This window comes from Betta splendens, chromosome 8 (assembly GCF_900634795.4).
Source record: "Betta splendens chromosome 8, fBetSpl5.4, whole genome shotgun sequence".
NCBI classification, from domain to species: domain Eukaryota; kingdom Metazoa; phylum Chordata; class Actinopteri; order Anabantiformes; family Osphronemidae; genus Betta; species Betta splendens.
The window spans coordinates 572,470-697,946 of NC_040888.2; the positions used below are offsets into that span (position 1 = coordinate 572,470).

At 52.9% G+C, this 125,477-nt stretch overlaps 11 protein-coding genes and 1 long non-coding RNA gene across 30 annotated transcripts; 4 read left to right on the top strand and 8 right to left on the bottom strand.

The window, feature by feature from the left end:
• Positions 1-2,436: 2,436 nt before the first annotated feature.
• On the bottom strand, positions 2,437-13,775 carry LOC114860178 (ral guanine nucleotide dissociation stimulator-like 1). Of its 3 annotated transcripts, none has more exons than XM_029158572.3 (16): positions 13,621-13,775; positions 8,077-8,366; positions 7,834-7,878; positions 7,564-7,763; positions 7,338-7,489; positions 7,052-7,264; positions 6,871-6,974; positions 5,913-5,997; positions 5,550-5,636; positions 5,450-5,482; positions 5,249-5,370; positions 5,060-5,149; positions 4,862-4,988; positions 4,536-4,787; positions 3,484-3,598; positions 2,437-3,413 (listed from the first exon to the last, which is right to left on the bottom strand). In XM_029158572.3, the coding sequence occupies exons 1-16, from the start codon at positions 13,639-13,641 to the stop codon at positions 3,283-3,285; spliced, it is 2,067 nt and encodes a 688-aa protein (XP_029014405.1). In that variant the 5' UTR covers positions 13,642-13,775; the 3' UTR covers positions 2,437-3,282. The 3 variants fall into 3 exon arrangements, 2 of the variants coding, with proteins under 2 accessions (XP_029014405.1, XP_029014402.1); XM_029158569.3 differs by lacking the exon at positions 13,621-13,775 and adding an exon at positions 9,612-10,148; XR_008695333.1 differs by lacking the exon at positions 13,621-13,775 and adding an exon at positions 9,612-10,160 and having other exon boundaries at positions 3,395-3,413; positions 4,552-4,787.
• An 82-nt stretch (positions 13,776-13,857) lies between these two features.
• LOC114860161 (choline transporter-like protein 2) lies at positions 13,858-25,874 on the bottom strand. Of its 6 annotated transcripts, none has more exons than XR_008695327.1 (23): positions 25,373-25,604; positions 20,051-20,099; positions 19,506-19,579; positions 19,349-19,433; positions 19,191-19,275; positions 19,002-19,115; positions 18,868-18,928; positions 18,668-18,791; positions 18,474-18,557; positions 18,289-18,401; positions 18,083-18,214; positions 17,912-18,011; positions 17,743-17,835; positions 17,324-17,408; positions 16,893-17,155; positions 16,725-16,819; positions 16,492-16,595; positions 16,345-16,418; positions 16,133-16,203; positions 15,755-15,843; positions 15,590-15,674; positions 14,313-15,028; positions 13,858-14,239 (listed from the first exon to the last, which is right to left on the bottom strand). XR_008695327.1 is itself a non-coding variant. In XM_029158542.3 (22 exons), exons 1-22 carry the CDS (start codon positions 25,398-25,400, stop codon positions 14,133-14,135), a joined length of 2,115 nt encoding a protein of 704 aa, XP_029014375.3. In that variant the 5' UTR covers positions 25,401-25,603; the 3' UTR covers positions 13,858-14,132. The 6 variants fall into 6 exon arrangements, 2 of the variants coding, with proteins under 2 accessions (XP_029014375.3, XP_029014377.1); XR_008695329.1 differs by having other exon boundaries at positions 19,506-19,674; XR_008695328.1 differs by lacking the exon at positions 25,373-25,604 and adding an exon at positions 21,022-22,187.
• A 726-nt stretch (positions 25,875-26,600) lies between these two features.
• On the top strand, positions 26,601-30,041 carry LOC114860235 (glutaryl-CoA dehydrogenase, mitochondrial-like). Of its 2 annotated transcripts, XM_029158679.3 has the most exons (12): positions 26,601-26,750; positions 27,121-27,236; positions 27,550-27,582; positions 27,658-27,798; positions 27,871-27,933; positions 28,236-28,406; positions 28,485-28,614; positions 28,844-29,060; positions 29,148-29,251; positions 29,330-29,455; positions 29,522-29,682; positions 29,764-30,041. In XM_029158679.3, exons 2-12 carry the CDS (start codon positions 27,134-27,136, stop codon positions 29,835-29,837), a joined length of 1,323 nt encoding a protein of 440 aa, XP_029014512.1. In that variant the 5' UTR covers positions 26,601-26,750; positions 27,121-27,133; the 3' UTR covers positions 29,838-30,041. The 2 variants fall into 2 exon arrangements, with proteins under 2 accessions (XP_029014512.1, XP_029014514.1); XM_029158681.3 differs by lacking the exon at positions 26,601-26,750 and having other exon boundaries at positions 27,168-27,236; positions 27,550-27,586.
• Positions 30,042-32,229: 2,188 nt separating this feature from the next.
• On the bottom strand, positions 32,230-36,230 carry farsa (phenylalanyl-tRNA synthetase subunit alpha). 2 transcript variants are annotated; one of them, XM_055510798.1, is made up of 14 exons: positions 36,046-36,230; positions 35,498-35,635; positions 35,293-35,391; positions 35,096-35,214; positions 34,430-34,522; positions 34,245-34,367; positions 33,991-34,119; positions 33,802-33,917; positions 33,636-33,720; positions 33,413-33,512; positions 33,088-33,256; positions 32,926-33,003; positions 32,605-32,719; positions 32,230-32,505 (listed from the first exon to the last, which is right to left on the bottom strand). In XM_055510798.1, exons 1-14 carry the CDS (start codon positions 36,190-36,192, stop codon positions 32,400-32,402), a joined length of 1,617 nt encoding a protein of 538 aa, XP_055366773.1. In that variant the 5' UTR covers positions 36,193-36,230; the 3' UTR covers positions 32,230-32,399. The 2 variants fall into 2 exon arrangements, with proteins under 2 accessions (XP_055366773.1, XP_029014471.1); XM_029158638.3 differs by lacking the exon at positions 34,245-34,367.
• A 284-nt stretch (positions 36,231-36,514) lies between these two features.
• On the bottom strand, positions 36,515-47,527 carry ilf3b (interleukin enhancer binding factor 3b). Of its 3 annotated transcripts, none has more exons than XM_029158533.3 (18): positions 47,389-47,527; positions 46,161-46,251; positions 45,242-45,465; positions 44,980-45,154; positions 44,216-44,363; positions 42,542-42,633; positions 41,528-41,623; positions 41,308-41,419; positions 41,039-41,136; positions 40,853-40,964; positions 40,611-40,724; positions 40,100-40,305; positions 39,828-39,998; positions 39,475-39,756; positions 39,172-39,304; positions 39,049-39,096; positions 37,204-37,617; positions 36,515-37,131 (listed from the first exon to the last, which is right to left on the bottom strand). In XM_029158533.3, exons 2-18 carry the CDS (start codon positions 46,161-46,163, stop codon positions 36,995-36,997), a joined length of 2,565 nt encoding a protein of 854 aa, XP_029014366.1. In that variant the 5' UTR covers positions 46,164-46,251; positions 47,389-47,527; the 3' UTR covers positions 36,515-36,994. The 3 variants fall into 3 exon arrangements, with proteins under 3 accessions (XP_029014366.1, XP_029014367.1, XP_029014368.1); XM_029158534.3 differs by lacking the exon at positions 47,389-47,527 and adding an exon at positions 46,771-46,910; XM_029158535.2 differs by lacking the exons at positions 36,515-37,131; positions 37,204-37,617 and adding an exon at positions 37,710-38,309.
• A 323-nt stretch (positions 47,528-47,850) lies between these two features.
• On the bottom strand, positions 47,851-55,821 carry LOC114860239 (prostaglandin E2 receptor EP1 subtype-like). Of its 3 annotated transcripts, XM_055510810.1 has the most exons (6): positions 55,109-55,816; positions 54,596-54,769; positions 50,302-50,592; positions 50,130-50,187; positions 48,935-49,812; positions 47,851-48,737 (listed from the first exon to the last, which is right to left on the bottom strand). In XM_055510810.1, exons 5-6 carry the CDS (start codon positions 49,781-49,783, stop codon positions 48,462-48,464), a joined length of 1,125 nt encoding a protein of 374 aa, XP_055366785.1. In that variant the 5' UTR covers positions 49,784-49,812; positions 50,130-50,187; positions 50,302-50,592; positions 54,596-54,769; positions 55,109-55,816; the 3' UTR covers positions 47,851-48,461. The 3 variants fall into 3 exon arrangements, with proteins under 3 accessions (XP_055366785.1, XP_055366784.1, XP_029014526.1); XM_055510809.1 differs by lacking the exon at positions 50,130-50,187 and having other exon boundaries at positions 55,109-55,821; XM_029158693.3 differs by lacking the exon at positions 50,130-50,187 and having other exon boundaries at positions 50,363-50,592; positions 55,109-55,813.
• A 645-nt stretch (positions 55,822-56,466) lies between these two features.
• wizb (WIZ zinc finger b) lies at positions 56,467-73,833 on the bottom strand. 3 transcript variants are annotated; one of them, XM_055510758.1, is made up of 17 exons: positions 73,087-73,832; positions 72,586-72,746; positions 67,997-68,174; positions 67,779-67,854; positions 67,261-67,388; positions 65,869-67,185; positions 65,098-65,664; positions 64,396-64,725; positions 63,104-63,223; positions 62,452-62,934; positions 62,010-62,372; positions 61,517-61,933; positions 60,827-61,384; positions 60,539-60,750; positions 59,782-59,977; positions 59,413-59,572; positions 56,467-58,922 (listed from the first exon to the last, which is right to left on the bottom strand). In XM_055510758.1, exons 2-17 carry the CDS (start codon positions 72,676-72,678, stop codon positions 58,346-58,348), a joined length of 5,775 nt encoding a protein of 1,924 aa, XP_055366733.1. In that variant the 5' UTR covers positions 72,679-72,746; positions 73,087-73,832; the 3' UTR covers positions 56,467-58,345. The 3 variants fall into 3 exon arrangements, with proteins under 3 accessions (XP_055366733.1, XP_029015502.1, XP_055366734.1); XM_029159669.3 differs by having other exon boundaries at positions 72,586-73,833; XM_055510759.1 differs by lacking the exon at positions 72,586-72,746 and having other exon boundaries at positions 73,087-73,831.
• Positions 73,834-74,021: 188 nt separating this feature from the next.
• On the bottom strand, positions 74,022-78,034 carry pglyrp6 (peptidoglycan recognition protein 6). 3 transcript variants are annotated; one of them, XM_055510800.1, is made up of 7 exons: positions 77,894-78,034; positions 77,072-77,220; positions 76,402-76,926; positions 75,303-76,118; positions 74,872-75,082; positions 74,520-74,811; positions 74,022-74,334 (listed from the first exon to the last, which is right to left on the bottom strand). In XM_055510800.1, exons 3-7 carry the CDS (start codon positions 76,481-76,483, stop codon positions 74,308-74,310), a joined length of 1,428 nt encoding a protein of 475 aa, XP_055366775.1. In that variant the 5' UTR covers positions 76,484-76,926; positions 77,072-77,220; positions 77,894-78,034; the 3' UTR covers positions 74,022-74,307. The 3 variants fall into 3 exon arrangements, with proteins under 3 accessions (XP_055366775.1, XP_055366776.1, XP_029014487.1); XM_055510801.1 differs by having other exon boundaries at positions 76,402-76,553; positions 76,632-77,220; XM_029158654.3 differs by having other exon boundaries at positions 76,402-76,553; positions 76,628-77,220.
• On the top strand, positions 77,902-79,272 carry LOC114860307 (trafficking protein particle complex subunit 5-like). The gene is made up of 2 exons (XM_029158800.2): positions 77,902-78,171; positions 78,257-79,272. Exons 1-2 carry the CDS (start codon positions 77,902-77,904, stop codon positions 78,551-78,553), a joined length of 567 nt encoding a protein of 188 aa, XP_029014633.1. The 3' UTR covers positions 78,554-79,272.
• Positions 79,273-80,277: 1,005 nt separating this feature from the next.
• On the top strand, positions 80,278-86,611 carry LOC114860197 (mucolipin-1-like). The gene is made up of 13 exons (XM_029158612.3): positions 80,278-80,420; positions 81,330-81,556; positions 81,627-81,788; positions 81,990-82,146; positions 82,262-82,331; positions 82,403-82,499; positions 82,568-82,667; positions 83,504-83,610; positions 83,708-83,857; positions 83,928-84,029; positions 84,096-84,218; positions 85,215-85,421; positions 85,554-86,611. Exons 1-13 carry the CDS (start codon positions 80,375-80,377, stop codon positions 85,686-85,688), a joined length of 1,683 nt encoding a protein of 560 aa, XP_029014445.1. The 5' UTR covers positions 80,278-80,374; the 3' UTR covers positions 85,689-86,611.
• Positions 86,612-90,533: 3,922 nt separating this feature from the next.
• On the bottom strand, positions 90,534-91,910 carry LOC129604457 (uncharacterized). Of its 2 annotated transcripts, none has more exons than XR_008695352.1 (2): positions 91,309-91,910; positions 90,534-91,219 (listed from the first exon to the last, which is right to left on the bottom strand). It is a non-coding gene; the product is annotated as an uncharacterized LOC129604457 (long non-coding RNA). The 2 variants fall into 2 exon arrangements; XR_008695353.1 differs by having other exon boundaries at positions 91,287-91,910.
• A 7,981-nt stretch (positions 91,911-99,891) lies between these two features.
• On the top strand, positions 99,892-116,912 carry LOC114860129 (uncharacterized). Its single transcript, XM_055510760.1, has 6 exons — positions 99,892-99,911; positions 100,512-101,189; positions 101,342-101,429; positions 104,907-105,127; positions 109,957-113,037; positions 115,078-116,912. Exons 2-6 carry the CDS (start codon positions 100,604-100,606, stop codon positions 116,013-116,015), a joined length of 4,914 nt encoding a protein of 1,637 aa, XP_055366735.1. The 5' UTR covers positions 99,892-99,911; positions 100,512-100,603; the 3' UTR covers positions 116,016-116,912.
• Positions 116,913-125,477: the final 8,565 nt, after the last annotated feature.

A 125,477-nucleotide genomic window follows, 5' to 3' on the forward strand; every position in this document is an offset into this window, starting at 1 on the left:
GAAGTGAACAGAGTGTGCAGTTGCTCTGAGGTGGTATGACCTGTGAAGTAGCAGCGACTGTCCTTGGGTTTGGGGGGGTGAACTGGGTTCAGTTCAGTAGTGAGGAAAGTAAGAACTGAACCAGGAAAGAACCAGACAGTGATGGAGGATGTGAGGATGGATTCAATGATGGCAGCGTAGAAGTTCACCAACACCTTTGCAGGGAGGTGGACCTGCCTCAGGAAGTACATCCTCTGCTGAGGCTTCTTGGTGATGGAGCTGATGTTCCGCTCCCACTGGAGGTCCTGGGGTCCGGCTTCAGGGTGGAGGGGGAGACAGAGTCCGGGCCCACAGCCTTCCGGGGGTTCAGCCGTTTACAGTTCTGGTCACATCGCCCTCTTTGATGGGGGGTGCACTGAGGTGTGAAGCGGGTGAATCAGGTGGGGCCGTGGGGGGAGGCTGTTGCTGGACAACGGCTGGGAAAGGGAGGGTGTTAGAACTGCTGGTCCACTCTCTCACCATGGGCTGGAGACTTTTAGTTTGTGCCTGTAGGCTGGAACCAGGTGCACCATGATGCGGTCGGACGGCCCAGTGCAGCGCACAATAAGCACCGCTGATGGTGGTGCAGTAGTGGTCCAGTACCTTTCCCTTCTCTGGTCGGACACTTGAGACAAACAAACACAAACAACACTGACTCTAAAAACAGCAAACATACACATTCACTGTATAAACGGGGTCCAGTGAAGCCACCACACAGCCCAGATGTGGACGTACATGGCCTATTACAGTGTTTCTGGCTGGGTTCGGTCCAATGAAGACCTTTAGCGCCATCTAGTGACGACGTCTCATCAACCAACACTGGGGACAGTTGTTGTTAACGGTTCGTGTGTATTTACCAACAGGTTCACCCACCTGGAGACGCAGCGTTTTTGTTGGGAACTCAAAGTGCTCAGAAGAAACCTAATTATTCACGGATGCCTCCGTAATCGTGGGGCAGGTCTCCCAGACCTGTACGGAGGTGCCGACATGCGGTGTCTCTCTGCGCTCCACCTCGTGTGGAGGCCTCTGCAAGGCGGTACGGAGGAAACTCTTGTTGTGTTGTGTTGTGTTGTGTTGTGTTGTGTTGTGTTGTGTTGTGTTGTGTTGTGTTGTGTTGTGTTGTGTTGTGTTGTGTTGTGTTGTGTTGTGTTGTGTTGTGTTGTGTTGTGTTGTGTTGTGTTGTGTTGTGTTGTGTTGTGTTGTGTTGTGTTGTGTTGTGTTGTGTTGTGTTGTGTTGTGTTGTGGGACACCACAGGGTCCCGGTTTGGGGCCACTGGATACGCAGATGCTCCCATCTCTGCCAGTTGACAAAGCACTAACTGTCTTTGTTATATATATGTATATGTTATATATATGTTGTATATATAAATATATATATGTTTCGTATATTTTTCACTCCTTACTATTGTTTTTCATAAAGTTGAAATTGCGTGACAACTTTGTGTGAATAACTTTGTGTGAATATGCAGCAGGTTTTTCTGTCTCCTGTCGCCGAGGCGGAGACGCGGCCACAGGGTCGTCCGGGTCCAAAGCACAGCAGCATGTGTTCGGTCCATTTCTTAGTTTAGCCGGTTTAGCGTTAGCAGCTACCCGCTCTGTACATTAGAACGCATTCGAACCCATAGGTTGTTCAAAGACACGTTACATGTGGCCCATTATGTTCGGTCTAGTAGTAACGGGTCTGTGTTCTTATGGGTTCACTTGTTGCAGTTCCCTAAAATAGTACTGACAAAATTAATCGAATCTTCCATAACTGCACTTAATGCTAATATTATAGACAAGTTGAAGTTGACGCCTTGCTATGATATGATTGGCTTCCCTCCTGTCAAATCACAGTTAGGCATTGTTGTGACGTCAGCCTTATTGATCGGTTACTACACATGCGAGCTACAGGAGCGCAGTACTGTTTTGGTGTGAGCACATTCAGTGCTTGGCCGTTAGGAGGCGCTGTTTCACTCGGTCAAGTATTAGAGTGGAGTCTGTTAACGCAACATAAGTTGCATGAAAACGTTTGTAGCACCAGACAGGACACACACACAGGAAAGAAGCTACGTGTAAATGAAGCCATCCTCCTGCAGCCTCCATCAGTAACCAGAACCTAGTTACCGGACTTACATCGGTTTGTAGGTTTCGATGAGTAGGAGGGAGCCAGAGGTTTGGAGGTGGAGGCCGACCCGGTCCCATGGTCTCATGGATCAGCACGTTTCGTTCAATAAACTGAATCCTGCTGTTCCTCTGTGTGAGTCACACTGACAAACCCAACTGAACCATGTGTTTATTCAAACATGTGGAACTTTACGCCGGAATGATCAAACTATGATTCAACCGCGTGTCTGCTACAGAATCTTTATGAAGCAGTGTTGGTACAGTGGCAAAACTAAAACCTTCACTGAGGCTTCAATAAAGCGACATCGAGACTTTATGCATCTGAACCAAAGTTAAACATCAACACTTTATTAGTGTTTGCAGCCATTCAATAATTAATCAAAATATGTTTGATTCTCAGATTGAACTCATCATAGGGACAAACATGTGAGGAGGCACAGACACGCCCGGCCTGACTCCAACATGCTCCTTCTGTTCATTCCTGCCCGTTGGAACCAAACGTCACCAGATGATCATTAGCGGAGCTGTTTTAGTGGTCAGGTGTGTTCTGTTCTGGCCCGGTTCTAGTGCAAATCAAACAAAGGGTGCATCAGAGTAACAAACGCCTAAGCCCGACTAGTGTACGGCTGCACACGGGTCCCTGCTGCTGCTCAGGAATGACACCAGTCCAGTCACACAGGAAGAGAATCGGGCCAGGCTGGGCCGGGCCGGGGGTCAGCATCTTCCCTTCGTAACCATCACGATGAACTGCTCAGTTCCCAGGCTGCACTGAGCTGGATTCAGCCAGTGGAAACCCAATTCTACAGACAAACATCTGGATCCGATCTGGTCAGCGGAGCCAGTGGCACCACAGCCGGGACCCGGCCAGGACCTGCTGGTTCCAGGCTTCCTCTGCTGAGGCCTCAGCGTCTGCGTCTCCAGAGAACGGTTAACTATTCACAGGTGTGTGCCGTCTAAGGTCCAGTCCCTTGGCTTCAGGTGGTTCTGCAGACATAAGGCCAACCGTGGAAGCGGGCCAGTGTTCAGAAACCAAAGCAGAGGATCCAGCCCAATACATTAAAAGGAAGGCTTTGACTGAGCCGAGGCGGACCACAGGTCCATCGGTGCTTCTGTTCCTTGTCCCGGTTCCGCTGAAGCAGCAGTGTAGAACTGTAGATCCTAGAGCTGCTGCGTGGAGCGTCTCCCCGGGCTCGACGCGGCTCTCAGCTTCTTGTGGCGAAGGACAAAGTCAAAGTTTGCGGCAGTGGACATGGCGTAAAAGACGTTGGCCTTCTCTGGGATCAGCAGCTCTGAAAGCAAAACAGGAAGGCGTCAACGCGGCTGCTCCGCCTCGGAACCGCTCCACGCAGGCCCACTCACCTCTATCGGGGGAGATGACCTGAGCCAGGCTGAACTCCTCCCACTGCATGTGCTCCAGGTGATGCTTCTCCAGGCTCCTCTGGATCACCTGCGCCGCCTTATCCTGGCTGGTCAGCTGAATGGAGCAGAAGCATCCCAGCATCAGAGCGTCAGAGCGTCACAGCGTCACAGCGTCACGGCATCAGAGCGTCACAGCATCACAGCATCAGAACATCACAGCATCACAGCATCACAGCATCACAGCATCAGAGCGTCACAGCATCACAGCGTCACAGCATCAGAACATCACAGCATCACAGCATCACAGCATCAGAACATCACAGCATCACAGCATCACAGCGTCACGGCATCACTGCGTCACAGCATCACAGCGTCACAACGTCACAGCGTCACAGCGTCACAGCATCACAGCATCAGAGCGTCACAGCATCACAGCGTCACAGCATCAGAACATCACAGCATCACAGCATCACAGCATCACAGCATCAGAACATCACAGCATCAGAACATCACAGCATCACAGCATCACAGCATCACAGCATCAGAGCGTCACAGCATCACAGCGTCACAGCATCAGAACATCACAGCATCACAGCGTCACGGCATCACTGCGTCACAGCATCACAGCATCACAGCATCACAGCGTCACAGCGTCACAACGTCACAGCGTCACAGCGTCACAGCATCAGAACATCACAGCATCACTGCGTCACAGCATCACAGCGTCACAACGTCACAGCGTCACAACGTCACAGCGTCACAGCATCAGAACATCACAGCATCACTGCGTCACAGCATCACAGCGTCACAACGTCACAGCGTCAGAGCGTCACAGCATCACAGCGTCACAGCGTCACAGCGTCACAGCATCAGAACATCACAGCATCACTGCGTCACAGCATCAGAGCGTCACAACGTCACAGCGTCAGAGCGTCACAGCATCACAGCATCACAGCGTCACAGCATCACAGCATCAGAGCGTCACAGCATCACAGCGTCACAGCGTCACAGCGCAGCAGAGCCAGAGTCGCTCACTGTGAAAGCACACGCACCACGATGCTTTTGTACATGTTGCCGTTGTTGTGGCCCAGGTCCACGTTCACCCGGACCACGCAGGAGTCGGCCACCTGCCGGTTGTACACGGGCAGCGCCGTCATGGACACGGAGCGTTTGTGGTGGGAAGCCGGCACCGGTTTGGGTCGGGCGCCGCCACAGGACCAGGCCGGAGAGCAGGGATCCAGAGGAGAGTCAGAGGACGAGCTGGAGGCGCAGGAGGACACGTTGGAGCAGGAGCTGTGGAAAGACTGGAGGAGAAGACGGGTCCGTGAGCGCCACTGCAGGAACCGGGCTCATGTTCACCAGGTCACCAGCTGCTCACCTGGGGTCGGATGGAGCAGGCCGAGCTCAGGGGCACATCCTCCATCTCTGAACCACTGGAGCCAGAAGACGAGACGCTGATCTGATCAGCGGGAACTTTCTTGGCTCCGTCGCCGGCTGTCAGGAGACTGCAGACAGACATGGGTCGGCGTGAGCATCACGGAAGCGCTCGTTTCCGGGTCGGTTCTGCGACGCTCACCTGGACAGTTTCTTGGTGAGAGAGCGATGCTTCCAGCCAGATGGGGAGCACGAATCCACCGGAGGCTCCAGCTGCTTCGACAGCTCGTAGCTGCAACACAACAAACCAAGCTTGAGGCCATAACATAATGCATGAAGAGTCATGAATCCCATAATAAGAGAATAACAGATGGGAGGGGGGGGGTCCCACCTCTCCTGGTCCGTGAGCAGCGCTTGTCCCTGCAGCCAGGCAGCGACTCTGGGCCGGTGGGCGAGGCTGTACCGGGAGCAGGACGCCTGGAGAACACGGATCTGAGACAGAACCTCGAACTCCTGAGGAAGACGCCGAGGAGCGTTGGTGAGAACAGGGAGGAGCGCAGCTCGTGTGTGTGGACGCAGAGGGAGCACTTACCCTCCTTCTCTTCTCGAAGTTGATGAGGCCTCCCTGTGAAAGCAGACGGCGTTAGCACGTTCACGTTTAGGCTCCGCTCACGCATCCCTAAGTCACAAACCTGCACAGCGTCGGGCAGAGCCGTGTCCAGCATGGTGAGCACCGTCAGGTAGGTGCCCAGGTAGGGAACCGGGCCGCCGGAGGGGCTCTGCACAGACAGACGGTACCGCTCAGCGAGGCAGCTGCTGCTACACGGCTAAGCTAGCATCACGGCCCGAGGTCAGCGCTGACCTCAGATCAGCAAAGCGTGACGCAGGAGAACACGGTGTGAGCGCTGCAGTCTGTGGTTTGACATTAACACCCTGTCACACGTTTCTACAAATATTAACTACAGCAGTAATATTTAAGTGAAGATCACTTTTTCCATCCTGTCGTTTGTTGCCGTGGTGACGTTACAGGTGGAACATGAACAACGTAGGCTCACCTCCAACAGCAGCTCTCGCTCGGTCAGGACGCAGTTCTCGTCGGGGAAGGTTTCACACAGGTGATCGAAGGTGGCCAGGCTGTCTCTGCACACACACACACACGCACACACACACACACACACAGAAAGACACACACACACACACACACACACACACACACACACAGAAAGACACACACACACACACACACACACACGCACACACACACACACAAAGACACACACACACACACACACATACACACACAGAAAGACACACACACACACACACACAGAAAGACACACACACACACACACACATACACACACAGAAAGACACACACACACACACACACACACACACACAAAGACACACACACCATACACACACACAGAAAGACACACAACACACACACCACACATACACACACGAAAGACACACACACACACACACACACACACACACAAATACACACACACACACACACACACAATAAATACACACAGCCACACAACACATACACACACAGAAGACACCCACACACACACACACACACATACACACACACACACACACACACAGAAAGACACACACACACACACACACACACACACACACACACACACAGAAAGACACACACACACACACACATACACACACAGAAAGACACACACACACACACACACACACACACACAAAGACACACACACACACACACACACAGAAAGACACACACACACACACACACATACACACACAGAAAGACACACACACACACACACACACACACACACACACACACACACACACACACACACACACACACACACACACACACACACACACACACACACACACACACACACACACACAGAAAGACACACACAGACAGACAGACAGACACACACACACACACACACACACGGTGAGGATTCACCCCTCCAGCTGATCTGGACCTCGGCTCCGCGGTCATGTTACCTGCTGACGGACGCCCACGTCTTCCTCATCCGGTACACAGCGTTTGACTGCAGCGCCGACAGAATCGCCCTCAGAGACGAGAAGTTCTTCAGCCGCCGACATTCCTGCACAAACACAAAGCACGGCTTCATGTTCACCGTCACATTTACCATTGGGCTCCTGAGTCGTCTCCGGTACCGACCTGTGCCACTCTGACCCACTTCTCTATGAGGCGGGCCCTCTGGGCCGGGCCCGGGTCTGCAGGCTGACAGAGCAGGGACGCGATGACCCGGTTGGTGACGGCGTTGAACTGTGCCACAGTGGCCCGAATGGTGGAGGACATGTTCTCCTTCTTGTCTCTTTGCGACCACACGCAGCCCAAACACTGGTACGGAACCACTCTGACAAACAGGGCCTGAAACGTCAGGAAGACGACCCGTCAGCCTGGCGACACAGAGTGAGAGGGGAACCGTGGCGCTCACACGTACAGCGTCGGTCCGGGTCAACTGCTCCGCCACGGCGCACGCTGAGAAGTCCATGAGGCCACTCTGATCAGAGCTCTCACAGCCAGAATCCTCATCAGCAGACCCGTCCGCGTGGGGCTCCAGGTCTGCTGATCCAGAACCGGGAATTCTCTCAGCTTAAGGAAAACAGAGGCAGGATGAAGCGAGCGTGAGTTTGGTGTCGCCGAGCCTTAACTAGCAGGAGATTCACCTTCTGTCTGGAAGCTCCTGAGCAGCTCCTCAGCTCGGCCCGCCAGCGAGCAGTAGTTGGGCTGGCTGCACACATGGCCGTGCACGGCGGCGCTGATGCTCAGGTGGTCCAAAAGCAGCCGCAGCGCCGGGTGCTGGGGAGGGTCCCTCAGGTCCTCGCTGAACTCGTCCAGCCATGTCTGGACAAAGGTCAGCAGAGGGCTGTGGAGGCAGGAAGTGGTTACAACACCAGCATGAACGCACTGGCTGGTCAAAGGCAAAGGCCCGGTACCTGCTGCAGAACCCGCTGTTGTCCAGGTCGGAGACGGCGCCGTCTCTGCAACCACAATGAGCAAACAAGGATTAGAGCGAGTGGCTGAGCTCAGATGCCACCGCCACTTAAAGAACTCGTCACCCAGTAATTACTGGGTGACGAGTTCTACAGAGTTCTGCTGAAACCCGACACCGGGGTCCAGCTGGGTTCATCGATTTCTCAGACCTACGGTACAGAAGGTAGTGCAGCAGGTGGTCGTACCTGTGGAACAGCAGCTCTATGAGCGCTGACGTACAGGTGAAGGTTCTGTATGTGGACAGGAAGATCCGGCTGTAGTCCTGCTCCGAGCTGCTCGGGTCCAGGAGATGGTTCACTAGCAGGTCCAGGGTCGCGGCCTTCAGGCGCCGCACTTTGCAGGTTCGGTACTGGACGAAAGCGCAGCATTGATCTGTGACGCCGGCGTTTGGGTCGGAAGCGACGGGCTCTCGGCGCAGTGTGACTCCATAGACCGCTCCGTCCTCCACCTCCTCACCCCACTCCTGCACCGGGTTCTGGACAGAACAGAACAGAAGGATTGGACCCACTCACTGAAGAACCGGGTTACAGGTCCGCAAAAGGAGAAACGTTGGGGCCTGGGCTGAGTCATGAGGCACAGACACCAACAAACAGGTGACACACACCAGAACCGCAGGAACCGTCCTCACCGGGTCTGTTGGGTGATAATTATCAGACGCGTCATCGCTTTCCTCCAACACATACACTTCCCAGAATCCCGTGGTTCGCGGGAATGTTTATGGAGAAATAGAGATTATTAAAGCTTACGGCGAAGCCCGGATGCCCAGGCACGCAAAGTGTCAGGGAGGCCCGGTTCTACTGAGCAGCTCCTCCCACATGGAGCAAAAGCCCAAACGCTGCAGCTTTCGCGTCTCAGTGGCTTCACTTGAGCAGTTTACACACAAACAAACAGCTGTGCTCCTGGAAACCAGGGTCAGAGCCGGGTCAGAGCCGGGTCAGCTGGATCTGCTCTGAGTTCTACAGAGTTTAAAGGTAACAGATTTAACGGTGGACCATTAAACAAAGTTCAACCAGGCTGAACGAGAGACGTCAGGGTGACGTCGTCTGCAGAGAGAAAAGAAAACATTGTGTACGAGCCGACGGGTCAACGGAGCGTTTCCTGCCGCAGGCGTCAGCATCAGCACAGAGATACGGATCCGTGAGGCACATCATGAGATCTCATTCAGCGCCTCAAACTCTATGTGGAACTGGAGCAAACAGAACCACAGCCATGCGTCCACCAGCAGCTGCAGCTCCGTGGAACCAGCATTTGAATGTCTATGCAAATACACAAACCCTGCAGCTCTGAGCACGGTTCTGCTGGTTCTGGACTTCTCAATGCTTCTGTTACAGTGGGATTTGGTGAGTTTCTCTGTCAGATTTAAACACAGACATAACCAAACGTTCTGTGACTTAAGGCCCCTAGAACCACAAGTACTAGTTTAATCTTAATGTCTGTACCTGTATTCTCGCTCATCTGTACTGCTGTTGTGAGAAGTAATTTCCCCACTGCGGGACTATTAAAGGTTTTCTTATTATTCTTATTCTTATGTCACGTGGTCCAGACCGGGATCACCAGTCCGGACCGGCACAATGTCGACGACAGGAAACTCTTCAGGCTTCATTAACGTCACTTGCTTATACAGAGGCAGGTTACACACGGAACCAATAAAAGGTCACAGTCGGTACCAGAGAGCAGCTGTACTGGATCCATTACGGATCCTGGATCCCGTCACACTCACCATAGTTAACTCCCACTTCCCCATCTCGTCCGATCCACTAGATCTCCATCAGGACACGAAGCACTAAAGCTTCCAACCGCGAATCAGGCCTAAACGCATTGGATTCCTATCGCACCGACTCGGTTCGCCTGTTCCTGTCGCGTCCTGTTCCGTTCGGTTTGGTTAGCGCGTGTCTTTATCTGCCCCAGGGGAATGTTTCTCTCACGCACAGACACAAGCTATCCTATATTTAAACTTGGAGGTGGAGTCCGGTCCGAAAGGGAGGGGTTTGGGGGCGGGGCGTCACCAGAGAACCTGAAGCAAAATTAAATGACCAGATTCGTGTCACTTCTTTGATACTTCTAAACGCAACTGAAGCTCATTACGGACAAAAACGCATGGAGGTTCGATTCGTATTATTTGTGGATTCTTTTTTCACACACAGGCTGATTGCATGGGTTGCTACGGCAACGGCTGTCTCTACACCCTCAGTCCACCTGTTGCCGCTTAAACGCACAGGAAGCGAGTCAACAACAGGAAGCGTCTGTGAAGTTTACCCCAAACGGATGGTTCTTAGATGAGCTGTGTGTCTGTGTGTCACCTGCTTCTAGGAACATCACAGCAGCTTCAGCTGTTCTCTGAAGGAGCCCCCTTCAGCTGATCCCCCTCCAGCTGATCCCCCCCAGCTGATCCCCCTCCAGCTGATCCTCCTACAGCTGATCCTCCTCCAGCTGATCCTCCTCCATCTGATCCTCCTACAGCTGATCCCCCCCAGCTGATCCCCCTCCAGCTGATCCTCCTACAGCTGATCCTCCTACAGCTGATCCCCCCCAGCTGATCCCCCTCCAGCTGATCCTCCTACAGCTGATCCTCCTCCAGCTGATCCTCCTCCATCTGATCCTCCTACAGCTGATCCCCCCCAGCTGATCCCCCTCCAGCTGATCCTCCTACAGCTGATCCTCCTACAGCTGATCCCCCCCAGCTGATCCCCCTCCAGCTGATCCTCCTCCAGCTGATCCCCCGCAGCTGATCCCCCTCCAGCTGACCCCCCTCCAGCTGATCCTCCTACAGCTGATCCTCCTACAGCTGACCCCCCCAGCTGATCGCCCTCCAGCTGATCCCCCTCCAGCTGATCCCCCTCCAGCTGATCCTCCTCCAGCTGATCCCCCTCCAGCTGATCCACCTCCAGCTGATCCTCCTCCAGCTGACCCCCCCAGCTGATCGCCCTCCAGCTGATCCTCCTCCAGCTGATCCTCCTCCAGCTGATCCCCCCGCAGCTGATCCTCCTCCAGCTGATCCCCCGCAGCTGATCCCCCTCCAGCTGACCCCCCTCCAGCTGATCCTCCTACAGCTGATCCTCCTACAGCTGACCCCCCCAGCTGATCGCCCTCCAGCTGATCCCCCTCCAGCTGATCCCCCTCCAGCTGATCCTCCTCCAGCTGATCCCCCTCCAGCTGATCCACCTCCAGCTGATCCTCCTCCAGCTGATCCCCCCGCAGCTGACCCCCCTCCAGCTGATCCTCCTACAGCTGATCCTCCTACAGCTGATCCCCCCCAGCTGATCGCCCTCCAGCTGATCCTCCTCCAGCTGATCCTCCTCCAGCTGATCCCCCTCCAGCTAATCTCCCCCCAGCTGATCTTCCTCCAGCTGACCCCCCCCAGCTGATCCTCCTCCAGCTGATCCCCCTCCAGCTGATCCACCTCCAGCTGATCCTCCTCCAGCTAATCCTCCTCCAGCTGATCCCCCCGCAGCTGATCCCCCTCCAGCTGATCCTCCTACAGCTGATCCTCCTACAGCTGATCCCCCCCAGCTGATCGCCCTCCAGCTGATCCTCCTCCAGCTGATCCTCCTCCAGCTGATCCCCCTCCAGCTAATCTCCCCCCAGCTGATCCTCCTCCAGCTGATCCCCCCCAGCTGATCCTCCTCCAGCTGATCCCCCTCCAGCTGATCCTCCTACAGCTGATCCCCCCCAGCTGATCGCCCTCCAGCTGATCCTCCTCCAGATGATCCTCCTCCAGCTGATCCCCCTCCAGCTAATCTCCCCCCAGCTGATCCTCCTCCAGCTGATCCCCCCCAGCTGATCCCCCTCCAGCTGATCCTCCTCCAGCTGATCCTCCTCCAGCTGATCCCCCCGCAGCTGATCCCCCTCCAGCTGATCCTCCTACAGCTGATCCTCCTACAGCTGATCCCCCCCAGCTGATCGCCCTCCAGCTGATCCTCCTCCAGCTGATCCTCCTCCAGCTGATCCCCCTCCAGCTAATCTCCCCCCAGCTGATCCTCCTCCAGCTGATCCCCCCCCAGCTGATCCTCCTCCAGCTGATCCCCCTCCAGCTGATCCTCCTACAGCTGATCCCCCCCAGCTGATCGCCCTCCAGCTGATCCTCCTCCAGCTGATCCTCCTCCAGCTGATCCCCCTCCAGCTAATCTCCCCCCAGCTGATCCTCCTCCAGCTGATCCCCCCAGCTGATCCTCCTCCAGCTGATCCCCCTCCAGCTGATCCTCCTACAGCTGATCCCCCCCAGCTGATCGCCCTCCAGCTGATCCTCCTCCAGCTGATCCTCCTCCAGCTGATCCCCCTCCAGCTAATCTCCCCCCAGCTGATCCTCCTCCAGCTGATCCCCCCCAGCTGATCCCCCTCCAGCTGACCCCCCCCCAGCTGATCCCCCTCCAGCTGATCCCCCTCCAGCTGATCCTCCTACAGCTGATCCCCCCCAGCTGATCCCCCCCCAGCTGATCCCCCTCCAGCTGATCCTCCTACAGCTGATCCTCTTCCAGCTGATCCTCCTACAGCTGATCCTCCTACAGCTGACCCCCCCCAGCTGATCCCCCTCCAGCTGATCCTCCTCCAGCTGATCCCCCGCAGCTGATCCCCCTCCAGCTGATCCTCCTACAGCTGATCCTCCTACAGCTGACCCCCCCAGCTGATCGCCCTCCAGCTGATCCTCCTCCAGCTGATCCTCCTCCAGCTGATCCCCCCGCAGCTGATCCTCCTCCAGCTGATCCTCCTCCAACCATATAACACAACCTGCAGGTCCAAATCCAGTGGACTGACACGGGTACTGTTCGTGCTTCCTCTGCTGCGCACCCGTCAAGGTGACCTCTAAGGTCTGGGTCAGTGGAGTCAACACTGACTGGGCTGCCTCCATCAGAACCAAAAGAACACAAGCGTCTTTTCTTCTTCACAGACTTTATTCAGGATTCACTTGACTCCAATGTTTCAATATAATAAACACTTTTGTGACTTAAACAGGTTCGTCTGGAGGAGCCTGGTCCTGCTGCAGTGGACGGGTCCAGATGTTCCACCTGTACAGGAGCTGGCTGAGCTTGGCATAGAACGCATTGACCCAGCGGTGGAGTCAGGGGAGAATGTTGCTGGAGCAGGTGGAGGCTGACGCACAGCAGGAATGCAGCTCCAACGGACAGAGCGAGTGTTTGGATTCGGTCTAATGCAGCAGTTATGTTTTGCTTTGTGACATGAGCTGCTTGCATGAAACAGAACAGAGCGCTGCTCTGGTTCCGGTTCCCCTCTGGACATGGATTCTGACATTGAGCTCTCAGCGTTCACACACTGTTAGTCTGAGTAGAGCCACTGCACCGCTACCAAAGGCTAAGACCCAGGCAGGAGAACCCACATCTAATCAATCGATCAATCAGCAGACGCAGCCAAAAGCACCTCACCGGGTCCAGACAGAGGACGCGTGGCCTGCGGGTGACTGGTCAGGGTCAGCTGATCAAGAAGTCTTGTCATTCCAAAGCAGGAATGACAGGAATGACAAAGCTCACGCCTCCCTGTCAATGTTTCTGCCCTTGTTTTGTTCTGCTTATGATAAACTTCATGACTGAAGGTTTTCCTTCAAGCTGGTTCTGAAGAATTAGTGAAGCTCAGACATGGTTCTGTTACCAGTTTGACGATGAGTAACTGATACGATGAGTTGTGACCCAATACGGGTTCTGTAGAAAGCCAGCCTATCCCACTGAGCAGTTCTGCTGTTCACGTCAGCACCTCAGACCTGGACAGGTCCAACCAACCTGCCTGTGTCTTTCCTTCATCGGGTCGAGGCACGCCTCACAGCAAGAAGGTTCTGGGTTCGATTCCCGGAGGCGACCCTGGTGCCTTTCTGTGTTGCCCTGCGATGGACTAGCGACCTGTCCAGGGTGTACCCTGCCTCTCGCCCGTAGCCAGCTGGGATAGGCTCCAGCACCCCCGCGACCCCACACTAGGGAGTAAGCGGTTAAGAAAATGGATGGATGAATGACTTCTCACAGTTATGTACAAAACTATTTTATTGCAAAGTCATAATTCAACATCAAACATGAGTCAACCTGGATGTCTGACGCTGCATCCGTTCTATCATCGTGTTCTGTACTGATAAAGTTCCTGACGCTTTGAAACGAGGTTAAATGTAACAGAACGCTGATAAAGCATCTGAACCGGTCACGTTAAAGCTTAAAACACATAAAATGTACAAGAGAGTTTGTTAAACAATGGCAGCCGATGACTCCGACGGTGGACCTGGTTCCATCAGAACCCAACGCTGGTGTCACTGAGCTGCCGGGCTCTGGTTCTTCTTGTTGAGGATTTTGCGGAGGCTCTCCGCCATCATGTACGGCCTCTCTGGAGTCCCATCGTTCCTCTCCAGGTCCTCCACTGGAAGAGATCAAAGACGGAGCTGAACTTTGACCCGAACACACACAGTTTACATATTAATGAAGAGGATTACCTCGGGTTCTGTATGTTCTGTAAGTCCTGCATGTGGAGGCGCTGACACCGATTCAGAGCCAAAATCTACGCATCCTGACTGAGCTCCCACTTTGCTTCTCTAGGTAACTAGGTCCACAGTGCCCTTGGAGGCGGAACCACTGGACCTAGCCAAAGCTCCTGTCTCCAGGACCGTGTGGTTCAACCGGTACCATCTAGGTGCTGCATGTGTATAATGACTTTACTAGCAGAAGCAGAACTATGATCGGGTTCTGACTGAACCAACTGTGTAGAGTCTAGCATGAGTTATGTCTAATGTAGTAAGAACTGGATCAGTGGGGATCCAGTGGTTCTGCTTAGTCTGAGGCTGATTTATACGGAGGATCGTTCGTCAAACACCAAACGGAGCATCAGTAGTCACACCACAGCGTTTGAGGCCACTTTGGTTCCGGTTCCTGTCTGTATTATTGGGCTGAGTGAACTAAGCCGCAAGAGCCTGTCCTGAGACGCATGCTGGGTCATCACTAGGCGGCTTTCAGCAGATCTGAGACCAGTTCCCTAGAACAGAGCAACAGTCCAGTCAAAGCTACGTGGTCCCGAGTCCGCCGACGTCTCCGTCGTCCTGTTGATGAGCAGAACACGAAGGTGGATCCTCGCTCTTCCACAGAACCTCACGGAGACGGGGCGACGTCAAATACGGACGCGAGGCTGAGTCGTCATTTCGCTCCAGGTCTTCACCTTGTGTGTGTGTGTATGTGTGTGTTTACAGGTGGTACAGGAGGTTAGGTCCAAATAAAAAGGTGTTATAGGGATGAAGAGGAGGGAGGCGATGAGTGGGATCAGAAAAGAGAGACAGACACACAAACAAGATAAAGTCAAACAAGCCAAGGCAAACCAGCAGCAGGTCAATGCTCTTATTCTGAAAAGATGCTGAATTTAACTTTTCATGCAGTTTAGATTTAGTCACAGCCCGACACCAAGAGCACAGGTGGGAAAATGAAGTAGAAACGTTAGGACGATGATGACCCATGTGGCACCGGCATCTGCGCTGGGACTGGTCACTTCACTTAGAGGGGTCATCCATCCATCCATCCATCCACCCACCCACCCACCCACCCACCCACCCATCCATCCATCCATCCATCCATCCATCCATCCATCCATCCATCCATCCATCCATCCATCCATCCATCCATCCATCCACCCACCCACCCACCCATCCATCCATCCATCCATCCATCCATCCATCCATAGTCCAACATCTCATACAGGCAGAAGTTCTGAGGAGGTTCTACTTACAGAAACAGAGGAACAGTGTGTCCACACACATGGCGTACACACTGAAGAACCCATGGGCGATCAGGTAGGAGCAGATCACTACGGTCTGGTGAACAAAGATCAGCATCAGCATCAGAATCAGCAGGGAACCTACAACTACAACACGGCTTTTCACGTGTGGCTCACCAGGATGGGAACCCAGTAGTAGTTGAGAGTCGGTGCCGTGTTCTGAAAGGCCTTGACTTTCCCAGAGAAGAAGAAGAAGGCAAAGACCCCTGGGAAGAAGAAGAAATCTCACTCACCCCAACAGAGCAGCTGTTCAGTTCTGTTTGGACCTGCTTTGAACCTTTGAGTTAAAGCCAGGGTTCACATCCAGGAAGGGGCCGACTGGACACAACGTGTCCTCACCCAGATGCAAAGTAATGTAAAACCAGGTCCGAGGATGCAGAACACAAAGAGGAATTTGAATTTGAAATCAGGCTTCTGCTGCCTGGTGTCAACAAGCTCTGAGCTGCTGCCTGGACCCAGCTCTGTCCTTCATCCCTCATTCATCATCAGACTCACCCACGAGTCCAACGATAAGCAGCTTCCCCAGGAACAGGAGGAAGTCCGTCACCTTGTCCAACACGGCCACCCTGACAGGAACAGAACCACAGAAATAGTGAGCTAGCAGCTGGATCCGACAGACGATCACATTCATACAGCGACAGCTTCATATGCGTCTGCGTCATATGAAAGGATCCGTTAGCGAGCAGCTAAATCTGCTCCACTCTCACCTGAGCACGTTCCTCATGAGCAGGAAGAAGGCGTCTCTGGCAGCGGTGCAGAAGTTCTTGCCATAGATCGCCACCTAGAGGCCAAACGGGCTCATTACATCCCAGGCGGCAACAGATGACATAACGTAGGACTAGTGAGACACCAACCATGATGTAAGCGTTTCTGTTGATGAACTTGATGAACTTCTCCAGACACCAGAAGCAGCACTTCAGGCAGCACAGTAGGAACTTAGCAAACTTATTCTGTGCAACTGAAGGAACAGAGGAAATGTGGAACATGGATCCTTCATCAAGCGTTTAGTTTTACTCACTGACACATTATGCACCTGACCGATGCTTTGAAGCAACAAATATACGTTTAGTCAGCTACAACCGCCAACCTTTGAGCTTGTGGTCCAGATACTCCAGCAGAACCCTGATGATCTGAATAATGGACACGATGAGGGAACCGAACGCCAACGTCCCCGTGTGGTACCTAGAGAACACACACGTCTGAGAACAGAGGGAAGCAGCTGCTCCAACACACAGGCTTTGACGTCTGCACGCACCTGAGAGACCTCCCCAGGGAGGAGAAGATGGGGAAGGCCGGCATGTCCTGCGGCTTGGCCGGGGCCCAGTAGTAGGAGGAGAAGGCGCCGGCCAGAGTCATCTGTCCCAGAGCTATGACGAAGTTGGCACACCAGAAGAAGAGGAAGACGTTGTAGAACTGCAGGCCGATCAGGTACTTGTGGTAAACGGATTCTCCTCCGTAGAAGGCGAAGAGGCACTGAGAGTCTGGACAGTGGGCTTTCATGATGCTGCTGGAGTAGTTCTGGACACAGAACCATCAGCCGTCACTGAACTCATTCAGTTACATCAGATTCTGATGATACAATGGTTCAGCTAGGTTCAGTTGCACCCTTGGGCTTTTTAAGCCACCCGGGTCCCAGCAGTGGGGGAAAACACTGGTCCTGGGGACAGAACCAGCTTTTACACTTACGGCCGGGTCACAATTGTTCCTGGAGTACATACAGGCCGAGTCATTGAAAACCTTGTAGATGGGTTGATTGGACGTAGACAAGAACCTGATCTGGACGGTCAAGGTCAAAAACCACAAACATCCACTCAATCTGTCTGTAGTGAGTCGGTGGGGATTCACTGTACTCACGGGTTGAACAGAACCAGCAGCTCCAGAACCAGCTAAGCTGCAAAAGGCCTTAAGCGTCTGCAGGACAATAAGCCCCACCTCACTGGAATCACTGGCCTGGTTTGGTTTGGTCTGGTGCATCGTTGTTCTGTTCTCTGGTTTCACTGTGGTTTTAGTTACAATGAGCTTTGACCAAACCTGTCATTATCCCTGACAGACGACACAAAGGCCCAGCAGACTCCGCCCCTTTTCCCTCTCAAGGCAAAGGATACACGGCGGTGACAGCCCAGTAGGCGATGACGATGGCCAGGAGGAGGAAGGTGAAGAGCGGGTAGAACAGGGAACACATCACATAACCGATGGCTCTACAAAACGACAGCGACACGTGAACAGGAATGTGACTAGAACCTGGACCCGCGGACGCCTGCTGCTCAGTCAGACCTGCTGGCTTCTTTGATGAGAGCGATGGCGATGAGGATCCTCTTCCTGAGGAAGATGAGGAGGAGGATGATGATGACCTCCACAATGGCCAGGATAATCACTGCAGGAGGAAGCATGTGAGTGCAACGCCACAGGTCACAGCAACAGCTCAAAGCGTTCTGAGGTACTGACTGAAAGCCAGCCAGGTCTGCTGGATCTGCAGGTACACGGTGAGGTCCGTCTGGAAGCCCAGCTGCTGGATGGTCACGTTGGCGCCTGCCTGTCCCTTCAGGGCCGCATACTCCATGTAGCAGTGGAAGATGCCTACAAGACGCACAGACAAGAATCAGTGGCCAGAGAACAGCACAGAACCGTAACGGTGTCGGCTCGGTTCCCACCGTATCCTATGACCAGGATCACCAAGGCGATCATGACCCAGACCATGATTCCTGCCAGGAAGCGCAGGAGCACGATGAAGAGCAGGCTGAGGACCATGGCGAGGACCAGGCCTCTGCAGAAAGATGCACACAGTGAGCAGAACCAGGCGCCGGGCCGGGTCACAGGCCGGATCAAAGACACTTACATCAGGATCCAGTACCAGGATTGAGTGTAGTCCTCAAAGATTTTCATGACCACCTGACGAGCCTCCATCACCACGGTGGCGTTCCTGGGGAGAGATTCCCACATCAGCACTGGTCATGTAATGGACTGGTCCAGTTTTGGTTCTGGGTTTCTTATAAACACTATCCATCAACTCAAAGAAAACAATTAACTCACGAGACTCCAGCCAGCAGGTTTTTGGCGTCGACCATGTTCCCAGATCCATCGTCGAACTGAGTGCTGTTTCCAACGGTGATCACGCCTCCGGTCTGGCCCAGAGACGGCAAGCACCGGCGAGCAACTGCAGGAAGGACATAACGGTTAGTCAGAGGCAGACGAGGCTGAAAGTGTTGGCAGAGAACAGGGTGGAGGCTCACGGGCCGCGCTGGGGATCAGGGTGGCTGGACACAGGCGGGAACTGAGGATATATGCGGCGCCCTGAAACACAAGAAAGGATGAAACGCTGTAGAAGGAGCTGCAGCGTCCAAGGACCACGTGTCTTTAAACTCACCATGGACTGAGTGACTCCGTCCTCACAGAAGTTCTGGTAGTAGCTGAAGTCGTTCTGATTGCTGATCGCCTTTACCAGCGTCAGGAACCTGTTGGGGCAACTCTGCACACAGATCTGACAAGAACAGAACCGCTCAGCTCAGTCAGGCCCAACTCACGAAACCCACTGGGACCCTGAAGGGCCTCTCACCTGTGGGGTGGGACACTGGAGCTCCAGCAGAACCAGGGGGCTGGCGCACTTCATGATGTTAAAGTAGAACAGCAGCGGCTTGTTCCTGTGCAAACACACACCTTCAGCGTCAGAGCAATAGAACATGAAGCTCAGTGATGGGACGGAGGGAAACTCACGCCTGCGGGGTCCCAGCTTGTCCACAGAACTGGCCCCGGCTGTCCGTGGGGTAGATCACCTTCCGTGGGTCTCCCTGGGACCAGGCTAAGAGAGAGGCGAGGTCGGGTCACAGAAAGGCCTCCACTCGAGTTAGTGATTGTGAAAACCGTTGCTTACCGAGGATTCCCACTGCAAAGTAGGCGATGATAGCAACGATGAAGAGGATGCAGCAGATGATGTCAGTGCAGCCCCTGGAACAGAGTATCATCACCATCATCATCATCAGACGTGACCCTGTAATAGGCCACCACCACCATCATCATCATCATCATCATCAGATGTGACCCTGTAATAAACCACCATCATCATTAGATGCAACCCTGTAATAAACCATCACTACCATCATCAGACGCAACTCTAATAAGCCATCACCATCATTATCATCAGACGCGGCGCTGTAATAAACCACCATCATTATCAAACACAACTGCGGAATAAACCATCATCATAAAATAATGGTAATAAGTAAAGATTGTTATGCTTATATTTGAATGTATGAGTCTGTGGGTGTATTTGTGTGTATAAAATGATTATTAAATATATACATACATACATACATATATTTTTATTTACATGTATGTGGGGTGGATTTGGATTTGCATGTAGTATGTTTGCATGCAGTTGCATGAACTGATCAATCAATCAATCATCGTCCGTCTCACCTGTTTGCAGCCGGCCCCCGGAAGTTCGGGTCGTGCTTCCTCGGTTCCCCTGAAATAAACGAGTAGCGTTAGCGTTAGGGTTATGAGTAGAGCCCAGAGAGACGAAGCAGCCGGCGCTTTAACGCTGCAGAGCACAGACTGAATGAAGACCACAAACAATCAAAGGTTTACTGTGATGATCAGAAGCAGCGTTGACGTAGACGCAGCTGTAAACTGGAGCTCATCACAGATGAAGCACAGGAAGCTGCTGCTTCACGCCTTCCCATTTCACTTTGTTCTGGTTCCATGTTGCAGCAGTGGCTTCTTGTGCTCACATTGAACCCTTTTCACCCCTTTCCACCGGCGCTACCGCCGGACCCACTGAGGGCATTTGTGGGAGCGGCCGTGCACATTCTGCCTGAGGCTGAAAATCACTTCCTCCCTCAGACGCTGACAGGAAGGAAGGAAGGAAGGAAGGAAGGAAGGAAGGAAGGAAGGAAGGAAGGAAGGAAGGAAGGAAGGAAGGAAGGAAGGAAGGAAGGAAGGAAAGACAAGGCTCTGTTAGAAAGTTCTCTATTAATTAGGCTTTGGTGTGTGCGTCATCCGGGCTTCAGGTCCGCTCAGACCCACTGGTTTCTGGCCGAGCCAGACGGGTCCGTGGCGTCTGTGTATATTAATTATGCATGTGGTCGGTGATATAATGCTGCAGAACACATTTACCAGACAAGCTTCCAGCTTCCTGTGCACACGGACCAACCCCAGCTCTCTACTAGAGCACGCCGGGCCCGGGTCGGGCCGGGCCGGGAGAGCTGGGTAAAGGAGGAGCCTCAGCTCCAGTTTCACTCATGCCTCACAAATAGCCAGTCCACACACACACACACACACACACACACACACACACACACACACACACACACACACACACACACACACACACACACACACACACACACACACACACACACACACACACACACACACACACACGTTACCGTGCTTTCCGTAATACTCCCCATCCTCGGCCATGCCTGACGTCCTTTCTCTGTGGTACAGGGACGTTTTCAGTCTTCTTTCTCCGTCTGTACTGGGTTTAATGGCAGATACTGCGGAGGCCGAACCAGTTTAACCAGTCTGTGAATAGCTGGGAGGTTCCACCTCTCCAACCTCTCCCCTGCCGGGTGTTTACTGGGAAAGAGCCTGGCTCCACCTGTGCAGCTCCCTGTGGCTCCGCCCCCCACAGGCAGACTGGCCCTCATCTACCTGCCACGTGAAGCTGGAGGAGGAGGAGGAAGCAGCTCTGCCTCCACTCTGGGAACATTCACTTCAGGTGCTCGGGGCATTCCGAGTCCGAGCGAGACTCCACGGAGGCGTCATGACCCGTCATGACCAGACACAGAGAAATGATAGAAACAGTATTGTTTCATTTAATTTATTTCTACAAGTGGACCAAGAAGACGCCCTAAAATGCCCCGTTTGTCAGCAGGAGAACACGCCTTTAAACTGAGCTTTCATTTCTCACATGTGAACCAGTTTCCTGAAGAGCTGCAGCTCTACCACAGTTTCCTGATCAACAACAGTGAAACACGGCTGTTGGTTTGTGGGAAACGAGGAGCCGAGCATTTCTGGTTCCGTGATCAGATTGCACCCGGTGATAAACACGTTGAGCCCTAACTCTTCTACATACATGAAAACGAAAGCCAAGCACAGCGTCCCCAGATTCCTCTCCTCCCTCACAGCACATCTGGAAAACAGATGTTGAGTCCAGATGGACTTCCATAGTTGTACCCGGTATTAGTTCAGGGAACTGGCTGCCGCGTACACATGTCGACATTTGGTTCCTCTGGGAACCTTTCAGCACAGTAGCAGGGCGTGGACGCTAAAGGCCACGCTCACGTCTATTTACAGATACACAGGAAGCCACAGCCAAACGTTTGAGCATGTCCTGCTGTGACGAAAAGGGCCACCAACCACATAGCACAGCGTTTACGGTTCTGATCCAGTTTAAAGGAGGCATCACGCATCCACGAGTGAGGAGCGCACCAGCCAAAGCCACCACGTGATGAACATCAGCCAGCTCAGTGTTTAAGGTGACAAAGCATCACGATCTGACCAGTAAAGTGGCTGGAGACGAACCCCAGCGTTCAGAGGTCCAGTTAGAACCAGACCCAAGTCAATGCCCATGTTCTGGACTGGATGGTGCTTATTGCAGTCCTCTCAACACTGAAAGGTCAACAAACCCTGAGACCAGACAACAGCAACAAACCTCACCGACCTGCAGGACCGACCCGCAGGCCCGAACCGCAGCACCGACCCGCAGGACCGACCCGCAGGACCGACCCGCAGGACCGACCCGCAGCACCGACCCGCAGGCCCGAACCGCAGGACCGAGCCGCAGCACCGACCCGCAGCACCGACCCGCAGCACCGACCCGCAGCACTGAGCTGCAGGACCGACCCGCAGCACCGACCCGCAGGCCCGAACCGCAGCACCGACCCGCAGGACCGACCCGCAGGACCGACCCGCAGGACCGACCCGCAGCACCGACCCGCAGGACCGACCCGCAGGACCGAGCCGCAGCACCGACCCGCAGCACTGAGCTGCAGGACCGAGCCGCAGCACCGAGCCGCAGGACGGACCCGCAGGACCGAGCCGCAGCACCGACCCGCAGCACCGACCCGCAGGCCCGAACCGCAGCACCGACCCGCAGGACCGACCCCCAGGACCGACCCGCAGGACCGACCCGCAGCACTGAGCCGCAGCACCGAGCCGCAGCACCGACCCGCAGCACTGAGCTGCAGGACCGACCCGCAGCACCGAGCCGCAGGACGGACCCGCAGGACCGACCCGCAGCACCGACCCGCAGGCCTGACCCGGAGGACCGAGCCGCAGGACGGACCCGCAGGACCGACCCGCAGCACTGAGCCGCAGCACTGAGCTGCAGGACCGACCCGCAGCACCGAGCCGCAGGACCGACCCGCAGCACCGACCCGCAGGACCGACCCGCAGGACCGACCCGCAGGACCGACCCGCAGCACCGACCCGCAGGCCCGAACCGCAGCACCGACCCGCAGGACCGACCCGCAGGACCGAGCCGCAGCACCGACCCGCAGCACCGACCCGCAGGACCGACCCGCAGCACTGAGCCGCAGCACCGACCCGCAGGACGGACCCGCAGGACCGAGCCGCAGCACCGACCCGCAGCACCGACCCGCAGGCCCGAACCGCAGCACCGACCCGCAGGACCGACCCCCAGGACCGACCCGCAGGACCGACCCGCAGCACTGAGCCGCAGCACCGAGCCGCAGCACCGACCCGCAGCACTGAGCTGCAGGACCGACCCGCAGCACCGAGCCGCAGGACGGACCCGCAGGACCGACCCGCAGCACCGACCCGCAGGCCTGACCCGGAGGACCGAGCCGCAGGACGGACCCGCAGGACCGACCCGCAGCACTGAGCCGCAGCACTGAGCTGCAGGACGGACCCGCAGCACCGACCCGCAGCACCGACCCGCAGGCCCGAACCGCAGCACCGACCCGCAGGACCGACCCCCAGGACCGACCCGCAGCACTGAGCCGCAGCACCGACCCGCAGGACCGACCCGCAGGACCGAGCCGCAGCACCGACCCGCAGCACTGAGCTGCAGGACCGACCCGCAGCACCGAGCCGCAGGACGGACCCGCAGGACCGACCCGCAGCACCGACCCGCAGGCCTGACCCGGAGGACCGAGCCGCAGGACGGACCCGCAGGACCGACCCGCAGCACTGAGCCGCAGCACTGAGCTGCAGGACGGACCCGCAGCACCGACCCGCAGCACCGAGCCGCAGGACGGACCCGCAGGACGGACCCGCAGCACCGACCCGCAGCACCGAGCCGCAGGACGGACCCGCAGCACCGACCCGCAGCACCGAGCCGCAGGACGGACCCGCAGGACGGACCCGCAGCACCGACCCGCAGGACCGAGCCGCAGCACCGACCCGCAGGACCGACCCGCCCAGCGCTGCCCTGAAAGAGCTGGCAGAAGCTGGAGAGGCCTGGAGCTGCTTTCACATTTAAAGAGACGACAGAAACAGAGGAACTAAAAATAAGCGACAGCAAATGGAACTGGAACAAACAGCAGCAGACATGAAACAGGAGGCTCATGTTTCAAACCACCTCCCAAAAGTGAGGGTCGTAATTATAGGAGATGTGCAGGAGGCTCAGCCACAAATGACTCCGACACGTGACACATCTAGTCTCCACTAAATGTTGAAACAAGCTGGTGGCTCTTGGAAGCTCTCGTCTCCTGCAGAACTCAGCATTAAATGTTTCCCCACAAACCACAGGTGCTGCTTCAGCAGTCGGAACCGGCTCCTCCCACCAGCTCAGATACTAGTCTGTCTCCTCAGTGAGTCCCTGTGTCCACTGGACCGGGTCCAGACTGATGGGTCCATTGGGCCAGAGACACGCCGGACGAGTCCAAAGGAAAGTGTGTGCAGGAGGAAACGAGCAAAAGAACCTCATGGCTTCCATTCTGCATGTCGTTTGACCCAAAAGCTGGGGCCCAGCCCGATCAGGTCCAGAACACATCCGCTCAGAGGACAGTCCCCCCGTCGCTGCTTTAGTGCTGAGCTGTGTTGCACATTAGCCACAACAGGGTGTGTCGCTATCACAATAATCAGCCATTAATGAGAACCTTAAACCTCACACAGAACCAGAAGCCCGGGCATGTTCTCCAGCACCGGATCAGGCAGGCCTGGTCCTCCACACGCCGCAGCGTTATGAGCACATGGTAATATTTACAGCCCAGGGCAGAGGTGTGGACGGGTTGGACCTCCCGGAACCACGGCTGCTCCCGGAGGGTCTGCAGCGCCCTCTGAGTCTGTCCTGCGAGTCCGGGTGCGCCAGCGCTCGCTCACTGACTCACGGACGGAGTTTGGACCTGGTTTCCACCAGCCACCCAGCTGGAGAACCAAAACAAACATGGCGGTCACGGTGCGAACCGAACCGAAACGGGTTACAACATTTTTACGGAGCAGCAGATGGAATGTTTCCGACCCAGATCGTTAGACGAGTTTGTGCTTGACCCAAAATGAGCAGCAGAACAACGAAACACGTCCTGAACGCCAACATGGACTTTTCCAAACGGCACCGGGACTCATTTGTGGGCAGAAGTCAACGGGTCCTCCTGTGCCCGCTAGGTATGAGCATAAATGTGGATCTACACACACGTTACTGCTGGTGCTCGTCCACTCAACGCGTGACAGAAAAGGGAAAACTGTCAAAACTAGTTCGTTTTCAGTCACTGATGAAAAACAGCAGAACTAAGTTTGCTGCTTAACAAAGTAACGTGTGGTCTTAGTTACCGTATTTAGACTTCTCCTCCAGCTCCATGGTCGAGAAATGTTCTTCTGGGACCACAGCAGTAGTACTGCCGCTATTACTAATTTTACTGCTACTAGTTCTTCTACTATTACTACTGTTACTACTATTACTACTGTTACTACTCTTACTACTGTTACTACTGGTGGCAGTACCACAGCGCGTCTCCAGCTGTCGTTGTTCGTTCCGTTCACTTCTTCTGCATAGAAATCTCCACACTCCTTTGAACATTTAAAGGGGCGTTCCCGGGAGGAGAGGACTGGCCAATTAGAACGCATAACGCTAATTGGCAGGCTGCTTCACCAATCGGTGAGCAAGCGATTTCCACCGGACACGGAGAAATAACTAACAGTGTTATCTGACTTTATTGCTAATTAGGCCTAATATTACAAACGAATTAGGCACCACACGCTCTGCACCTGTTATATTTGGCCGTCCCGGTTCATTCACTGTATCCTCGACTGCCTTGTTCGCAGCAAAACTATGACAGAGCATGACTTTTTGGGTGTGATTAGACATTGGATCTAGCATTAATTATGAAAGCAAACTATTCATTCATAATTCACCCGCAGGTCCGACACCGCCTGGTGTGAGTCACGACAGCTGCCGCCAGCAGCCTTCAGCCACAACAAAAGTTCAGTCACACGTTGGTGTGAAATGATACAACCCTCCTTAACATGTCCCTGTTAATATTTGAAGAGAATTGTTTGCTGCCTAAAAGCAGCAGATTCTCGAAGCTGTGCCGTCCCTCAGAGTTTCAGCTACTCTTATAGTAACTACACACACAACGTCTATATAACTCAAAAGACTAACTACAGCAACAGATAAACGAGCTGGTTATTATTGGACTTTGTTGGTTTACTTTACAAAAAAATTAAACGTAAGTTGAAAATACACATTTTAAGTAGATTAACTATAATTAGATCAACATATGTCTATTTTGAACTGACAGATTTTGTCCATTAATTAAATGACGTCATGCGCGCCTTGACCTACTCTTCATCTTCTTCTCTGTACTTGTCTTTAAATCACTGGGGGGGTTCCTTACTTTATGTTGTTTAAAGTGTCTTCTATTGACGTTTCTGCATAATTTTTGTTTTATACTTGTTGTTCCACTGGCTTTATCTTGCTTTGTAAACATGATGCGATAGACCCATGCGTGTCCGTGTGTAAAAGGCGCCCGCGGACGCCCCCTGCAGGCAGCAAGCGGAAGGCTCCGTTCCTTCTCACCGTGTTCTTGCTCAGACCGTAGCGATGTAACGTTCTTCTTCGCGGCCAGTGGCGCCACGCAGCAGGAAGCGGGCACGTTCCGCGCCCGTCTCCGCAGCGCAGCAGACTGAAGGACTGCCTTCTCAAACGCAGGTAAACGTTTTAACTGAAACAGTGGCTTCGCTGCTGAATAACCGGGAGACTCGCGTCTCACCGGTTTTAGGAATGCGGCTTCCTGCTACGTTACGTGGGGTAGCGCTGTTAGCTTGTTTGCAGAGTTAGCTTAGCTACGTAACACAACAGGTCTGGAGTCCGCGCTCCCCCCTGTTGAGGCCCGGATTCCTGTGCTTTCCGTGTTACTTAAAGCCACGTCCCTTTAGTTTTTCCCCAACTGAGGGAAATGTTGCATCAGGTGTTGACGTCGTTGCAGCGCTTGCTCCAACGCGCACCTGACCGTTCATGTAGGATCAGCATTCGGTGTTCGTATTGACAGGTTCTGACTGTTCAGTGGGTCATTCTGCAGCCTCGCGTCCATTATGGCTCTGAGAAGCGCCGTGGGCCGTCTGCTGGTCAGGCCTCATCAACGTGGCCTCGTTTCCGCTTCCGGAGCTCAGGGAACCACCGCTCCAGCGTCGTGGGGTAAGTACAGACACACCTGAAGTCCAGAGTGGGGCAGGGAGCGCAGATGTGACCGCAGCCGTCTGATGTCGGTGCAGAAGAGGGAAGTGGGCACGTTTTTAGGAAGAGACTTCTCTGATGTGGTTTCGCTGCTCTGTTCCATTAACCAAGTTGTGTAACAACTTTACAACAGCTACAGCTGATGTCCGAGCCTGAGAGTGCCAACGATGACGTCACCCTGCTGGATGCTTTGCTTCTGTGTCTAGTGTTTGTCTATGCTTGTTTTGAAGCGTGTTGCACCGGGTAGTAAAGCTTTAATATTTTATTTTCACAGGCATAGAGAAGACAGAGCAGAAGTATAAAGCATGTAGGTAATGTAGGCTAGCGACTTACAAATAACAGTTCATGTTGTTGCTGCTTCATGAGTCTGATTGTCCAACAGCAAAGGTCCAGTTCAACTGGCGCGATGCCCTGGACCTGGAGGGCCAGCTGACGGAGGAGGAGGTCATGATCAGAGATTCCTTCCGGACCTACTGCCAGGAGAAACTCATGCCTCGCATCCTGATGGCAAACAGGAATGAAGGTGAGGATGTCTCTTCAGTCTCTTCATTACTTGTTATTCAGTGTAAGAAGTTTCCACCTTACTGTTTTCCAGTGTTCCACAGAGAAATAGTGTCCGAGATGGGGGAGCTGGGAGTCCTGGGCCCGACCATCAAAGGTATGGTTCAGTTTGACTTTACTGGACAGTCTGCTTGAATCCGTCTCACTGCCAAATATCAAACATGCCATTGACTCTACATTGTTTGGACAGATTTAAACAATTTTGTTTGAATTGTTGTGATGAAATCCTAATTTTACAGACTCAACATCAAGCACGCGAATCGATCTCGGGTCTGACCACATGAAGCACAAACCCAGACTTGTTTTTATTTTTTATTTGTTAATAGTTAACTTTAGACTCAAAGTATGGTGTCAAGTGGTGATTTCTGTACAGTTTCTCTATTTGTTCTTCCTGTGAAGGGTACGGCTGCGCTGGGACCAGCTATGTGGCCTATGGCTTGATCGCCAGAGAAGTGGAGAGAGTGGACAGCGGTTATCGCTCAGTCATGAGCGTGCAGTCGTCGCTGGTCATGCACCCGATCGACGCGTACGGCACCGAGCAGCAGAAGCAGAAGTACCTGCCCAGGCTCGGTAAGAGAGGGCAGCGTCTCGTCACCCTGCCAGACATTAAGCTTTCCAAGCTTGAACCGGCCGCTCTGTCACCTTCAGCTCGTGGAGAGATCCTGGGCTGCTTCGGGCTGACCGAGCCGAACCACGGCAGCGACCCCGGCAGCATGGAAACCAGAGCCAAGTACAATCCGTCCAGTGGGACCTACACTCTGAGCGGCTCGAAGACATGGTGATTGTTATTGGTGCTGTAGTCGGTGGTGTCTCTTAGTTAAAAACTACCGATGGGATTGTTTTCTAAAATAACAACAGTAGCTCATCTTAGATGCTCTAAGCTGCAGCACTGAACTCTTAACTGTAACGCGAGGCCAAATCAACAGGGTTGCAGACGTAATGTACTGTTACCTAAGTGACTTTTTGAATGCACGACTACAACATATTGGTATATTTGTGTCCTTCAGGATCACCAACTCCCCGGTGGCCGACGTGGCTGTTGTCTGGGCCAAATGCGACGATGGGAAGATTCGTGGCTTCATCCTGGAACGTGGCTTAAAAGGCCTCTCAACCCCAAAGATCGAAGGGAAGTTCTCACTGAGAGCCTCGTCCACAGGCATGATCGTCATGGATGACGTGGAGGTGCCAGAGGAGAATCTGCTGCCCAGAGCGTCTGGACTCGGGGTGAGACAGTGGTGTGCTGAGAGTGTGTGTGTGTGTGTGTGTGTGTGTGTATTACGTAGCTGTTTGTGAACCTCCCGTCTGGTCCAGGGCCCGTTTGGCTGCCTGAACAACGCTCGGTATGGTATCGCGTGGGGAGCCCTGGGTGCCGCCGAGTTCTGTTTCCACGCAGCCCGTCAGTACACGCTGGACAGGTCGGACGTCAAGCTCTACACTTTGCTAACTTTGTTCAATAAGTGAACTTGATTATCGATTGACTGATTTTCGGCCAGGACTCAGTTCGGTGTACCACTGGCTAGAAATCAGCTGATGCAGAAGAAGATGGCCGACATGCTGACTGAGATCAGCCTCGGGCTGCAGTCGTGTCTGCGGCTGGGGCGACTCATCGATGACAAAAGGTAGGTCTGCCTCACACACATGCTCTGCGTGAAAAGGACGTGTCCAGTATGGTGTTTTCCCAACAGGGCGGTTCCAGAGATGATCTCCCTGCTGAAGAGGAACAGCTGCGGTAAAGCCCTGGACGTCGCCAGGCAGGCCAGAGACATGCTGGGAGGGAACGGCATCGCAGACGAGTACCACGTCATCCGCCACGTCCTGAACCTGGAGGCTGTAAACACGTACGAAGGTGAGGAGAGACGCTCCTGGACGGGAGCAGGAAGGAGCCATGTGTTTTGGTTTGGGTCTCTGACGCAGTCTTCGGTTCCAGGTACTCACGACATCCACGCGCTGATCCTGGGCCGAGCCATCACGGGCCTGCAGTCCTTCACTGTGGACAAATAGAGCGGCATACGCTTGGCCCGGCAGGTCCACGCACTGGATGGTGGCTGACGCCTGAGGCGGTCGCTGCCGTGTCCTGTCTCATATAGAACAGTGAAGTCGTGGACGTGTAGCTTCCAGTTTGGACTTGGGTCGGGACTTCAACAGACGGCTTCAACACTGTGTAATGATTTTAATCAACTTGAATAAATAAACCCATGAAACGTGTGAAGGTGGAAGCTGAAGCACACATTTAAATCCACAACACTTCAAACACGTCTGCACGCACCAGGAGCAGCCAGGTCTGGTCACCATCTACTGCAGAAGAGGCTGAGATGCTGTGTCTGAGTTCTACCTACATATTCAGGTACAGAAGCTGAAGGAAGTTGATTAATACAGAACCAAAACCAGTCAAGAGGTGCAAGGTGGGTCGGACTGGAGGACAGAACTAAAGCTAAGTGTGGGTTCTGTTTATGTGGACCAGTGGCACAAAAGCTCATTTCCTAATTTTCACACCAGAATCTGCAAAGATCTCATTTTCAGTAGCAGATTTAGATTTTTAAACTTCACCTTTAAAACTGCCGGTGTCTTCCTGAACCAGCCCACTGACATCAAACCCGATCAGGGGATTTATGGTTGGAAAGAACTGGACCGATTCCTGTGACTCAACTTCTCGGTAGATTGAAACAGTTCAGGCTCAGAGCCAACAGGAGGAGGAGGAGGAGGAGGGGACGCCCAGCCCAGGGCTCCACCGCCTCTCACCTACACCAACAGTCTGTGTCCCTCTGAGGGCAGAACTAGGCCACGGTACCGTCATGGACCCATTGGGCCTGAACTCCAGCCACACAGCAGCGCTGGAGCCGCTGTACGCGCAGTTCAAGCCGCCGGTGAAGGAGCTGATCCCGCTGCCCAGAGGGGTTCTGTACCTGCTGATGGCAGCGCTGGTGGTGGTCGGCGTGGCCTACGCCATCATCGGGCACCTCATCAAGGACCTGGCCATCGACATAGCAGGTAACAGCACGAGCAAGCAGGTGGAAGTTCAGCACTGAAAGTCTGTAGAATCTGCTTGCAGCTTGGAAGAGCTGGATGATGACACGGCTCTGCGCTGACAGACCAGTAATGGTTGTAATAATTCTTGTCTGTAATTGAGCGATTGTCATTGTGTTTTAAGCTGTAAATGTTTAAGCTTCATTTGTTTCCCGTTGATCATTTAACCTTTAACTAAATATCAAAACATATCAGCTGGGTCCAGAAGTGGCTCTGACCCGAGTATGTGCTGTCTGCCTGGACAGACCGTCTGCTGGGTCCCCCCGACGACGAGGACGTGGAGATGGAGGCCAGTCGGTGCCACGGAGCCCTCCGCCCCCCTCCGTCGGCGCATCCGTTCTCCCACAACGCCTTCCACGTGTGGGACCAGGACGACATCGTGCTCCCTCCGTCCAGCGGCGGCAGCCCGCTGCCCAGCCCGCTGCTGCTGGCTGCCATGCCCTACATCCCGTCCTTCTTCCCACTGCCACACAGTCCCACCGGTCACGGCTCCCCGGGCTTCTCTGGCAGCCCGGGCCAAGACAGCAGCACCGCCCTGAGGGAGTTCTGACTGTACAGGAACCTGGACCCAGACACGCCTTGATGTGAATCGAGACAGAGCAGGTTCACGGTCCCTCCGTGCCCTCGCTGGGCGCGGGACAGAGAATGACAGACACCACCGCAGCTCCACCGCCCACAGGCCCGGCGTTACTGAACACGCAACATGACGGGTGTTCTGATGAGCTGCGAGCCCGTCGGTGACGCCAGCTTTACCTCGTTCCTAGAACGAGTTGTTTACTACGTCTGGAAGCTGCTCACGCTCATCAAAGTCTATTCTGAGGGGCTGCTTAGCTTAAGAGGATCTAAGGTTCCAGGTAATCCTGCAGCTCGGCAGGCGTCTCGCCCACGCTGGTGGGTTCCTGCCTCAAACGGAGAGTAGAACCTGAACCGAGTCCGCGCTGCAGGAATAAGTGTGTCCGACCGTTCAGTCGTCTGTGAAGCAGCTTCCGCCTGCTGTCAACACTGGTGCATAAGGACCGGCCGCGACGAAGCTCTGCAGTCGCAGATTAAATCACAGGAGGATCCAAAGCAACAGCTCAGGATTATGGTGTTCTCAATGATCAGCTGATTTTTTAGGCTTTTTTAATAAAGCTTTTCTGTGCTATTACTTCATTGTTAACAGTGTTTTTACTGAGGTATCGAGAGGTTCCAAGGGCTCATTTTTTTCAGGGCTGAAACCCGCAAAAAGCAAAAAAAGTTGAGGCTATGTGAAAATCAACTCGGTGAGTGAAGTGATGAGGTTCTGCTTAAACCTCAGTCCAGGCTTTGGATTGTTCTGTTCGTTCTAGGCAAGTGGCTTCAGATAAATTAACACAGCAACTACACGCAGTTGAACTTTCTTCCAAAATCTGTTTATTTGCCTTTGGTTAGAAAGCTCGTTCAACAGCATGTGGGACCCCCAGAACCCGTGGCTGCGATCCAGCTGTGGCCAGCAGATGCAGCGTCGCAGGGCAAAGAGCAAGTGGCTCCAAATTAACAGCAGTGAAAACGCTGGAGGCCTCATGAGTCCAGCTGACATATGGGGCTGTCGTAGACCATCTGCAGGTTCACCTTATGTCCCACCAGTTCCCTGATGTTGTTGATGCCGTATTTAATCATGGTGGGCCTGAAGGGCAGACGAGAGAGGCCCAGTGAGCACGTACCATCCAACAAAACCCGACACTGGCTAAAGCTCAGGACACGTCCGGTGTGTGTGTGTGTTCACCTTTCCAGAGACAGACCCCAGGCGATGACGGACACGTCCTCAGGGAGGCCCATGGGCAGCAGCATCTCTGGTCTGAACACACCTGAGTTTCCAACTTCTACCCACTTTTTTAGTCCTGCACAAACACAAAGATCCTGAAGACAGCGAAAACTAAACATTAAGACTGTTAATACATCTTCACCAGAACACATGGACAAGCACGCTCCTCATCTGCAATCACAGCTCTGTTTGCTGCAGCAGGAATAATGTGATTTAACTCAGTGCCTGCAGGTTCAGTTTGACAGATATGGACGTTTAGACGCCGCGGCAGCAGGTCTGCACCTTCGTGGTAGCTGAACACCTCCATGCTGGGCTCGGTGTACGGGTTGTAGGCTGGCTTAAAGCGCAGCTTGGTGGTTCCTGGAAGAGCACAGGAGATTTGTGTCACACACACGATCAGAAGCTCAGTGCGTGGACGCGTCTGCAGCGCCGACGGCTCCTGACCTAGTTTGGTGAAGAACTGGTGCAGGACTCCCACCAGGTCTCCCAGTGTCAGGCCGTAGTCGGCCACCACGCCCTCTATCTGGTGGAACTCAGCCAGGTGGGTGGCGTCCAGCGTCTCGTTCCTGAACACGCGGTCGATGGAGAAGTACTTGACTGGAGTGAACTTCTCCTGGAGAACGAGTCGGAGAAGCACCGTCATCAAAGCTTTGATCGGTACTGAGGGTTCCCCAATGACCTCGTCTCTGGAGCCAGTGTTGGCTTTAGAGTAAAAGTGTGTGAGCGAGCTGGCCTCTTGGGCTGGAGCCCAGCTGTGGGACTGGCTCACCTGCTGGGCCAGTTTATAGAGCATGCGCGCGCTGACAGCTGTGGTGTGAGTTCGCAGAATGTTCTTCTGGGCTTCTTCTATCTTCCAGTCGTACTTGTACCTGCAGAGGAGGATGCCGGTTAATACTACAAATGCTGCTGTGAGATGATGAGTAAGACTCAAGTTTGTGTCATTAAGTCAAGCGAGGAGGACAACGTGTCTGGTGTGATTTATTCTGTCTCACCCTTGTGACCCAAAGCCTCCCTCAGAGTGGACCCGCCTCACTCTCTCCAGGTATTCCTGCGGGAACTCGTGGGCCAGTGCCGGATCTGAGAACAAATGTTGTATTATACAGCAGTCAGAGGAGATGATGCTGGACTCTGGGCGAGAGAAGCTGGGCCTGGCCTCACCGGACAGGAAGAAGGTGTCATGCTGGTCCCTGGCCGGGTGCTGCTGGGGCTGGAACAGGGAGTCAAAGTTCCAGAAGGAGCTTTCTATGAAGTTGTTGGTCGGCATCTCAGTGAAGCTGCACAGAGCTCAGGCTTAATGCTGCGTGTTCAATGTGTGTGAAGCATCGCTGTGCTGTCATGGCTCCTCACCCCATCTCCAGGAAGATCTGCCTGAACTGTGTTCGCACCTTCATGAGCGGATGCAGGTGGCCACAGTCGGGGGCTACGCCCATGGCCTCGAAGTTGTAGGGTTTAAACTTCTTCTCCTTCCAGCTGCCTCTGGACCCAGAATTTAAAAACAGCGAAGGGCAAAGCATCTTAGAACACCTTCCGGCTGCTGTCGCTGCATTAACGTCTCTGAACAAACCATTTCCACATGTTCTGATGGTTTCTCATATTTGGACCTGTAGCCGTGTCCTGCGCTGCCTTTAGGACCAAGTCCTAGTCTTTGGCCTTGTCCCCTTTCATGAGCAGAGCCTGCTCTGTGTCCTGGGTCTGGGACCCTGCACGCTGCCACTGACGGGCAGCTGAGGGCAGACGGGACACGTTAGACCTTGTTTAAGCCCAAAACGAAACAAAGGGGACTCACGTGGCGATCATGTCGGGCGTGAGCTCCGTCTCCTGTTTGGTGAGGGTGGTGCTGAAGGAGCTGCCCTTGGTGATCCAGTAAGACTTCACCGTCCTGAGGACACAGCAGCAGACAGCCGCTGTGTTAGTGTTTGCTTTACAGAGATGAGGAGCAGCACTTGGACGCTGCCTCACAAACAGTGGGGTTTCATATTCAGGAAACCGTTCAGTACAGTAACTAAGGCGTTTGGAGCCTCCTGACTTCAGATGATTCTCTGTGTGTTTAGTGATGTGAGAAAAGGAAAATAAAGGTCTAAAGTAGAAGCAGAGCCGGACACACACTGGTCCCAGCAGAACCCATTTCTAACCCCTACTGCTGCATGCTGTCAGACAGCAGCACCACGTTAGAAGTCCTGGATATTTTCCAACTCATTTATGTTCCACACTTTAACAAGATTGTGAGGCAGGCTGAGAGCATCCTGGGTCTGAAGCAGTAAGGAAGGAGCAGTAACTGCATTAGACCTTAACAGAACACTGAAGGAGACCGTGAGTCTGGTTATGAGCACAGCGTTCTGCTGCTCTGCCATTTCAGACAAGCTCCTACTCACAGCCACCACTTGTTCCTTCATTTCCAACAGATCAGCGGACTGTGGTGTATTGCCTCAGTCTGAGCCACTCTGGAACTTACACTTCCAACAGCAGCTTCCTTTTCTTCAGCTCATTCCTTTCTTTCTCGTCCAGCTGAGAGGCGTCTCCTTTTTGAACCAGAAGCAGTTTCTGTCGGACCTGGTCCTCCACAACCTCCACCTGGGAACCAAAGAGTGACAGTTACAAACCTGAGAACCTCTGACCACAAACAGCTGGGCCGTATAAGAATCCACGTACAGTCCTGAAAATCCTTGGCCCGCCTTCGTGTGCCTTGTCCACTCGGATCCACTTGTTGGACATGGCTTTGCTAAAGCCGATCTTCCCAAAGGACAGTTTCTACATGAAGGCAAAGGCAGAACATTGTCACCAATAACAATAGGCTTCACAGCTACATGGTGCATGTATACAGACAACCCAACCCCTGTGCGCCTGCAGCACTCACCATGAGCTCAGTCTGAGCCAGACCCTCCAAAGGGACAGCGCTGAAGACCCGGGCCTCGTGGCTGCCCTGCTCAGCGATCTCCGTGCCCTCCTCCGTCAGCTCCCAATGCTTGGAGCTGCGCAAATCAGCTACGATGACCTGCACCCGGGGGACAAGCGCAACTTACCGGTATTAGCCTCAGTCACACCTGACATCTGCATCAAGTGACAGGCGTGACGTCACTTGGTCTGAAGTTTTAAAAACAGCAGAATATGGTCACGTGGATCAAGTTGTTTAGCTGATAAACTATTATAATGAACCAGATGACTAGTCGGGAGCTTTACTCTTCTCTGAAATAGTAAGTGGAGACAGAATTGAAAAGCACTTGAATGTTCCCTTGATGTGGTTCTGATGCCCAGCTCTTTAAATATTCGGAAAGTCCGGATTAGTGGACTGAGCAGTGCCTCCATGCTGAGCTCATGAACCTTTTTAGAACGTCTACCTTTCATTGCATCAGTCAAACTCCTTAGCATTCGCTAGCTAGCCTGCTAACGACGGCAGAAACCCACATCTCCGGCAGCCTGCAGACTCTTCACGGCGCCGACCACAACCTGGTGCTCCTCCCCGAGGCCGCTCGCCACGTCCCGGCTGTCCACGCCGTCGTCCGCCTTCTCAAGCCACTGGAGAAACCTCTCCACAACACCGGCGTCCCCCATGCTGGAGTCTTCGCACGGCCGAAAAGAAAGCGGAAGTGACGTAGAGCTGCGCCTTGGCCGAAAATACTCGACTACAGCGACAAGGAACAACCCGATTACCGTAATGACTGTTCACATATTCAGCAGACAAAATGAAAGCAGTTACTAGAATCTTGCGTGTCACCAGCGGCACGTGACGTCGTGAGCGGATCCTTGGTTCCGGGTTGACCCACAGGACCGAGGTTTGTCTCAACATTGAGAACGCTAGTGTTTCGGCATCACTTTGCTCTGGTCCATTTAGAAAAAAGCTTCAGATGATGAACATCACTTGAGAGAAAAACACTCAAAATAAAATGTATTTATTCATACAAACACTTGTTTTACATCAACAGGAACAAACCCTGCCCAGTCAGAAAGACAACAGCAACCTCTAAAAGCATTTATTAAAAGAACTACGTCACATCAGGTAAATTACAAAATAAGAACAAATTACAAGCAATAGAAGAAAAAAAGAAGCTGTTGTGGGTTTTGAATAGTTACAAAAAATACAAGAACGATTGTAGTTTCAAACTACACAACTGAACTAGATTCACAGGAGAACTAAAGAGCGAGTTCATATTTAAGTGACATGAATGAGGTCTGGTAGCACAGAATAAGAAAAATAAGTTAGAAATCACAGGACCGAGCACTGACCAGACCAGGACCACACCACAGACACTCACTCTGTGCCACGTGCTACACAAGAACCCAAAAGAAGCCAACATGGAAAAGGCAGAGCTGTCGCACACGTTCTTTGGATGCTTTGTAGACGCGCGGACTCCGTCTATCTGTACTTATAGTTCGTGCTGCCGTCTCCTCTGCCGTAGCCTGTTGGGTTGTGGTACTGAGAGTGGTTGGTGCCAAAGCCCTGGCTGCTGCCACCTCCTGCCTGTGAGCTGTAACTGGACTGACTACTGAAGCCTAGAGATGAACAACCAGGTCAGTGTGGACTCCGGAACAGATCTACAATCTTTGTGACTGTCGTTAACTCACCTTCGTAGCTGTAGTCCTGGCTCCCTCCAGAACCCCCCGTCACTTGACTCGGGTAGGCGGTGCTGTAGGAGTAGCCCCCGGCCCCGCCCTGGTTCTGGCTGAAGGCCTTCTTTCCTGGCCCATAGCCCTGGCCGTACTGGTTGTAGGAGCCCTGTCCGGAGGGGCCCGGCTGGTAGCCCCCCGCGGAGCCGCTGCTGGCATTCAGAGGCCCGAGAAAGGCCGACTTCCCTGCCTTGTGCATGGGCACTTTCTTTTTAGGGGTCTTGGCGCCGGAGGCGGCAGCGTAGGCGCCGTCGTTCTGGTAGTAGGCGCCGTAGGAGCCCTCCGCCGCGCCAGGTGCTGCGCTGGTTGGAGGACCGGCCGATGGACTGCCTGATGCCCCTGCTCCTCCGTTTGTGCCGCTGGAGTAGTAATCTGAGAAGTGACAGCACAGCACTGTCAACATCATCCATTAACAGCTACGCTACAGAGCATCCACTCAGACTGAAGTAATTCAGACTCTGCAGTCAGTGATGAATGGTTTTATTTATTTAAAAAAAAATAAAACAAAAAACACTTTGAACAGCTTTTCCTTCCCAAACAGAAATCTCTCTTTATTTCAGCCGTTTGTGTTCAAACATCTCCCCTGATGCAGCGTTTTGACCAGACAGTGATGTGGACATCAGAACTGGAAATGCAAATCTCAGCACAGACTGGTAGTGACAGGAACCATGAGACGATTAATGTTAAGGTCTTCATCAATGTAAACAGTGTGGACACCAAGAGGCTGCTGCCGTTTGTTGTCCAGCTCAATCCACAAACTGAGCCTTTGTCCGTGGGCAGTTCATCCACATAAGCCAAGAGAACAGAAGGTGGCCTGTGGCTACATGCATGCAGGCGATCACCTGCCCGAGGTGTCGCGCTAAGAGGACGAGACGGAGCGGACGGGTCAGTGTCACTCTGTTCCCAGGGTTGTGGTCTTGGTGGAGGAGGGTGATGGAGCTGGAACACTACTGAGTCTTTAAGTCCATGATTATCCTCTCTACAGGAGTATTTAGATTTTCTAAGACTGGGGAAGATCTATGTTGCAAACTCGTGGTAGCCATAGCAGTCTGAGACAAAGTCACCTAAAGAGTGAGACAGGGCAGAGAAAGGGAAGAAATGATCAAAATTAGCTTTATTTGGATATCTCTGCCATCAAAGTGGCAGTTCAACCTTCTATAGGTCAGAGTCGGTGGGTTTTTTAGATTTCTCTGCTCCTGTCACTCTCAGGTAGGTCAGTCCTCAGAACAGGCTGCCAGAGGGAAGCAGCTCTCATAAAAGGGGGGTTGTCAAAACCAGAATCAATCCTGTGGCTTAAAGCAGAGAAATGTAAAATCACTGAACCGGGACATCCCAACATGTGCTGTAGTCACCACCCAGCCACGTACACACCAGCGCAGCTGCCGGTGGCTTCAGAAAATATTCAGACCCTGCTGAGTGAGTCCACAAGAAAACCTGGACCTGACTGTCTCACTGGGAATTCACAGCGAGACTAGTGGCTTCAACAAGTGACACATTTTTTTAACAGTTGTTGTGAGTGTGTGGTCCATCAAAGGGAGGACATGTGGAGAACACAGTTGAAGAACCAGGACAGGAGGAGCAACTCCTTTAATGAACATGTGCTGAGACACTTTGTCCAGCAGATGAAGTCAGAAAGAACATGTCAGGAAGAACCTGAGCAACAGGTAGGGAAGCGTGTGAAGAGGATTTAGAGCTCCTGAATGACAGGTCTGAATACATTCTGAAGTGAGTGGAAACCCAACAGCTTCACAGACAGAGGACGAGACGTTACACAAAGGTCAAAGCGGTCAAATAAATACTCACTGTATCCAGAGTTAGCACTGTTTCCATAACCATACGTTCCAAAGCCACCTGGGAGGGAAACACAGGTTCACTTCTCTGATCCAGCGTTGTACCATTATTAATCCCACCCCAGCGGCGTCTTACCTCCTTGGCCGTAGCCGCCTCCGTTGTTGAACCCTCTGCCCCTCCCACGGCCACGGCCTCCTCTTCCTCGGCCTCTGGGCATAGTTGCTTCTATGCCTCCAGAGGGGCCCATCATGCCGAAGCCTGCAGCGTGCTGAAGACCAAACTTAAATAATTACCCAAACATTCACTTTTACTGAATCCTGAATGCTCCTTTACATGTAGCATCCAGCTCTATGTTGCTGATGTGAGCTTTTAGTTCTGCATCACCTTTTAAATTCTACTGACCACGTGTGATGATGACGCCTGCATTCCACTGCTTACCATCGGGGGTCCCTTCTTCTTTTTAGCAGCTTCAGAAACAGAGCCCTCTGGGAAGAGCCGCTCCAGAGCCGCCAGGGCCGCATATGCTTTGGCCACTTTCTTATTGGAACCTGTCCCCTGGAACTTCTGTCCATCGATCTCCACCTCCATGACGAAGCGTTTATCATGGCTGCCACCTGTCTCTGAGATCAGTTCGTACTTGAGGCCACGGCGCTTCTCGTTCAGCTCCATCACCGGATTCTTGCCATGTTTAGTTAGGATGGGTCCCTGTTGGCGAGCCGTCTGACAGGAAATGCATCGCTTCAGTTAAAAGGAAAGCAAACACAAGTCTCCAACAGGGAGCGGCCTCGTACCTCCACAGCGTCGGTGGCGTCCGTGTTCGCTGCGGCTGTAGAAGCAGTCGGGGTTTCAACAGGCAGCACCACTGGCTTCACATCTTCCACAGGAACTGCAAGCTCTTCTGATTTTATGGACTCGGCTGTCTTCGCCTCCACCCCTGTAGGTAGACCCATGTCCTGCAGGACCTGAAGGAGTCCACACAGATCAGTCAGACTCTGCATGTGCCTTTGAATAAATACATGCGATCAAATAACAAACTGGTCACAAAGCGTCCTTGGGTGCTCACCTTCACGGCCACATGCAGCTTGGCTGTGCGTTTGGATGGGCCAGAGGCCTCAAAGCTCTTGCCATCCACTTCTACAGCCATAGTGAAGACCGGGACGTGAACTGGGCCCGTCTGGGATATCAGCTTGTACTGAAGACCAGGCTTCAGCTGGTTGAGTCTCATCAGAGCGTTCATGGCCTGAGGAGGCTCGGCCTTCTCCTCGGCAGCTGGTGGAAGGACACCATCAAGAGGTTACACAAGGAGCAGCCTGACACGCTGAGTGTACATGTGTACGGTTAGTTCTGCTCACTAACACCTGTTCTACAGTGTTCTAGAGACCAACCGGCCTGTCATTTCACTTTGTGATTCATCATCAGTTGCTTTCCCCTGGAACTAGACACCTATCTTTTTAAACGTGTCTTAGGACCTGAGTTCTGGCCTGACATTAGTGTGGAATCGTTGCGAAGTAAAGCCTTGAAGCTGGACATCTGTGTGCTGAATGGCTGAATAGCTTCTAGGTGATAGTTCCTACATTTCTTCTGCAGCTTTTTCTTCTTCTTGTTAGGACTCTTGTCATCAGGACCCTCCTCCTCCTCAATGGGCCGTTTCATTGGTGGAGCATTTGCTGTACTAGGTGGAATTTGCACTAAATCACAAACAAATGGAAAAACAATGTCACAAGAATACAAAGCACTTTATGTTTATGGAATTATCTTTATTAGCAACCAAAACAGATTTAAACAACTGAACCAGCTAGTGACACCTCTGCTTTACCTGTGTAATCGATAGGAGCATCGGTGCGAGGCTTCTTGGGCATCTTTGAGGGAAGGGGATCCATTCCAAGCACTTTGTGAAGCTGTCCGAAAGCCGACAGCCTTAAGGCATGCTGAAATAAAGCAAATACACAATAGGACCCACACATTCTTAAACGACTCTAATGCATGGCTGTGTTTCACTCACTTGTGCACTTGCTGTGATGTCTTCTCTCTGCTGTTGGTCCAAGTGACCGATGGCATCTGTGGCCTCCTTCTCACACGGGTCAGAGATTCCAGCTCCATCTACAGAACCGTTTATTACAAACAAACCTTACAGACACATCTCTGCTAATCACACAACATGTCCTGGGAGCAGTATTCAACTAATTAATGAGGACAACAGAGCTGGTTTTAAACTGATATGATGCAGAGGACAGAGGACAACATGTTAGAGACAGGACTCTACCCACACACCTGCCATGAGGATTCCTGAAGCCAGACACTCCAAAACCCTCCGCAGAGCTTCTCCTGCACCCATGGGCCGGTTCCCTGTGCCAATAGCCTTCTCACAGATCAGCTCCAGTGGCTGCAGATAGACAGGGAATGAGGACATCACTAAGCTTGGTTAAGGTGTGGGTCTACCAAATGAGCTTTAGTTGTGACCAAGAAGACAAACGACAAAGATTTTGCTGACCCAGCCACGAAGCGGGGCCCAGGACGGGACGCGAACACACAGGTCCCTCAGGATCCGAATGACGATGACACAGGAGCGCAGCCCATTGGCTCTGGCCTGTGGACACAATGAAGGAAAGGGGGGGGGGCATGTAGTGTTAGCTCAAGATAGAAATAACAGAGCAAAATCCAACAAATGACAGTAAGTAAAAGAAGCCACTTGGACTTTGAGCATTAGCTTTGCCATTATGTCCAGAGATAACAATAGACGATGCAATGTTTGATTACTTCATTTATCCAAATTCACAACTGGGAGTCAAAAGCCAAAATGACTAATGGTATCAGACATCAAATATATGTTTGTGGGGAGAAACACATGCATGTGCCTAAAGAGGAGGAGTAACTTTATATCAGCTTTGAAACAACTGCTTGCGTTTGCAGTCATAGTAAATATAAATTTAAAGGAGAGACTCCAGGTGCAATATTCCTGTTGGTTTTGAGTAAACAGCCAGAGAGCAGGAGAAGCCGAGGCAACAGTCTACAAGAAGCTGCACAGATGGACTGTCAGAGTGACAGGATGGCCATGAGCTGCCAACGTGGCTCTCTACAGACCTTCTCTTTAATGCTACAGGATGGTGAAGCAGGAGGTGCTCGAAAGGTGGAAAACAAGTCACTCACAAACACTGACAAGATAGAAATATTGCACCTGACACACGGTGGATTAGTCCCACATTGAGGCTGATTTGAATTAAGCAGCTGTGAGGGAGGCTAATAAACTCAGGAACTAAAAAGCAGCAATGAACCATTTCAAAATAAAAATGCCACGGCAGGAGAACCTGTTTAGTGAGCAAAGCAACTCTACAATAGTGTAGTAAAGGTTTCATCCAGATCATCAGGTATTACTACAGGAAGAACACTTCAAGAGTAAATAAAGAAAAATAACATAGAACATCCAAAGAAAAGACAAAAGAACATCGAGCGTAAACCAAAGTGAAAACTACTTCTGTTTAGAGACAAATAAAGACAAGATCCAAACCTGGAACCACTTAGCGTGGCGGAGAGATGCCAAGGCAGTTAGGCATTTCTGCCTGTCCAGAACATCCGGGGGATCGTTGACTGAAAGCGATTCTATTGGCAGGTGGAATAAGAAGACAAGGTACAGTTTGACCAAGGGGAGTTCTGTCATCCGGCCAGGGGGAACACAGGCAGCCTTCCCAAACCACAGGCAGGAAGGGGAAGGGGAGGGGGACCCCTCCTCTGGAGAACCGCTACGCGTCTCATCCTTCCACTTATTATGCATCTACACGCTCACACCCACAGTAATTAGGGCGTTAGAACAGAGCACAGCCACGGTGGGTTGGAATTAGACCCTGACAAAATATATCCTTAACAAGAATAATCACAGAGGCTTCTCTGTAGCTGCTCCAAATCAAATGGAGGAATTAGTGCTAGACAGGGTGGATCACCAGAGGTTCTACGGTCTCAAGTTAGTCTGTTAGAACAATGTGAAGGTTCTTATGTGAAAATAAGGCATCAGTGGAAACGCTTCACACTACTTCACCTTCAGTAGCAAGATTCATTGCTTTGAGAGAATGAATAGGAATTTTACAGTAACGGCCTCTCAATAAATGCTCATACTGAAGCCAATGCAGTGCATCAGGTGCTGGCCAGAGATCAGCCCTTCAGAGAAGTAAAAGGTCCTGTCTGAACCAGAGAACTCTCCACAGTACGTTTTCTACCACCTCGCTATACTGTGCTCATAAAAATGAATAAACTCTGTGCTATTGTCCTAACAGGAGGCAGAGCCCCTCCCCTTCGGCCCTATTCTGGGTACACTGCACATTGCCCCTTCCGAGACAGAGAGCGGCCAGTTGGTCAAAGGTCCAGCGTCCCTAAAATTGACAAACTAGAAGGCTTGACAGAGAGAATCAGAATTGGAACCACAGGCAGAAGTTATCAGATGCACAAACGTGGGTATCAAAACAGGTCCACACTGCAGCAAAACTGATGGCTTCAGAAAAAGTCCCATTAATGATACCAAAGACCCAAAGCGGGCCCTGCTGTTAGCACGGGGCTACAGATAAGGTCAAGGCTAAAGACCTGCCAACACTGGGATCACAACTACTGCAGGCATCTCAGATGGAGTCGCTGCTTCCTTTCCCTGTATGTTTAGGCAGGATGCTGGACATGAATGCATTTCCACACGCTCCTTGTCATTACATGTAACCCCGAGCCTTCCCTGCCAAGGAACCTCAGACAGCCCATCGCCACTGCTGGGTCCATCCGCCAAGGACAAGCTCAGCTCGTGTTTTGCTACTCATTTTTGCTGCAATGCAAACCGTTCATCATCAGTGATAAAACACATGCAAACAAAGTGGTCTCTCTTGAATTGGGGAAATTCTCAGTAAGCCTTCATTCGTTGGTGACCTTGATGATGGTGGGGAAGCCATGTCCTCAGCAGTCAGTAAACTACCTGCCCTGTACTGTATATTGGGCCATCAAAAATGTACAATTACATTACATGGAACTATGAGAGTGGCTAGAGCTATAAGCATAGCACATGTTCATTATGTGATGGTGCATTCTTGTCCCCTAGCTCCATTGAAGGCCCAATAAACAATAACTGTCTAGCCTGGCTTGCTGCTTGGCCTCCCTGCTGAAGGAGTAGAACCTCTAACTACGACACAGAGGCCTGGATGTAGGAGCTTACCTCCAGCAGCAGCCCTTTCGATCTCCTCACGCACCAAAGGGGATGTTAGGTGAATGGTGAGGGTGAGGGGGGGCTCCTTGGTGTTCTTGATGATAATACTAGCCTCACGGACGTTCTGGGTCACCACATATTTGTCTTCTGTGATAGTCTGGGAAGGAGAGCGAGGAGTAAATGGAACAGAACGATGATACTCTGAGGCTGATTTGCCATGTGTGTAATACAGAGATTCATTGTACAGTCTGTCAAAGGTGGAATCTGGCATCCACCAAGTACTGAAGCAGCGACGTGGAGGGTGTAATGGAAAAATTGGGTTTCTCTTATACCGTTATCGTATAGTTTATGTTCAGCTTACATGTTTCTTATACGTGCACTTCAGTTCATATCACTTTTTATATATCTGACTGGCTCCTGTCGGACTCCCCAAAACCAAGGTCGAGAAGCTCTCGCTTTTTGTGATTTGACTTTTATTGCCCCTTCTCTCTGACAGTGAGACGCTAGGCATTTTGGGATCTTTGTATTATACCTCTGTGGTGTATGTTTTAATCTCCCCAGCTGGTCTTTGGGTTATTGATTGTGCACAGTCAACATCAATGTTTTAATTTGCTTTACAATTATTTTTCCTTTTGTTACTGCAATAAATTACACAATAGACAACTCTCTCATCAGCTTCTTTATTGGGAATTTCCACAACATGGTGTAATGTGTTTCTCCAGTTCCCTCAATTAGGAGCAACAATAACTTATTCTGCCGCTGTATGTCCTTACCTTGAGCTGAGTAACCAGATTCTCAGACACCTTCTTCAGCAGACTGATGGTGGGCTTGTCCTTACAGAGGAGGACCAACTCCAGGTCTAGGTCCCCCTTCAGTAGCAGGCCCTTGGCCACCAGACCCACCCTCATTACACCACGCAGAGAGCGAGTTGCCTGATCTTTGTGATCACTGTCAGGGGTAAGGGGTTGAGGTGCGCTTAGAGGGGAGACATTAATGTTTCTTACTTAATAAATTTTAGCCTTCACATTTCTTCACCTTTCTTTATCAGGATCTGTGCCGTCTGACTCAGACTTGGACGTTCCCTTCTCCTGTTTATCTAGCCAGTCAGAGACGGCCTTCAGCGCTCGCTCCGTGTGAGACACCATGTTCTGGACAGTTTCCAGCTCCTCCTGAGTCGGGTAGATGGCAGAGTGTTTGGCCATGACGTGACGATCATCATTCATGAAGACGCGCATTGAGCGGTGGCGCATCGGGGGAGGCTGGCATTGAAATGAAAGGAGATAAGGATTGAATAGTGGAGGTAAACGTGGAGACGAACCTGTTTGTGATGTGTATGCTTCGGTGAAAAAAATAACTTAAGCTGCTGATGTAGGAGAAGCAATATCCGGGAAATTCCCATTGAATATTCTACACAACATCACAGTCAAAAATCACCTCACAGAAATCTAACTCATGGTGCAGAACAGAGGCTGGCAGAAGTACTGTAACACCTCGCTAAACAACTGATCATCATATTGCCCTCATTTGACTGATTCTAGTTTATGAGCCAGGATCAGGTCATCCTGGAATACGCCTTGATAAGCACTGAGGGCTTCTATTTTTAAAGGAACAGACCTTCTCACTCACTCGTCTTTGATTAATTAAATCACTGACACAGAGAACACACGTCTGGCTCAGACCTGCATCGCAGTGATTACACAAGGCGGCTGTCTGGACTGACAGCCACAGCAGGTTTAGAGGCAAGTAGGGATGTGGAAGCGGCAGTGTGTCCCTGAAGCCCCAGGCAGGCTGGAATAACAAAGTACTGGCACCAAGGCCTGCCACTATATTAAGATGTGACAATGCCTTTGTCCCGTTAGCGGTTATATTCAGCAAGTGAACCAGTGTGTGTTTCTTATCTGTTTACATATTAATGTAACATCGAACATAATTAATACTGAAAATAAATAGTTACCATTGCTGTTCCAGGGACTGAGGCTCGTGTCCAGTGAATGGTGGCGTTTTCTCGTCTTCTCGGCAGCAGGTGACAGAGCTGCAGTGCGTCCCTACAAGACAGAAATGTACAGGACTTAACCTACACACCACCGTAGGCTCAGCTGGATGACACTCGTAGTTTTGATCAATAACTAGTTAAAGATGATCAATAATGACCTCGGGCAGGCGTCACCACTCAGAGTTTGAGAATAGAACATACTCAATCTGTTTTGTTTCCTGTCTTTACATGCGATGGTGTGTCTGTTCATCTTCTGCTACAAAATATGTATAATGATAATAAAAACTTAACAGAACAGTCAGCAATAACGCTGTAGTAAAAGCAGCAGGCTCAGTAAACTAAACCAGTAAACGCAGTAAGAGAGAATCAAAATGCAAAATGTCCAAGAGACTATAAACAATCCTGACTGTTTACGTGGCTGCTTTATAGGAACAGACAAAAGTCGGTGCCCACGTTCACACAGACGATCGCCTGGTCAGTACGTTAGCCCTTAAACAGTCCAGCTCTAAAGTGATCAGCAATACACTACAATAACTGAAGCTTGCCTCGTACGCATGTAACGTTCACTTACTTTATGCCACTTCCATTTCAGCGAACAGTTGTGGCAGGAAAACAACTCCCCAGTCAGTCCCAGTGCAGTAAGAACATCACACCTGTTGTCTCACCTGTCGAAACCAAGCCCCTACGTCACCTGTTAACCCGCAGCTGTGGCAACTGCTGGAGGTTTAGGGGCGCAGATTGCTGCGTTCGTGGACTTTTAACATAGACGCCATTTTATTTCAGAGCGGAGCCGGAGTGTGAACGCTGCGGGCCAACTACCCCCACGAAACGGATCCCCTCCGTCCGAAGCAGCGGTGCGACGCCTTCACCGTGGCGCATCACATCCAGCACTTTTAACGGTGTCGCCCAGAAAGACGGAGCAAAGGATCGGTTTTCAGCGGCGACTCCAGTTTACACCCTAAAGCTGCCCTGTTGCATATGGACCACTAAAATGGTAGAGACGCTGTTTAATGCCCAGCCACTGCTAGCTGCTAGCGTGTTAGCCTAGCCGAACAAAGCCAAGAGGGTCTACCCTGCACGAGTGTGAGTATAAATAAACATTAGAAGTAATACACTATGCTAATCGGCGAGCACATGCAAAAGCACCCAAACAACCAGAATCAATTATGTTGTCGTTTTTTTTACTCACCGTGTCGTCGCTGCTGCTGAAGGACCGCTAGCTCCCGGTTCCAGCAGCTAAGGACCAGCGACGGAAACGCCCACAAGCTAAAAACCTCTGCGCTCATTGGACAGAAAGTCCACGTGACAAGCAACGACACCACTCGATCGTTTCAAAGCGCTGTCGGTGTGAAGCTGAGGGTCCGAGATGTTGAACCAGATGTCGAAATCAGCAATTCGTCCTCGTCTTACGTCATCCACGAGCGACTCCTCCGTGTTGGTTTATTGTTGAAGCAGGTATGTGAAACACCAGCAGGACTCGATCTGAAGAAGGTCTGCCAGTTCACAATACAATAAAATGATACAATAAAAGTCATGAACATGTGTTCCTTTATCAATCACACCATCCTAGTAAAAATATTTCCCAGGGCACAACCTAGAAAATAGCTGAACACTGGAAACAGACCCACAGTTTAAAAAACTGTGACGAACATTAAACAGATAACTTTTTCTCCTTTATTGACAACATTACATTCAAATAGCTTTTGCAGGAAAGTTTGACTTCCGTCCCGTTTCTTTACTGTACCTACATTCACAGAGACACAGTGATATCACCAACATATGTGGTTGTTCACATCTTCAAGCACACACTTCTCTTCTCTCACGTCTTTGACTTTAAATTGAGAACAAAACAACCAGAGAGTAAACAGCTGAGATATTTGCCTTGGAACTAAACACATCATCAATGTACATCTGGTCTCAGAGCAGATGTATGTGCAGGATGTTGTCAGTTCACAGCGTGGCCCGAGTGAAGGCCTGGGGTCTTTTTTCATAATCTCCAAACGCCCCACGACTTCAGAAGCTACAACACGGCGAACTGCTCGTCATCCGGTCTGCCCCTACAATGACAGTGTGATCTCCAAAGCTGCTTAAAGGGGAAATTCACCGGGTTGGAGCGGGCTCGGCCTTCTCCTTCTCCTTGTAGTGCAACCCGGTTCTGCCAATCAGAGGCCGTCCTCTGCCAGTCAGGGACCGGTGGAGCCCTCTGAACACTGCTCAGGCTCAAATGCCGCCAGCTGGATCCTCAGAGCTCCTCCTTGGTCCTCAGGTCTTCTTAGTGGAGTTTTTCTCTGAGCTCTGAAAGGAGCCCACGTCCCAGCGGGTGGAGCGGAAGGTGTTTCCCTTAAAACTGGCCTGCTTCTTTGTGATGCGGTAGATCTTCCTGAGGACGGCGCGCCGCAGCAGGATGTAGACCCACGGGTCCAGGATCTGGTTGCAGGTTGCCATCCTGACACCCGTCATCATCAGCCGCCTGTAAGTGTCTCTGTCGCTGCTCAGGGAGCCGCTGTAGGAGCGCTGCGCCGCCATCAGACCAAAGATCTCAAAGAAAAAAAACAGATCAGAATGTAGATCATGAAGTGGTGAGTTTTAATGCATCAGAGTAAACCTCCTACTTCAGCTCCTACTTTGCAAACGTAAATAGACACTGGGGGGTTCGAACCTTGGATGTACATGTTGGTTAGTGAGTGATTATTGATTTAATTAACCTACTTAAATGGGTTCATTCCCACACTCACCAGCAGGGGGCTCCAGCAGATGCAGGACGTCACCATGATGCCAACCAGCTGCACCACCATCTCGGTGTCATGGGACCTGGCCAAGCGGCGCTGGGAGCAGGAGCTCTTCCTCAGCCGGGCCCTCACCAGCGTGATGCCGCTGATGGTGTTGCACACAAAGGCCGAGGCCAGAGAGCTCAGAGCCAGGCCAGAAAACAGCCCCACGAAGGCCAGGTCTGTGGCCTTGGTGTCCTCCATCACCCTGATGAAGCACCAGGTCCCCGGGTACTGGTAGGCGTATGCACCCACGCTGAAGGAGGGAAGGACGGCCACACATAAAGCCAGAAACCCCACCAGGCTCAGCGCCACCTTCGTCCGTGCTGTGGTCACCAGACGAGCGTGGAGCAGAGGCCTGGTGACCCCCAGGCAGCGCTCAGCAGCCATGGCAGAGCCCAGGAAGAGGGGGCACAGGCCGAAGAACACCATGCAGCCTCCCAGGAACCTGCAGGACGGATCGGGATCGCCCGCCAAGCTGGAGGCGTCGGTGGGTCTGATGCTGGTGGAGTACCTCCTCAGCACCAGGGCCCCGTTGATGACGTGTCCGGCCAGGTCGGTGGCCACCAGCGAGCTGGCAAGAAGCAGGAACGTGGCTTTGGAGCGCCGACGGAAGCGGTTGTACGCCTTGGCCAGGATGGCGAGCGCCACCACGTTGAACAGAATGCCCAGAGTCATGGTGAGGCCCGCCGCCGTGGGGTTCCTCCTTGGGCCCGCGGTGCCGTTCCCCACAGCCTGCACCATGGTGCTGTGGTTAGAGAGGGGAGAGGAGGCGGCGCTGCCTGCTGACCAGTTGTAGTGCTGCATCGCCAGCATCACTGCTCGGTTCTGGGCCTGAGAAGGTCCTGAAACAGAAAGCGGGCCGGGTCACCGGACCGGGTCACTGGACCGGGTCAGCACGGCCGCGACACAGCTACAGGAGGTGGGGATGGTCTGAGGCCGCATCCAGATACAGCTTCTCATAAGGAGCCGTCAGGACTGGATCATCTGAGCATCAGCGTTAGTGAACGTGTCTGGAGGTCAAACCATTAACACCAATACAAACACAAACACGAAACAACCACCAGGAGGCGCAACGGGGCCACAAACACACCGACAACACACAGACGCAAAACTACCAGATCTCTACACACTGAGCTGAGCCGCGCGCAGAACGCCTCACCTCAGTCTGCACCGTGGTGCATGTGGTTCTGGTCCAGGTCCAGGAGCCTAAACGCAGCCTATTAAACATTCTTTTAGCTGCCGAACTGGGTGTGAATGGATGATATTTAACTTTTTTCTGCATATTTCACACAATAAACCATCTCAAAAACACATTAGCGCGTATTTATCACCATGGCCGTGTTTCCATACGTCGCAGCGAGCAGCGGGACGAACCTCACCGGTCCAACCCACCTCTGGAGCGGATCGTCCGTGCGGGAGCGCTGCTTCTCTCATAACTGGATCCTGGATGTCCCCGTGCGTCCTCGTCCGTCTCATCCGCTGCTGCTCCGCCTGCAGCTCTCCGCTTTTATAGACGGGAGCCTCCGGGGAGGGGCCGAACCCACAGAACCAGCCTCTAACTCCACCTCACGGCCAGGATCCGGACGGACCGGCCGAGGTCGGTCGTGAGCTCAGGTATCAGACTGTTAAGATGCAGCAGACAGCGTTGGATTGAAGCGAAGAGCACGGGAGCTGCAGAATAATTCATCAGTTGATTGACAGGACCTTATTAACAAATATCAAACATTGTGGGTCTAGTTTCTCCAAATACTGGAAGGATGAAAGGCGGATAAAAAGTCCTATTCACGACGTTCATCTTCCAGTATTTTAGTGTGACGTCAGTGTTTCCGTCTGAGGCGCCACCTGCTTGTTAACTGTTAGGAAATGAAACACCAGCCGTCAGAGAAGCTGGAGCCTTCACATCACGTTAATGCTTCAGACATCTGGAGGCAAACGCACATCAGCACCACGCATGTGCACAGAACCACGGCATGGGTCCGTTCTCAGGCTTAACAATGTCCTGGACCGGTCAGAGAAGCGGCCGTGGGAACGAGCTGTCTACACGACCGCTTTATTAGGGACACCTGTCCAGTGGGCTCTGAGTGTGTTCAGGGACCAGGAGGTGGTTCTGAAGGTGGTTCTTGTCTGGCTACAGCCTCAGTGGAATCCAGCATGTTGGAGCCGCAGCCTGAAGCCGACCGTCACAATCACCAGCACTTTAACTGCAGCGTCTCGCCTCCATCCTCCATGTGTTTTATCAGAGCGGAGGTCAGCGGTCAGGTCTCGTTGGACCATGTTCACACGTCCCCATGTTAATATACATGAGTTCCCAGATCATTGTGTAGGTGAAGGAGCCTCTGACAGAGGCAGAGAAAATGAGAGCGCTGTGATTAGCAGGACATTACAGCTGTTTAGGCTGAGGAACATCTGGCTCTGATGGAAACAGATGTTTGAGTGTTGCTGTGGTTCAGGGAGGTTTAAGGTTCCAGGATCTCGCTGAGGCCGAGGTCCCTGTCGAGTTCGTCCTCCACTGAGTGCAGCCTCCGCCTTTGGGGCGCATGCTCTGGCCTGTCACTCGTCCTGCATGTCCTACACCAACATTCACGGGAGGCTCTGCCACATCTGGAGCATCTGTAACGTTCTGGTTTCATTCATAGCGTCTGCATCAGATACGTCTGAACCGGTTTCGCCCCCTGGTTCCTGCTGTGTGACACCCGTGCGGTCATGATGCGTGATGCGCATGAGAACCCTCTCGTCCAGCTTTACGGGTCCTGAACCGCATGAAGCTTTGTTTCTCGGCAACCACACTGTTTGTTATAAATGTATTGTGCAGCATCTTGAACACGCAAATGCAGAGAATGCGCGGGCAAACAGAAGGTCCATCAACAGACGTTGTTACGTAAAACGTCATCACAAAATGCCCATCATACTTTCCAGCTTCTCTGCATCAGGATGTTTCTGGAGCGTTTCTTTGGCTCAGAGGAAAATCAGGGAACACAACCTGTGTTTGCACAAAGTCACACATGGTTTTGGTCTGGAGGAAAACAGTCAAATAAGAAAACACATGGTCCAGTGTTCTACTGGAACTCTGCTACTGGCGCGTTTGCTTGGTACAGAAGCGTGGCACAGCCACAGAAGGCCTCATTCACCGGGCGCCAGCTGGAGGCGCTCCACCTGCAAACACAAGTGGCCCCGACAGTTAAATGAGCACCAAAAGCCAAAACAGTGTGGCTCAATGGCCTCAGGCTGGCGCCTCCTATGACCTTTGGCCTGTGTGGCTTTTTATCATTTACTGGCGTGTTCGTGGCGTGTTGATCCGACACTACAAAGTTCTGGATGAGCCTGAAACGTGGGACCTGGACCCGGCGCTGGCTCCACTGGGATCCAGCGGCGCTTAAACAATCACTGCTGTGACACACGCCCGCCCTGTTCCGCTGCCCGTCACCTTCTGCACTTCCTCCTGACCCGAACACAAGGGGCTGCTTTTCCTCCAGCACCACATGGATGTTGTGTTTGAATAGTTGTATATTTACACGAGTTCAGGAGCTGAACTTCCTTATCAGAGGCCACAGCTTTAAGGAGAAGCCGTCTAGACGGAAGACGCTGCTGGGTCACGGTCCCATCGCGCAGCACAGAACGTTCAGGGTCAGAACCAACTGAGAGCCAGAGACGGAACCAGTGCATTGGATGTGCGCCGTTTCGGCAAATGGACTGGATAATTGCGTCCTTCCCGTTGGTTTCGCTCTGGCTCAGTTACAGATTTGCACTTTGGTGCTGAAAGCCTCTAAGCCTCACATTCACCCTCATACATGAGTCATTACGGCCTAAATGTGGCATCAGTCAAATAATGCATTTATGCAATTACCATCACCCTGAAGCCAAGACGTGACTTCTGATGTAAGCTGGATTCAGCAGCAGCCGTGGTGACGTTGGCTGCACTGGTTGGTTGATGCAGCGGCTGGAACCAACGCTCTGAGGCTGTGAAGGAGCTCCTTCCAGGATAAAAGTCACCACAGAGCATTTACTGACAGAGCAAATGGTTTTTAGGAAGGAGTAGAGCCCAGAGTCAACAAGTCCCACAAACTCAGTTCAAATGAACATGATCCAAACATGCAGGTTTCATGACTTACTCGCTAATTTTAAGGGTCTCACAGACTGTTTAACTGCTCAACCAACTTTAATGTTGACGGAACAAAAGCGAGTTCTACTGGAAAGAACCCATGTGAAGCTCCTCCACGCGGATCCAGCAGCGTCAGGTGTGGGAGGAGTTTCCACCTTAACCCTGCTGCCTGTTGCGGTCTCTGCTGAGCGTCCCATTGAGACTCCAGCAGAAAAGCGGGCCATGACTCACAGGAGGAAACACTTGGCTGCAGCTCTGAGAACCTTCACAGAACAGGTCCAGAGGGAGACCGAGAAAAGATCAGCAGGGATCAGACGCAGAGCATCAGGATGTGGGTGTGTAAACAGGAAGAGAGACGTGTGACCCCCCCCCGCTGCACCAGCTCCGTCTCTGCTCTCAGGGCTCAGAGGTGAAAGGCCTCGGCGTCCCACAGCACCAGGCCCGTGGCGCTGGGCCACTTCCTGTAGCCGAGCGGCCACAGGAGCTGATGGTCTGGATGGGATCTGGATCAGAAGGTGATAATGAGGAAGCAGGGTCCCAGCACCGCCGCCGTGAGCGGGTCGGAACCCCGCCTTCACGGCGCTGGTGATGGATTAAAACAGCTACCGGCTGCAGGCTCTCTTTGCTGGGAGACAGAACCGTGAGTGGTCAGGCCCGGTTCCAGATGGATCAGCTGACCACAACGTTTAACGGTCCCTCTGCCTGGCTAACTTTAGCTTTTACAGCTCCTCTGCTCCATCACCTGAGTTTTCTCAAAAATTTGCCTTTCTCTGTGCTTCCCCAGTTCTGGGCCTCAGATCAGTAGGACTGACCTCATTTTCTTCCTCTCCCATGCCATCGCCTCATAATGGACTTGGCTGAAATCTTATCCATCACAATCACGTCCAACTTCTCAGAGTCGTCACTCAACGTTGCTGCAGAAAGTGTTGGGGAACGCGTTGAGTTTGGGGTCGTGCGTCTCTAACCGCGTCTAAGAACCGGGCGGGTTCTATTGATGGGAACTGATGAATGTGATGAAGTGAGTTCTCTCGTCTCACCGCCGTCTGGTGGCTCATCAACATTTCATTGTGTGGCTCCTCTCGTAAATGCATCCACAGACTAGAGAGCATCTCAACAGATCGATGCAAGCTGAAAGCATCGGTCTGTGAATTACACGGAAATGAGTTCACTCCCATGAGTTGAAACTGGTTCAGGTCCAGAGCAGTTTTCCTCTCTGCTCAGTCAGAGGTGTCACCGTGTTCTAATAAACCATGGAAGCTGCAGTGAAACAGAGCTGGAAGCTGAGGAAAACCTCCAGGGGTCAAAGGTCACGCTGCAACTCTGTGGAGAGGATCCATTAAAACCTATTTAGAGGCAGCGACATGAGGAAGCCATTAAAAGCTGGAGATGAGCTGCTAATGTGCTGCTGCTTGACGGGCGATCAGCTTCTCCCCTGCGTTTATTAGCACTCGATGAAATTAACTAAAGAGCAACCACATGTCAGAGTCTCAGGAAACACAGAAATGCTGATGGCTGTGTTCACCCACCTGCCTGGATGTGACCACAGGTCCACGGATCACAGCAGTCAAGGTTGAAAAGCGCGTCTGCATCGTTCTGTTCTGGAACCGGAGAGGAACCGGCTGCTCTAAGAGGATCATGACCCAAAGCTGTTGGAGGGAGTCCAGGCTCAGCGTGAACTGCTCCATCGGCTGCTGTTTCCTCTGCTCATCAGGAAACACAATTTACTGCAAGTTGTAAATATATTTGGAGAGTTTTCAAATAAATACGTTTTAATTTTCCAGCACCGAGCACACAGAACCGGCCCGGCTCCACACCTGATGGCGCCAGGTTGAGCGCCTCATCCCTGCGTTGAGCTCTAAACTGAGCTCAGCAAGGGATGAACCCGAAAACAACCCATTTTGCGTGAATACGGATTCGAATGGATGAAATTCAGTAAAGCAACCTGGAACCGACTGAACAAACAAAACACAGCAGCTGGAAGCGGCAGCAGCTCACACTCCAGCTCTTTCTCTGTGTCTGAATCACTGACATTTCCTGACCTTTGCTCAGCTTTATTGAGTGCTGTTTGGTCCACTGGGAAGTGAATGCGGCCCCTTGGGTCCCAGCATCTGATCTCCACAGAGAGATCTGACCTTTTCCTGTTTTCATTCCAGGCAGATCAGCTTCTGAGGAGGTTCAAAAAACATGAAGAAGAGGAAAGTATCAAGTAGTAGAAGGGCCCGAAGCTACACCAGATGAAATGTTTGGACTCACCGGTCCACACACGTACTGTAACAGACTTCACCTAAAAGCATAAACCCAACAACAAACACACAGACGCTCTGAAAAAGCAAAGTCAGGGCACAAACCCAGCTTAAGTTCCAGGAATCCATTTAGTAAACACGCACCAGAACGAAGCCTGGACCACAGGGAGCAGCATCCAGCCTGATACCGTCAGCCCATCGGAACCTCATGCAGCTCTGGCCCATCAGATAACAGGTTGATGATGGACATGATGAGCTGCTGCTTCTGGCTTCAGCTGATAGGATCGCTGCCATCAAACATTTCCTCAGAGATGTCATCACCACAGTGTACACAGATTCTGCTCCTATTCAGACTCACGTCCAAGTCGTTTTTCCACCACGCGGCGCAGACGTGGCTGTAACCTCCCCACCTCCCAGGTGGCTGCTGTTCTGGGGAATCCAGCTGAGAAGCAACAGGAACCACAAACACCACCATGTGCCCTCGGCCCCCGTCGGCCCCTCATCAGTCGGCCCCTGGCCCCCCATCAAGCACCAGTCAGTGAGGCCGACTTCTGTCCCCCCCTCGCCCCAGTCTGGCCCGTAGCGGTAGTTCCTGGCCCCCATCAACCACCAGTAATTCGGCCCCTGGCCCCCATCAACCACCTGTCAGTCGGCCCCTGGCCCCCGTCGGGCCCTCAGCTGTCTGTCCCTGGCCCCCTTCGGGCCCCCGTAGGGCCATCGTCGTTAACCAGCAGCTCTGACTACTTTTACTGCTCTCTCATGTCTTATGCCTCTTCCATCAGCCGCTGAGTTGCAGAGAACAGCCGCTGCCTGGATGGTCCAGGTCCGTCCAGATGGGCCTGAAGTTAAGGCCCAGAGCTGCTGATGCATTGATCTAGTGGTAAAGAGCTGAGCAGCATCAGCAGCATCAGCAGCATCCATGCTTTAACACCAGCACAACCAAAGCCTCTTAAACTGAGCGTTCACAGTTCATCTGTTTTCACTGAGTTGCTTAGTGACGCGTCACCTCCAGCTCAGTTCAGCAGTAGCGCAGTCTGTAGCGCCCTCTAGCGTTGGAGGCGACTCCACGCGCCATCTCCATCCTGAGGACCTGGACCCGACCCCCCCCGACCTTCAGTCACGTTCCTGCCTCATCATCTACTGTAACGACACAATAAAAGACTGAAATCACATTTATTGTTTGTTCTGGAGTTGATTAACCCTTTGTTTACAGTACAGTTCTTTCCTCAACTGCATCTTTTTCTTCTTCGTTCACTCTCTCTCTCTCTCACACACACACACACACACACACACACACACACACACACACACACACACACACACACACACACACACACACACACACACACACACACACACACACACACACACACACACACACACACACACACACACACACACACACACACACACACACACACACACACACACACACGGTCCATCAGACGTTTCAGACATCTCAAATCTGCTGGTTCTGTTGAGGCCCAGTTATCAGCGTCCTCACACACCAGGATGTGACATCTTAGCAGTTTCCTCACCTGCAACATTCTCACCAGCACCAGTTTCAGCCCGGAGAGACTAAGAGATAGAAATAAAAAATACTCTAAGATTCACTTGCAGGACTGCAATTACAGAAATGCACAGAGCAATAAAAAATACATGGCATCAAAGGTAAACTGAAATCACAAGAGGAATTAAGATCACTTGTTTTTTTTCACCTATGCTAATGGAACTGCTGAAGCTCTACTAGCGTCAGCAGCTTCTGAAGTACATGTAGTTATATAGTAGGTATCTAGGGTCCATCAACGGGTCGGTACAGTCACTCTGCAAACACTGGATCCGACGTGAGCAGGTCAGCCGCCTACATGGACCCTCGGGTACCGCTTCAGTTCCAGCTTGATATAGGAACCCGAGGTTGGGTTCCAGGTTTGGTTCAGGTTTAATAGGAACAATCTGAGCGTCCAGCAACAGCAGAGGTCCAGTGGCCCGGTCTGATGGTGCGCACAGCGGATGTCCAACGTAAACAGCTGCAAACGGACTCTTTGGCACATCCCGACGCGGCGGATCAGGTGAGTGATGAGCTCAGAGATGTCTGCCGTGTATGTGCACACACATAGAAACAAACACACTCACATTGTGCACAGGAATACGCGTGCACGCCTGACCTAGCTTAACATTTCCAAAATCTACAGCAAAACGAGCTTAACACATTCAGATGCAGAATAAATAAGTGGGGACCAGGAAAAGGCAGGAAGATGAAAGGAAACGTCCAATTGTGTACATTTCATGTCCTCACAGGTGCTTTAAGATACATTCAAACTAAATGTAAATCTGGGAAGAGATTGGGGGGGGGGGTCCCTTTAAGGGTGTGCTTCCACTTGCTCCAACCAGAATCACACTTTGTTAACGTTCAATCTTTTCCTGCAGGAAACAGACTCGTCCCCGTTTGCACACAATCTCTTTTATTCATACTGTGTGTTGGACGAAATCAAGATTCTGCTTTGATTTAGCCAAAATATAAAACTGCTGATTCATTAATACAAATCAAAAGGGGAAAATATTCATTTCAATTGAAATAATTACCAAGTGTGCAAAAGGTGGACGAGTCCGAATTAGCTGCAAACGGTTGTTCCAATAAGTGCTGAGTTCAAAGTGCCTGTATAACACTAAGTGTCACTACATGTTTAAAGTCTTCAAAGACTGGCATGAATAGAAACGTCATTTAATCTCAGTCAGGACCTTCGTGAGAAGGCATCAGTAACGAGCTGGAGCCCGGTGAGGATCCTCAGCCTGGACATTCAGCAAAACAAGGCAAACGCAAAACACCTCTCAACCTCCGCTGGTCCCCACAGCCACCCAGACAAACCTGAGAGCTTGGTTCCCATGGAAACAGGAGGAGAGAGCGGCTTCAGAGGTGGTGGGGCTACGAGCGCTCTTTAGAGGGAAACAGTCTCTTCAACAACACTTCGTAAAGCCAAAGGACAGAGAGAGACGAGGAATCAAGCGCCAAAAGGTGGACGATGAACTCCAGCTTTATGATGACTGGGTGGGGGGGGTCAGCGGCGTGGGCGTGAGCGGCGTGGGCGTGAGCGGCGTGGGCGTGAGCGGCGTGGGCGTGAGCGGCGTGGGCGTGAGCGGCGTGGGCGTGAGCGGCGTGGGTGTCAGCGGCGTGGGCGTCAGCGGCAGCGGCGTGGGCGTCAGCGGCAGCGGCGTGGGCGTCAGCGTCAGCGGCGTGGGCGTCAGCGGCGTGGGCGTCAGCGGCGTGGGCGTCAGCGGCGTGGGCGTCAGCGGCGTGGGCGTCAGCGGCGTGGGCGTCAGCGGCGTGGGCGTCAGCGGCGTGGGCGTCAGCGGCTGCTCTTCTGACGCCTTCACTACGTCGGGGGCAGCAACAATGGCCAGAGGCGTAAGGCAGCGCCGGCTGGGGGCGGCGGTGCCGGTCGGGGTGGGGCTGCGGTCCGGGGTCAGGGCCGGGGCCCGGTCCGGAGCCTCGGTGGAGGTGCTTTTGGGAGCGGAGGGTTTGTTGTAGTTCATCTTGAGGATGTGCTGCTGGAGGTGCCTGATCCAGTCCTCCTGCACCGACAGCGGGCCGTGAAACTCCACCTCGCAGAATCTGGAGCACAGATGAACACAGGATTACATGAAGATCGAGCGATCGTCCTGCTACCAACATGACGCCACACAGAACCGCCAGCCGTGTCCAGACTCACGCTGGGTCACAGCGAACCACATCCTCTGTCTCTGCATGCTCTCATTTAGTTTGTATCTGTGACTCTGGAACCGGAACCCGTGTGGCTCGGCTCCATCCGCTCTGCACCTGGGACTCATTAGCTCATAGTTCGTCCGGTTCTCCGAACCCGGGGGAACAATCCAGATGTGTTCAGACCTTTTTAGAGCAGCTAAGCTCATTCATGTTGCCTGAATATCCCAAGTGACTTATTCTCAAAATAGCACATTAGCATCTAAAAGTGGAGTAGGCTGGGAGGGGGGTGGGGGGGTGGGGGCTATTTAAAACTTAGCTGGACACATCTTCAAAGCTGGAGCTGTAATGTTAATGTCCCTGAACGTTTTCTCTTGGCTCTGGAAAAGTCCAGTTCACTCACCGGCACTTTAGGGTGTAGAACTTTCCCACCAGTTTGACCAGTGGGTAGGTGGGTGGTTTGGGCACCAGGGCGGGGATGGTGCCGGTGCGCGGCGGCTTCGGGGGGTCTCGCTCTGCCCCGTCGGGACACGACGGATGCTTCAAGGGCCGACGTTCAAATCCTGATCAGCGCGAAAAGCATTCATTCTTCACATGACACTCAGAGACTCATCCTCATGTCTTCAACCAACAACATGTTTTAGAGCAGAACCATAAACATGTAGAATCAGCGTGTTTCACCAGGTTAACGAAGAGACAGCGCTCGCTTTGACGAAGCCAGTCTCGTACCGTTTCCAGACAACCAAGGCTAAGACTCAGCGCGGCGTCGTACCTCTGGGCAGACGCACGTTGAGCTCGCTGCGCGCCACCTGCGCCTGCAGCTGCAGGCCGGGCCTGGTCGGCGCCGCCCGGTTGGCGCCGGCGTCGCCGTCCTTGGAGGAGCCGTGAGCGGCCTCGCTCAGCGGCCGCACCAGGCTCACAGCCAGCGAGGAGGACCACTGGGAGGAGGACGGGGAGCACGGGGCTTTCTGTGGAGACACGGAGGAGGAGCGTCTGAGGGGAAACCACGCCAGACATGGGGCTCCCTGCAAACGCACGCGCCTGCATGTTCCTGCAGCTGGAGCATTCTCCGTTCTGCACTGTGATGAAACATCTTTGTGTTGGATGCTCTGCATGTGTGTCACATCGCAGCTCAGGAAAAGGTGTGACGCTGACGCAAATGCACCAGAAACTAATTCAGGAGGGAAAAAAAGAAACATACATTTTCCTCTATCGCGCCATAATTTATCTGAAGATGAAACATAAGCTGCCCGGCACCCAGTTACTATGGCAACTATCAAGGCAATAGCGGAGTTGCTCTGGCATCTGTCCCTGCTGTGATGTGCGCTGGGTGCAAAGACTCAGGATCTACAGTGAAGCTGGGAGCTCTTAGAAGCTTCCAAGACACAAAATGTGTGTCAAGCGGCCGGCGGAGGCGCCGTCGGACTCGAGCGGCTGTAAACATCGGTGACGGATGGTCACATGGTTTAACGGCTTAAGGCCACACAGCGTGACCCCTGACCCTGCCGGGACGGCTCAGTGTTTGTTACCTTCTTGAGGGCGGAGCGGCTGCCCTGCATGTAGCTGCGGTGCATCTCCAGCACCTTCTGGGGGCGGCTGCGCATCCACGCGCTGAGCGTCTCGATGGGGGAGCCGTTCACACACCACTCGGTGACGCCAAACTGCCGGAGGTGGGCGCGCGCGTGGCTGGCCAAGGCCTTCCGGTTCTCAAAGTAGAAGCCGCACAGCTCACAGCTGGGATCTGACGAGGAGCCGACAGGAGGGTTAAGACACGGGTCATGAGCCGAGCCGAGCGGGACGCGGCCGCGTCTGCTCACCCTGGTGTCCGTGCTTGTCTGGGGACGCTTTCGTCTTGAAGGAGAAGTCATGAGGCAGAGGAGGGAAGGTTTTGGGCTGAAGGGGGGGGGAGTGGGGCGTCTCCCCCTCTGACAGAGGCCTTTTCCCCAGCGGAGACACTCTGAAGAGCTTCCCTGCCGACGGGCCCGCGGCCGGGCCGTGCTTGTGCGGCCGGGGGCCCGTCTGCAGCACGCTCAGAGGGGACTTTCGGAGCTTTGCCGCCGGGTGTCCTGACGCGGCCGAGGCCTCGGGGGCGCCGGCGCCGGCGCCGGCGCCGGCCACGCTGTCCCACGGAGGACCGCCCGGCCCCTGGCCCGACTCCTTCTTCACGCCGCGCTCCGAGGAGGACGCGCCCAGGCCTCTCTTGTGCATCACCTCCCTCAGGGTGTCGATGGGCGAGCCGTTGACCGACCACTCGGTGATGCCCATCTGACGCAGGTGGGAGCGCGCGTGGCTGGACAGGCCTTTACGGTTCTCGAAGTACTCGCCGCAGAACTCGCAGCGGATGTCCCTCGTGGGCTCCGCGTCATGAGCCAGGGCTGCAGAGACAGGCAGAGATGGACCGACTCAGAGAGCAGCGTTTAGTTAGCGATTTCCAGGATCTGACCTGGTGCAAAGTGCTTCGAAGCCATTAAATATTCCGATGAAAAGCCTTGGTCACACCACGTTACCCAGGTTGAGGGGGAACCCGCCGTCCGAGCTCCTCCAGCTGGAGAAGCTCTGGCTCCTCCCCTCCGCTCCCTGGCTGCTGACCTCCAGCTGCTCCGGCTCCGGCTTCATCTTCAGGAGCAGCGGCGGCGGAGTCGGGCTGGAGGGGCGGGCGAAGGTGAAGGGGTGACGGCCGAGGGGAGAGGAGGCGGTGGACAGAGGAGAACGAGGAGGCCCCGGAGAGGAGGCTTTCAGAGGAAGCGCGCAGGGCAGGCCTCGCCGGGCGATGAGGTCCCTCAGGGTGTCGATGGGCGAGCCGTTGACCGACCACTCGGTGATGCCCATCTGACGCAGGTGGGAGCGCGCGTGGCTGGACAGGCCTTTACGGTTCTCGAAGTACTCGCCGCAGAACTCGCAGCCGATTTCCTTTGGCGGTTCACCTGATGGCACATCGCAAACACACATCATTACGCCCACCCGGCCGAGGTGACCCTCAAAGCGGCGCCGAGCACTCACTGTGTGGAAGCGCCATGAGCTCCCCACTGCTCAGGCGGAAGAGCTGCATGGACGAGGACTTGGGCCGCTTGGCGGGCGGCCCGGAGGCCGAGGGAGCTGTGGATGTGGCCCCGCCCCCGTCCGCCGCCCCCTTGTGGTGGAGGGAGGCGGGGGCGTCGAGCTGCAGGGCGCCGGCTTTGTGCTTGAAGTCCTCGCTCTGGATGAGCTGGTTCAGGAGGTCGATGGGGGAGCCCTTGGACTCGGAGTACTCCACCCCAAAGTGGCGCAGGTGCGCCCTGGCGTGGCTCGACAGGCCTTTCCTGGTCTCAAACCAGGCTCCGCACAGCTGACACACGATGTCCTTGTTGGGGTCCACGTCCAGAGCTGCTGGGACCACATGACCACAGTCAAACGTGGGACAGCAGCCAACAGCACGGCTGCGACGAGAGCAGGCGGCACCTACCGAGGTTGAGCGGCGCGTCGCTCTCCTGCGGCGCCCACAGAGGTTTGGCTGCCGCCACGGGCGCCGGCGCCGAGAGGCTGGAGCTCAAGGCCTTCAGCGCCCCGGCCTTGTGCAAGGCGGAGGAGGCGGGCAGCAGCGAGGAGATGGGGGCTTTCCTCACCACCGGCGAGGGGGGGGCTGAGCGCGGCGGGCCCGGGGAGGCGGCGGGAGAAGCCGCGGGCGCCGCCGGCGTCGCCAGGATGGAGAACGGGTTGGGCTTCTGCTCCAAGTCCATGTCGTCCGCGCCCCCGGGCCCCCGAGGCGCCGCGGCGGCTTCCGGGTCCGCGTGGCGCTCCCTGGCGAGTCGGTAGAGGAGGTCGATGGGAGCCCCGCTGCTCTCCGACACGCCGATGCCCAGCTGGCGCAGGTGGGAGCGGGCGTGGCTGGACAGGCCGCGGCGCGTCTCAAACCGGGCTCCACACACCTCGCACCTCAGGTCATGGACTGCAACAAAGGTCAGACACAAGGTTTCATGCTTTACATAAATCCCACCGGGCCGGTGCTTCCTGCAGGGTTGGGGTTAACAGGGTTAACAGGGTTAGCATCGATGCTAACCCTGACCGAGCCTGGACAGCGGCGGCTCTCGGGTCCGACCGGGCCGGTCCCGTCTCACCCTTGGCGTCTGCATCCTCCCTGGGAGACGGGGCGTCCGAGTCCGCTGTGCTCAGAGCGTCCAGAGCTGGAAGCTGCCGCTCCTCATCGTCATCTTCCTCAGCCGCTTCCTCCTCCTCGCCTACAACACAACACAGTGTAGAAATGTCACGCTGATGCTCCGCCTTCAGTGACCGACGGCAACCTGCTTCTGTGCAGGAAACAACGGGAGTCCCAGAGTCAGAGCCGCAGCGTCGGCTCCGTCAGGCGTCCAGGGACAAAAGTGCCATTTTCTGCGACAAATGGAGAAATGAGGAGACAGAGGCAGACGAGGCTGCGCGGTGGGCGGCTCTGCGCTGTCACTTCATCTCCTGCCTGTAAAGGAGGCGAGCAGCGCAGCGCTATTACACCAGCTATTATACCGGACCGAGCCCAACTGCGCCGCAGCTTTGGACCCGGAGCGAGTCAAAGTGCCACTTTCACTCTACTTGGCTCACACGAACAAGTCCACAAAACTTACACGGAATCCGAGCGAACCCGCGGCTCCTCTCTCACAAATCAAAGCAAAGTAAAATGGCGAGGATTGGCCAAGTGGAGGCTCTTTGAGAGCTCCTGCAGCACCGGAGGCTGGACGTCATCCCACACGCGCACAAAAGCCCCAGACACGAGGAAAACTGCACCCGGACCAGCAGTGACAATCAGCGCAACCGATCCGCGGGGGGGCGGGGGGGGGGCTACACCGGAACAATGACCCGCTTCACGAGCTGGACGCGCGTGTCGCGAATACCTGCGGCTCATCCTCCGCGCGCGCGCGCGCGCGCGCTCTCACGTCCTAAACACTTTTAATGGCTGTTGTCTGGCTACAATGTGGCCGCAGACGCGGCGGGAGACGCGCGATGCCAACGCCGCCGCGCGAGCTGAAGGCACGCGGTGCACGACGGCCGCGGCGCGCGGTACTCACCGGTCCGCAGCCGCAGTGCATCGGACTCCGGGCAGCGGGAGCCAGACGGCGTTTCCGCTATTGTTTGGGTCTGCGGGGAGGTGGAAGCAGCCATTTTGCCCCCATATGCACCGCTCAGCTAAGGCGTGACCAATCGAGTGGAGGCGGAGGTTGGGATGAATGCACCGAGTCAAGCGCGGGCATCGGGGCTCACGCGCACACTCACACGCACCTATTGTGGCTACAGACTCTAAGTCACCGCAGCAGCTGTCAGTCACAGTCATTTTTATTTGCAGCCTTATTCTGAACGCACATCAGGAAACATCTGCCCCAAGTTGAAGCTGCGCTAGCGTCAGCGGCAGCAGTGAACTCACCTCCGCTCTGCTTCCACAACGGAGGAGACGCTGAGCTCACCGTCCTCTCACTCGTGTCCCCCTCCCCCCCCTGCTCCTCCTCCAGCTCCTCGCCCTCCTGCTGTGGGGAGGCCAGGCTCCGGGGGGGAGCGGTGGGGAGGACGAGGTCGGGCCTGCTGGAGAACAGCTCCCTCAGGATGTGGATCGGTGACACGGTCACGTCCCAGTTCGTGATGCCAAAGTCCCGGAGGTGGGCCCGGGCGTGGCTGGAGAGCCCGGCCCGGGTGTCGAACCCGGCGCTGCAGAACTCGCAGTGCATCACGCTGAACGTGTCTGGGTCAAAGTTGGCAACTGTGGAGAGAAGAAGCAGAAGTTCAGACCCGAGTGGGGTGATGCGAAGCACCGGGCCCGGCCCACTAGCACCAGGACCAAGGTCCCCTCAGGTCGCGCAGGCGCTCGAGGTCTCCAGAGGATGAACGTCTGCGAGGTCTCGTTGCATCTGGATGAAGCATCCTCGTGTTTTAGTGCAGCTTCCTCACTTTCCCACCGTCGAAGCTTCTGCCGGAAGCTTCTTGAAGCTGTTGGACTTTGTTTGAACCAAGAGCAGCTCACGTGAACGTGTCTTTGAATGTGTAACGTCCTCGTCTGAAGTTCGAATGAAGGTTCAGTAACTCCAAAAATGCTTTTACTTTTACAGCCAATCACCGCTGACGCCGAACTCACCTTTTTTCTTCTTCTTCTGGTACGAGAACTTCTTCTCGATGGCGTTGACCTCCTCCGGCGAAATGAAGTGACGCACGTTGTAGCTGACGCCCACTCGGTTCAGGTGTCCCCTCACGTGATTGGCCAGTCCGATGCCGTTATGGAAGCGCTCGGGGCAGTACGGGCACTTCCTCTCCACGCACCTCAGCGCCTCATCGGCCTCGTCGTCGTCGCCCGAGACGCCTCCCGACAGGAAGCGCTGTCGCTCCTCGCCGTGGTCCTCGCCGTCGCTGTCGTCCTCGCCGTCGCTGTCTGCAGCAGCGGCAGCGACGCGGCTGCTCCTCCTCAAGAACCGAACCTTTGCATCGGTCCCTGGCTCCGGCTCCAGACCCGGCTCCGGACCAAGTCCAGGTTCAGGTTCGGGTCCAGACCCCAATCCGGGTCCGTCCCCAGGTCCAGGCCAGGGTCCGGGCCCATCCCCAGGCGCCGGCCCAGCACAGGGTCCGGGTCCGGGTCCGGGCCCGGGCCCGGGCCCCTCGGCCCTCGTGTTGGTCTTCGCAGGCAGCGACGCGGCGGCTGAACCGTCACCTAGGAGGAAAGAGAGGGTTTGACTCAGCAACGACAGGCTGCGGGTTTTTTTGTTCTGGTGCCAGCTGCTTCCATTTCAGACCTTATGAGCTTTGATCACCTGACCTGCTGCAGCTCAGTGTTACAGGTTGAAGCCTGATCCATGTGATCAGTGCAGCCTCGGAACCAACAGCGACCCGTTTAGTGACCCGTTTGCTGCCTCACCTGTCCTGGCCAACGCTCCGACGTCGGGTGTCGGTGCTCCGGGCGAGTTGGACCCTTGTTGGGTCGGCTCAGTGTCCCGACCTTCGTCCGGCCCGTCTTCTTCGCTACTGTGCGGCCCGTGACCGTGCGGTCTCGGCTCAACCTCTCGGATTAAAGTCCTTCCTCTCCTGCTGTTAAAAACCCTGCGACCCGCGAGTCGACCGGTGAGCCGAGCCAGGGCTGGTTCCGCCATTGTGCTGCCCTCAGAGGCAGCAGCTCTTTGCTGGCGTTTGCCTTGGGCTGGGTCAGAACCCGTGGCCGGGTCATTGGACCCAGGCTCCTCCACGCTGCTGCTGACCTCCCCTGGGTGAACCAGAGTGTGCTGCTCCGTGAGTCGGGTCTGACTGGACGTCAGGAAGGCACAGTGGCCGCGGGCCAGCGCCGCCTGGAGGGCAGCTCCTTTCCTGTTGTGGGTCTTGGAGTGGTTTGCCAGAGCCTGGGGGGTTCTGGTGCTGAAGTTACACTTGCTGCAGATAAAGCGACGGCGATGGGCAGAGACGCTTCGGGTCTGAGCTGGAGGTCGGACCGGGTGTGGAGGACTTTTGTCTGGGACGGTAACTGCTGAGCCGGGTTCTGGAGTTGGCGCTGGTTCCGAGTACACTTTGCTGGGAGTCGGAACAGAGCCTGTTTCGGGGTCCAGGCCCGTCAGCGGCTGCTTCCCGCTTTCATTCAGCTTCTCGATCTCCTCCAGAATCTTCCGACGGGACTCCTGGTGTCGCTTGTGATGACCCGTCAGCGCCGGGCGACTCGGCAGGCTCCATCCGCACTCGGCGCAGCGGAACCGGCCGGCCTTCCCCAGACGCCTGCTGTGCTCCACCATGTGCTCCTGCAGGTGGGCCTGCTTCCTGAAGTAAATGCTACATTCCACACAGGTGAAGATCTGGACCGGCCCGGCCCGGGCCTCGTTCCCTGCTCTGTGTGGGAACTTTCCCGGCTCTTCCATCGCTCCCTCTTCAAAGACTGCTTCCTCGAAATCATATTCGCCTCCGGCTCGGCTGGACTGCGCTGCCTCGGCCCGTTTGGACTTTAGAGGCCCCTCTCCCCGGCGCCAGCCGGCCTCAGGCGCCGAGCGCTTGGCGCTGCCGAGTCCAGAGAACGGCCTGAGCAGAACCCGCTTCTTCTTGCAGCGCTGAACGAATGTGCAGTGAGCCCAGGGGGCGGGAGGCGGGCTCTCGGGGTCCGAGTCCCCAGGGAAGCTGTACACGTCTCTCTCCTTGGCCTCGAGGCCCGTCTCCTCCTCTGGTTCCTCACAAACGCTCCAGACGTCACCGTCCGACACTGAGACACAACACAACAGAGCGGTTACGAATGAAAGGAGGCGTGAGACCGAAGGGAGCAGCCGGACCCACTCACAGCGCCGGGCCGGGCCGGGCCGGGCCCCGTCGGGTCCCCCTGTCCTGGCGCTGGCGCTGCTGCGGCGCCCGTGAGTCGGACTCTGTGAGTGCAGATGTTCAGCTTCGTGCTCGTCGCCGCGATCAAATCTGTTCAGCGCCAGAAAGAACGGCGTTAAGCAAAGAAGGAGCTTTCTGCATTTCTGCCCGAGATTCACGAGCATTGATGCTAAACTGCTGCACCTCCAAAATAAAAGTCTCTCTGACCTGCACTTGTACATAATAACAGTGGACTCATATTTAGCCCATCACACGTACAACTGGAACCATGACTGATCTAAATCCACTAGTTACGACTAAACTAAAGCAGTTATGTGTAGTACTACAGTACGTAGTAGCTATGTAGTACTTCAGTACACAAGGTAAGAATGACTGTTGTTTTATACATGGAAACGTGCTTTAACTGTGTCACACCACAAGCTGCTGTTTTCACACACTGAGCTGCTTCCGTCCTCCTCCACGACCCGTTTCTGCTCTCACCTGAGTCCAGAAGAAGGAGATCCTGGGCTGTGAGCAGCCAGACCGTGAGGGTTAGAGAAGTGCTGCAGCTCCTCCTCTGACACAGAACAGCAGACAGAACACAAGCACGGAGGGAACATCACTCACAGCCCGACAGAAACACAGCGAAATACACTGCAGCACATTTAAAACGGGACAAGGCTCCGCTCAGATTCTACGGCAGCCAGTGCAAACGGTACCATCCAGGGCTTCCTTCTCCGAGTCCGAGTCCCAGCTCAGGGACCAGGGAAACGCCGAGGACCTGAACCTCCGCTCCGGGTCCACGCCTTCGGTCGGATCAGAGCCCTCGTCTCGGGAGCGGCGCCGCGAACGTCTGGCAGACATCTGACCGCCGCTCACAGCTGGAGAGCGTGAGGACTGGAGGCGAGAGGGGAGAGACCTTACCCGAGGGAGACGCCTCACCCACGGCCGAGGGAGAGGGAGAGGCCTCACCCACGGCCGAGGGAGACGCCTCACCCGAGGGAGACGCCTCACCCACGGCCGAGGGAGAGGGAGAGACCTTACCCAAGGCCCTCGGCCGTGGGAGACGCCTCACCCACGGCCGAGGGAGAGGGAGAGGCCTCACCCACGGCCGAGGGAGACGCCTTACCCACGGCCGAGGGGAGAGGCCTCACCCACGGCCGAGGGGAGAGGCCTCACCCACGGCCGAGGGAGAGGGGAGAGACCTTACCCACGGCCGAGGGAGACGCCTTACCCACGGCCGAGGGAGAGGGAGAGGCCTCACCCGAGGGGAGACGCCTCACCCACGGCCGAGGGAGAGGGAGAGGCAGAGGCCTCACCCACGGCCGAGGGGAGACGCCTCACCCACGGCCGAGGGAGAGGGAGACGCCTCACCCACGGCCGAGGGAGAGGGAGAGGCCTCACCCACGGCCGAGGGAGACGCCTCACCCACGGCCGAGGGGAGACGCCTCACCCACGGCCGAGGAAGAGGGAGAGGCCTCACCCACGGCCGAGGGAGACGCCTCACCCACGGCCGAGGGAGAGGGAGAGGCCTCACCCACGGCCGAGGGAGACGCCTCACCCACGGCCGAGGGAGAGGGAGAGGCCTCACCCACGGCCGAGGGAGACGCCTCACCCACGGCCGAGGGGAGACGCCTCACCCACGGCCGAGGGGAGACGCCTCACCCACGGCCGAGGGTGAGGCGTCTCCCTCGGCCGTGGGTAAGGTCTCTCCCCTCTCCCACGGCCGAGGGGAGACGCCTCACCCACGGCCGAGGGAGAGGGGAGAGACCTTACCCACGGCCGAGGGAGACGCCTCACCCGAGGGGAGACGCGAGAGACCTTACCCGAGGGAGACGCCTCACCCACGGCCGAGGGAGACGCCTCACCCACGGCCGAGGGAGACGCCTCACCCACGGCCGAGGGAGACGCCTCACCCGAGGGGAGACGCCTCACCCACGGCCGAGGGAGAGGGAGAGACCTTACCCACGGCCGAGGGAGACGCCTCACCCACGGCCGAGGGAGACGCCTCACCCACGGCCGAGGGAGAGGGAGAGGCCTCACCCACGGCCGAGGGAGAGGGAGAGGCCTCACCCACGGCCGAGGGGAGACGCCTCACCCACGGCCGAGGGGAGACGCCTCACCCACGGCCGAGGGAGACGCCTCACCCACGGCCGAGGGGAGACGCCTCACCCACGGCCGAGGGGAGACGCCTCACCCACGGCCGAGGGAGAGGGAGAGACCTTACCCACGGCCGAGGGAGACGCCTCACCCACGGCCGAGGGAGAGGGAGAGGCCTCACCCACGGCCGAGGGGAGACGCCTCACCCACGGCCGAGGGAGACGCCTTACCCACGGCCGAGGGAGAGGGGAGAGACCTTACCCACGGCCGAGGGAGACGCCTCACCCACGGCCGAGGGAGACGCCTCACCCACGGCCGAGGGAGAGGGAGAGGCCTCACCCACGGCCGAGGGAGAGGGAGAGGCCTCACCCACGGCCGAGGGGAGACCCTCACCCACGGCCGAGGGAGACGCCTCACCCACGGCCGAGGGGAACGCCTCACCCACGGCCGAGGGAGGGAGAGACCTTACCCGGCCGAGGGAGACGCCTCACCCACGGCCGAGGGAGAGGGAGAGGCCTCACCCACGGCCGAGGGAGACGCCTCACCCACGGCCGAGGGAGACGCCTCACCCACGGCCGAGGGAGAGGGAGAGGCCTCACCCACGGCCGAGGGAGAGGGAGAGGCCTCACCCACGGCCGAGGGGAGACGCCTCACCCACGGCCGAGGGAGACGCCTCACCCACGGCCGAGGGAGAGGCCTCACCCACGGCCGAGGGAGAGGCCTCACCCACGGCCGAGGGAGACGCCTCACCCACGGCCGAGGGGAGAGACCTTACCCACGGCCGAGGGAGACGCCTCACCCACGGCCGAGGGAGACGCCTCACCCACGGCCGAGGGAGAGGGAGAGGCCTCACCCACGGCCGAGGGAGAGGCCTCACCCACGGCCGAGGGAGACGCCTCACCCACGGCCGAGGGGAGAGACCTCACCCACGGCCGAGGGAGACGCCTCACCCACGGCCGAGGGAGACGCCTCACCCACGGCCGAGGAGACGCCTCACCCACGGCCGAGGGAGACGCCTCACCCACGGCCGAGGGAGAGGGGAGAGACCTTACCCACGGCCGAGGGAGACGCCTCACCCACGGCCGAGGGAGACGCCTTACCCACGGCCGAGGGAGACGCCTTACCCACGGCCGAGGGAGAGGGAGAGGCCTCACCCACGGCCAAGGGAGACGCCTTACCCACGGCCGAGGGGAGACGCCTCACCCACGGCCGAGGGAGAGGGGAGAGACCTTACCCACGGCCGAGGGAGAGGGAGACGCCTCACCCACGGCCGAGGGAGACGCCTCACCCACGGCCGAGGGAGACGCCTCACCCACGGCCGAGGGAGAGGGGAGAGACCTTACCCACGGCCGAGGGGAGACGCCTCACCCACGGCCGAGGGAGAGGGAGAGGCCTCTCCCTCGGCCGAGGGAGACGCCTCACCCACGGCCGAGGGAGAGGGGAGAGACCTCACCCACGGCCGAGGGAGAGGGGAGAGACCTCACCCACGGCCGAGGGGAGAGGCCTCACCCACGGCCGAGGGGAGACGCCTCACCCACGGCCGAGGGAGACGCCTCACCCACGGCCGAGGGAGAGGGAGAGGCCTCACCCACGGCCGAGGGGAGACGCCTCACCCACGGCCGAGGGAGAGGGAGAGGCCTCTCCCTCGGCCGAGGGAGACGCCTCACCCACGGCCGAGGGAGAGGGGAGAGACCTCACCCACGGCCGAGGGAGAGGGGAGACGCCTCACCCACGGCCGAGGGAGACGCCTCACCCACGGCCGAGGGAGAGGGAGAGGCCTCACCCACGGCCGAGGGAGAGGGAGAGGCCTCACCCACGGCCAGGGCCCCCAGCGCGAGGGAGACGCCTCAATCCCACGGCCGAGGGAAGAGGGAGAGGCCTCACCCACGGCCGAGGGAGACGCCTCCACCCACGGCCGAGGGAGGAGGGGAGAGACCTTACCCGAGGGAGACGCCTTCACCACCGGCCGAGGGAGAACGCCTCACCCACGGCCGAGGGAGAGACGCCCTCACCCAGGCCGAGGAGAGGCCTTCACCCACGGCCGAGGGAGACGCCCTCACCCACGGCCGAGGGAGACGCCTCACCCGAGGGGAGACGCCTCACCCACGGCCGAGGGAGACGCCTCACCCGAGGGGAGACGCCTCAGGGAGAGGGGAGAGACCTTACCCGAGGGAGACGCCTCACCCACGGCCGAGGGAGACGCCTCACCCACGGCCGAGGGAGACGCCTCACCCGAGGGGAGACGCCTCACCCACGGCCGAGGGAGACGCCTCACCCGAGGGGAGACGCCTCAGGGAGAGGTGAGAGACCTTACCCGAGGGAGACGCCTCACCCACGGCCGAGGGAGAGGGGAGAGACCTTACCCACGGCCGAGGGAGACGCCTCACCCACGGCCGAGGGAGAGGGGAGAGACCTTACCCACGGCCGAGGGGAGGCGCCTCACCCACGGCCGAGGGAGACGCCTCACCCACGGCCGAGGGAGACGCCTCACCCACGGCCGAGGGAGACGCCTCACCCGAGGGGAGACGCCTCACCCACGGCCGAGGGGAGACGCCTCACCCGAGGGGAGACGCCTCAGGGAGAGGTGAGAGACCTTACCCGAGGGAGACGCCTCACCCACGGCTGAGGGAGAGGGGAGAGACCTTACCCACGGCCGAGGGAGAGGCCTCACCCACGGCCGAGGGAGAGGCCTCACCCACGGCCGAGGGAGACGCCTCACCCACGGCCGAGGGAGAGGGGAGAGACCTTACCCGAGGGAGACGCCTCACCCACGGCCGAGGGAGAGGCCTCACCCACGGCCGAGGGAGAGGCCTCACCCACGGCCGAGGGAGACGCCTCACCCGAGGGGAGACGCCTCACCCACGGCCGAGGGAGACGCCTCACCCGAGGGGAGACGCCTCAGGGAGAGGGGAGAGACCTTACCCGAGGGAGACGCCTCACCCACGGCCGAGGGAGACGCCTCACCCACGGCCGAGGGAGACGCCTCACCCACGGCCGAGGGAGACGCCTCACCCACGGCCGAGGGAGACGCCTCACCCACGGCCGAGGGAGAGGGGAGAGACCTTACCCACGGCCGAGGGAGACGCCTCACCCACGGCCGAGGGGAGACGCCTCACCCACGGCCGAGGGAGACGCCTCACCCACGGCCGAGGGAGACGCCTCACCCACGGCCGAGGGAGACGCCTCACCCGAGGGGGGCGCCGCTTACCTTGGAGGTGCAGCTGAGGAAGCCTCGGGCTGAGGTCAGGGCTGGGGGCCCATAGCTGGTCCCTGGGGTCCGGGCTCGCCCTTCTGGCTCCATGGACCCCCAGAGAGCAGTATGGATCCCACGGGTGGGCAGGCGGCCTACATGGTGCAGCCGCTCCTCCTCTGGGAACAGAGTAAGTTGATCAGAGATGCCGAACACTTCTGACGCCTAATCAGCCTGGAATAAACACGCGCACGTGCCCGGCGCCGACTGGTCTCGCAGGTCTGACCCATTTCCCCAGAACGAGACGCAGCGTCGGTCCGGGCCCGTCGTCCCGCCGCACCTCCGGAGCAGGAAAATGCCCGGTCACGCGCGGCGTCCCACGGCTCGGTCTCCGCCGCTTCGGGGCCGCGCTGCGCATCGAGCCGCCGCTGTCAGGTGACCACAACAGCGACGCAGCCGTGCACCGCGGCTTTTAGCGGCCGAACGCCCACAAACGGCGGCTTCGGCCGGAATACTCACCGGATCGGCCTGCTTTGCTGCCTACGCGCCGCTCGTCATGGCTGCGGGTCGCAGATGACGCTTTGCGCCAGAGACGATGCTCGGAACACGCGCGCACCGCCGCCGTGCACGGACTTGCCGCTTTGTCGTCCTCACGGCCGCTCAGCTGTTCGCAGGCGCCAGGCGCAGGACTCCATGTTACGTGGCTCGCAGACGCGCCGCGGCGGCGTGCGTAGCGTCGGCGGGGAGGGCGACGGGGAGGGCTGCGAGTGAAGCACCGGAGACAAGTTCGCTAACTTTTGTCGGAGCGTCGTTTGAGGCTTTAACGGCCAAATGCTTCACGGAGTGGTTCCGTGAAGCTCGCGGCTCTGATGCGTTTGATGTCGCTGTTTTCTGTGTGGAAATCTCACGGCTCATTATCACGTGGCGCGTTTAGGACTGCGACCAGGTGAGACGTGGACAGCTGTTGGAGCCTGTGTCAGTGAGCGGCTCCGTAGTTCATCATCTGGCTGAAAAGGCTGAAAATCAGTAACAGAAGCTTCGCACGTCAGCCCGTACGCAGGGGTCCAGATCGCCTTGCTCAGTTGTTTGCATGTTCATCTGGGGCAGGGAGCGCGTGCCTGAAGGGCATCAGTTTGACAGCCCTGCTCCGGACACACGGAGGGAGCAGGAACCCCTCTCTTCTGGTGACATTGGGTTGTTTGGTGACCTTCATGCGGTGGCAGAGGGGATCTACAGCAGGAGATCAGGGACATGTCCTCTGTGATATTAGCAAAGAAAAACGCCCTCAGTCACGGAAACCAAACCAAATCAGCTGGGAGGCATTCAAGGGCTGCACAGAGTGTCGGCCATTAGAGTGTCAATCCAGTTCACACCAATTCTAAATTAGTCACTTTATACAAATTAAATCCATCTATAGGCATTAGTTCTAATTACCTGATACATTACATGAGTCGTTTATTTATGAAAGAATGCTTTATTTGCTGTTGCTCACTATTAACGTATGATCACGTCTAAGTTATTAATCGATTACAGCTTTATTTTGCGTTTTGATATGAAGCAGACTTCAGGTGTTTTATTTATAAGTATTTCCCTTCACCACCGTGTGTGAGACCCCTCGGCTCTGGTTCCTCTAACCTAAGAGTTAAAGCTGGGATAAATACCCTCCAACATACAACACAAGCAGCACCTCAGGGATACACGGTTGATTGTGTGAAGCTGTTTCTGCAGCTCCTCTGGTTGTCAGACCTTCTCCTCCTTCTTCTCCCCCTAAAAGACAAAAAACGTCTCTTTACACCAGCACAAGCTGATTCAGTTTGAAACTAAAAACATCAGCAACATGTGTGAACATGCGCCTCCTAGTGGTCGAACCTAAAATGGCCCAACGATAGAACTGGCCAAATTCCTGATGCTTTTAATGGTTGTGGGCCTGATCGTGTCAGCCTCCTACTCACCCAGTGTTTCCAGCTCGTGATCTCCTTGTAGAGCGCGTCTCCAGGGCAGGACGTGTCCACCACCTGTCTGTGCCCCTGCAGGGTGAAGTTGGAGACGAGTCGCCCTCCACCCACGGCGCAGGATGCCAGCTGGTCTCTCACCAGCCCCACTGAATGCTGGGACGGCAGCCTAGCCATGTAGTCGCCAATGAAGGAGACGCCGTAGCCTCTGGAGTTGTGGCCCAGGGTGTGGGCCCCCTGCCAGTGCCAGCCCCGGCCCTCGTACACGTAGCCGTCAGAGCCGGCGACAAAGCTGTGGGATCACAGGGGTCTGAGTCATGGGTGCGTTTCACACATGCACGTTTGAAGCTACCTGTATCCGATGTCGTCCCAGCCTCGGTCCTCCTGGTGGAAGCGCTGCATGGAGCGCATGTCTGCAGAGCACTGCTCAAACGTGAGGCAGGGCTGGCTCGGGGTGTGAGTGTGGTGGATGTACAAGGAGGACAGAGGGAGAGAAAGGCGGGTGGGGGTCCCTCTGTACGGCTCTGCACCCCACATGCACCGAGGGATGATGGGAGGGCAGTCTGCAACACAGAGGCAGGACAGCACGCAGTCACCGTCAACAATAAACAAGAAATAGCAGCCATTGAGCTTCAGCAGCTCATTCTGGGTGAAGGCTTCAAGACTTCACTCGTCCTGGAGAGGTTTGTGTTTGTGCTTCTACTTCTAAAGCATCTGAATATTGCTCTGTTCTAACAAGCGGCGTCTTCTCTCACTTCCTCTGTGGCTTGGTCTCGTGCTCACCCATGTACTCATGCTGAAAAGCTTCGATTCCTTCCTTCACCACAGACTTCAGCCGCTTCTTCTCCTTCTCGTCCATCTTAGGTCGACCCTTGAGTCTGCGCCGCAGCTCCACTGCCTTCACCAGCTGTTTGTCCAGCCTCGGACCCGCGCGCAGGCCCCTGAAGTTTTCCCTGCGCCGCCGGCTGACGAGGCGCGGGGCAGCGTCCAGTCCGGCCGCGTCCAGCCGGCGGCAGTAGTAGTCTGTCAACAGAGCGCTGAGCTTCAGAGGACGCCGGGTCGACACCTCCAAGCCCAAAAGAACCCCGTCCATGGCTCCGTGGACCTGAGCGGTGGTCAGTGGAGTGGGGGCGCCGGTCAAAGTGAAGACCCGGGGAGACGTCACGCTGTCCCAGCAGCCGTCAGGTCCCAGACGCAGAGCGGAACCAGAGCTGAGAGCGAGGCTGAAGTCCTGGGCCAGACACAGCTGGTAGAGGCCTCGAACGCTGCCTGGGGACTGAGAGAGCAAACCGGCCTCGATGCCCAGGAGCAGCGGCCTCAGGGCCACAGTGGTGCCATCAGGGGTGAGGAACACGCCTTCCTCCGTGCTGCCTGCAGTCACTCTGTGCTGCACAGCCGCCCTGACGTACTGTGACAGGCCAGCGTCCATCCCAGGACCCCTGGAGTCCACGGGGCCAAGGAAGCGCTGAGTCAGCGCGTCGCTCGGACCCGCTGCCCTGCGGAGCATCCTCAGCACAGCCACCGGCTCCAGTGCAGGGGCCCCGTCCTCCAGCTGCCGCACGGCCTCGATGAAGTCGGCCATGCGGCGCGAAGGTGAGGCTGGAGGCAGAAAACACAGTGAAACCATGGTCTCGGGACCAGCGTCACCTCTAGAATGATTAAACCCAACGCAGCCTGATCACAGCGCACGTCATTCTCCTGTTGAGGAGGATGCTGTCCGTGTGACAGAAGGTGACCGGAGGCTCTGCGCCTCATTAGCGACAGAGTCCAAACATAAACAGGAGGTTTTTATTAGCACCTCTGTACTAATGAACTGACAGCTCAGTGGACTTTACCATAACAAACAGCAAGATCAGTGTAAAGTAGAAACAGATGTTCTTACCTTGAGTGTTTGCAGTGACAAACACCAGAACCAGGGTCAGGGCCCGTCTCCAGCCGCCTGCATCCATGCTGAGCTGCTTCATGCTCTAATGCCCGTCACCTTGTTGTGTCTGTCCTTTATATTGTGCACAGTCAGCAGTGGTTGTGTAACAGCTGTACACAAACTGGAGATTAGCCGGCGGTTAATCAGTCGCTGTGGCCGACTGAGCAATGTGGGAAGGTGGCACCTGCCCTGCAACAGCTCAGGCCCGTTGCTCCGTCCCCTCAAGGTCCTGTTGTAACCCCACACGACCTGCCATGCAATCCACCAGGATGTTTGGCAGAAATTCACAGCTTCTGCAACAAAGTACACTCATCATATGCTTCGTTAACCCGGTTGCTTGTGTGGGAATAATCCCAGCCAGGACTGCTCTCTGCATCGCTGTGCAAATCACTGGCACTCCCGTCTGAGGCAACACGAACCAGGAAGTCCAGAAACCATGGGTGACGTGGGTGCTGGGCCGCACAGACAGGAACAAGTCTGTATCTGGAAGATGCTGCCATGCAGTCACGTGACAGGCACGAGAACAGGAAGTGGGAGTGTTTGAAAGTACAGTGCAAACGGCAAAGGTCGGGTGTGTCTTTAATATAATGAGGGCTGATAAAGGTCCTGATAGGAGCCATAGTCACACCCATTAAAGACCTCACAGGTTCCCTGGTCTGATCCGGGCAAATGGACCGCCACCTGCTGCCACCCTGACGGTGACTTCAGCAACTTCATCATGCACCAGTGCAACCAAACATTGGGATGATGGTTCTCATCCACGGGGTGGAGCCAGATCTAAATGTCAGGAAGACAAAGAATCAGAGTGAGGATAAATAAACATTATGATATGTGGCATAACATGAGTTGCACGAGTTCAACAATACACTCAGTAAACTACTAGAACTACTAGAACCTATGGGTATGAATGTATTAACACGGTCCTGCAGCAGATAGTGAAGCTCGAATTTACTAAAATCTAATTTACGATCAAATACGAGTCTGACTTTAGCTTATATTTCGCCATCGTGTTTCCCTCCAGTAGGGGGCAATGTGGTCAACAGCTGTTTACCAACCTACGACAAAAATCAAATGAAGAGAAGAAGAGGAAACAAAAACGACCTGGTTCGTGTCTGGTTATTTTCCGCAAAGGTTCGTTTACTTATGAATATTTGTCCTGTACGTTTGTTTTATAATTCACATCACCGTCTTGTGTGTATTTGATTGTTGCTGCACGAGCTAGCAGACGGGAAATGACCGTTAGCATGTGTAGCTAGGTGGCTAGCAGCGATCAGCTGATTGTTGGGTTGGCTGTTAGTACTATGCGTTATGATAAAACGCGGCCTTTAGAGTCAAACACGACACCGGTGAGGTTGGATTTTCCCTGAATGGATGATTAGTGCCGTACTTTTGCTCTAGAGAACACGTTTCACGAAGCTTGGTCACAATCATAGACGACACTTGGCGGTACCTGTCAAAATGGACACGAGGTTCACGCGAGGGAAGTCCAGCATCCTGGAGCGGCCCCTGACGCGGCCAAAGACCGAGGTGAGCCTGAGCGCCTTCGCCCTGCTCTTCTCGGAGATGGTCCAGTACTGTCAGAGCCGCGTCTACTCGGTGTCCGAGCTGCAGACGCGCCTCTCGGACCTGGGCCAGAGCGTGGGAGGCAGCCTGCTGGACGTGCTGGTGCTGAGGGAGAAGAACGGGAGGAGGGAGACCAAAGTGCTGAACATGCTGCTTTTCATCAAGGTGAGCTCAGCACGGAGTAGTGGTAGGAAGTGACCTATGACCTCACCTAGGCTGCTTCGTGATCCATTAACCTCTGTCCTTCAAGGTGAACGTGTGGAAATCTTTGTTTGGGAAGGAGGCCGACAAGCTGGAGCAGGCCAACGATGACGACAAGACCTACTACATCATAGAGAAGGAGCCGCTGATCAACGCCTACATCTCTGTCCCCAAAGAGAACAGCAGCTTGAACTGCGCCGCCTTCACCGCCGGCATCGTGGAGGCCGTGCTCACGCACAGCGGATTCCCTGCCAAGGTCACCGCCCACTGGCACAAAGGCACCACGCTCATGATCAAGTTCAGCGAGTCGGTCATAGCCCGGGACAAGGCTGTGGACGGCAGGTAGTAGCGCAGCAGCAACAGGAACCTCCGAGCTGGTGCTTGTTTCAGGTGGACTGCTTTTCCTTGTGCACTGAGCCACGCAGCTACGTCTTTGTGGATCCTCCTGCTCGTGGGATTCCTCACAGTGACACAGTCATGTTTAGTCTGATGATTTGTGACCGTGGGCTCTGCAGGGACACTTTTAGAAACTTAACCAATCACGTAGATGAAGAATTGACAGATGCAGCGTGTTTTGAAGCTAATGTAACATAAATACGTCATGTGACACATTCTTGTTGCGTTCTACAGAGTTCAGGATGGGTTCAGTCCAGTTCTGTGTAGATATTTGTATTTTCTTGTGAACGTGTAGTGAGACTATGCTATTGAAGTACGATTGTTTTGTCCTGTCGTCTTCCAGCTGCAGGAAGCGAATGCACCACACACCGTGTCCAAACCCAGACTCTGTACAGGTGCTCGTCAGTGAGCTGGTTACCCTGGTTACCCTGGTTACCCTGGTTACCCTGGTTACCCTCACAAAGGTGGCAGCAGCTGTGACCAGGAAGGAGGTTTAAAAGCCTCCCGTGCTCCAGGACTGTTGCTAAATACTCAGATTTTACTTCTTGACATGTAGATGGTAAAACTGAGAATTTCAGAGTGGAACCGTGTCTTAGACCTGTCGGGTCTTGGCGTCTCTCGTGACCATTCAGACGTTTGTTCTGTACAATAAAACTAAGGTGAAACCTGTTCTCTCTTCTTCCTGGTTTCTTCCTATACATGCGACTGTGTCCAGGTTACAGAGGAACAACGCAGCCATGTGTCACTTAGTACATGTCATACATCAGCTGTGTACACTATGACAGAGGTGAAAGTTCCTATGGGGTCATGACCTCAGCTCATTGTTTGATCCCTGTGCTTGTTATTGTGTTTATTAACCTTAAATAAAACGGTTAAAGAAAGGTTAGCTCCAGCCTTGACCCAGACAGCGACTAGTATTCAAAAATACTATTACTTCTCAGAACTGAAGCGGAACTGACTGGATGAACGTAACGCTCTCGTTAGTCACACGATGCCCACGTGATAATCACGGAGCTGTGATCTCATTGGTTTAAAAAAAGAATAGGTCGCGCGTGGCTTCCTGTTGGTCGCTTACCTGAGTCGATGTGGTCGCCATGTTGGTTCGGTGTCTCCACCTTCTGCACGAGCTTTGTTCACGCCCGTGTGTTGATGACGTAATTCAAGCGTTTATTTTTAGACACTCGCCTGTGGACGATCAGTGACATGTGGCCGCTCAGCTCGTGCTTTATTCAGGTTATAGTAAACAAGTAACTGCGCAGTGAAACACTTCAAGCTACTTGATGATTTTTAAACACTCGCTAAATATTTTACTATCTCTGGCCTGTGTAATGTGGTTCTTACAGTTTAATAATTATATTCATTGTATATATTTTCTACACTTATAGTTAATGGAATCTGGCGTGATTTATTCTACATGACTTAGAAGTTAAGAAAGGAGAAAGTAGTTTTTGTCATTTATTCCATCATTGATTTTATTATTTATGTAGAACATTTATCTCTAAGTGTCACCAAGTTTGTGTTGAGCGTTATTTTTTCATCTTTCTGCTAAAAGAACAGAAGTAACGCCACTTCCGCGTGGACCGAGCTCTAGGAGGACGTCGGCAGTGACGTAGCGTGGACCGGATGTGACGTTTGCGTGTTTATATATGTGAGTGTTTACCTGCGCGTCAACCACACACTGCGGCACCGTGAAGAACCATTATGGCACCGCTCGCTGCTCCGCGTGCGCGCCGATGATGATGATGACGATGGTGTGGGATGAGGCGGCATCATGGCATCTTCAGGCTACCGGAGCATCCAGGACGCAGGCGTCACAGGTCGGTCCGTGGGTCCGGGGGGGGGGTCGGGGGTCGGGTTCTGTCTGCCGCAGAGCGAAGCTATGCCCTCAGTCCGACACACAAAAGGTCGCATTTTGTGAAAAGGAGCAAGTGACCGTTTTACACACGGCCCTTCGTTTGGGTCTAGAACGCCAGCTGGTGACGTCACCAGGAGAAGGAGCAGAAACCCAGAGGATCACTGGAGCTTTAAATCCAGTTCAGTCTGTAGTGAATGATCGTTTATTGACAAACTTAGAAAACTCAGCACTTCAGAAATGGAGGTGAGACAGAGCCAGGTCAGAACCAGAACCAGGAGCAGAGACAGAAGCAGAAGCAGAAGCTACTCCATCTTTTACTGGTCTGAGGCTGAGCTGGATCAACGTAAATAACGCCTAAATGACGTGGCTCGTTTCTGACCTCTGATGACCCAGACGTCCGACACTTATGTTCAAGTAATCCTGGAATTAATCAGGTTTGAGGATTCCTATAAAAAGTACTGAGATAGTTTTTCATCATGAGTGCCACAGTTGATCTTCAGTTCAGAGTCAGATTCCTCTCTGTGTTGGGACAGAATGCGGAGTCCGGGTCCGTGCAGTCGGGTCCGTGTAGTCGGGCCCCTGCAGTCGGGCCCCTGCAGTCGGGCCCCTGCAGTCGGGTCCCTGCAGTCGGGCCCCTGCAGTCGGGCCCCTGCAGTCGGGCCCCTGCAGTCGGGTCCCTGCAGTCGGGCCCCTGCAGTCGGGCCCCTGCAGTCGGGTCCCTGCAGTCGGGCCCCTGCAGTCGGGCCCCTGCAGTCGGGCCCCTGCAGTCGGGCCCCTGCAGTCGGGCCCCTGCAGTCGGGCCCCTGCAGTCGGGCCCCTGCAGTCGGGGCACGGAGCCACGCAGTCATTTCCCCTCCGTTTGCTTCCACAGAGAACGACCGACTGCTCTCCTCCGTGACCCACTATGGATCCCAGGACCTCCTTGGCAGTGGGGGTCCTTCCGACTTCCAGCAGCAGGAGGAGAAGGAGGAGGAGGAGGCCCTGCGGAGGAAACTCAAGTACTTCTTCATGAGCCCCTGTGACAAGTATCATGCGAAGGGGCGGAAGCCATTCAAACTGGGCCTGCAGCTGCTGAAGATCATCATAGTGACGGTGCAGGTGGGTCCGGATCAGAACAGGGTCCGTGACCCGTCCCCCCGGTCCTGACTGTCCAACCCTCTCTGTGCAGTTGGTGCTGTTTGGCCTCAGCAACCAGATGGTGGTGACCTTCAAGGAGGAGAACACGGCGGCGTTCAAGCACCTTTTCCTTAAAGGTTACCATGACGACGCCCGGCAGGCGCTGCACACGCAGGCGGAGCTGTACGACCACATCCAGTTTGCCCTAGAGCAGGTCCGCTCCGTAACAGCTCAGTTGTGGCAACATGATTTCTAGACATAACGTTTCCTGCTTCTCAGAACAGTTTGGAACGGTTTGTGCTGAAGCGGCTGAAGCTGCAGGTGTCGGTGCGTTTGTTGCCACAACGCGTGTGGCCGCGTGTGGGCAGGGCCAGAACCCGGTGCTGACCCGGCCTCTCTCTGTCCTCTGCTCCAGTACCTGGCTCTGCCTCGGACCTCGCTGGGCCGCTACGCCTACGTGCTCGGCGCCGGCGTCAACGGCAGCGCGCTCTCGCTCTGCCAGAGGTTCTACAGGAAGGGCATCATCGACCCGGTCAACGACACCTTCGACATCGACCCGTACGTGGCCACAGGTAGGCGCCGCTCGCTCGGTACCGCCGCCGCGCCGGCCGACCCGGCCGACCCGGTTCTGGTTGGCGTTTGGGAAGGACCACTTGAATGATTCATTTGTTCCCACTGTTTTTCCAGACTGCGTCGGACTGAACCCGACTGCTGCAGGAGACGGGTCCTTCCAGAACCTGACCATCCAGTTTGACAAGTGAGTGTGAGACGCGTGGAGGAGACGCTGCTCCTCTGCTCCCTTCACTCGCTGTCATTTCTTTCCTCCAGGCTCATTAACGTGACCATTGACTTCCAGCTGAAGGCCATCAACATTCAGACCATCATCAACAACGAAATCCCCGACTGCTACACCTTCGCCATCACGGTAAGTGGGCGGCGCCGGCGCGTTGATGCTCAGCGGCTGCGTGTTGACCACTGGTCGTGTCCTGACAGATCCTCATGGACAACAGAGCTCACAGCGGCCAAGTGAAGGTCAGCCTCAACAACCAGGCTTCCATCAAGGAGTGTAAGGACCCCAACGTGTCCGGACACGGTGAGCGGACGCACGGGACCGCACGCCAGCTCCTCCTCCACCGCCTCCTTTTCCTCCCGCCCTTCTCACCTTCCTCCTCCTCCTCCTCTTTGTCCTTCTCTTCTTGTCCTTCTCCTCTTCCTCGTTCTTCCATTCTCCTCCTCCTCCTCCTCCTCCTCCTCTTCTCATCCTCCTCATCCTCGTCCTCCTCGTTCTTCCATTCTCCTCCTCCTCCTCCTTCTCCTCCTTCTCTTCTCATCCTCCTCCTCCTTCTCCTTCTCTTCTCATCCTCCTCATCCTCGTCCTTCTCTTCTCATCCTCATCCTCGTCCTCCTCGTTCTTCCATTCTCCTCCTCCTCTTCCTCGTTCTTCCATTCTCCTCCTCCTCATCCTCCTCCTCGTCCTTCTCTTCTCATCCTCCTCCTCCTCCTTGTCCTCCTCCTCGTTCTTCCATTCTCCTCCTCCTCCTTCTCTTCTTATCCTCCTCTTCCTCGTCTTTCTCTTCTCATCCTCCTCTTCCTCGTCTTTCTCTTCTCATCCTCCTACTCCTCGTCGTTCTCTTCTCATCCTCCTCCTCGTCCTTCTCTTCTCATCCTCCTTGTTCTTTCATTCTCCTCCTCCTCCTCCTCCTTGTCCTCCTCTTTGTCCTTCTCTTCTTGTCCTTCTCCTCTTCCTCGTTCTTCCATTCTCCTCCTCATAAGGGAGTTTTGTGTTGTGTGTTTCAAGATTTTCTTGTTCTGAACTTCTGACTGAGAGTGAATGAATTGATATTTTTTGTTATATTTTGGTGTGAGTTAAGCGTCCCTGTTAAAGGTCAAAGGTCCCCCCCCCCCCCCCCCCCCCCCTTGTCCTGCCAGCGGACAGCTATGCTCGGGAGTGCTTTGACGTGCTGGTGGCCGTCGTCTGCCTGCTGTCTCTGCTGCTGTGTGGCCGCTCCATCCTCAGAGGCGTCGTCCTGCAACACGTAAGACGGCGCCAGTCCAAACAGAACCTGGGCCGGCCGTGGTTCCGGGAGTCGTGGCCTGTTCTGTCTTCTAACGCTGTCATTTCTGCTCCTGTAGGAGTATGTGGAGTTCTTCAAACACAGACTGGGCCGCTGCGTGAGCTGGGGAGACCGAACCGAGTTCATCAACGGGTGGTACATCCTGCTGATCGTCAGCGATGCCTTCACCATCATCGGCAGCTTCATCAAGATCGGGATCGAGTCCAAGGTAGCATGTGGACCGGCGCTGGTACGCGGTGTGAGCGATGCCCGTTGACCTGCTCACTGTGGCCTTGCAGAACCTGTCCTCGTATGATGTGTGCAGCATCCTGCTGGGAACCTCCACCCTGCTGGTGTGGGTCGGGGTCATCCGCTACCTCAGCTTCTTTCAGAAATACAACGTAGGTGAGCAATAAACGCCAGGAACGTGCCGTGCCGCTGTCGCTCACTGCTTCCTCCTCCTCCAGATCCTAATCGTGACTCTCAGAGCAGCGTTTCCCAACGTCATCCGCTTCAGCTGCTGCGCCGCTGCCATTTATCTGGGATACTGCTTCTGTGGGTGGATCGTGCTGGGACCCTACCACACCAAGGTACGGTACACACACTCCACCCACTCATGTGACCGGCTCCAACGCCGGTTCTGACGCTAGCTCTGACTCCAACTCCAGTACTGACGCTGACTCCTACACCAGATCTGACTCTGACACTGGCTCGGATGCCAGTTCTGACACCCGCTCTGAGTCCGATGCCGGCTCCGGTGCCGGTTCTGACGCTAGCTCCCTGTGTGCCAGTTTAGCTCCCTGTCCATGGTGTCCAAGTCCTGAAGATATATTCCTGACGTTCTGACTCCATTTCTGGGTTCTGGCTCTGACACCGACTTCAACACCGGTTCTGACTCTGACGCCAGCTTCAATGCCGGTTCTAACTCCGGCTCTGACATTAACTTTGATGCCGGTTCTGGCGCCATCTCTGACTCTGACGGTTGCTCAGACTCTGGCTCTGGTTCTAACTGGCACCAGCTTTAAATGTGACACCAGTTCTGACTCCGGGTCTGATATTAAATCCGGGTCTGACTCTGACACTGGCTTTGATGCTGGTTCTGGCGCCGTCTCTGAATCTTGACGGTTGCTCAGACGCTGGCTATGACACTGACTCCGACACCACTTCTGACTCTGACGGCAGCGTCAATGCCGTTTCTAACTCCGGCTCTGACATTGATCCTGACACCGGTTCTGACTCTGACACCAATTTTGATTTCGGCTCTGACACTGACTCTAATGCCAGCTCTGACTCTGACGCCGGCTCTAACGCCGGTTCTGACACTAGCCCTGACTCCATCTCTGGGTTCTGACTCTGCTCAGCTCTGACACTGACTCCAACATCGGGTGTGACTCTGACACTGGCTTTGATGCTGGTTCTGGCGCCGTCTCTGACTCTGACGGTTGCTCAGACACTGGTTCTGACGCTGGTTCTAACTCTGACGGCAGCTTCAATGCTGGTTCTAACTTCGACTCTGACATTAACTCCAACACGGGGTCTGACTCTGACGTTGGCGTTGATGCCGGTTCCGGCTCCCTGTGTACCAGTTTCGCTCCCTGTCCATGGTGTCCGAGTGCCTGTTCTCTCTGATCAACGGCGACGACATGTTCGTGACGTTTGCTGAGATGGAGCGGAGCGGAGCGCTGGTGTGGATCTTCAGCCAGATCTACCTGTACACCTTCATCTCCCTCTTCATCTACATGGTGCTGTCCCTCTTCATCGCCCTCATCACCGGCGCCTACGACGCCATCATGGTGAGTCCTCGCATCTGTGGAGGCTTTCTGAGTGAAGGGCAGCAGGTGGAGCTTCGATGGAGGCGCCTCCTGCTGCTCCTCGCTCCGTCCACACATCGGCTGGATGATCTGAGCTCCGTGCTTTCCCCACAGGCCCAGACACACGAGCAGGTCCGCGTCTCCGACGTGCACGCATTCATAGCGCAGTGCACGGACACGCCCAGCTCCGGCAAGTTCCGCGGGCCCGAGGGCTCGTCCTGCTCCTTCCTCTGCTGCTGTGAATGGTGAGGAGGAGGGCGCTGTCCCGGAACCAGCCCACAACCTGCCATATGAATCCCTTATGGTCTCTGCCCCAGATGTCACTGGGCCGTGATGATCAGCATAAGGCCAGTAAACATCCTCTGCCCTGAAACTGCTCCATCACACGCTGCCAGCGATCCACTATGTGCAGGCCACCATCAGTACAAGCAGCAGGTTTACTATAAGTTGGGTCTGAACAGAACTGCAGGGAGCGGAATCCTCCTCCAAATGAGTTTTAGCAGTTTAATGGTCAGTTGTGTAAATATTAAACGATCAATACATGAATATTTATTTTACAGGTGGCATTAGAACCAGTCGTTGTGGAGGCAGAGGATTCATTACATCATAAACTGTCTGTTTAGACATTTTATATTTAAACACAAATGCTCCTGCGCGTCTTTGTATTTACTCACTACAGCCTCGCTAGAATACGGTGAAACGGATTCATCAGCATCATCACTAAAACCTTGTTTCTAATAGTTACTGTGTTTTGTCGTTGTGGGAAAAGTAAAAGGTGAATAGTGAATTTATTTTATTTATGTAACTGAGGGCATCTCTACAAACCAGCCGTGAGGTCATGTGACGGGAGCCGTGAGGTCATGTGACGGGAGCGCTTGCTGAGCGTTAGCTAATTACTTCTGGTGTTGACTTACAGCTTCTGTGCAGCTTCCTTTGATCTCACTCCCACCGACCACTGCGTATTTTCTCTCCTGACACGTGTCAGGCCAGTGTCTGGAAGTTGGTTTTATTTGATTTGTTTTTATGTATTTATGTGCTATTTAATTGTTTTACCTCATTGATTGAAGGGACTTTCTTTGTCTGTTGGTTCACTTGTAGGTTTTTAGCCTTATTTGTGCTGAATGTTTTCTGTAGATCTGCCGCCATCTCAATAAAAGTAGTTATCATCGAAATGGTCTGGATAAATTTGTGTGCACGTCCTAGAGCTGGACGAGCACAACAAAGGCAGCAGGAGGTTGAAAAGGAACAGTAACTCCTCCAGCGGCGTCTCTGCAGCCTCACTGGTCCAGCTGGGCATCTCCATGCGAGTGGAGGACCCGCGGTCCGCATGCTGAGCAGCTCCGTGGGTCCCACTGCTGCCTGGAGGTTCAGGTCCTGACTGTGCCAGTGCCTTTGTGTGGCCGGCTGCGACAAACAATGGGATAAATGACAGGGGAACCGAGCGCAGTGCAGCCCTGCCCCTTCCTGTCTCCGCCACCGCCTGCGTGAAAACATCACCTTCCTCCCTTTGTTGCGCCTGGTTGACGGTGCCAATCCGTCCGTCAGCTTCTTGTGTGGAAAGAACACCTGCAGCAACAGCGTGAAACGGTCTGAGCTCCGGAAATCTAACGGGATGTATGGAAGAGGCAAAAGAAATCAGGTGCATTCCACCATGCAGGTAGACACAACGACAGACAGGCAGACAGAATGACAGACAGGTAGACAGACAGGCAGGCTGACAGGTAGGTAGAATGATACACAGGCAGACAGAATGACAGACAGGTAAACAGACAGGCAGGCTGACAGGTAGGCAGAATGACACACAGGCAGACAGAATGACAGACAGGTAAACAGACAGGCAGGCAGACAGGTAGGCAGAATGACACACAGGCAGACAAAATGACAGACAGAATGACAGACAGGTAGACAGACAGGCAGACAGGTAGGCAGAATGACACACAGGCAGACAGAATGACAGACAGGTAGACAGACAGAATGGCAGACAGACAGGCAGGCAGACAGAATAACAGGTAGACAGACAGGCAGGCAGACAGGTAGGCAGACAGAATAACAGGTAGACAGACAGGCAGGCAGACAGGTAGGCAGAATGACACACAGGCAGACAGAATGACAGACAGGCAGACAGGTAGACAGACAGAATGGCAGGCAGGCAGACAGAATAACAGGTAGACAGACAGGCAGGCAGACAGGTAGGCAGAATGACACACAGGCAGACAGAATGACAGACAAAATGACAGACAGGTAGACAGACAGGCAGGCTGACAGGTAGACAGAATGACACACAGGCAGACAGAATGACAGACAGGCAGACGGGTAGACAGACAGAATGGCAGGCAGGCAGACAGAATAACAGGTAGACAGACAGGCAGGCAGACGGGTAGACAGAATGACACACAGGCAGACAGAATGACAGACAGGCAGACGGGTAGACAGACAAAATGACAGACAGAATGACAGACAGGTAGACAGACAGGCAGGCAGACAGGTAGGCAGAATGACACACAGGCAGACAGAATGACAGACAAAATGACAGACAGGTAGACAGACAGGCAGGCTGACAGGTAGACAGAATGACACACAGGCAGACAGAATGACAGACAGGCAGACGGGTAGACAGACAAAATGACAGACAGAATGACAGACAGGTAGACAGACAGGCAGGCAGACAGGTAGGCAGAATGACACACAGGCAGACAGAATGACAGACAGGTAGACAGACAGAATGGCAGGCAGGTAAACAGACAGGCAGGCAGACAGGTAGGCAGAATGACACACAGGCAGACAAAATGACAGACAGAATGACAGACAGGTAGACAGACAGGCAGACAGGTAGGCAGAATGGCACACAGGCAGACAGAATGACAGACAGGCAGACAGAATGACAGACAGGTAGACAGACAGGCAGACAGACAGGTAGGCAGAATGACACACAGGCAGACAGAATGGCAGGCAGGCAGACAGAGAGGCAGGCAGACAGAATAACAGGTAGACAGACAGGCAGGCAGACAGGTAGGCAGAATGACACACAGGCAGACAAAATGACAGACAGGCAGACAGAATGACAGACAGGTAGACAGACAGGCAGGCTGACAGGTAGGCAGAATGACACACAGGCAGACAGAATGACAGACAGGCAGACAGGTAGACAGACAGAATGGCAGGCAGGCAGACAGACAGGCAGGCAGACAGAATAACAGGTAGACAGACAGACAGGCAGGCAGACAGAATGACAGACAGGCAGACAAAATGACAGACAGGCAGACAGAATGACAGACAGACACACAGGCAGGCAGACAGAATGACAGACAGACAGGCAAAATCACAGACAGGCAGGTAGGCAAAATGACACACAGGCAGACAGACAGGTAGACAGACAGGCAGGCAGACAGAATGACAGACAGGCAGTCAGGTAGACAGACAGACAGGCAGGCAGACAGAATGACTGGTAGACAGACAGGCAGAATCACAGACAGGCAGACAGAATGACAGACAGGCAGACAGACAAAATGGCAGGTAGACAGGCAGGCAGGCCGACAGACAGACAGAATGACAGACAGGCAGTCAGACAGACAGGCAGGCAGGCAGACAGAATGAGAGACAGACAGGCAGGCATACAGAATGACAGACAGACAGGCAGGCTTTATGAACTGGACAGACAGACAGACAGACAGCGGCGCGCCCACCCAGACTGCCTCAGATGAAAGGCTCCCTTCTGCTGAAGAGCACAAAACAACGGGCGATTCTGCAGCTGAGTACATTCTGTAGCTGCTTCAACACAATGAGCAGGTTGATCAAACTGTGCAGTTTAACACTGGCAGCAGATTATATTAATGAGAACAAGACATTTTAAATCACATCTACATAATCCTCGTTTTAAATTCACCAGTCAACAGGTCTGAGATCCTGAATTCCTGATGCAACAGTCACAATGAAGCAGACAATGCAGATGCGTCTGTGTGTGTGTGTGTGTGTGTGTGTGTGTGTGTGTGTGTGTGTGTGTGTGTGTGTGTGTGCAGTCGCGCATGCAATAGAAAGAAAAGAGATTTGAAGAGCAGAGAAAGGGGTTGCAGGGGCCAAAGAGGGAGGGCAGCGCACAACCCGTTGCAACTGGGCGAACAGAGTGGGTGACTTGTGAGAGGTGACATCATCCTTCATTTGAATAATCCCCCACCCCGGAGGCTATTGGCGGCTCCCCTGCTATTCGCTATTCAGCCCTTTCAGCTTCAGCGTGGCGCGCTGTCATAGGGAATGATGCCTTCAAGGACATAAAGGAATCGCCTGCTCCAACCTGTCCTGATTTTGTGTCACTGTCAGATGTAGACTGACTACGGAGGATGAAACAAATCAGGTTGCTCCTCACTAGAACACACCATCATAAGCTACGTTTTCTGAATAAACATAATAAATACACATTACTTGAAACGTAATTATATAACGTAAATTAGGAAAATAAGGGGTTATATTATCCCTGTAAGGCTGTGAGGTTCTTTTAAACATGCACATAACAAATCACTGTGTTGAACAGGCTAATTTACTGGCCATCCAGCTAGTAGCTTAGCTTGGCTTTGCTTGGTTTAGCTGTGCTGCAATTATTATTATTATTATTAATAAATAATAATTACTTATTATTATTATTATTATTATTATTATTATTATTATTATTATTATTATTATTATTATTATTATTATTATTATTATTATTATTATCGTTATTATTATTGCTGTTGTTGTTGTTATTATATCCTAGTTAGAGCCTGTATAATATTCTCTAAATTTCTAAATAGTTTTAATATTTCTCAAGATATACTAATACTTTCACTGTCATGTCATGTTAGCTTTATTCTAACTAGCAGCTAATGATTACACAGCCAATAATTTTCATTCTTTTAAAGTGATGATAAGAAATAGAATAGAAAATTGTCCCGCAATGAGAACAGTACAGTCCTCCTTCACCCATGCACTCTCACATTCACACACTGATGCCAGCAGCCACCATGCATGCAGGCGCTCGCTTGAAACACCAGGAGCAACTTGGGTTCAGTCACCCCATAAATTTAGTATGTATAGTATATACAGAAATAAGATAAGATAAGATGAGATAAATTACGACTTTATTAATCCCACAATGTGTGTTTTCAGCAGCAGTATGACAGTTTACAGGACAAGAGAAAAGGGAAAATAACAGTAATAACTGTGTAACAAGAAATACAGAAAAAGGCATCAATACAGAATAGTAGGTTTACTGAAATACAGAAACAGAAGAGAAATCAAAACGGGATAACCTCCATAGGTATCTATAAATTAATAAGAAATTGTACAGTGTATGGAAGGTGGTAAAATGACAAATACAATATATTCATTACTAGTTATTTTACTCACTAGCATTAGCATTTATTATAACTTTTATAAGACATGAAATATTCTGTGATGATCTTTTAAGTAACGGCTCTGGATGAGTCGCAATGGAGAGATTTCCAGCAGCCCGTGAAGGCAGCGGACCCCCCCCCCCATCCATCCCCTCACCGGGCTCTCACCGCGCGCGTGTCTCCTCCTTTCTTCCTTCCAGGGAACGCGCACCGCATCACTGAGACCGAGCGACGGAGCTTCACACTTTCTTGTCTGTCGGCTCGACTCGACCTGCTCCTCTCTGCCGTCTTTCTCCACCCTCCCGGTTTTCGTGACTTTGTCCGCTCGTCCCTTGGCCGGAGCTCGAGCCGGGGCGCACTCACTGACGCTGGGCGTAGCTGGACGGGACCGTGCTCGCTCCCCGCTGCTGCGCTCTGGTAAGAGACATTGTTTAGCCAAGCTAGCGCGCTAGCGTCCGTTAGTAGCCGTTTGGCTAATTACCGCTAATTAATGTAGCTCATACACGACTGCTCGGACGTCGGGTCTCGTCTGTTCGCGCCGCTCGGTGACTTGTGGGTGTCGCCGTTAACGGCGCAGCGAGGAGGTTCTTTTGCCTCTTTGTGTGTGGAACGAGCTAAAAGCATCAGATGTTCGACATCGAGTCCGCTGGTTCTGTGTGCTGCCGCTTCACGGGCTTTGGGCGGTGGCGGTGGCGGGTGCGTGTCTGGAGGAGCTCAGACCTGTTAGCGTTCAGGCTTATTTAAAGGCGTGTTTTCCTGTTGGCGTGGCCGATCCGTCTCCCTCTCACTCCCTCAACTTATTTCCTCCCTCCCTCCCTCCCTCCTCCATCCTCCTCCATCGGGGATGCCCATTGTTCTGATGGGCGCCGCACATGCAGCTCTGCTGTGGAGCAGACGGACGAAGCCGAGGCTCTGCGTTGGTCGCGTGGTGGACGTGTCCTTTCCTCACCTTGGAGGGAGCAGGTCGTCTGGACGTGAACTGCCAGACTCTGCTCATAATCAGATGTGATTAATGTCTCCCCCTGATCAAAAGTGATCAGCTATTGTGATGTGAGAGCTGAAGCTGAAGAGGCCCAGTCGCTGCTGCTTCACTGACTCTTTATTCGCGGTGAGTGAGTGCAATGAGACAGATTATACTCCCCTCTGTAGAACAATGGGAGGAGAAGCGCCAACAGCATTTAATAAACTGCAAAGATGCGAGCTCTGCTCTGTCCCCTGAGGTGTCGCAGACAGCCACATCAACTGTGTCGGGCAGTAGAGTGTGGCCATGGACCGGGAGGCATTGATGTCATCCTGAGTAAATGGCGCCCAGGGTGACTAAGGCGGCCACTTCTCAGGCTTGGAGACGCTCCAAGCGAAGGCAGAGGTGGCTCCGAGAGGCTCCGAGAGGCTCCGAGAGGCTCCGGCGGCCGGGCGGGCGGGCGGCCCCTCCTCCGCCTGCACGGAGGAGAGAACGGCTGACTCACAGCGTTGGTGGATGAGGCAGGCAAATGGAGGACACGCAGGCAGGCTAATGCAATCATGTGAAATTAAATTTGGCAGCCATTTAAAAAACAAACTGGGTTTTATGAAGTTAATGAAGATGGGTTGAAAAGCTTATCAGATGGTGGCTTGTGTGTTTGTGTGGGAACAAATGAAGACGATGTCTGAGAGGAGTAGAAAACGGTGCTGGTTCAAAGTTGGGAGAGCTGGAGAGTTCTTGCACCTCCCAGTAAAAAACAGATGGTCAATGTGACAAACAGGAAACTGATCAGCATCAATCTATCATCTAATCATTGAAAGAAACACGCTGAAAATAAATGTTTAGTTAAAATGTGGGTTTTTTTGTCCACTATTTGTTTAAATTTAATACAAAGACGCCATCGGAAGGAAATCTGTAGAAACCCAACAAGCCCATTAAGCAGCACCAGGATGGAGTGGAGAGAAAACTGGCTTCAATGGAAGAACTGGGGCGAGCAGCCATCTGCCTTGACTGGTTGGAGTGAAACTTTACACTTTAGAATGTTTGGTCAAAGGGATGATGATGATGATGATGATAAAGGCCTTAAACCCAGCGGCTCCTGCCCTGCAGGACTAGTTCAAAATACCACATGGATTTTTGTATTTAGGGACAATTTACATGCTAATAACCGGTGCTGCCCCCGCTGGCCTCATGACTGCAGAGAGGCGAGGTGGTTGCCGCGGTAACAGACCCTCTGCCATGGGAGCGTGCGGCTCCCCCTCCAGCTCTGGACCTCTCATTGGGACCAGGCTGGGCCTCTGGTCATCATGGGCTGTTGTTCAGCCTGAACCCGTGACCCATGCACTTCATGGCATCATTAGGACTCAACAGCCTCGTTTTCTGGATCGCGTCCTGTTTTAATCCACGGCAACAGCAGCTTCAGTGTTTCCTGCTTCGAGATTGTCAGTGAACAGAAACTGAGTTGACTGAATTTCCCTTTGTTTTCTGAGGAAGCTGTCTGGGAGATAAACTTTGCTGTGTCCGTGTCCCAGCTGTCAGCCGGCAGTTGGCTGGGTGCTTTTGAAGCAGTATTCGCCAGCAGCTGCAGTAATTTGCTGTATTTGAGCGCTCTGAATTCTTCGGGTGGGAGGATGCTTCAGGAACCTGCTTCACCCTGTGAATGCTACCTGTCTACGGCAAAGTCTTGTTCCTTTGTGCCCTGAGGCCGATGAGGCCGATGAGGCCGAGGGGGGACCATTCACTTCCTGTAACGCTCCAGGCCCAGCTAGAGGGAATCGAGTGAGGCCTGCAGCTGCTTCAGCGTTTACAGGGCTGCAGTGAATGTGTCTGAGCCGCTGAGCTGCTTGCTTCATGCTCTCAGTCACATCCTCTGCTGGTTGTGTTTACAAGCCGTGGTATTTAACTTCTTAGGTGGGCGGCTGCTCGGCCGGCTCCCGCTGTGTTTGTGTCAGACAGATTCTTTCACCACGCTCGGCTGCGAGGCCCTGTCCGATGGCGTCGGGCTCTATGAGCGACTGTCCCGCTGCTTCCTCACCATCTCCCCGTGTGTTTACTTTTGTTCTTAATATGGTCCCAGGAGTTCCTGGCAGGTTCTAAGTGGATGTGGTGGGGGCCAGATTCCAGGTAGCTGGTTACATTCCGGTTGGTTCCATCCGGTAAGGGGTCAGATTCCACCTGGGGCACGTCCCGTTCCACGTCACACAGGAGGCCGTAATCCTCTTAACAGACACAGGTGTTCCACTTGCAGAATCTCCACAGAGCTGTGGTGCCTGCTGGGCGCGTCTCTGCCACCCTGTCCAGATGCCTGGGTTTGGCCCTGTCCCTCTCTCTGTATCTGCTCATGTCATTGATCCAAGCCACCAGCTGGTCCTGGACCGGCCTGGTCTCATTTACCCCCAGAGAGGAGCTGGTTTGTGGGCAGACGGCCCATTATGGAGATGGCCCAGCAGCTCTTCAAGTTACAAATTAGCCTGAGAGTCTCTGTAGGGCTCTCTGCCTGTGTGTCTGCTGGTGTTGCTGTTTTCTTGCTGTCCCCACCTCAGACTCGTTTCACCCCCCACATCCATTGCTCTCTGCTAAGCCTTTGTCACGACTTTCTTTCCCGTCTCCCAGGGGGGAGGACTAACAGCATCAGAGGAACCTGGCTCCTAATGCACTTCCCCTGTCTGTTCTGGCCATCTGTGGAGCTGCCAGCCCAGCTCTACACTTTCTCCTGTTGATCGATATCAGCGCCGTGGAGCTGTGTGCTCCCTGCTGGTCGGCCCTGCAGGCAGTGGAGCTCAGCCAGGCTGCAGCCGGGCCCTCGCCGGCCTCGGTTCGTCATTGTTCTGGTGCTGATGGACTCTCCAGCCTCCCTGCTGTATTGTCTGACATGTGGGACATGCTAAAGCCTCTGTTAGAGCTGTGTTGGCTTCTCTGTGTTGGCTTTTCTCTGCCTGTATCTGTGTCTGTGTACTGTTTTAGGACAGTTGACACCGATTGTCTAAGATTAGCATCTCTCTTTGTCCAGGGTTAACGAGCTCTGTCATGTGTTAATCTGCCCGTCCCCAGGGGGCTGAGCTTCTCCGGGCCTGGATGCGCCATGGGAAGGAGTGTTCACACAATGTGCCGACCTGAACAGTCCCTCTCATTTTGTGCTGATTAGTTTTTTACAGCATTAAACCCGTCTGTATTCAGCTAATCCTGTAATTTGCATTGTTTTCACTTGAGGACATTTTAAACTCTTTGTGTGAAGCTCTAAATAGTCCTTAGGATTAGTGCCAGCCTTTCTGGTCACATGTTGCGGTGATCCAGGTGCTTGTCACACAACCGGCTGCTCTCTCTCACGCACCTGCAGTAGACAGGACAGAAACAGGCGAGTTGCTTCCTCTGGGCCGGGCCTCCGTTCTGAACCTCTCTGCAGCTCATTGACGGGTCTGTACGGTGCCGTGGAGGAGACTCCTAGCAGTCAGCAGGAAGAGGTGGGTCGACGTAGCTCCAGTACCTGTGTTGTTACAGTAGGTCGGTTATGGTCTGAATGAACTTGTGCACGTAAAACAACACACGTCTATGAGTCATGTGTTAACAATACAAGAAATGATATGTGAATGAACATTTTAGAGGTTTGCAGCATATGTTGAGTGTGTTGGATGCAGCCTTAGTCACCGCGTGAGTCAGCGACTGCCCAAGTTTCCACCTCTGATTGTTGAGGATCAGTAGCTGCTGACTGCAGAGGTTCTGTTTTGACCCCCTAGCATTAGTAGCAGTTGAAACATCATTCAGAGGCCATTAGTAAATTAGTTTGTTTAATTTAATGTAATATTGCTTTGAAACCTGAATTGCTGAGCTCTAAGCCCAGCATCAAAACGAGCTGAGGAAGGCTGAGTGGGCAGCAGCAAAGCAGCGTCACCGTGCAGAGAGCCTGCGCTGAACGTTAGCCCCAGCGCTGCCTCCCTCTGAGGCCTGGCCCACGCTCGGCCACTGGCTTTGTTGGATGTTTATTTGTGTGCAGGACTGAGGCGGTTTCCTGACCTCAGGTCACGGCTCTTTGTAGAATGTGTGATCTGTGATTAGCATCAAGCTGATGGAAGCCGTGCTGATAACATCCCGCCTCATTTCACTGGGCAGCTTCAGCTTCCTCTGTCCACATCCACACACACTGTTAACCAGCGTGCTGCTCACACACCAGGCTTCACATAGGCTGAACACATGACTGCCTTGTAGGTGTCTAGGTTGGTTAATTACCCAAAATGCACTGTGATTCCTGAAATAAAGGCAGTTTCTCTACTATGAAAACATTAGTTTGAGGTAGCTCAGTGGGGAGAGAAGGCTTAGGAAGCACAAGGTCCCACGTTACCAGCCCACCAGCACAGAGTAGTCCTTGAGTAAGACACTAGCGCCCAGGCGCTTGCATGGCAGCCCACTGCTCCCCTGGGGAGGGGTGAAATGCAGAGGACCTGTGATAATGACATTAAAAGACTGAATTCATTCACCTGCTGCAGCTGTTACTCTGCCAGCGTCAGTGAGTGAAACCTGAAACTTTGGGAGCTCTGTCTTTCCTTTAGCTTTACATGAGCGTGTGCCTCCGTGTCAGCTGTTGGTGAATAGTAGATTACTTAGGTGCTGATCATTTTGAATTGGTCCTTTTTTACTGTCAGATCAGTTCAATTTCTATTAATAAAAGGTTTGAGCTCCACATTATTTTGTAAATGCTTCACAAAATACAACTCAAGATTTTCACATTGCTACACAAATTTACCTCCGCTGCAACTTTGTAGCACAAAACTAAAGGTACCACTTTGCTGACTTGAGGTGAGAACTGTTTTCATGCTACAGAATAATTAATGCGCTTTTTTCAGTGGGTTGAAAAAACAGCGTAGGTCCCTGTGCAGCTGTAGGGCATCCTGAATCCCTCCCTCCCCAGCAGAGGACAGGAGCATTATTTGATCATTCTCTTCCCACTCACAAGTGAAAACTGCGTCAGATCACATAAACATGAGCCGTGGAGCCATGAGACATAACCAACACTGTCCCAGAACCGATCGACCACGGTCCCACGATAAGCTATGTGTCAGAAATGTTAAATATTTCGTCTTAATTTTGAATTTTTGAACCATTTTGACTGGCAAGACTGCCCAGTTCACCCTGGTTTGCCTGGCTTTGTCCTTGTTCAGCCTTCTTAATATCCCCAGTCATTGTTGGTTCTCTATTATGTCCTCAAGCTTCATGTCAATATCAGCAGACCGCTCACAAAAGCTCAGTTCTTTGCATCTTTTCTGCGTCTCCCTCGCTGTTTCCTTCCCCCACAATCCTTCTGTGTGACTATTTAGAGTAGGCCCCGGGGACAGGAGGAGGCTGCAGAAAGAAGATGTGTGTCTACACAGTTGTGTACTGTGAAAGCCGAACAGAGCCCACTGCTGGGTGGGGGTGTGGAGGGGTAGTGGTGTTGGTGAGGACAACCCACCGCCCAGCGGCTTATTCACTATGAACACTGCAGCCTAATGAGGCTCCAACCTGCTGTTTTCAGAAGTAGATAGTTTCTATGTGCAGAGGACTTGGTTATTCTCAAACTAGACAGTAAGAAAAGCTTATATCCCTCTGAATCTGCATCTCTTTCAGTTATTGACGCTGTTGGTCTGAACATAGTAGAGCCCCTGAAAACACACCCGGGGTTTGTTTACGTGCCACTGTGGGTATTAGAGTAGGATGATGCCTGGAGGGATTACCTCACCTCGCAGAGCTGGTTGCCCATCATTAGCCTAGAGCTCCGACCCTAATACAGCAAGTGTAAGAACAAAAGCAAGACGATGTTTAGCTGCAGGTCACCGTTACGTAAATGTCCTGTCTGGTGCCAACAGCTGCCGTTTCATTGTTTTTTCTATAGATTTAGGTTCCAAAACAAAAACTGGATTGGACGAGAAACCAGAAGTTACAAAGCAGAAGGAAAGAACCTGCACTCTCCACTACTGTGGACAGTAGGATGGGTTTGAACATGACAGGCCAGCCGTCTGTGTTGTGTGGGTTTGCTGTGTGCTCATGGCTGAGGCTTGTGGGGAATGTGGAGTGGGATGCTGCTTGAACGCTGCAGCCACATGACCTGGAGCCAACAATCTGTATTTACGTGTCTGCTGAGGTGAAGCGCTGAGGCCTCCTACGCCTGTAGAGGGCAGACAGCTGATAGATGGGGGCTTTGGGGATGAATGGATGAATGTTTCACACAGCCTAAAATGAAACGTGTTTTGGACGAGCCTAATGGAGCCGACACAGCCATCTGTCTGGAATCAGCTGCTAGAAATGAGACTCTCCAATCATTTGTCTCAGGTCATTGAATTTGTTCGGGGCCGTGTGTGTGTTGCTGTGTAGCTCTGCTCGTCTTCCACGGTCAGGGTGAGTTGTCCCTTTGCTGGACCTGTGAGGTGATGCACGTGATGCCGGAGCCACATTCTCTTCTGCCTACTGTATAGTAGGTTTATTTACACCAAATTGTAGGAAAGCATTGATTCCCTCTGGCCGTGCTGAAATGGAGAACGTAGCTGAGTAATGTAAACCGCTTTTCAGCAGCCTGTCGAGGTGCCAACGATCCAAAAACCATTTAATCCCCAGCTGCTTTATCGTGGCTGCTCAGTCGTTAAAAGGGAAATCTGGAGTTTAGGCTGAGTGCTCCGTGTTCCTATTGTGTGAAATCACATGAATGTGGAGGAAAGGGTTTCTCAGCAGAATTATCCATAAAGAAGAGGAGCTGCTAATAAACATTTGTAGAAACAGCAGCATTATTACTTTAAGTATCATCAGATAAACTGTGTCTGTAGTAGAAGCTCACCCAGTCAGTTAAAATAACGGCCCCCGTCTAATTAGGTTTAATCAAACCCTGTAATAGGATTAGTGGGTTGAAGATGCTTCAGCTGGGAGTGCAGCATTAATCAGCGAACACACCGGCCCTCAGCTAAGACCAACAGTCACCAGTCAGACCTCCATAGATCAGTCGGTGATGATCAGGAACATAATCGGTTCTGAGAGAGCGGACTGTGCGTCTTCTCTGGCTTGTAACCAGATGATCTTTATGTTCAGCATCGACTGCCGGTCCTCATGACGCAGAGCCGTGACGGAGACTAATCTCACAGATGTTTGCAGACCTGCAGCACACAGAGACCAGATGCTTGGCTCAGCTGTGGGAACACAAGGATGGGAATGGACACGTCTGCAGGTCCTGGGTCACTGCGTGGTCCATTAGCTGGACCTGCTCCGTCCTAGTCTCCACTCCAGCCTGAGGCCTGGGGTTGGAGCTGCCATGTTGGTCGTTGCTAATGACGGAGACATTCATTTCCACTTGTTAGTTTTGTGCTCAAACAATCCTAAAACCCACACGGCAGGTTTAATTATCAGTACCAGGTGTGTCACTGGGGCCAAAAGCCTCTAATTAATATCGGCACCCTGATCTCTGCTCCATGCTGTGACTGCTTACCACATAATTAAACCAACTGGCCTCTGTTTGGAGACCCGCCGGACTTTAAAAACCTCCTGCGGCCGACGGTTCGTCTTCGGCTTCAGGGTGGAGGCCTGTTGCACGGGCCGTGTCTCCACTGTTGGGAAGACACGGGTATTTGCTCCTCCTCTGGTCATGCTCAGCTGCTCTGGACATCTGTGCAATGACAAACAGTAAACAGAGGGGTAGACGGAGAGCGGGGGTGGTGGAGGGCACATCAGGGAGCAGTTGGAAGTGGAGAATGAAAGAAGGCCCTTTGACATGTGCGACTCAGTTTGGAGGATGAGTAAAGGATGAGCAGAGAGGGAAGAAACAGGAAGAGAGCGGGAATTGTTTCCAGGAAGCCAGCGGCATAATGACGATGACTGTCCTGCAGAAATAGGACAGTCGCACACACAGGTTTAGGTCAGTGGAAACTAGGATGACTAGTGATGAAGGCTCTGAAGCCAGTGAGCTCATTCTACATGTCTTCTCTTCCCGTGCTCCTCAGGCCGGACGTCTTCCTCTGGGCCGGCCTCTGCCTTCCATAAACCACCAGCTTCCTGCGACTCCCACCTCTTGTACTTGTAAAAACCATTTCCTGTCTTCCTTCCGTCTGAAAGTAAAGGGACACAGTTTGACAGCTTGTACTGACCGTGTGCTGTGGCTGCTCTCTCTCAGCCTCAGTTGCTCCGTTTGTGTTCGTCAGTCAAACTGTCTTCGGCTTTTTTATTGTTGGTTCCTTGACCCACTTGCGAGTGCATGCCCTCCTCATCCTACACTGCTTTTTATGTCCATGCACAGATTTAGAAGTTAGGCCTGTTATTATTACTGGTGGATTATACATTATATATTTGTGTGTGTGTGGTTTGCGTGCTCAACCCTTTTGCACTCCCATGAGTGAACTACATCAGAAAAGTAGTCTTCCACACTAGTGGTTCTGATGCCATTTGTACCAGGGAAGGAAAGCGGGAGCTGACCCACCTAGCGGCTCCCTCAGCCTTGTAGCGCCACTGTTTTTGCTGCCACTGAAATTAAAGGTTCTGCAGCAGACATCTTGTCCTCCTGCCTCTGCTGAGCTGTCACACTTGCTCAGCTCATCACATTAGAGATGATCTAATTGTTTTTTCTTATGAGCGTGACTGTCCCCTGTGCTTGACTACACTTTAATGCTGATCCTACTCATTGTGCCCAAACAACATGCTCTTTGTTGAATCTTCTGTAGAGACACTGATCTGCTTTTCATGTCTGGTCTTGCTGTTATCTGACCGTCCTCTATATCATCCTATCTCTTTCCATAACAGACCTCGAACGCCTGCCGACTTGTGGCCGTCTTTTGACACTTCAGTCTACTACCACTACCCCGCAGAGACGGACTGCTGCCACTCAAGGGGAGATGAAGCCGGATGGGGTCGCCACAGTGGCACTGGAGCCAATGGAAACACCGGAATCCAATCCTGGAAATGAGGGAGCATCGGCTGTAGGGCAGGAGCAGACTGCCAGTCCAGCTGAGGAGGAGATGCCACAGCAGCCTGTAGCAGAGTCAGGCCAGGGGGGACTCCAGTCACAGCAGGCCAAGGAACCCCCAGCTGCCAAAACCAACCACAAGACTTTAGGAGACAAATCCAAGACAACCAATAAGGCCACAGCCAAGCCCAAACCAAGCCCCGGCAGTACCACCAAGACCACACCCGGCTCGCGTTCCAACACAACCCCGAGCCGGCTCTCAAACGGAGTGTCCAAGCCTCAGAGCAACGGGCTGGCTAAGAAGGGTACACCTGCTCCAGAGAAGAAGAGCACCCCGACCCCGGCCAAAAAACCACCAGCTCCCATCAGCAAAGAGGGCGAGAAGAAGGCCACCGGAGCTGCGACAGCCAGCAACGGTGCAAAGCCTCCGAGCACAACAACAGCCGCCAAGAAGACCCCCTCTGCTACCGGCGTCAAAACCAGCAGCACCGCAGCTGCAGCCAGAAAGCCCCCAGGTTGGTGAAAATGTCAGCGCCGGTAAAGGTCAAGATCAGCGTAGCATGAAGCGATTTCACAGCTGTTGGACATGCATGTGCCCTAAGCAATCTTTATTTACCTCAACATGTCGCTGTGTCACTGTTCTTACTGTTTCATACCCGTCTCTCAGCTCCCAGACCAGCCTCTGCCACTCCCACCAAGCCAGGATCCGCAGCCTCACCCAAGCCAGATAAACCTGCGGCTTCCAAGACAGCCAGGTAGGTGTGACCACGGCCAAGAGCCCAGGCTGCAGCTGCCGCACAGGCAGCTGTTAGAGAGAAATGTACCTTAGTGCAGGGAGCAGTGTCCGTGCCAAGTGACAACAGTTGGTTCAAAGGACTTCAGTTGGCTGCAGGTTCAAAGACGACCCTGTTAAAGAAAAACACCCCGGAGGAGCAGGCACAATGATCCTCCACATACAGGCTCGAAGTAGGCCACCAAGCAGCCGCAGTGGGAACAGGCCTGGGAGCCGCGCTCACAGGCTCCACCAGAACCTTATTAATAAAACAAGCTGCACCAGGGAGGGGCCGGCAACGCTCGTTATGACAGCGTGTGTTTGTCCGCTCACCATGTGCTCCTCACCTGAGTCCCTGTGTGATCATGATCAGATGGAGCCCCTGGGAGTCACAACATCTGAGTAAACCCTCTGTCTTCCTAAGCGTTATGTCATCGTGTCGGCATCTGTGCAGACGCGATACGGCCGATTGTGATGAACTGGTCACAACCAATGCGAGCTGGGAGAAGAAGGAGCCCCTTCATTTGGCTGCAAAGTAAAATGAGAGCACTGATACATCTGCTATTGCATCTATCTACTGCATTTTTACATCATTTAAGACATTGGCTGAAAATACATTACAATTTATGTCTCAATACAATTTAATATAGAACAAATAAAAAGGTATTTATGCTTTCACACGCTAAAGTATGAGGTAAACATATACGGTTAGTGTAGTTTAGCTTAAGAACAGGTTGTCTGGCTCCGTCCAAAAGGAATAAATCCATGTACCAGGGCCCCTGGGTACCAACCAGTCCAGTCGGATGGATCCGGCTCCAGATGGTTACGTAGTTATGAGATCAGTCAGTCGTGAAGGTCCATGACTGTGACTGGGTTTTTCTGTGTGCGTTCAACACACACAAGATTTGTAGTTGCATCTGGTTCTTCAGTGGATTTTACAGTGTTTCAGTTGCCTTCACTGTGGGATGCAGATTCACAGTGAGATGTTGCTCTTTGTTTGCACCAGAATCCATCTGTATAACAAATCTGCCTGACAGATCAGACCCCCGCCCCCGGTATGCGTGCCAACAAGCAGTGGGATTGTAGAGATTACTCAGATTACATCTCATTCAGCTGTTAATGTGCAAACATCTTAAACTGGGGCTTGTTACTAATTGTGATGGACAGCCTGTATAATCTGAACCACTGAGAACATCTACAGCCTCGTTACTCGGCAGGGTTCACCCTGGTTTAGCTGCAGACGAGGAGCAGGAGCGAGTGATGAAAGCAAAACGGACAAAAACACAGTGAAGAGCTGATGGAAATCTGTTTCATGCACACACATAGACACACACACACACACACCCACACACACACACACACACATGCCTAAGACACTGCCTAGTCCTAAACACTGTTGAGTGGAGCCGGTCCAAATGAAAACGAGGTGGCACTGTTGCTGTGTGTTTGTCTTGTCTGTATGAGTCAGTGTGGAGCCTCTCCTGTAAATAGATCAGGGAACTCGACAGACACTTGAACTTCCACTCACGGTTTCAGGCTGCTGTCACACACGCCCCAAACCGGACCTGACAGAGGGTTGGAAGGCGATGGAGGAGATGAGGGGGCACAGGTTGTACTGGGGCTGCGTTGAGGCATCGAGCTCAGCCTCATGTGTGTGGACAGTCGCAGCTCATCACTGCAGGCAGTGGCTGGTTTCTCAGTGGGGCAAAGAAGGGCTTCCTGGACCCGTGGTACGGGCTGCACCAACAGAACACACAGGGGGGGGGTGTGACCCTTAGGAGGTCTGAGCCCTTGTACTGAGCGGACTCTTTGGGGATCAGCTGGCTTCCCATCAGCCTCCTGCGTTCCCACGTTAGTCATGCTGTTTTGCTCGATGACGGTCCCTCAGGGGTGATGCATATTTATTGCAGCGTCTCTAATGATCTCACTGCTGTGATGGTGTGTGTGGTCAGCTCTCCACAATGAAGCAGGCAACATGGGTGTGGTCTGCTGTGGTTCCTACTAGGCAGCGGCTGCACAGGCAAGGTAGGAGGTAGGCGTCGGCCAGAGACTGTGTGTGTGTGCGTGTGTGTGTGTGTGTGTGTGTGTGTGTGTGTGTGTGTGTGTGTGTGTGTGTGTGTGTGTGTGTGTGTGTGCGTGCGTGTGTGCGTGCGTGTGTGTGGGTGTGTGGGTGCGCGCGTGTGTTTGTGTTTGCGTTTGCGTGTGTTTGCGTTTGCGTGTGTGTGCGTGTGTCCATGCGTGTGTCCGGTGGCGCTGTGGGTGTGTGATGGATGTCAGCGTGTGAACACCTGCCTCCCAGGGTGATGCTCCTGCCTCCGCTGCCTTCAGCAGGTGAGGCCGGCCCGTGGTCCCTCAGCAGGTCAGCGGCTGCTGGCGTAGCTGCGGGTCACGCCTCGCTGTTCACACGGCACCGACAGACACCAGTAGTTAGTATCTTTCATTACACGGCTTCATTGTGCTGTGCTGTGCGCTCATCATTTGGTCGTTGTAACAGTTAGCACACGTTCTGAGCCTGTCGGTGGTTTGTACATTGGTGCGGCTGCACAGACACGTATCAGTAACACACCTTTTTAATTCTGAATGATGTGGATCCACTGTCAGCTTGTGTAGGCTCCTCACACGCCACACCCTCATCGCTGCCGCTGGCTTTAATGTTGCTCCATTCAGCAGGTAGAAAGAGCACGCAGCACTTCACCGCCCTGACACAATGAGCACGCAGTCAACAGCGCCGTGCTCCAGCTCAGTGATTTGGAGCAGTTATTTTTGTTCTCCTTCCAGTATAAAAGATTAACGTGGTCCCAACCATCTTCACTCCTCCTATCATTGCCTGTTCTCTTTCTGCCAGGACCATCTCATGTCTTTATTTAGAAACAGGCAGTTAGTGCAGCGTGGACCCGGGAGATCACACACCACAGCCTTGTCAGGACGGACTACATGTAGGTTACGTGACATAGAAGTCGGCTGCTTCGCCGCTACCAACCACTGCCCCGCCCTCGTGGGGATGGGTTCTGGGGACATGGTTGGGCCCAGGGCTATCGGGTCCTGACCCGTCAGGGGCCATGGTGACTCAGCTCCCTGTAGAGAGAGCTGGGCCTGGTGTGACTAAGACTTTAAGTTCTGATGCATGACAAGTTAGTTTAGAGGAACCAATGTTGGGTGGGGGGCAGAAAGGGACCCGTGGCTACAGCAGGGACTTCTTTCTTAATGAGTTGATGCCACGACATCAGATATTTAGGTCAGGCCTCAGTTGCCTCTGGGCTCATTTAGAGCCTTGTTACTTGTTTATCACAGTATAACTAACGAAGGCAGACTTTTGATTCTGGGTCTGCCAGAACCACAGGCTGACCTTTGTTGAGGTTTGCCTCAAGATGGAGATCCTCATCCTATCGAGCATTCTCATCCAGTTGCTGTGTTTCTCTGCGCCTCCCATGTCTGTTAATGTTATCTTTGTCTTGTTCAGCAGGCCTACAACCGGCCTGACGGCGTCTCCTCGTCCCCCTACGGGCTCAGCCCGACCACCTACTGCAACCAAAAGCTCCCCAGCTGGACCTAAAGCTGCCACCACTAAAGCCTCCTCGGCCGGCACCAAGCCCGCCGCCTCCAAAGCCTCCTCCACTACCCCCTCTAGTGGCAAAGCTCCAGCATCACAAGCGTCCAGAAACTCAACCCCTGTGAAGAAAGGTAGGAAATAGTCGGTTGTCTTGTGGAGGGATTTACAGTGGGTACAGAAAGTATTCAGACCCCCTTCAATTTTTCACTCTGTTATATTGCAGCCATTTGCTAAAATCATTTAAGTTCAGTTTTTTTCCCCATTAATGTGCACACAGCACCTCATATTGACACCATTTTAGCAGATTTATTAAAAAAGAAAAACCAAACTCCTAAGTATTCAGCCCCTTTGCTCAGTATTTAGTAGAAGCACCCTTTTGAGCTCATACAGCCAGTCTTTTTGGGAATGATGCCATGGGTTTGGGGATCCTCTGCCATTCCTCCATGCAGGTCCTCTCCAGTTCTGTCTGGTTGGATGGTAAACGTAGGTGGATAGCCATTGTCTTGTCTCTCCAGAGATGCTCAATTGGGTTGAAGTCAGGTCTCTGCTTGGGTCATTATTTTAGCTGTGTGCGTAGGGTCATTGTCTTGTTGGAAGTAAAGCTTCAGACCAGTCTGAGGTCCTGAGCATTCTGGAGAAGGTTTTCGTCCAGGATATTCCTGTACTTGGCCACATTCATCTTTGCCTCAATTGCAACCAGTCGTCCTGTCCCATCCATCCATCCATCCATCCATTTTCATCCGCTTATCCGGGGCCGGGTCGCGGGGGCAGCAGTCTAAGCAGAGAGTTCCAGACTTCCCTCTCCCCGGACACTTCCTCCAGCTCTTCCGGTGGGACCCCAAGACGTTCCCAGGCCAGCCGAGAGACGTAGTCTCTCCAGCGAGTCCTAGGTCTTCCTCGGGGCCTCCTACCGGTGGGACATGCCCGGAACACCTCCCCAGGGAGGCGTCCAGGAGGCATCCGAACTAGATGCCCGAGCCACCTCAGCTGGCTCCTCTCGATGTGGAGGAGCAGCGACTCTACTCCGAGCTCCTCCCGGGTGACAGAGCTCCTCACCTTATCTCTAAGGGAGCGCCCAGCCACCCTGCGGAGGAAGCTCATTTCAGCCGCTTGTATCCGTGACCTTGCCCTTTCGGTCATGACCCAAAGCTCATGACCATAGGTGAGGGTAGGAACGTAGATTGACCGGTAAATTGAGAGCTTTGCCTTTCGGCTCAGCTCCCTCTTCACCACGACGGACCGATACACCGACCGCATTACTGCAGCCGCCGCACCGATCCGTCTGTCAAACTCACGCTCCCTCCTTCCCTCACTCGTGAACAAGACCCCAAGATACTTAAACTCCTCCACTTGAGGCAGGAACTCTTCTCCAACCTGGAGAGAGCAAACCACCTTTTTCCGGTCGAGAACCATGGCCTCAGATTTGGAGGAACTGATTCTCATCCCAGCCGCTTCACACTCAGCTGCAAACCGCACCAGCGCACGCTGGAGGTCCTGGCCTGATGAAGCCAACAGGACAACATCATCTGCAAAAAGCAGAGATGCAATCCTGTGGTCCCCAAACCAGACCCCCTCCGGCCCCTGGCTGCGCCTAGAAATTCTGTCCATAAAAATAATGAACAGAACCGGTGACAAAGGGCAGCCCTGCCGAAGTCCAACATGCACCGGGAACAGGTCTGAGTTATTGCTGGCAATGCGAACCAAGCTCCTGCTCCGGTTGTACAGAGACCGAACAGCCCTTAGCAAAGGGCCCCGGACTCCATACTCCCGGAGCACCCCCCACAGGATGTCATGAGGGACGCGGTCGAATGCCTTCTCCAGATCCACAAAGCACATGTAGACTGGTTGGGCAAACTCCCACAAACCCTCAAGCACCCTGCTGAGGGTATAAAGCTGGTCCAGCGTTCCACGACCAGGCCGAAAACCACATTGTTCCTCCTGTATCCGAGGTTCGACTATCGGCCGAATTCTCCTCTCCAGTACCCTGGCATAGACTTCCCAGGGAGGCTGAGAAGTGTGATCCCCCTATAGTTGGAACACACTCTCCTGTCCCCCTTTTTGTAAAGAGGGACAACCACCCCGGTTGTCCAGTCCAGAGGAACTGTCCCCCTCCTCCACGCGATGCTGCAGAGGCGTGTCACCCAAGACAGCCCCACAACATCCAGAGACTTGAGGTACTCAGGACGGATCTCATCCACCCCCGCTGCTCTGCCACCGAGGAGCTTACTAACTACCTCGGTGACCTCAGCCTGGGTGATGGGCGAGTCCGCCTCTGAGTCCCCTGCCTCTGCTTCCTCAGCAGAAGGCATGTCGGAGGGGTTGAGGAGATCCTCAAAGTACTCCTTCCACCGTCCGATAACATCCCCAGTTGAGGTCAACAGCTCCCCACCTCCACTGAAAACAGAGTTGGTAAAGAACTGCTTCCCCCTCCTGATGCGCCGGACGGTTTGCCAGAATCGCTTTGAGGCCGAGCGATAGTCCTCCTCCATGGCCTCCCCGAGCTCCTCCCAAGCCCGAGTTTTTGCCTCCGCAACGGCACGGGCTGCAGCACGCTTGGCCTGCCGGTACCCATCAGCTGCCTCAGGAGTCCTACAGGTCAACCATACCTGGTAGGACTCCTTCTTCAGCTTGATGGCGTCCCTTACCTCCGGCGTCCACCACCGGGTTCGGGGATTACCACCACGACAGGCACCGGAGACCCTGCGTCCACAGCTCCGAACGGCCGCGTTGACAATGGAGACGGAGAACATGGTCCACTCGGACTCTATGTCTCCCACCTCCCTCGGAATCTGGTCGAAGCTCTCCCGGAGGTGTGAGTTAAAGGTCCGTCTGACAGAGGGTTCAGCCAGGCGTTCCCAACAGACCCTCACAATACGTTTGGGCCTGCCAAGTCGTTCCAGCCTCCTTCTCTGCCAGCGGATCCTACTCACCACCAGGTGGTGATCAGTTGACAGCTCTCAGCCCCTCTCTTCACCCGAGTGTCCAAAACATATGGCCGAAGGTCAGGTGAAACGACTACAAAGTCTATCATCGACCTCCGGCCTAGGGTGTCCTGGTGCCACGTGCACCGATGGACACCCTTATGTTCGAACATGGTGTTAGTTATGGCCAAACTGTGCCTAGCACAGAAGTCCAATAACATAACACCATTCGGGTTCAGATCAGGGAGGCCGTTCCTCCCAATCACGCCTCTCCAGGTATCACTGTCGTTACCTACGTGGGCATTGAAATCTCCCAGAAGAACGATGGGGTCCCCAGTTGGAGCGCTTTCCAACACTCCCTCCAGGGACCCCAAGAAGGCCGGGTACTCTCCACACTGCCATTCGGCCCGTAAGCACAATGACGGTGAGTGACCTATCCCCCACCCGAAGGCGCAGGGAAGCGACCCTCTCGTCCACCGGGGAAAACTCCAACACATGGCGACTAAGCTGGGGAGCTATGAGCAAGCCCACACCAGCCCGCCGCCTCTCACCGCAGGCAACTCCAGAGTAGAAAAGGGTCCAGCCCCTCTCAAGGAGTTGGGTTCCAGAGCCCAGGCTGTGTGTGGAGGTGAGCCCGACTATTTCTAGCCGGTACCCCGACCAGCACGCACCTCCTGCACAAGCTCAGGCTCCTTTCCCCCAGTGACGTGACATTCCATGTCCCAATAACCAGATTGGTTATCCAGGGATTGGGGCGCCCAGGCTCCCGCCTTCGACTGCCGCCCAATCCACTCTGCACCGGCCCCCTACGGTTCCTCCCGCGGATGGTGGGTCCACTTGAGGACGGCCCCACGTCGCTCTTTCGGGCTGTGCCCGGCCGGGCCCCGTGGGAATAGGCCCGGCCACCAGGCGCTCGCATACGAGCCCCAACCCCGGGCCTGGCTCCAGGGTGGGGCCCCGGCTGCGCCATACCGGGCGACGTCTCTGGCCTTGGTGGTTTGTCTTTCATGGGGGGTTGTGAACCGCTCTTAGTCTGGCCCGTCGCCCAGGACCTGTTTGCCTTGGGAGACCCTACCAGGGGCATTTAGCCCCCGACAACATAGCTCCCGGGGTCATTCGGGCACACAAACTCCTCCACCACGGTAAGGCGGCGGTTCAGGGAGGAGTCGTCCTGTCCCTGCAGCTGAAAAACACCCGCACAGCATGATGCTGCCACCACCACGCTTCACTGTTGGGACTCTATTGGACAGGTGATAACCAGTGCCTGGTTTTCTCCACTCCGCATAGAATTAGGGCCAAAAAGTTCTTTCCTGGCCTCATCAGACCACCAAACTTATTTCTTACCATCTTGGAGTCCTTCAGGTGTTTTTTAGCAAATTCCATGTGGGCTTTCATGTGCCTTGCAGGACACTCTGCCATAAAGCCCCAAATGGTGGAGGGCGGCAGTGATGGTTGACTTTCTACAACTTCCTTCCATCTCCCAACTGCATCTCTGGAGATCAGCCTAAGTGATCTTTGGGTTTTTCTTTACCTGTCCCACTAAGGCTCTTCTTCATAGCTCAGTTTGGCCGGACGTCTGGAAGGGTTCTGGTCGTCCCAGATGTCTTCCATTTAAGGATAATGGAGGCCACTGTTCTCTTAGAAACCTTAAGTACAGTATAGATTATAATAGGTGCCTCATTATAATCAAACACAGCTGGACTCAAATGAAGGTGTAGAACCATCTCAAGGATGATCAGAAGAGATGGACAGCACCGGAGTTAAATGTGTCACAGCAAAGGGCCTGAATACTTGTGACTATGTCATATTTCAGTTTTTCTGTCAGTATGTGGTGCTGTGTGTTCATTAACTTAAATGACATGATTACATACAAGTGAAAAATATAAATAATAAATTCTCCGTATGTATGATTGTACTGTCATGGTTAGAAGCATTGTCTGTGAGCAACCAAAGAGCTGGAAAACAACTCAGTCTAAGATGTAATGTCAGGGTTTGGTTCTATAAAAACTAACTCTTTAACATGTTCTCTTTCCCATCAGATGTCACCAAACCAGGCGCCAAAAAGCCGTCAGAGTCTCCCCTCACTCGGCCTCCGTCTACAACAAAGTCTGCGAAGCCTGAGACGCCCAAATCTACTTCAAACGCTGCAGCCAAAAAGCCTCCTGCTAATAAAGCCGCAGACACAAAGACCCCCATCCGCTCCAAAGCACCGGACACTAAGGCCGCTCCTTCCAAGGCTCCGGCATCCAAAACAGCCCCAGCCAAGAAAACCGTTGGCAGCAGCACCCCCACTCCCGTCAAGCGGGCCCCCAAGACTGCAGCAGAACCTGTAAAAGACATCGCTGCCACCGTCGCAGCTGCCGCCGCCATCGCTACTGCTGCCACTGTCATCGCTGGGCTGGAGGAACCAGAACCTGCTGCAGCAGCACCACAGGCAGTCTCAGAGCCCACACCAGAATCAGTGCCTGTACCAGCTATACAGTTGGTGCAGACTCCTGAACCCGTACGAGGATTCACACCTGAACCCGTTTATAAACCCACTCCAGAATCCGTTAGAGAGCCCACGCCTGAACCCGTTTGTGAACCCACTCCAGAACCGGTAAGGGAGCCCACGCCTGAACCCATGCAAAGACTGACCCCGCAACCTGTAAGAGAGACCACACCTGAACCTGTTCGTGAGCCCACTCCAGAACCTGTAAGAGGATTCACACCTGAACCCATTCGTGAACCCACTCCAGAACCCGTAAGAGAGCCCACGCCTGAACCCGTTCGTGAACCCACTCCAGAACCCGTAAGAGAGCCCACGCCTGAACCCATGCAAAGACTGACCCCGGAACCTGTAAGAGAGACCACACCTGAACCCAGGCAAAACTTGACCCCAGAACCTGATCATGAACTAAGTCCTGACCATCTGAAGCAAACCTCTCCAGAACTCCCTGCAGAATCAGTGGAAGCAGACCTGTTCTCCAGTGTTCCCCTGTCAGCCCAGCTAGAACTGTTTAAATTGGACGAGTCTGCTAAAGATTTGGTTTCTCCTTTGGGGACTACTGTCATGTCTCCTCCTTGTTCTCCGCCCTGCCCAGTTTCTCCTGTCAGAGAGCCACAGAGTGACAGAGATACAGAGATGAAGCCTGATCCGTGGGACCAGAACCAGCTCCTGGCCACTTCCCAGCACACTGATCATTTCCTGATGAAGGAGAATAAGGAACACTTTGAGGCACAGGAGACAGGGGAGGAAGAGGATGAGGAAGAGAACCTGTTTTCCTCCTCAGCTCCATCTGCTGCAGCCCATAACCTAATGGCTCAGCCTGACTTGTTGGGAGGTTCTCTGATAGACAAGTTCACCCCCAGGGACCTTTTGTCCCCTCAAGAGGAGGCAGTGGAAAAGGCTGATGAGGAGATCAATGAGGATGACGACGATGATGATGATGATGATGATGATGATGATGATGATGATGATGATGATGGAGATGAGGATGATGAGGAGGAGCAGAGGAGATTGGGCCATCAGCCCTCATCCATCATCACTGACATGAGCATGTCTCAGCCCTCTGAGGAGTTCCAGGTGCGGTCCTCTGGGTTCGGGGGCTCAGCGGGTTGGCCTGGGGACGACCTACTCTCTGGAATGGACTCTGAGGATGTGAGCAGCTGCACGAGCAGTCGGCAGCAGGGGGTCTCGGACCTCAGCAGCACCCAGCACACCGCCATCCTAGAGGGGACTCAGAGCTCAGACGCCCTGATCGACTCCAGCCTCCGTGGCTCTGAGGGAGACGGGAACCTCATGGGTTCTCCTAATGTAGAAACCCTGGCCAATGAGGATGAGGAGGAGGAAGAGGAGCGGGTGGACGATATGGACCTGAGCTCAGAGAGGGTGGAAGAGCATCACATGACGTTCCAGCAGCAGAAACACGAAGAGGAGGAGGATGAAGATGTGGAGATGCACAGTGAAGGAGTGAATGTGGATGAAGATGATTTCAACGAGGACGAGCGTCTAGACGACCTCAGTGGCTCTGTGCCTCCAGCACCTGCGTCCTCCTGGGGTCAGACCAACCCCTTCTGTGACACCTGGGCTCAGCCAGCCTCCCCTAGTCCGGTGTGTGACCACGGCGCAGCCGAGTCTGAAACCCCGACCCAGTCCCCCGCCCAGCCCTGCCTGGACAGCACTGCCCCCTCTTTTACTCTCCAGTCACAGCAGGAGTTCCACACTTCAGCCCCTGAGGAGGTAAACATCCTGCTCCCTCCTCCAGCCGTCGGCGTGTCCCAGACCAGCACGGCTCTGGCCGCCCGCAGCAGCAGCGAGACCAGCACGCCCGAGGAGCTCCGTGATTACGACAGCAGCTCTGGGGTGGAGTCCCGCTCTGAGAAGCAGCACACCCCGGTGCCAGCGTCGGTCCAAGCGGACGTGGATCAGGACCTTGGGATCCACCTGGAGAAAGGGGACGGAGAAGAGGAAGAGGCTGAGACGCTCCCTGCTGACGAGATCCTGGGAACCGGACCCCCAACGGCTCCAGCCTCCGCCCCGTCCTCCCCCTCCACCTCCGGGGACGAGGCCAGCGACACAGAGGGTGAGATGCAGATAAACGACCCGGATGCGCCGATGCCGATGGATAAGACGGCTGGATTTGAAAGTCCTCCTTCCGGCTGTAACATGCCCGCGTTAGAGGAGGACGAGGAGGCGGCGGACGCCCAGGGTGGAGAGGGAGAGGAGGACGGAGGTGGGGTCACTCCTCAGTCCGCTAACTCTGTGGCTTCTTACGGCTTCGACTGCACCACCTCCAACTCCAACGCCCACTCCATGGCCGAGAGCTGCGGAAAGAGCCCCGGGATCTTCTCCCTGGAGAACGAGGAGCAGTTGCCGGAGGAGGCCAAGGATCCGTCTCTCATCAAGGAGCTGACTGTGCCGCCAGCTGCTGCCGCTGCCCAGGCTGAGGAGCGGCTGGGGCTGCCTGTGGACCTGATGCCTCTGGGCCACCCCGCAGACGTCTACCCCAGTCTGGAGGAGCGCCACTGCATGCTGCCGGCGGAGGAGGTGGGTGCGTTGGGGGCCGAGGAGTCTGCGGACGCCAGCCAGCCGCCTTACTACTCCACCATGCGTGATAAGACTGATAGTTTTCTGGCAGGTAACGTATAAGCCCCCACCCGTTACCCTGGAATGCACCTTTACCCTGCACCCCCTCACCTGTTGTTGGTTCTCTCTCCAGTTGGGTTAGACGGCTTAGAAGAAAAAATGGAGGAAAAAGGTTTTAAAAAAGGAACAAATGAGATGGAAAACGAGTGTAGCAATTTTTAAATGAAGCCTCCTCTTTCATACTGTTACGGTTCTGAGTGTATGGCTTAAACTCTTCTGTACAATAGCTACTACCATTTTCTAGTAGAATGTTGTTTTTCAGTAACACTGCTTCTTCTGGAACAGGCTGAGCTTTTAAACCTTAAATGAATGGAACAGACTCAGTGTGTATTTATCCTACTGTTTTTACCGAACAAATGTCAGTTTTGTTTTTTTTTTGTATTTGCTCATTTGTTGTTTTGGTTTTTCATTTGAGACCCGGTCCTCCCTGACCCTGTGTACACACGCTTCATGTTCAGCAGCAACACAGCAATAGTCACACGCTTCCTTTCAGAGTTTGTGTTGTTGTTTTCAGACTTTTGGCTGTCAAAATGAAGGCTAGATATTAACGAGCTTCAGTAGGTATGAGGGGTCTTAGATTGCAGTTGGTGGAGTTTTTACTGTGTGCTTCAAGAGGTTCTGCGCTCTCTGCATAGGCTCCTAAGGTTCTTGTGTAACGTGCAGTCTGTGAGCTTCAGGCCTCAGTTAGCTGATCGTTTGTTAACCAGACCATTCCCTGGGTCCACGTCACTGGGCGCTTGGGTGACTATTTCAACAGTATATTGCATGTTTAACTAACAAGACTGTACTACCTTGAAGTTGGAACAGTTCTACACTAGACGTGTTCATGAATGAATGGTTCACACTAGGTTATCCTTCAAAATTCCATTAAAACATCATTGCAAGGCCTTTTGTTCCTGTTTCTTCTTTCCCCTGTGGATCCAGCATGTCTGAACCGTCACAGATGCCGTTTGTCCGGCCCAGCTTGTGCCTCTCCTGTGTTAGTCAGCATTGAGCATCTGGACGGAGTCGGATCAGTCTAAAAGGTTTTAACCCAAAGCAGCAAATTCATACCACGCTTTTATTTACTGACGCCAGAGGAAAACTGCTGCCTTGTAAAAATCTCTTTTCTATCTACAGTCTACTACTTTGGTAAATCTGATGATGAGACCCGCAACATAAAAGCACACATGGTAAATAAATGACCTCCGATTATCATCATCTTCTAGAGAAATGGGTTAAAATGAGTGGAAGAGTCCATGCGGACTCATGATGCACCTTCAGAACCGAGGTGTGTGTTGTCCAAACGGACTCGTTTGATGGTAACCCATGAGAGCCACAGCTGGGACGCGTACGCGGCAGCTCCTGTTCTCCTCCACGGGGAACAGGAAGCCACCTCCTCGTACAGTGGTGTGGTTTAAAGTGGAATTTTGGTTGAGATCAAGCAGGTCCGAAAGGTTTCCCGGCGCACAGTTCTCCGGCATGGTTCTCCAGCAAAACCAAACCACTCAGGCTCAAAGGTGAAACCTGTTCAGGTTTAACAGGAGTTTAGCTTGAACGCACCGTGAGCGTCAGGCTGGAGTCCAAACTCGTTTTCCCCGTCCTGCTTGTTTCTTCCGACCTTCTTCATGCTCATCCAAACTCTCCAGATGCCTCGCGCTCCCCCAACACAAACACACACACACACACACACACCTGTACCAGGCCACATGTTTTCAACAAAAGGAATCAGCTGCTGTAAATGAAGCCACGTGCAACGAGTCCGGTCTGTGTCCCCTGTTCGTGTCTCTGTCTAACGGCTGGTGTCTGTGCTGCTTTCGTTTGATTAAAGAAAAGTCAACTTCAGAGAGAAAACACCTTCCAGTCACCCCATGAGTGTCTCTTGGTTCTGTTAGTGTGATGGCTGTGACCTTATTTTGGGGGACCCGTTTTTTTGCATCCCACCTTCGCCCTCTTGTCAGAACTCTCCTGAACCCGCCCTTGTTGTCCAACCAGTTCTGTTTGATGCATGCGTCTGTGATCGGTGCTCGAAGTGATGTTGACTGTCTCACAGGAGAGTTGAAGAACAAAGCGGATGAAGGACTCAAGCTGCAAACACGCTCGCAGGAAGACAACCAGAACCAGAACCACACAGTTCCTATAGCCAATGGCCACTACTTGGCCATGGTGCCAGGCAATAGGAGGCCCATCGACCCGAACCTTGCGGCACATTTTGCCAACATCGCTCCCCCTCCACCTCTGCTGGACGGTCGGCCCGGTGGAGAGCAGCTGAGGAGGCTGGAGCAGCACCAGGAGAACCTGCTGGAGATGCAGCACCGCCAGGAGCAGGAGCGGCAGAAGAGGCAGTGGCTGGAGGAGGAGCGGCTGAGGCTGGAGCAGCAGAAGCAGCTGGAGAGGCAGCGCAGGGAGCTCCTCCAGCTGCAGCTGCAGCAGCAGCAGCAGGAGCACCGGCACCGCAGGCAGGTTCTGCAGTGGCAGCTGGAGCTGGAGCAGCAGTACCGGATGCAGCAGAAGCAGATCCAGCAGCAGCAGCAGCTGAGGAGGAGCCCAACAGGGGTCATGCTCTCCCCATCCTCAGGGCTCTGCACCATCTACGAGGCCATGGAGACCAGCGACGAGGAGGACGAGGCCCGGGGGGAGCAGAACCGGAACGTGCAGGTGGTGGGGAGGAGGCTGGTGTCGGCCCAGAGGCAGCTGCACCCGGTGCCAACGCAGGAGCTGGCGTGGAACAAGAAGGTGGACATGGTGCAGCAGCTCATCAACCAGACCCTGATGCTGTCTGGAGACGGGCGCTGCCCCCCCCTGCTCCTCCTCCCCGTCGGGTCGGGCGGCACCCTCAGCCCCCTGGAGAGCAGCACGTGGCCCCATCTTCTGCCACAGTTCAGGCCTCCTGACGCCACGGTCACCTCCGTCAGCAGCTTCTCCCCCGACGGCCGGGGCGGCGCCCCGCCCGGAGACTGGACCGTGGTGGAGGTGGAGACCCAGCACTGAGCGGCACCTCCACCTACGGGTGGACAGGCTAAGCCAACACTCTAAATGTCCCATCACGCTGTTCCTTTAACATTCTGCAGATCTGTGTCTGTATTTAGCCTGTAAATTATTAAACGTCGCGTTGTGTCTGAACCTGCACAAACTGCAACAACAGATAATATCATGATCATGAACAGAACCCAGGAAGGCCCTGCTCCGTCCAGAACCTGGTGCTCTGAGGTGGACCGGTCCCGGGTCCTTCTTCATCTGCTCCCCTGTGTTAGTAAAGGTAAGTGTTTGATCAGGCGATAGAGGAGCCACACAGTGACACAGCCATCAGAACGGTCATGTCCTGGGTACAGCAACACTATTTACTTCACTAGTGACTTCTGTCGCCTGCTCTGTCTGGTTACTGACAGCATCCTACGTCAGTCACTGTGATGTGTAACATGTGTGGTGAGACGTTGCCACCTGTTGGCTGCATGAAAACTCCTCACTGTCAGTATTTATGTAGACAATACATGTTGTCATCTGTTCCTTTAGATTTGTGTACTGATGAAATGAACATGTGTTAACCCTATGCGTCCTAAATGCACATATTTATGATATTTGAAGCAGCACATACAGAATCTACTTTTCTAAATCATTTCTACAAAGTTAGTCAGCACCTACAGTATATGAGCCAGTACTAATGCATGAGAGGAGCTGTAGGTGTTTCAGTGTTGTTCTGGTCCCATCATAGGAATATTGTGATATATGTGAGTCTGCAGTTGATACAACAAAAATATTACTCAGTCATAAGTGTTTATATTTGATATGTCTTTGTTATCTTTTGTATTGTGGAAATGTTGTTGTTGTTGTTGTTGTTGTGCAAGTTGCCAAATTGTCTGAATATCAAATAAAGTGGCTTGAAACCTGTTTTGTGGGTGATTTGTTGTTAGACTGTGTCTGACTGCATCCATCTTAAAAGGAGGAAGAACCAGAGAGAGGGTGACGGAACCAGCATTTGGAGAAAAGACGCACAAACAGGACCAGACCAGAAACACACACAGCAGCACCATCACCAGGCAAACAGTCCTCCACCTGCTGCATCACAGGCGTGAGTGCTCTCAACCGAAACACGTGGCTGTGATGACGCAGCTGACACTTCAGAAGGGCATCAACAGGTTTCAGGTGGAAGCAGCAGGTTCGCTATACTGCGGCATCACGGCAGGAAGTGGCAATCCTTCAAAATAAAGGATCATGCAAGTTAATTCAAATAAGGACAGTCTAAATTCAAAACTGGTCGGAGTTTTGTGTGTGTTACTGTATTATTTGATGTTCTCTGCATGGGACGGAGTTCTAATCAAGTTGTTCAATGAGTCGGTTATTACTATATGCAGGAATATAGATATGTTATTTATTTGAACTACTTACAAGCACTAATAATGTTACGTAAGTATGTTGGTTATGGCTAACTTGTTATCAAATGTAATTTATTTAACTGTCTTAGCTATCGGGACTTAGCTTGAGTGGTATGAGTCTGATGACTATCTTCTTCTAGCTGACATCTTTCTTTTCTTTTAAACTAATTTGGATAAATTATTGAAAATTAGATTTGTTATTGTACAGTGGGCTGGTTTATATTAGATTAGCCTAGTGTCACAGCCTGACGTTTATTTCAGGCGTGGCTTAGCTTGCTAACACACAGTAAGATAACAGACACTAAGCTAACAGACACCAAGCTAACACACAGTAAGATAACAGACACTAAGCTAACACACAGTAAGATAACAGACACTAAGCTAACACACAGTAAGATAACACACAGTAAGATAACAGACACTAAACTAATACACAGTAAGATAACAGACACTAAGCTAACACACAGTAAGATAACAGACACTAAGCTAACACACAGTAAGATAACACACAGTAAGATAACAGACACTAAGCTAACACACAGTAAGATAACAGACACTAAGCTAACACACAGTAAGATAACACACAGTAAGATAACAGACACTAAGCTAACACACAGTAAGATAACAGACACTAAGCTAACACACAGTAAGATAACAGACACTAAGCTAACACACAGTAAGATAACAGACACTAAGATAACAGACACTAAGCTAACACACAGTAAGCTAACACACAGTAAGATAACAGACACTAAGCTAACACACAGTAAGCTAACACACAGTAAGATAACACACAGTAAGATAACACAGTAAGATAACACAGTAAGATAACAGACACTAAGCTAACACACAGTAAGATAACACACAGTAAGACAACAGACACTAAGCTAACAGACACTAAGCTAACACACAGTAAGATAACAGACACTAAGCTAACACACAGTAAAACAACAGACACTAAGCTAACAGACACTAAGCTAACACACAGTAATATAACAGACACTAAGCTAACACACAGTAAGATAACAGACACTAAGCTAACACACAGTAAGATAACACACAGTAAGATAACAGACACTAAGCTAACACACAGTAAGATAACAGACACTAAGCTAACACACAGTAAGATAACAGACACTAAGCTAACAGACACTAAGCTAGCACACAGTAAGATAACAGACACTAAGCTAACACACAGTAAGATAACAGACACTAAGCTAATACACAGTAGGATAACAGACACTAAGCTAACACACAGTAAGATAACACACAGTAAGATAACAGACACTAAGCTAACACACAGTAAGATAACAGACACTAAGCTAACAGACGCTAAGATAACACACAGTAAGATAACAGACACTAAGCTAACACACAGTAAGACAACAGACACTAAGCTAACAGACACTAAGCTAACACACAGTAAGCTAACACACAGTAAGATAACAGACACTAAAGCTAACACACAGTAAGACAACAGACACTAAGCTAACAGACACTAAGCTAACACACAGTAAGCTAACACACAGTAAGATAACAGACACTAAGCTAACACACAGTAAGACAACAGACACTAAGCTAACAGACGCTAAGCTAACACACAGTAAGATAACAGACACTAAGCTAACACACAGTAAGACAACAGACACTAAGCTAACAGACACTAAGCTAACACACACTAAGCTAACACACAGTAAGATAACAGACACTAAGCTAACACACAGTAAGATAACACACAGTAAGATAACAGACACTAAGCTAACACACAGTAAGATAACAGACACTAAGCTAACAGACGCTAAGATAACACACAGTAAGATAACAGACACTAAGCTAACACACAGTAAGACAACAGACTGCGGTCAAGTGAGCCGTCGTTCGTTCATCCGTCGTTCAGCCAGCCGCGCTTCAGAAACGTCTTGCGCCCGTATTACACGCTTTACAGCAGAGCACAACACACGCTCGTCGCGACTTCCTCTTTTCATAGCGACACGTCTGGTCTGTTCAAAATATTGAAAAATACGAAACAAAATATTGCATATATAGAAAAACTGTCGCCTAATAAAGATCTGTATACTTTTACTGTAAAATTAAGCATTTATTAGTATTTAAAACTACCATGTCATACTGTGAAATTTTTATAATTAATAACTTAACTTTGGTGCATAGTTCCAGGCCCAGACCACTTTCCCCTTGTTCTACTAGATGTGTACTATCACCACACAAAGATCTGTATATTTTTACTGTATAGTTTTGGATTTATTAGTATTCAAAACTACCATGTCATACTGTAATACAGTCAACTTTGATCATTAATAACTTGACTTTGGTGCATAGTTCCAGGCCTCAGACCACTTTCCCCTTGTTCTACTAGAACGTGTACTATCACCACACAACGATCGTGTATTTTTACTGTATAGTTTGGATTTATTAGTATTCAAAACTACCAGTTCATACTGTAACTGTATGGGCCGTATAGTCAAGTTTAATGCTCAATAACTTGACTTTGGTGCATAGTTCCAGGCTCAGACCACTTTCCTCTTGTTCTACTAGAGGTGTACTATTACCCCCACAAAGATCTGTATATTTTTACTGTATAGTTTTGGATTTATTAGTATTCAAAACTACCAGTTCATACTGTAACTGTATAGGCCGTATAGTCAACTTTAATGATCAATAACTTGACTTTGGTGCATAGTTCCAGGCCCAGACCACTTTCTCCTATTTCTGCTAGATGTGTACTATCATCACACAAAGATTCGTGTATTTTTACTGTATAGAGTTTAGGGATTTATTAGTATTCAAAACTACCAAGTCATACTGTAACTGTATGGGCCGTATAGTCAACTTTAATCGTTAATAACTAGACTTTGGTGCATAGTTTCAGGCCCAGACCACTTTTCCCCTTGTTCTACTAGATGTGTACTATCACCCCCACAAAAATTCATGTATTTTTACTGTATAGTTTAGGATTTAGCAGTACTTGAAAAGTACTATGTCATACTGTAATACAGTCACTTTAATCATTAATAAACTTGACTTTGGTGCATAGTTCCAGGCTTAGACCCACTTTCTCCTTATTCTACTAGTAATGTGCTATCACCACACAAAATTCATGTATTTTTACTGTATAGTTTAGGATTTAGCAGTACTTGAAAGTACTATGTCATACTGTAATACAGTCAACTTTGATAATCAATAACTTGACTTTGGTGCATAGTTCCAGGCCCAGACCACTTTCCCCTTGTTCTACTAGATGTGTACTATCACCACACAAAGATTCGTGTATTTTTACTGTATAGTTTAGGATTTATTAGTATTCAAAACTACCATGTCATACTGTAATACAGTCAACTTTCATGATTAATAACTTGACTTTGGTGCATAGTTCCAGGCTTAGACCACTTTCTCCTTATTCTACTAGTGATGTGCTATCACCACACAAAGATTCTTGTATTTTTACTGTATAGTTTAGGATTTAGCAGTACTTGAAAGTACTATGTCATACTGTAATACAGTCAACTTTAATGATCAATAACTTGACTTTGGTGCATAGTTCCAGGCTCAGACCACTTTCCTCTTGTTCTACTAGAGGTGTACTATTACCCCACAAAGATCTGTATATTTTTACTTTATAGTTTTGGATTATATTAGTATTCAAAACTACCAGTTCATACTGTAACCTGTATAGGCCATGATAGTCAAACTTTAATGATCAATAACTAGACTTTGGTGTGCATAGTGTCCAGGCCCAGACCACTTTCTCCTATTTCTGGCTAGATGTGTACTATCATCACACAAGATTCGTGTATTTTTACTGTATAGTTTAGGATTTATTAGTATTCAAAACTACCAAGTCATACTGTAACTGTATAGGCCGTATATGTCAACTTTAATCGTTAATAACTAGACTTTGGTGCATAGTTCCAGGCCCAGACCACGGTCCCCTTGTTCTACTAAGGTGTATTATCACCCCACAAAAATTCATGTATTTTTACTGTATAGTTTTGAATTTATTAGTATTCAAAACTACCATGTCATACTGTAATACAGTCAACTCTAATGATCAATAACTTGACTTTGGTGCATAGTCCAGGCCCAGACCACTTTCCCCTTGGTTCTAACTAGATGTGTACTATCACCACACAAAGATTCGTGTATTTTTACTGTATAGTTTAGGATTTATTAGTATTCAAAACTACCATGTCATACTGTAATACAGTCAACTTTCATGATTAATAACTTGACTTTGGTGCATAGTTCCAGGCTTAGACCACTTTCTCCTTATTCTACTAGTGATGTGCTATCACCACACAAAGATTTGTGTATTTTTACAGTATAGTTTAGGATTTAGCAGTACTTGAAAGTACTATGTCATACTGTAATACAGTCAACTTTGATGATCAATAACTTGACTTTGGTGCATAGTTCCAGGCTCAGACCACATTCCCCCTGATCTACTAGAGATGTACTATCACCACACAAATATTTGTGTATTTTTACACAATATTTGTGTAAAAATACACAAATATTTGTGTGGTCCGGGGGACACACCATCAGCCAGCGGTTGTGCTCCTGGAGGTGTCACCCACCTTCAGTGCACTTTAGTTCCACACACTCACGTCCAAGCTGGGTTGCAGGGTTCTGGGGTACCTATTTCTACTGCCCTCTTGCCTCCCCCGGGTTGGGGGGGTTGGTCGGGGGCTCGGGAGGAAGCTGCGGTCCCTGCCTGGGGCCACATGGACGGCAGGGCCGGAGACCTACCCTCCCCACGAATGTGATCAAGCGAATGGTGTGGGTGGGAGAATGTATCTGAGAGTGCATTGGTTCACGTATGATTGACTAGTGTGTTGTGAGAGAGTCTATGTGTGTGTGTGTGTTGATTGTGATGATGTGTGTTGCACATGTGGATGGGTGTACTGCGTCTGTGTTTGTGTGAGTTGGTATGCGTGTGGTTGCGGTTGAAGTGTGGGGGGGTCCGGTTTTTTCGCCCGGGGTACGATGATCGTCTGCCTGGGTGGGTCTCTTTTCTGCTGACCCCACCAATTGCTGGCCTTGTGCTGCAGGCCGCTGTAGCGCCAGGGGATGAGGTCGGGCCGATGGGGTCGGCCCCGCTCCGCCCGTGTGGGGGTGTGGTGGGCTGGGGGCGGGGCCCACTTCTGGGCCGGGTGGGGCATCTTTCTGGCGGGCTCCCTACGGACCGTGGGTCCTCGGGCTCTACTCTTTCAGGCCGACCCTCCCGCCGGGGGGAGTGTTTGCCCCTGGTTCTCATGGGGCGGACAGCGTTGACCCCCGGTGGCCCACTCTGGCCTCGGGTGCTGTCTCTGTGGCTGCTGCAGGCTCTGCCTGGGGGCTCTGTGTGGGCGGCTTGGGTTGCAACACCTGCCCTCCTGGAACTGAAGGTGTGTGGGCTCCCTGGCTGCTAGGATTCCTTCCTCTACTTGCTGGATGGGCGTAGTGGCGGAGCCCCTCACATCACCCTGGCTTCCACAAGTGGCATTGTTCATGCACCAACGTCTGCCTCACCCTTTGGGTGAATAATGATAAGCTACAGCCTTACTAACCTTGTAGTGGACACTTCCAAATCCAACTGTAAGTATTATTGATACTTATCACTACCGATATGAATAATGTGTGAATATGGAATTTGTGGTGTTGTATGTCATGACTTTTATTAAGTAGTATGGGATATGTATAATAATGCACATATGTATGTATATTGTATGTATATGTTTGTATTAGTATGTGCACATACCTTAGCACTATTATTGGTATTAGTATTAATCTCCAAGGTAAACCACAGTACAAAAATTGTTTAGTATGAATGTGTTAGCCTAAGGTACATCCATGCTTCTTATTTATTTATTTTTTTGCTCCGATTGTTTACTTAACAGATTTGCTTGGTTTCAGCAGCTGGTTGCACCCCTTATCCCCCCTCCCCCCCACCCTCCCGCATACACACCCTAAAGCAGAACCTAACCTGTCCACCAACACAGCAACATCACACACATTTTGGATTAGCTAAATAAACCATTAAATAAACCATAAATCAGGAAGAGTATATATATTCTATATATACTCTTCTTGTTAAAGCAAAGCTGTCCATCACAATATGGCATTCAGCGTAATATATGCTGCTTGCTTAACTGCTGGACAGAACAAAAAAAAAAAAAAAAATTATTATTTATTATTTAATATTATTATTAAAGTATTACAGTATGACATAGTACTTTCAAGTATTGCTAAATCCTAAACTATACAGTAAAAATACATGAATTTTTGTGTGGTGATAGCACATCACTAGTAGAATAAGGAGAAAGTGGTCTAAGCCTGGAACTATGCACCAAAGTCAAGTTATTAATCATGAAAGTTGACTGTATTACAGTATGACATGGTAGTTTTGAATACTAATAAATCCTAAAACTATACAGTAAAAAATACACGAATCTTTGTGGTGTGAGAGTACCAGCCTCTAGTAGAACAAGGGGAAAGTGGTCTGGCCTGGAACTATGCACCAAAGTCAAGTTATTGATTATCAAAGTTGACTGTATTACAGTATGACATAGTACTTTCAAGTACTGCTAAATCCTAAACTATACAGTAAAAATACATGAATTTTTGTGTGGTGATAGCACATTACTAGTAGAATAAGGGGAAAGTGGTCTGGGCCTGGAACTATGCACCAAAGTCAAGTTATTGATTATCAAAGTTGACTGTATTACAGTATGACATAGTACTTTCAAGTACTGCTAAATCCTAAACTATACAGTAAAAATACATGAATTTTTGTGTGGTGATAGCACATTACTAGTAGAATAAGGAGAAAGTGGTCTAAGCCTGGAACTATGCACCAAAGTCAAGTTATTAATGATTAAAGTTGACTGTATTACAGTATGACATAGTACTTTCAAGTACTGCTAAATCCTAAACTATACAGTAAAAATACATGAATTTTTGTGGGGTAATAGTACACATCTAGTAGAACAAGGGGAAAGTGGTCTGGGCCTGAAACTATGCACCAAAGTCTAGTTATTAACGATTAAAGTTGACTATACGGCCCATACAGTTACAGTATGACTTGGTAGTTTTGAATACTAATAAATCCTAAACTATACAGTAAAAATACACGAATCTTTGTGTGATGATAGTACACATCTAGCAGAAATAGGAGAAAGTGGTCTGGGCCTGGAACTATGCACCAAAGTCAAGTTATTAATGATTAAAGTTGACTGTATTACAGTATGACATAGTACTTTCAAGTACTGCTAAATCCTAAACTATACAGTAAAAATACATGAATTTTTGTGGGGGTAATAGTACAACATCTAGTAGAACAAGGGGAAAGTGGTCTGGGCCTGAAACTATGCACCAAAGTCTAGTTATTAACGATTAAGTTGACTATACGGCCCTAGTTACAGTATGACTTGGTAGTTTTGAATACTAATAAATCCTAAACTACAGTAAAAATACACGAATCTTTGTGTGATGATAGTACACATCTAGTAGAACAAGGAAAGTGGTCTGGGCCTGGAACTATGCACCAAAGTCAAGTTATTGATCATTAAAGTTGACTATACGGCCTATACAGTTACAGTATGAACTGGTAGTTTTGAATACTAATAAATCCAAAACTATACAGTAAAAATATACAGATCTTTGTGGGTATAGTACACCTCTAGTAGAACAAGGAAAGTGGTCTGAGCCTGGAACTATGCACCAAAGTCAAGTTATTAATGATTAAAGTTGACTGTATTACAGTATGACATGGTAGTTTTGAATACTAATAAATCCAAAACTATACAGTAAAAATACATGAATCTTTGTGTGGTGATAGTACACCTCTAGTAGAACAAGGGAAAGTGGTCTGGCCTGGAACTATGCACCAAAGTCAAGTTATTGATCATTAAAGTTGACTATACTGCCTATACAGTTACAGTATGAATGGTAGTTTTGAATACTAATAAATCCTAAACTATACAGTAAAAATACACGAATCTTTGTGTGGTGATAGTACACTTCTAGTAGAACAAGGGAAAGTGGTCTGGCCTGGAACTATGCACCAAAGTCAAGTTATTGATTA

Coding starts and splice junctions, on each gene's coding strand:
- LOC114860178 (XM_029158569.3), bottom strand. CDS start 9,635: ATGGGGAAGTGGGAGTTAACTATG. Junction 5,483..5,549: donor CTCTGCCCGACGCTGTGCAG/GTTTGTGACTTA, acceptor CTGCTTTCACAG/GGAGGCCTCATCAACTTCGA. Junction 4,989..5,059: donor CTCACCAAGAAACTGTCCAG/GTGAGCGTCGCA, acceptor GTCTGTCTGCAG/TCTCCTGACAGCCGGCGACG.
- ilf3b (XM_029158533.3), bottom strand. Junction 41,137..41,307: donor TTCAGGAATCCTCATGGCAG/GTGTGTGGGTAG, acceptor ACGGTTCTGTAG/ATGGAGCTGGAATCTCTGAC. Junction 40,306..40,610: donor GAAAAAGCTGCAGAAGAAAT/GTAGGAACTATC, acceptor TCCTTCCACCAG/CTGCCGAGGAGAAGGCCGAG.
- LOC114860235 (XM_029158679.3), top strand. CDS start 27,134: ATGGCTCTGAGAAGCGCCGTGGGCCGTCTGCTGGTCAGGCCTCATCAA. Junction 27,237..27,549: donor CACCGCTCCAGCGTCGTGGG/GTAAGTACAGAC, acceptor TTATTTTCACAG/GCATAGAGAAGACAGAGCAG. Junction 29,252..29,329: donor CGTCAGTACACGCTGGACAG/GTCGGACGTCAA, acceptor ATTTTCGGCCAG/GACTCAGTTCGGTGTACCAC.
- LOC114860161 (XM_029158544.3), bottom strand. CDS start 21,055: ATGGCCGAGGATGGGGAGTATTACGGAAAGCACG. Junction 18,558..18,667: donor AACCTGCTGGCTGGAGTCTC/GTGAGTTAATTG, acceptor ATCTCTCCCCAG/GAACGCCACCGTGGTGATGG. Junction 14,240..15,589: donor CACACTGTTCCTCTGTTTCT/GTAAGTAGAACC, acceptor GATCTCTTCCAG/TGGAGGACCTGGAGAGGAAC.
- LOC114860129 (XM_055510760.1), top strand. CDS start 100,604: ATGAAGCCGGATGGGGTCGCCACAGTGGCACTGGAGCCAATGGAAACA. Junction 101,430..104,906: donor GCGGCTTCCAAGACAGCCAG/GTAGGTGTGACC, acceptor TGTCTTGTTCAG/CAGGCCTACAACCGGCCTGA. Junction 105,128..109,956: donor CTCAACCCCTGTGAAGAAAG/GTAGGAAATAGT, acceptor CTTTCCCATCAG/ATGTCACCAAACCAGGCGCC.
- pglyrp6 (XM_055510800.1), bottom strand. CDS start 76,483: ATGAAGCAGCTCAGCATGGATGCAGGCGGCTGGAGACGGGCCCTGACC. Junction 76,119..76,401: donor TGTCACTGCAAACACTCAAG/GTAAGAACATCT, acceptor TTCTGCCTCCAG/CCTCACCTTCGCGCCGCATG. Junction 74,812..74,871: donor TGGGACGACATCGGATACAG/GTAGCTTCAAAC, acceptor GTGATCCCACAG/CTTTGTCGCCGGCTCTGACG.
- LOC114860197 (XM_029158612.3), top strand. CDS start 80,375: ATGGCATCTTCAGGCTACCGGAGCATCCAGGACGCAGGCGTCACAG. Junction 81,789..81,989: donor TCCAGTTTGCCCTAGAGCAG/GTCCGCTCCGTA, acceptor CCTCTGCTCCAG/TACCTGGCTCTGCCTCGGAC. Junction 83,858..83,927: donor AGATCGGGATCGAGTCCAAG/GTAGCATGTGGA, acceptor GTGGCCTTGCAG/AACCTGTCCTCGTATGATGT.
- LOC114860307 (XM_029158800.2), top strand. CDS start 77,902: ATGGACACGAGGTTCACGCGAGGGAAGTCCAGCATCCTGGAGCGGCCC. Junction 78,172..78,256: donor ACATGCTGCTTTTCATCAAG/GTGAGCTCAGCA, acceptor CTGTCCTTCAAG/GTGAACGTGTGGAAATCTTT.
- wizb (XM_029159669.3), bottom strand. CDS start 72,678: ATGGAGCCAGAAGGGCGAGCCCGGACCCCAGGGACCAGCTATGGGCCC. Junction 67,855..67,996: donor GGAGAAGGAAGCCCTGGATG/GTACCGTTTGCA, acceptor GTTCTGTGTCAG/AGGAGGAGCTGCAGCACTTC. Junction 67,389..67,778: donor TCTCCTTCTTCTGGACTCAG/GTGAGAGCAGAA, acceptor GGCGCTGAACAG/ATTTGATCGCGGCGACGAGC.
- farsa (XM_055510798.1), bottom strand. CDS start 36,192: ATGGGGGACGCCGGTGTTGTGGAGAGGTTTCTCCAGTGGCTTGAGAAG. Junction 35,392..35,497: donor TGGCTCAGACTGAGCTCATG/GTGAGTGCTGCA, acceptor GCCTTCATGTAG/AAACTGTCCTTTGGGAAGAT. Junction 33,513..33,635: donor GGAGGCTTTGGGTCACAAGG/GTGAGACAGAAT, acceptor CCTCCTCTGCAG/GTACAAGTACGACTGGAAGA.
- LOC114860239 (XM_055510809.1), bottom strand. CDS start 50,446: ATGAGACGGACGAGGACGCACGGGGACATCCAGGATCCAGTTATGAGA. Junction 49,813..50,301: donor CGTATGGAAACACGGCCATG/GTGATAAATACG, acceptor TTTCTGTTTCAG/GACCTTCTCAGGCCCAGAAC. Junction 48,738..48,934: donor TCTGCTGGAGCCCCCTGCTG/GTGAGTGTGGGA, acceptor TTTTTCTTTGAG/ATCTTTGGTCTGATGGCGGC.